Source organism: Cryptomeria japonica, chromosome 10 (genome assembly GCF_030272615.1).
Source record: "Cryptomeria japonica chromosome 10, Sugi_1.0, whole genome shotgun sequence".
Classification (NCBI taxonomy): domain Eukaryota; kingdom Viridiplantae; phylum Streptophyta; class Pinopsida; order Cupressales; family Cupressaceae; genus Cryptomeria; species Cryptomeria japonica.
In genome coordinates this window covers 240,148,913-240,293,091 of record NC_081414.1, presented here as the reverse complement: position 1 = coordinate 240,293,091, position 144,179 = coordinate 240,148,913, and the positions used below count along the sequence as shown (strand labels likewise).

The window sequence follows — 144,179 nt, the reverse complement described above, 5'->3', positions numbered from 1 at the left end:
TAGAAGAAATGCTAGTGGGAAAAATACTAGTGGTAGAAATGTCTTTTTAGAAGAGGATTTTAGAGTCCTTTAGAGAATGCAAGCATTACAAGAGGAGTGTGTATAGGAATGGATCAAAGATGATGAGATGAAAGTGAAGATGAAACTAACGAGGAAGAAATTTTTCAAGACGAACAAGAGTTTGTGAGACATCCTGAAGAGGATAGATCTTTGAGGGCCATATCCAAGATTAGGAAGAGGCCAAAGGTGGAAGTTTTTACTTTTTCTAAAAGTCTAAATTCAATGGATTTGATCAACTAGATGAATGATATAAAGGAGTGATTTGAGTACAAAGAGGTGGAATGCCCTAATAGGGTACAATTTACAAAGACCAAAATGAAAGGTCATTACAATATGTAGTGGAGAGAAGTTAAGTCAAGGAGAAATAGAAGAGGCAAAGATAAAATAATGAGGTCCGATTAAATTGTAGACAAGTTGAAGAGATAGTTTATCCCCATAGATTATGAGCTTGAGTTGCCAAAGAAAACACAAATTTTAAAGGAAGAAAACAAAATTTTCAAGGAGTATACAAAGGAATTCTATTGGATCCCAATTAGATCAAGCCATTTTGAGGCCAACAAGGAGAAGGTAGCCCATTGCATCAATGGGTTGAAATTGAGTATATAAGAAAACTTATCTAGTCATAATGATTACAATAAAGGGTGCATATCAGTTTTCCTTGAAGGTGGAGGAGAAGATGAATAGGATATTTGAGAGAAAGAAACAAGGAAGAGATCAAGAAGGAAATACCGAAGAATAATATTATAGGAATTAGAAGAAGATTAAAGAAGCAAGCAACAACCAAAGCCAGAGGGGAGATAATGTATATGGTCCTCGAGATAAAAATAATGATCAAAGAGGAAGAGGGAGATTTGGAAAAGATCCTAAAAGAGGAGGCTTTCATGGATCTTGTTTCTAGTGTGGTGAAGAAAGAAATCAATATTTTGAGCATCCTCAACATCAAGGGAGGACCAACAAAATACTAGAGGGTAATGCAACAATTGCCCATGCAGATGAGGATGTTGAGTATTCACATTATAGAGATGTAGATGGAGGAGGATCTATTGTCACAAGAAGATTCTTAGTGAATGAGGAGGAGGATCTAGTTTAGAGGAAGAGCTTGTTTAACATAAAATATTTAAATGTGAAGGAAAAATGTGTTATGTGATGATTGATAGTGGTAGTACAAACAATCTTGTGTCAAAAGTGATTGTTAACAAGTTGAATTTGGAGAGGAGACATCCACAACCATATAGGATTGCATGGTTTAAAAAGGACCATAAGGCTTTGCTCAACGAGAAATGCTTGGTAAAGTACAATATTGGGAGATGCTATGTAATGAGGTGCTCTATAACATAATGCCTATGAATATTTTTCACATGTTGGGGAGGCCTATTGGAATCAATGGACACTGAGAGTTGGGGGGGGGGGTGAATCAGTGTTCTGCAATTCATAACTTTATTGAATTGATTCTTAATCCACTTGATGCAAATAAACAAAAGTAAAATGCAGAAACTCAATACAAACAAGCACAAAACAATAACACCATAATTTTTACGTGGAAACCCAGTAAGGGGAAAACCATGATGGGATTGAAACCCATAATATTATAATACTGTGATCAAGAGTATAATAATATTACAAGAGGAATGCACATGCATTTTGGCACATTGCCTAGAGCTCAGTGCTCAATTACAAGAGAGGGCTACAACCCAGGAGGACTCACTATCCTACAAATGATTATAATTAATAACTTGAATGTCTAAGCTGATGAATAACATCTACAAATGCCAAAGTGCAGTTCCAGTTAAGCACAAAGTATCTCACTTCCATTGTTATAGCACACTACTTTGTTTTGCTGCTCTATCATACACCAGAACATAAATCAAACATAACACACATGAAAACTACGCACAAACACTCACACAATCTTCGCACACCAACATCAATCACCAAAATACTCATATGGATCAGTCTTATATATCCACATTACTTGATTAGGTCACCAACATGTCGGCTCCAAAAAAAATTACAAAACATCAAACGTGTAACAAGAAGTTGGCTCAATCTGATTACAAATACACATGCAAACATTTTTTTTTGATAATATGCTTCACATAAGTCGGCACAACAACCTCGAACACCAAACCAATCAACAAAATCATCCCAAAGATTCTGCATAACACGTTACACCACTAATCACCCAAATAACCTTGTTCTTCTTGAAATACTGGATACAAAATCTCCAAACTTGTATGGGAATCAACACTGAAGGGTATGATTGCTGACTAAGAAATTCCAATCAACAAATCAACTACCTCTTCCACCACAAACAAAAATGTGCACCCAAAATTGAGTTCTACTCAATGTACTCATACTCTGTCGAACACTATGTTCCACCTTCCATACTTAAGAAAAATAGACTAAGAACTTATGATAGAAAGATTCTGCTCATTCTGGATGATGCTTCCAATCTAAGTTGCCATCAATGACAACCCCTAAAAAATCCTCAATCACTTATCACTTCCAAAACAATGTCTCTTGCCAACAATCTCCCCCTTTGGCATTGATGGAAACAGTTGGTGAAAAGTGACATTGTAAAATTTCAAAACTACAAAAATGTAACAGACACAACCCTCCCTAAGAATACACAACATTTTTCACTTCTCTCTCTCCCTTTTACATCAATGGAAAAGGTAGGTATCCACTCAAAATTATATGCACAAGGGTATACACAACAACTTACAAAAATTTGAAGATGTTTGCAAAAATGGTCTTCAAGTACTACAAGTAATCATCACAACCTTTCTTCAGGTTCCCCAAAATGTTGATGAGAGCACTAAAAAGATATGCATGCATTTCAGCTCCTCTGAGATCTAAAGGAACACTCTTATTCATTGCATTCATGGAATCTTGTTGACTTCTCAGTAGAGTATCCAACCGGGGAGTGATTAGGTTCCTCAGCTCTGCCACTCTACCAAATATTATATCTTTCTCTTGATTCAAGCTCTTGATTTTGTCAAGTAGAGTCATTACCTGAGATTCATAGTGACTAGCAAAAATGGTCTGGGGGCATAGGACTGAGATATACCGGCCAGTTGCCCTTCACACTCTTTGATCTTCTTATCAAGCTCTATAGTGAACTTCAACAATAGAAGACATGAATTGTAGATCTTTCCTCCTTCGTCCAGTGCCTCTTCAATTCCCTTCACACTGGTAATAAGACTGACCCTATCACCTTCAACCATTCTCAAAACCATCCTTAACCTCATTGCATCAATACTTTTACATATGTAACTTTCTCTAGGGATTCAAAATGAGATTCCACCGACTTAAGCATATTTCTTAGCTTGTCAAAGGGTAGGTCAAATGTATCTTGCTTGAAAGATGACAAAATTTTCTCAAGAACACTTGTAGCCAAAAATATAAGCTCTTTGTCCTCATAGTGGGACTTCAATAAGTCTTCTCTGGCTTTATCTTGGGCTATTGCCGCAGATTTGAGTGCTTGCATAGGAGATAAGGAATTAAGATTGATAGGCCCTTGGATGAGATCTGTGTCGCTTATAATCTGCTTGCCCTTTTCAGAATCCACATTGTCTCTTGCCACCAGAACCTGTTAAACCTTGCCTTCAGCCATCTCCTTCTCAGTATCCTCAACCTTCTCATTACCAACCTCCTAAGCTTCCTTCTCTGATTCAATAGTTATTATTGGAGGATTCTGCGCTGCTTCACCAGAGTCAGCAATCTTCTGACTATCATCAATATCATCTGTATCAGTGACTTGTTCACTTGTTTGTTCATCCTGTTTTGCAATTTTTGGTTCATCTCCTATGAGTTGCATCCCAAGGACTTTCGAAACAGACCTTTGAACACTTTCCTAAGATTTCTCAGGAACTACATCATACTCATACTTTTTAAGAATTTCGGCTCTCAAAATTTCTAGTGTCTCCCTATGTACATCATCATTTTTGCCAATCATTATTTTGTTTACTCTAGTTTTGCTTCTGAATCTTTCTTTATTTTCCTTAAGAATTATATCAACTTTTGTCTTGGCAATTACCGAATAGATTTGCACTAGCTCATACTCCCTTATTCTCTCCTCTTCTAATCTAGTAGATTATTTTCTCAAATCCAAAATATCATACAAAATTTTAGGAACTTCAGATGTAATCTCTATAAGCGCCCTACTATACTTATTCAGATATACAATTTTAGCTTCTTCTAATGATCTCTTCCCTTTCTCATCCAATCGATCATGATATTGAGAAATAAATTTGAGATTACCTTGTTCTGTTATTGCTTGCTTCACTTGCTTAAGAGTTATGTCGGATTCTTGGCTTCTTGCTAGGCTAAATTTCTCCAAAAGGTTGCATCTTGACAACCCTGGTAGACGTAACACTCTTCTTGACCTCTTTCATTGCTTCATTTGATTCAGTTTCCTCTTCCACAATGGCTGCCACATAAATTCTTCCTAGTTTCCCTTTCTTCCTCTTATCCGCTCCACCAAATGGTTTGGATTGAGGCTTAGGTGGTGGAACAAGCTTTTGAGCATCAGAGGAAGGTGTTTACTTCCTTGTTTTCCTTGGCTTTAGGGAAGGAGTTTCCGGCATGGTCTTCTTAGGTTTGACCATATCTTCTTCTTTCAGGATGTTCCTCTCTTGATCTCTTCAAACTACCTCCTTTATAATTCTCATATTCTCCATCAGCTGCTCCACTTCCTTCCTCACTCTTTTCTGCATTTCAGGTTTGGTGAATTGAGAGTGCAGGCTCAAGCTTTTCTCCTTATATTTCTGAAATCTTTGCTCTAATTTGTCTACCAGTTTGCTCAAGAGGTGCTGAGCATAGGCATTAAGAGTATCACCATCAACCTCATACCTCATGGACATGATCCAAACTATCTTGGGTTCAACAAACTCCATTAAACATTGATCGGTGTCCATCATAAAGCATATGGAGTGTTCATACTTTTCAACTATTTCCTTAGGAATCTTTTCCCTACTCTTCATCATGCTTTGGAAATTTTTTAAGTATCCACACAAAATATATTTTTGAGCTTGTGCATCTCCTAAACCATCTAGAGTTTCCTTTATTTGCACCGCCATCGGCCTATCATAGGCTCATTGAATTTTTCCTATACCGAGGATCTCATTCATGAATTAGAAGTACAAGCATTGAATACATGCTTTTTGTCCTACTTTATCTTCTTTAGATTGTTCAAGAGCTCACTCTCGAGCACCCCACACAGATCATACAACTTGTCTTCCTTGAGAATTTGATATGCAACGTAAATGGTCGTACCAGATACTAAGTTATCTCTATTGGATTGATATACCTTGTACCCCGTCACCATGGATGCAAACCTTACATCATATTCAACAATGTCATTGATTGTCATTGATCTCCCATCATGTTTGGAACCGGTTGCCTCTGTCACGGTTTGGTTCTTTAAATTCCTAAGGCTAGGAACTTCACGGTGGCATTCAAGCATATTATAGCTTTGATTGCTTGCTTTGTGATCTTGTGCAACTTGTCAAGCCATATGAATTCGCCATGAACTCTGCTCAAAATGTATCTAGCCCATTCGGGTTCGTAAAAAATTATAAAGTTCACGAATTGAATGAAACCCTTATCCTCGAGAGATTTGAATTTGGGTTTAAGGTTTCCCATGCCATCTAGCATGTGTTCTGTATAAAGCTTCATCATTTTAGTGTTCCCAAACTCTTCAAAGTTGCAATGGATGTAAGCCCTAATATCTTCAACATGCAAAACACCATATGAAATGGATGAAAATGCTCCTTTGTGATCATCTTCCATCGATTTATATGGGTGTTTCTTAAATTTTGGCCTTGACCTATCAGTTATGTCAACAACCAACAAATTTGTCACACTAGATGATTTCATTGTTGAATTTTAGGTTATAAACATAGAAAGTTCAAACTATGAAAAATACCTTCTAGTCTCCAACCGGATGCAATAAATCTTTGTCAAATATCTTCAAAGATCAAGGTTCACTAACAATCTTATTTGCCGAGCTCTCTTGTTCTTTTGTTTCGAATGCAATGTGAGAAATGAGAGTTAAATCACCTTTTTATCCACTTCATACCTAACTTTTAGGTATAATAAATTCTCAACCCTAACTCTTCCGGATACTTTGAATCTCATGAATATTATTTCAAAGTCTCAAATCGACATGAAGTCTTCAGGAGATCCTTCAGGATCAACATTCACAATCATTCACAATCATCTACAACCTACTGCATAGATCTCAGATAGAGGGTTTTTAGAATGTCCATGAAAATCTTCCCCCTAAGGTCAAGTGCCTTAGTTATTGGATGAGGTTCCAACACCTGAATCAAGTGCAGACTCATTCACTGCATTTGAATCACCCTTTTTGACCAATTTATTCTTGTAATGCTCTCTAATCCCTCCAACCTTCACTTTGCCCTTATCATCAAACTTGTTCTTATTTGTTGGATCATTCATGTGCATATTCTTGCTTTTGCAGAATTCAACAATGTGACTAGATTTGTTGCAAGCATAGCAAACAATGTTGTTTCTCTTATTAGTCCTAGAATTACCTCGATTTCCCCTTGTCCTACATTGATTAGCAATATGTCCAAATATTACACAATCATAGAATCCCATATTTCTCCTACTTACTATACTTTTGCATTCATTTGACTTATGACCATACTTATTGCAATTGAAACATTGTTTGAAAAATAATGAATTATTCCGATTTGCCTTATTTCTGCATTGACTTGCCATATGACCAATTTTATTGCAAACAAAGAATTTACCATTAAATTTATAAGCATTAGGTTGTCTTACCAGAGATTTTTTTTTCTTTTGATGATGAGATTTAGCATTACTTTGACCAGATCTGGAGCTTTCTCTTTTCACATATCTAAGTCCTCCCATATCACCTTTACTCTTCTGACTTTGTAGCATCTCATCTAGCTTAGTTGAGCTAGCATTGAATTTTTCTTTGTACTCATTAGCAGTGGTAAGTTCATCTCTCAAAATTAGGATCTGCCTTTCAAGCTCTTGATCATTATTCTTGGAATGTATCAATTCAAGCTTCAACAGGTCATTTTCATGATTTAGTGACTGAGTCAATCTTTCCTCATTCTTCTTCCTGTCTTCAATCTCCTTTGTCAGCTTCATCAAAATGGATTGCATTTCATTCTTCAAGACTGCATTATCTCTAGCAAGCTTTTCACATTCATTTGTCTTGTCTTTTAAGGCTTGGTTATCAATGCTTTGGTCTTCTTTCTCCTTGAGTTTGTCCATAAGCTCCTTTCTCTTCTATCTGGATGTGTTCACTTTTTCCTTTAATGATTCAATGAAGTCTTTATCATTGCTTAGATTTCTTCTCAGGCTATTTGCTTATTTTCTTGTTGTATCTAGATCTTTAAGTGCCGCAGTGAGTTGTTTCTGTAAACTAAAGTCCATTGCTTCTCAATCCTAGATCTTTCTCAAGTTGTTAGGCTTCCTGAGAGGAACTAGGATCTGATACCAATTGTTGGAATCAATGAACATTGAGAGGGGGGTGAATCAACGTTCTGCAATTTATAACTTTCTTGAACTAATTCTTAATCCACTTGATGCAAATGAACAAAAGTAAAGTGCAAAAACTCAATACAAACAAACACAAAACCATAACACCAAAATTTTTACGTGGAAACCCAGAAAGGGGAAAACCACGATGGGATTGAGACCCACAATATTAAAATATTGCAACCAAGAGTATAATAATATTACAAGGGGAATGCATATGCATTTAGGGCGCACTGCCTAGAGCTCACTGCTCAATTACAACAGAGGGATACAACCCCTAAAGGACTCACTGTTCTACAAATAATTACAATTAATAGATTGAATGTCTGAACTGATGAATAGCATCTACAAATGCCAAATTACAGTTCCAGTTAAGCACAAAGTATCTCACTTCCATGTTCTAGCACACTGCTCTGTTTTGCTGCTCTATCATACACCAGAGCATAAATCAAAGATAACACATGTGAAAACTGTGAACACACACTCACACAATCTTCACACACCAACATCAATCACCAAAATGCTCATATGGATCAGTCTTATATATCCACATCACTTGATTAGGTCACCAACATGTCGGCTCCAAAAATATTTATAAAACATGAAATGTGTAACAAGAAGTTGGCTCAATTCGATTACAAATACACATGCGAAACAAAACAAATTGATAATATGCTTCACATAAGTCGACACAAGAACCTCGAACACAGAACCAATTAACAAAAACATCCCAAAGATTCTACATAACACACTACAACACTAATCACTCAAATAACCTCATTCTTCTTGAAATACCGGATACTGGATCTCCAAACATGCACGAGAATCAAGACCAAAGGATAAAATTACAAGATAAGCAATTCCAATCAACAAATCGACTACCTCTTCCACCGCAAACAAAAATGTGTACCCAAATTTGAGTTCTATACATTGTGTTCCACCTTCTAGACTTAAGCAAAATAGACTAAGAACTTCCGGTAGAAAGATTCTGCTCATTCCGGATGACGCTTCTGATCTAAGTTGCCATCAATGACAACCCCTAAACAATCCTCAAGCACTTATTACTTCTAGAATAGTGTCTCTTGCCAACAAGGCCATGGAAATTTGATCAATGTTTTATACATGATGAGAATAGAAAAACTTATTCTTTGACAACTGGACTTCACCACAAATTGATGCCTCTAAAGGAGGTATAAGAGAAGGTATGCAGTAATGTTAGAATTTTTTTTTTGATAGATTTTTTTTGGATTGTTTGAAACATGAGCATATGTGCTATGCATTAATTCGTAGAGTTGATAATGGAGAAGATACAACGATACCAGTTTTAATCTCATATTTATTGGAGGAGTTTAAGGATATTGTGTTTGATAATGTACTTGACAGATTACCACTAGTGAGGACGATTAGTCCTGAAATAGACCTGATACTATGAGCCAATTTGCCGAATAAGGTAGCTCATAGGATGACTTTAGGAGAAAGTGAGGAGCTAAACATACATGTTCAAGAGTTGTTAAGTGAATATTTGATTTGAGAGAGTTTGATTTTTTTCAAGGAACCTTTAATACTAGAACCAAATAATATGGAGAATTGAGAATGTGTACAAACTTCTGAGCTATCAACAAGATCACAATCAAGTATAGATTTCCCTTACCGAGGATGGATGATGATAATGGATTGCTTGAATGGAGTTAAGTACTTCAAAAGGATTGATATGAACAGAGGATATCATAAAGTTAAAATAAGGGAAGGAGATGAATTGAAGACAACATGCAAGACCAATGAAGGATTATACAAGTGGCTAGTCATCCCTTTTGGTCTAACCAATGCACCAAGCACATTCATGTGGCTCATGAACAAGGTATTAAAATTGTTTTTGGGCAAGTTTGTTATTATTTATTTGGATGACATTTTTGAGTTTTAGAAAGACATTGGATGAACATTTTATGCATATTCATAGAGTCTTTGAGAAGTTGAGGGAGGATAAATTGTTGATTAATCTGAAAAAGTGTAGTTTTGTGAAGGAGTTGGTATACCTATATTTTTTGGCTCAATAGATGGTTTCAAGATGCACCCAGAGAAGGTGTGAGCTATCATTGAATTAACTACACCAAGGAGCACTAAAAAGGTGAGATATTTTCATATTTGTAAGTAATATTTTGAGAATTTAAGTGGACTAGAGGGGTGAAAAAGAGCTTTGACACGTTGAAGAGGAAAGTTAAAAATCAACCTATTTTGACACTTCTTGATTTTAATAAGGTGTTTCAAGTAGATTCTAATGTTAGTGGAAATGCCATAGAAACAATACTAAGTCAAGAAGGTAAACCCATTGCTAATTTCAATGAAAAGTTGAATGATGTCAAAAAAACATACTTTGTCTATGATTAGGAGTTTTATGCTATAGTTCAAACTTTGAAGAAATCAATAAATTATTTGTTTCCAAAAGAAATTATTTTATTTACTAATCATCAGGTTTTACAGTAGCTTAATAGTTATATAAAGTTGAATCAAAGGCATTTGAAATGGGTTGATTTTTTGCAAAGCTATACTTTTATTTTGAAGCGCAAGAGTGGGAGGTCTAATAGAGTTACAAATTCCTTGAATAGAAGGCAACGTTTATTGACAAAGATGAAAATTGAGGTTGTTGGGTTCAATAAACTCAAGAATTTGTATCCAGAGGATCCTGATATTGCAAAGGCTTGGAGAGCTTTTTCAAAATCAGTTACATTGGACATGACTAAGTGGATTGATTTCTTAATCCAAGATAGGATGATGTTTAGAGAAAGCCAATTGTGCATTACGAGGAGTTATATGAGAGATCTAACCTGATTAAGGAGAAAGATAATGGAGGTTTGGATGGATAGTTTGGTCAAGATAAGACCACTTCTCTTGACATTGAGCATTGTTATTGGCCATAGTTGTAGTAGGATGTGAAAAAAATTGTGTAGAGTTGGAGAGTATGCTAGACTGTGAAGGGGACAAGTTAGAACATATGACTATATTCACCTTACCTAAACATGAGAACCCATGGAAAGACATCAACATGGATTTTTCTCTTGGTTTACCAAGGACATAACACAAACATGATTCCATATTTGTAATTGTGGATGGATTTTCAAAAAAGGCACATTTCACTCCCTACAAGAAGACTAATGATGCAGTTCATGTTATATAGCTATTTCTTAGAGAGGTGATACAACCACATGGTCTAACAAAGAGCGTAGTTTCCAATAGAGATACCAAATTTGTCAAGTATTTATGGAGGACATTCTGGAAGAAGTTAAGGATGAATTTGAAGTTCAATTCTACACACCATTTGTAGAATTACAGACAGATGGAAGTGGTGAATAGAATTTTGGGTAACCTACTAAAGGTTCTTAGTAAGAGATAAGACCAAGGGATGAGGCTTGAATTTTCTTACAACAATTTTGTCAATAGGAGTATTGGTTAGTCATCGTTCCAAAAGTATATGGGAATAGTTCGAGGAATTCTTTAGAATTTAGGAAAATAGACAAAGGAGAAAAGGAAAGTTTTGAGGCCAAAGTATCTATAGAACATTGGAAGAGTATAGGTGAAGAAGTAAGGAAGCATATTAATATGATGAATTCTTAGTACAAGGATAAGGTAGATCAAAAGAGGAGGTATAAGGAGTTTCAAGTATGAGATGGGTTCACCTAAGGAAGGAAAGGTTTTCAATAGGAACATATAATAAGTTGTAGATGAAGAAGTTTGGACCATGCAAAATCTTCAAGAAATGTGATTCAAGGAATGCCCATGAGGTAGAGTTGCCTAGTGGAATACATATTTTACCTATATTCAATATTTTAGATTTGAAAAAGCATCACGAAGGAGGTATTGAAGAAGAATCAATAGAGGCACAATGGAAGATTCTAGCATCTACTTCAGAGAAGAAAGAGACGGAATAAATCTTGGACAATTGTGTGGATAGACGTATGAGAAACAAGTGATATGAAGAGTACTTGGCTAAGTTGAAAGTAAAAATCATTGAAGATTCATCATGGTTTTCGAAGGCTGAAGTTGACCATCTTGATTTCCATTGAAAACCCGAGACGTGACAAGGTAACTTCTCAAAGTACCATGGGTGTCTAATTTGGGAGCATCCACAGGCATAGGGCAATCTTGCATCAACCAAAAATATTGTTAACTTAATTTTCTGTTAAGGTTAGGTGAATAAAAATAAATAAAAGTATTTATAGGTCTCCATGTACCTACAAAAGTGTCTAAGGGGACATTGGAGGTTGAAATTATTTAATATTTGTGACCTATGTTTAAAGGTAATTATAATTTTTAAGAATTAACATATTTTCATATTATTCATAATACAAAATCAAGAAAATGCCCATTTTGGTGTCCCCATGAGGGAGGTGAAGGGTCATGATAAGAGGGAATGAAAATGACAACTTTCTAGGCACTCATATTGGGAATTTCAATAATCACCTCCATAGGCACTCTTTTGGGAGAGTTCTAGGGACTTCTATGAGTTGTGTCGTGTATTTCTTGGATTCCATGTTTTAATATCCTAGAGGGTGTGTGGGATTTATAAGAGGCACAAGATCACTATAAATTGGGGCTATGGATTGTGGTTTATTCATTTAGAGTTGAATCCTTCAATAAAAAGCTTAAGTCACAAGGCTTGTATATTTGTAAAGTCAATGTGGCTAATCTTCTTGCATGTCTTGTGTTGGTTCCATTGGGTGGGGTAGTCATTCATTAGGATGTGGTTTTGATGGTTGGAGAAAGGCCTTGGACTCAAATTCTTTATTAAGAGGGTCTCTCTTTCTAATGCAAACATTGTTTTTCCATTGGTCACTTGGCTATGGATTCCTCTCTTGATATAATGGCATTGCTGCATGGTGGATGAATTCTAATTAAGATCAATTAACTATTCATGCCCTTCATTCTATAGTGAATAGCTCCTCTTAGGATGATGATGCTTCCTTAGATTTGGGTGCAATCCTAACATGCCCTTTGAGCCCTATTGTGAAACCTTTTTCCTCAATTTCATAGCTTGTTTTGTCATAAACTTCAATTTATCTTTAGATTATGGATAGGTGCAAGAAGTTCAGTCCACTTTTTGGCCAAAAGTTGGAAGTGTTATTCTCGATTTTCAGATTTTCTCACAATTGATCTAAAGATTTGAAGCACTTAAATATTGAATCTTTAAAAAGTTCACTAATATAAAATGTAGTATTGGAAGTCTAGTTTTAAAATAAATAATTTATTTTAATATCCGAATGATACAAATTGATTTTCAATAGGCATGTCTAAAAACCACTGTTTAAAAGTGACTTTTTTAGGACTATACCATCCACATGTATGACCATCATATTTTGACCTAAATATGTATTTTTTTGAATCCTCTTGGGAAAATATGTTTTAATAATTTTTTCTTTTTTCTTTTTTAATTTTTTTTTTCATTGGTTCTAATTGTTGTTTTGTAAACCCCTCATATACAAACACCATAATTAGATCTAAAATTACTATTTTTTGAATTTATTTTCATTTTGAAAAGAATTGTGTAGGTTTATGTCATATAATTTTTTCAAAATACAAAGAAAATAAAAAGCTATTAAAAAAAATAGAAAACCTATTTTTTCAAGTTTGGACGGGTTTAATTAATAATTATTTGAAAAATAGAAAAATCCATTTGTTAAAAAAAAATTACATATTTGAAATCTTGACTCTATAATCTATAATGACTTTTAATTTCATAAATAAATTCTAAAAAAAGGTCATTAGTCATATGTCAAAAATCACTCTTTTCTATTGATAGTGACATGGACTCCCTATGCCTTTCTCAAGCCAAAATCCAAAGAAAAATGTGAGCATAGATTTTAAAATAAAAAAATAGGTTCTCGTTATTGAATCGAGTGCCCATACTCATTAAAATGAGTACTCGTTACTTTTTTTAAAACGTAATGGGTTAAATGTTGGGTACTTATTTTTTAAAAAGAGTCCTCGTTCCTAAAAAGATCGGGTACCCGTTCTTTTTTATTATTTTTTTATTTTTAATAAAAATGGCTTACTACTATGTTTCTGCAACTTGGTGTTCAATCTTGTATGACTGACAACAATTTTTTTTTGCAGTTCTTTATTGATTATTTTTATTTAGTTTTGGAAGGAGTCAACCATTGGAACAATTCTGAAGTGGAATCATGTACATCATGAATTATTTTGAAGACAAATAAAAGGGTTTTTTTATTCACATGTATTTATACATAAAAATTTATGAAATTAATGTCCAAGCATTAACGATAATTTTCTACTTCACAATTTTAGAGGTATAATTTAGAAAATAGATTAAATATCATTTATTTATTTTTATCAAAAGGGTTTGGCAGTCATGAGATCAAAATAACGTAAAAAGAAAAAAAGAAACATGGGAAGCTAATGACACCTAAAGAAATTGAAGCAAATAGAGAGGAAGCAAAATAACAAAGAGATAAAAGAATAGTTCATAAAATGTAGAGTATTGAAGCATCTAGTTCCATGACTATTGAAGAGAAGAAAATTAAAGAGATCGTGGAGGATGTGATAGATGTAGATGATTATATAAATAAATCTATGTATGTCTTCAAATCCACCTTTCAATGATATGGAAAATATGATTATAGAAAGAAATTCAAATATGGTTTTGAATGCATGTATGATATTTGAAATTGCTAATTTTAAAGAAGTTGATATTCCAATATTGATATCGATTTTATTTTTAAAGAAATTATACAAACATAAAGTGAGAATTAAATATCTTGTTTTAGTTAAAAAATTTAATTTTTAAAAAATAATTAAAGTATTGTCTTGGATAATCTTCTTGGTAAAATTTTCTGCAGGCAAATAAGAGCCAATGTAAATAGATTATATAAAGAATTTTTTATCAAAAAAAGCTATCATTTCAATGTCAACTCATGATCCAATTCATGACAATGTAGAAAATGATAACAATAATTAAAAAGTTAGACATAAAAGAGAGATAAGTCACTCAAACACAATATATATACTATTGTAAGTGCTTTTGAGTCTATTTGAAAACAGAGTCCATCTATATATAGGAATGTGGCATGACAAGACATAGCATCTACTTTAGTTAATAAAACAACTTTGAATAAAAGAATGTTAAGCAACATTAGTGAAATTTTAAATGTACATCCTAAAACTTTGGCAAGAGAGGCAAAGAGAAGGGAAAATATTTTAAATGATTCTATCAATCAATGTTGGAGTTTTAGAGGCAGAATCCTAAGGTTTAACATGAAATTAAATAATGAAATCAAATCTTTGATTGAAAAATATTGGCAAGATAATACGAGGGTATTATCTAATGTTAGAGATGTTTTGAAATTAAAATGGGGAAAAAAATTGTGATCCTCATCCAAAACACCTATTAGACATGACTTAAATCAATATTTATAGAAAAAATTTAGATGATTCAGTGTTACTTGCAAATATTACCATAAGTCAAAGATCATTTGAGAAATGCAACCTTGGTATCTGAAAAATAATAAGAAATGAATCTCTTGTTGTAAAACTCGTGCAATTTTGTTATTATTATGATGTTTTTTGATATATACATTGTACTTTGCATACTAAAGAAATTATGCAAGAATGTTGTATCAATATACCACTTGAAACAATCAAGGTAGACTTGTTTTATGAAACATTTAATTGACAAATATTTTATTTAAGTGCACGTATTTATGTATAATGTAGTAGATGTGACTACCTTTCATTGTTAGGAGACTATATGCATGAAAGTATTTCACATGATTTTGGACAATAATTAATGGATTGACGAATGTTGAATATTATTTGAAGGATAGAAAAATAGAAAGCATTATGATTTAACCACACAAAAAAATTAGTGTGCATGTATTAATTAGACAATTTAAGATTAATATTATACTAAAAAATGTGAAACACTCTCAACATCATTGATGCTACAAAATTTGAAACACTCTCAACATCCTTGATGGCTTTATGGACAATTTCACACATGTAGATGTTGGCATGTTGTCATTGATGTGATTTGGTTTGGCATGTATGTTTTGGTTTATTCCAACAATTTTCTTCAATATATTTTTTATTATGCAATGTATGTATGCTAACTTTATGTAGTTTTGAGGTCTGGTATCTACCTTACTAGAAGGTATTTTGGGTTTGGTCCCATTTGGATGTGATGAAGGCATAATCTACAAGGCATTTTTGGATCCTATCCTATCCAGACTTTTCTGGAGGCATGTTGTACAAAGTATTTTTGGATCAAGATTGAAGTCGACATGTTATGAAGATTGGAGTCTGATAAGATGACAGATGTGAAGAAGCCCCTAGATGCAAAAACTGAATCTGCCAAATTTTCACAATCTATTATAAATCACAAGGAAGATCCACTTCCGGAAAAAGCAGTAGAGTCCAATAAATCCACCAGGGAAGATAAAAGGCAAGTCATCCGTCAAGCAACAAGTAAGTAAGACAAACACTATCTTTAATGGTTCTTATTATAGATACAATAAAATAGGTCACAAGACAATAGAATGTAGGAGTAGCATGAATCAAAATTCTAAACTATTCTCCGGTAGATGTTATGCATGCAATAAATATGGTCACAAATCTAATCAATGTAGAAATCTGATTATAAATCAAAATAGATATAATCACTTTATAAGTAGATGTTATACATGCAATATTTTTGGACACAAAGCTAACTAGTGCAGGTCAAGGCAAGATCTGACAAATATCAGATGCTAAAACTGCAAAAAAATCTGGACACATTGCAAGGCAATGTAGAAAGTGTGAAGTTCAAGTTCTAAACAAACCGGCAAAGAAGATCAATGCAGGAGATGTGAAAGCAAAGACGAAGAAAATCTAGAAAAAGAAAGAATCTATGGATGCACCAACACCTTGCTCTGGTGTAGGAACTTCATCTGGAAACTGAATGACATGAGGCTTTGGCCTAGGGGGAGTAATGAGAGAAATAACTTTTTTCCTTGCCAAAGAAAGTGATGCCACAACTATCAGCATAATAGAGTATGTGGAGGTCCGGCTAAGTATATCGAAGTCATAAATCATCACGAAGTCTGACATATTATTGCATAATTCAAGAAAATGGATGATAGCCCATAAGAATTTAATGTAAATTAATGGATGTAAGGATAAAAGGACAACTCTTCGACAAATCTCATTTCACTGCAAATTGAAGAAGCATTGTGAGTGTTGAAAGCGATAAGAATACTTAGGGTTTCTCCAGTGAATCGATCAGAATTGAAATTTGTTGAATCTACAATCATGGCTACTCCAGTAGTTTTTTATGTTGCAACTAAGCCTCATCCAGAATTTGAGAAAACTCTATATAAGGCGATAGAAGTTGATCCGACTGGCACATTCTCAAACATCCCTATTGGAATCGTACTAGTTGAAGACATTCGGTCTTTCATTAATGTTAAGATTGAGAAATTTAGCCATCATGGGAAGATGCTAGAACTATGGACAGACAAAATGATTAACAAGAATGGTTAGGTAAGACCTGAGTTTGCAACCCTAGCTAAGAAAAGACTAGATACATGGAATGATTTTCTCGACTTTTGCTATGATGAAAAATGGGTTAGACTAGCAATGAGCAGATTTCACTATGAATTTTTGTGGTTGGATCAAACTTATCATATCACTACGGATGTAATGAGATCAATTACCAGTTTGAGTGATTCTAGATAAATTCTCACTCCAAAATCGACAAAGAACAAAGAAGTTATGGATTTGACAGGGCAACATTTGATTAGCGTTCTCTAGCTATTACCTCCATCAAGAATTTGATAGTAAATACCTATCGATGATGATTGGAAACAAGATTTACTTCACAAATAGGGATGATTCCATTTTGGCTACGACAGTAAACATGACATACGAGGCAGTTGAACTCAACAAAGATTTTGATTATTGTGAAATCTCAAGGTAACAATTTCTTGAAAACCTAGCACATCGCAAGAAGAAGAAGCATCCATTCAAGTATGAAACCCTAGCCCTATGTATTCTATTCTATTTTCTGCAAGAGATTCCTAGTCAAGGAAAAGTTCTTTGATCACCGACAAGGTTGGTAGCTCACCAAATTGCAGACAGATTGGAGAGGTTCATTAGTGACACGACAAGAGAAGAGGCGTTTACTGCTTATTTCTCTTGTTCCAACTAAACATGTAGAGGAGGCAAAGAATACATAAAGAAATGGTTGATAAATACAAAGATGATACCACATTTTTATTCACTATCGACAAGTATTACATGGAAGTAGTTGTGCCAATAAAAAATTGGATTTCACCATTCAAATATGAAGTCACTGAGCAAATGATTGAGGGCACAACTCAAGTCCTGCTAAAGAGCTTGGTGGACGAAACTCAAGAACGGTTTGACACTGCAACTAAGAAATATTTGAAGGTTTGCATGGAACACACAAAGAAGACTAGAGAGAAGATTGTAAAGAAATTAATTAAGGAATCCATGGTTAAAGAAAATCTGACCGAGGAAGAAGTAACTGAGCATAGGTGTTCCGGAAGACTTGTTGGCTCATCTGGAGCCTCTGAAAAAGCTACTCCAAGATAACTTCCCTTATCTGGCTCCCTAAAGAATCTAAAAGAATCAAAGAGGAAGACAATAATTCTTGAGTTCGAAGAAGAAGAAGAAGAAGAAGAACCTGAGCAATACCAGATACACGTTTGGAAGCTAAAGGCCAAGAAATACAAGAAACCACTTGTTGCAGAGAGCCTGTTTGAATCACTTGCAAAAGGAGAAAATACAAAAGAGGTAGGCGATCTTTAAATTGAGGCTAATGATGAAGATAAAAGATGCATAGTAAAATATTTTCTATTAAATTGTGTCAAATTAGAAGCTACTACATAATAGTTTAAGAATGATATTCTAGTTGAATTATGTGAAGAATTGATTAGAATAAGGCAAATTGCTAGAGAGGAAGAATAGGTTATTAAGGATTAGGTTTTTGAGTTTGTTGGCTCTGCCCTTTCTAAAGAAGATAAGGCTAGTCTTACAGAAGCTTGTAAGACTGAATTGACAACCAAGAGAGATCTAGGTAGCCTTATGTTAGGAGAATATGATGCTAAGGAGAAACTTAAGAATGAACTCATGGAAACAATAATGTCGATTGCAAAGAATCATGGTATGTCACCCTTTGTTGATTCTGATACTCGTACCGATGAGTTTGAGAATGTGGATGATATTCTCGTTGACAATCATCTTGTTAATCCTGATGTCTTGTTGATAATGTGTCTGTTATGGATGCCCCCAAAAATTCTGTTGATGCTCTAGTAAATACTCCATTTGAAAAAGGTAAAGAAATTAAAGACTCCAAGGACAAAGGTCAAGAAGATCAAGTGACAATTGAGAATGAAAGGAATGAATCTAAGGCGAAGGTTTCATTAGAAGAAACAATATAATCTGATCAAGGAATCAAATGTGAAAGTGTCTGAAACAGTAATAGTGATTGGTACCAGCTCCATTACTACTAATGATTCCTGTAAGAGATTGTTTGTTGTACCATTGATCATTCAACCCATCACTTTGTCCATGCAGTTAGTTGATTTCTCAAAAGTTGATCCAGTACGGAAACTCCAAATTGGAGAAGCCTTTCTATCGACTGCTAGACAAGATTTTTAAAAGAAGGAAAAAATTGTTGAGGAACTATTGATAGCACTTCATATTGTGATGCCTAAGTGTGAGTTAGATCTAGATGCCCCCAATGTTGACAAATGCAAAATGTTAATTAGCTCATTGAAAGATCATACATAAAAATTGAAGGAGAAATATGAGAAAGACAAAGAAGAGGACAAAGAGAAGTTGTTGCATTAACTCTAGGGTAAATGTGAGACTGCACATCATCGACTCACCCAACTCATCTCTCAAAGACAATCGTACTAGTCAAATGGTGATATATACTCTTTTCATACAATATTCAGTGGCCAAATGCCACAAAAAGCATTAAGGATGAAATGAATATCATTGAAGAGAATATACAACAAGCCTATGCCAATTACAGGTTATCTCAAGACTTATCTGGTTCCGAAAGATCAGCAATTGAAGAGCTCCATAAGAAATACTTTGAGTTCTAGCAGCAAAGGGATGATATCATTATTCCCTTAGGTCAATTATGGGATCTGAGCAGTGAGAGCATATCAATTATGAACTGAGCACTTTCTAGAGCTATACAATTCACATAGTCTGCACCCAGTTCCATTCAAGAGGCAGAGAAGATGCACACATCATTGCATTGGGATAAACATAAGGACTCTTAGATCGTGCATGTTCAGAAGCTCAAGAAATTCTTCGGTTGACATTGATTATCTTCATTAGGGGGAGTTTATGCACATTTTTGTTTTTGTTTTTGGCCCTTTGTCATTGCTATCAAAGGGGGACCAGTGTCATGTTTATTATGTCTATTATGCAAAAAAGATTAGATAGTTAGTTAGTTTTTTTTAGTTATTTTCCTAATTTCTAAGAAAACTTATACTGTATTACTTTATGTTGCCATAAATGACAAGGGGAGATTGTTGGTTTGTTGTCATTGATGTGATTTGGTCTGGCATGTATGTTTTGGTTTAGTCCAACAATTTTATTTAGTATATATTTTATTATGCATTGTATGTATGCTTATTCCATGCATTTTTGAGGTCCAATATCTACCTTAAGGTATTTTGGGTCCTATCTCTTCCAGATGTGATGAAGGCATAATCTACAAGGCATTTTTGGATCTTGTCCTATCCGAACTGTTTTGGAGGCATGTTCTACAAAGTATTTTTGGATCAAGATTGAAGCCAACATCTTATGGAGACATTTTTGTTGTTACGTGTGGATATTTCGGTCTCACATCTTTTCAGTTGAGTTGGTTGATCAAAATATTTAGTGCGGATATATATATAAGCATCAGTTTTGCAAGTTAGAGATATGGTTGTTGAAAAACAACTATTGTGTACATATTGTATATGTGAAAAGGTTTGTGGATGTGAATATTGTTATGCGGTGTATGTACAATGAATGTAAAAAACAATTTGTGGACTTTGTTCCCTAACTTTAATTCATGCATATATTAGATGAAACTCTAACAGTTCAATTTTATAATTTATCATCTGGCAATGAGCCTTTTTGTATTTGGGCAGTGAGCCCCCATCGACAGTGAGCCACCCCTTTTGCATAGTGTAACCATTTACATATTGCATCATACTTGAGATATCACTCTCTCCGTGGTTTTTCCTATATTGGGTTTTCCACATACAAATCCAGTGTTAGGTGTTTTATGTTAATTTCCTTTACTTCATTTAAATTATGTTAAGTGATTGGCTAGTTAGAAGTTTTAATAAGTTCAAGGGTATATTGATTCACCCCTCCCCTCCCAGTGTTCCAGATATTCAACTGTAGAAACACAATTCCAATTGGAACTATACTATTAGTGGTTGACTTTGCAAAAAACTATACTTTTGCTCCACAAGAGGAAATTTAATCTCAATATTATAATTCAATGCAAATAGCCATATTTTTCATATTATATATAGACATGCAGATGATAGTGTGATGCTAAAAATGTGGTATATAAGAAAGGCATACACATATAATGAGACAATAAAATATAATGAAAAGCTTAATAGAAAACTAAATTAAAGATGCATACCATAAGCCTTCCTTGGAATGTCCCATTTTCCTCTATTCTTGAGGACCTTGAAGGTGTTGGATTGATTGGCTCTCAACGGAGCAATGACCTCCAAAGTGGCAACTTAAGAGTTGAGTAGCTACTTGATCGTGATTGAGTATGCAAATGATATGAAATGCATGATCTAAGAAACTAGATTAACAAGCTATGATTAATCCAAAATGATAATTACTAGATGATTGAAATGAAAATGCCTATAGTAATGATGCTAAAACTATAAATGCAAGGGATCCTTATTTCTCCAAAATGAGGGGTATTTATAGGAATTCCAAGGCCAAAGATGAGGTGGAAGGAATCGAGGATCCAAATTTGATCTGAAGATATCAAGGGCCAAGATTGAGGAAGTTGGAGAAGAGGTTGGAGGAAGGGACACTTGTCATCCCTATGGTGACAAGTGTCAAGGAGCCTTGCTCATGAGAGGGCAAGTGTCCAAGGGAGGAGACATGTGACAAAAGTGCCACGCATCTCAAGGGAAGAATATCCACACCATAGGAGGTTAGGATGGGGTTAGTTAAACCCAGGGTTAGGTGGAATGGGTTAGTGTTGGTGTAAATAAATATTCATTATGGATATTATTACTTTTTACTTAAGTTAACTTAGGATAATGCATCTCTTCCTAGTTTGGATTTGAGACACTTAGGGAAGTGTGCACATAGGGATATAGCTTGTAGGAGAAATTCCACCTTTTGTGGTCTTATTTTGCTGTTACACTCTACATTCGGTGGGTCATCCACCTCTTGTGGATTATAATATTATTTCTCCTACTTACCCCTAGTATTTCTTACCTACACTTGTTTCTCATTGAGCCACATGTCATGATTGTGTGCTCGTATATCCATATGGCCTTGCCTATATAAGCAGACCCATATTCATTGTATTGGTTAATCCAGTTGATCATTTGCATATTGATGAGAATACGGTTTGTTCTTGTCATTCTTTTGTCTCTATTTTATACTTTTCATTGTGTCCTTGATCTTGGCAAAATCTCACATGGTATCAGAGCCATTGGGGCTTCATTGATTTTGTTTTTGGAGACATTTTGGAAGGCTTCTATTTTTGGATCTGAGGGACAAGCATTTTTAGAGGCATCTTAGAGCATTTTCGACCTCACCATTGCATCCGGGAGGCCGCTTCCATAAAAATCGAGTATAAACTCGACCATTTTTGGCGAAAATCGACTTTTGGGGGTGGAGGAATTTTTTGCACAATTTGGGCGATATGGTACGAAATTTTCAGATTTAAAAAAATATATATTTTTTTTCTCTAAAAAATTTTTTCTACCAGTTTTTTGAAAAGACCTTTTTTGAAAAAAAAAAAAAAATTCCGAAAAAGGTTTCTATTTTTATTTTAAATATATATATATATATATATATGTTTTTGGGGGGTCCGTAGATCCCCCCCTATCCCACCGTACCTTCTGCAGGGTTCGTAGGTTTCGACGGCCCCCGCTTTCCAGCAGATAGGCCACCGACAGCACAGCCAACAACATTGGCCACCGATGGCCCCTGGCTCTGTGCAGCCCCTCGCCCAGGCACCTCTGCGAAGCTTCCCACCCAGGCGCCTCCGCGCAGACCCCTCCGCTCCTCGCCCAGGCGCCTCCGCTGCCTGCACCTCCCTCCCGGCGACCCTGCCCAGCTCACGTCGCCGCCCGTGCAAGCCGCTTCGGCTCCGCCGCCGACGGCCCCTTCGGACTTCCACTGGTTGCCAACTTCGGCCCTCCGCTCTGGTAGCCGCCGTCGACAGGTTTTTCGACTACCGAATGTCCGTTTTCCGGCGACCGCTGACAAAAGCCAGCCTACCTACCACGTTAGCAGGCCACATCAGACACCTCTGCCCAGTCGGCACCACCTGGTTTTTTTGTGCACAGTCAGGGCCCTGTAAGCGCCCAGTCAACATTTTTTGGAAATTTTCAGATCCCTCTCCGTTGAGCAGTTTGGTTTTTTGGGCCAAATTTGGAGGCTCGTAACTTGCTCAATTTTGCTCCTTTTTGGGTGCAAGTTTTTTTGATTTGGGCTAATTTTTTGTGCTCTTCGCAATGGTGTGGTTATTTTTTGATTTTGGTGCACAAGTTTTTCAAAAATTTTGGATTCTCTCAGTTGTACCTGTCCAATCCTCAATTCTGCAACTTCAAAGGCCTCGTTTGAGCTCATACGACCTCCTTTTCAGGTGCCGTTTTTTTTTTAAAGTGCATTTTTTTTTGTCTACTTCCATAATATATGATCATATTTTAGAGATTTTGAGTGGAAATTGTACTTTCAGATATTGATCTTATTTGGCCTATTTGGTACTTGTAAATTGCTTGGATCTTAGTTTAGATCTATTGCACTATTAGTTTGAGTCTCTTTTGGCCTTTTTGAGACAATTGTAAAATTGAAATCAAAAGTCCACTTTGCCATTTTTTGCAAGTGGCCCATTGTATACGCACCAAGTATAAAGTGCCAAATCATCACTTTTGGGGGGGTTCTTTGATTGAGTGATTTTGGGGGGGTGTCTTGTGTGATTGTGCCTCTCTTTCCTTGTGCTCTTTCATTTTTGTTGCAATGAGTCCTCATAAATTTCCACCTTTAACTCCACATAATTATGCATCATGGAAAATTAAAGTATGGAGCAAATTAATGGAAAAAGGTCTCACGCATTACATAGATGGAACAATAGCAACACCACCTGATCCTAAGGCTGATCCTAATGCTCAGTTAGAATGGATCACTAAGAATTGCATGGCTTTTGGAACTTTGCGCAAGTATGTATCAGATGACCTCATCTTTCATATTGAGAAGTGTACTACAATCAAAGATGCTTGGGATATGTTTCAGAAATTGTATGGTCAAGTTGATGAAATCAGAGGTTATAAGATTGACAATGAGCTCACCAAATTGGATCCCAAGAGTTTTGATACAATCCAAGATTATGTCACCAAAGCAAATGAGCTAAGAGCAAAGCTTAAGGATTGTGGAATTGACAAAAAGGATGCTCAGTTGATATTCAACTTGTTGGACAAACTTGCACCAGAATAAGCAACATTTGTGTCTAGCTTCCAAACTCATCGTTTGACAGTGGGGAGTTCCTATGTTATGCCTTCATTTGATGCTTTCATAGAATTGTTGATATTGGAACAATCTAAGTTGTTGAACATGGGGCTTCTCAAGTCTTCAAAGTCCAAGGCTTTGGTGGCTAATCAAGGGAATCAAGGAAGTCAAGGCAAAGATTTTAACAAGAAGAAGAAGCAATCTAAGTCAAAGCCACAATAGGAAAAAGGACAACCATCCTCTCCATCACAAGGCGATTTTTCCTCCTCTTCCAAGAAGGGGACACCACCTAAGAAGGATAAACCAACTTGTGCATATTGCAAGAAGTATGGTCATGATGAGCATCGATGCCACACCAAGAAAGTTGATGAGTTAATAAATCTTCTTAAGAAAAACAACATCAACTTGCCATCTACCTACACAAAGAAGGATTCATCTCCTTCCTCTTCCTCACAATGTAAGGGAAAAGGGAAAGCATTTGTGGCTACAACAGGTTCTTCACAATAGTGGATACTTGACTCAGGTGCCTCTTATCACATGGGGCTCTACAAAGGAGCAGTTTTCTTCATTGGAGCCATCTAAGGTACCTCACATTTACATAGGTGATGATACACAAGTAGAGGTTGAAGGGAAAGGTTTAGTTGACATGGATGATGGAACATTTGAGAATGTTCTTTATGTTCCTAACTTGTCTACCAACCTTCTCTCTATCTACCAGATCACTCACTATGGGAATGGGAAAAAGGTTGAGTTTACACCTGATTCAGTTATGGTAAAGGAACTTGATGATGATGCCTTGGTAGCAGTGGGACAAGTCAATGACAACTCAATAATTTATTCCTTCTCCCACTTTGTACCAAGTTCTCCTTCTAGGGCCTTGCTTACTCATTCAAATTCCAAAAGTAAGCTATGGCATGAGCGGTTTGGTCACCTCAACTACCACTATCTTCAGTAGCTCAGCACTAAAGACATGGTCACGGGTCTACCTGGAATCAATTTTTCAGAGGGTGTATGTTCAGGTTGTTCCATGGGCAAGCATCTCAAGGAGAAGTTTGATAAGGGGTGTAAAGCGGAAAATCGCGATCGAACCCTAGTTGCTCTCCCCTCTTCCAACTCCAAGGAGAGAGAAGGGAGGTTCACTCTAGGGTTGATGGTTTTCACTTAGGGGAGAGACTTTACATTCAAAAGAGGGGTTGAAACTCACAAGATCCAATCCCACGCAATGCAAGATTGGATGCTAAATGAGTTTCAAGGGTTAAGAAAGCAAGGCTACCCTCTTTTGTAAAGAATGTGCATAGAAGAATTAAGCTAGGAATGCATAGAAAGTGACAAAGATTCACTTTATAAACTGAGATAGGGATATAGGATGAAGCTGCGGACCTGGAATTAGCAGTAAAATGTCGATACGGCGCTGTCTTGCAAATTTGAGCAAAAGTTGTCGGGACGATGGCGCCCGGCGCCACGGTCCTCCAAAAAATCCGCGAAACGAAGGGGGATCTGTTCGTCTCTGCACAAGGATTCCAGATCTTCAATTTCAGCCGCGTACCTGCAACCTACACACAGAAAAGCGAAGACGATTGGGGGGTTAGGGATTAGGGGTTTGCCATTAGGTCAAACCCCGGTTTTGGAATTAACCAAGAAATGAGCAAGTGCTGTAAATGTAAATGACTGTAAAACAAGTACTAATACCTTGTTCTAAGGATGTTTGTATCCTTATGTGCGAAGGTTTAGATGTTGTTGTTTGTTGTATGTTGTAGTAGTATGTAGTAAGTGATCTCCTCTTCAATGGTTGAATCCTTGTCTTGAATGCAACACTTAGCCTTGAATGGAGACTTAGAAGGAATGCTTGAATGCTTGAATGCTTGAATGCTTGAATGCTTGAGTATAGTTTCCATGCTTTGTACACATATCCTCCTCATATCAAATGAGAGAGAGAAATGTAGTTTATATACTTGTCATTTAGGGCTGATAGACTGATTTTCCCGACCTTAGGCCGACCAGGGAAAGTTAATTTCCAAATTGCTCTGGTCCCACCTCCCGGGATAGCAGGGTGCAAAGGAGGTTCAGGCCAGGGTGCTTGAAAAATGTAGTTTTCAGTGTCATAATCAGGTTTCGGGGTCTCCATTCAGGTTGCGTGTTGTGTCGCCATCGTGAAGACCGAAATGCAGTCGAAATTGCAAGTGTCGCAATTTTAGGATGCTACAAGGGGAAAGCTTGGAGAGCTTTTGAAGTTCTTCAACTTGTTCACAACGATGTAGCAGGTCCATTTCCAGCACCTTCATTTAGCAAGGCCCGCTATGTCCTCACCTTCATTGATGACTACTCCCGCTTCACTTGGGTCTACTTTCTCATTCATAAGAGTGAAGTATTTGATAGATTTCAGGACTTCAAGACTCGTGTGGAGAAGCAATCTGGGAAAATGGTCAAGATTCTTCGTACAGATAATGGAAGGGAATATGTGAACAAGGGACTTGAGGATTTTTGTACATTTGAGGGGATTGATCTTTAGCATTCTGTTGCATACACTCCACAACAGAATGGAGTTGCAGAACGCAAGAATAGAACTCTCAAAGAAATGGCTTGCTGTATGATACATGCACATTCTCTTGATCCTGCCTTTTGGGTAGAGGCTATCAGTTGTGCCACACACATCCAGAATCGGGTTCCTCACAAAGCTTTACAAGGTATTACTCCTTTTGAGGCTTGGGCTGGTAGGAAACCGATTGTCCGACATTTCAGAGTCTTTGGGTGTCTAGCATGGGCTCGCATACCTCCATATAAACGCAAGGCATTGGAACCTCAGAGTCGGCCTTACATATTTGTTGGATATCTTAAGGGTGTTAAGGCATATAGATTGATGGATCCTGAGACATGTGAGGTGTTTATTGAGAGGAGTATTCACTTTGAGGAAAGCTCTCCTAGCTTAGCCTCTCTACCTCCTCCACCTTTCTCCATTATGGATAGTGATGCTAGTGATTCAGATGATGAGACTCCTTCAACTTCGACTTGTAGGGTTACACTTCCGCAGGGTCCACTTGCAGTTGAGGAGCCTCATTCTCCACCTCCACCTAGATCTCGTTGGGATGACAGACACTTGAGTCCGCGAATTCTCTTGTTGGGGATCCTTCAGATACATGGAGGACTTGATCACAACATCAGGATCTTCCACATGCATTCATTGCTACCGCTTCTGATCCACAAACATTTCGGGAAGCATCAGGGGTTCTTGAGTGGGACCAAGCCATGGAGGAAGAGTATAGTTCCTTGATGAGGAACAACACATGGGATTTATTCCATCTCCCTAAGGGAGAAAGATGGTTCGATGTAAGTGGATCTATCAAACGAAGTTTGCAGTGGATGGTAGTGTGGATAAGTATAAGGCTCGGCTTGTTGCGAAAGGTTTTTCTCAGGTTCTAGGTGTTGACTATACTGAGACCTTTGCGCCCGTAGCCAAGATGAACTCCATTCGCTTGACACTTGCTATTGTTGCGGCTCATGGTTGGGCTGTACATCAGATGGATGTGAAGACTACTTTTCTTCATGGTGACCTTGATGAGGAGATTTATATGGAGTAGCCATAGGGTTTCATCTAGGATACTTCCTTGGTTTGTAGACTAAGGAAATCTCTCTATGGCCTTAAGCAGGCCCCCAGGGCTTGGTACGCCAACATGGATTCCTTTCTTCTCTCAGTAGGGTTCACCGGGTGTCATTCCGATCTGAATGTCTACATTTTGTGACAGGATGACTCTCACTTGATACTTGTGCTCTATGTTGATGATTTGATCATTACAAGGAGCACCGCATCCATCATTAGCAGGGTCAAATCTGCTTTGCATGACATATTTGCTATGACTGACTTGGGTCTTTTGCACTACTTTCTCGGGATAGATATTTCACAGTCACCTTCTAGGATTACACTATCGCAGCCCAAGTATGCTCTTGATCTACTTGCACACTTTCATATGGCTGATTGTAAGCCTGCACCGACTCCCTTTCTTTCAGGAGTCAAGCTTGAGGCTCAGTGTTCTTCTCCACCAATTGATGCTACATTGTATTGTCAGCTTGTGGGTAGTCTCATCTACTTGACTCACACACGCCCTGATATTTCATTTCTGGTTGGCATGGTTTCTCGCTTCATGCAGGAATCACATAAGCTTCATTGGAAAGCCGCCAAACGCATCCTTCATTACATCCAGGGTACACATCACTATGGGATTCACTATGCAACAGGTACAAGACTTCGCTTGGTTGGTTACATAGACTCCGATTGGGCTGGCGATCTTGATGATCATAAGTCTACTTCAGGTTACAATTTTCACCTTGGTTCAGGCCCCATTTGTTGGCAGAGCAAGAAGCAGCATGCTATTGCTCTCTCTTCGATTGAGGCTAAGTATTGAGGAGCTGTTAACACGGCGACTGAGACCATTTGGCTTCAATAGATTCTTACAGAGTTTGGGTTCACCACTCCACGACCGCCAATTCTACATTGTGACAATCAGAGTGGTATTGCAATCTCAAAGAACCTGGTCCAACACCAGTGGACCAAACACATCGAGATCCATATGCACTATATCCAAGAGCTGATTCAGGAACAGGTCATTGATTTGCAGTATTGTCATACAGTGGAGCAGGTTGTTGACATATTCACCAAACCTTTCATCGAAAGAAAGTTCCAGTAGTTGTGAGCTCTCTTGGGGGTGCGAGATGTGTCATTAGAGGGGGTCAGCTGACTTCTCCTTCCTCTCTTATGGGGGGGACTTTTTCCTCTTTGAGGTTTTGTCCTTCTTTGAGAGTCTTTTGTACATTCATCTCTCTTTTGGGGGGGAGTTTTTTCCCACTGGGTTTTCTCCCTTTCTTTGTTTGTGAGAGTTTGCATTGCATAGTTTTGCTTGCATTTGCATATTGTACACGGGTACCTATCATGGCCTAGTAGGCGGGACCCATCTTGCATTGTTGACTTGAGTCTTCATTCCCCAAGTTGCACTGAAGGGGGGGTGTTGGTGTAAATAAATATTCATTATGGATATTATTACACTTTACTTAAGTTAACTTAGGATAATGCATCTCTTCGTAGTTTGGATTTGAGACACTTAGGGAAGTGTGCACATAGGGATATAGCTTGTAGGAGAAATTCCACCTTTTGTGGTCTTATTTTGTTGTTACACTCCACATTCGGTGGGTCATCCACCTCTTGTGGAATATTATATTATTTCTCCTACCTACCCCTAGTATTTCTTACCTACCCTTGTTTCTCATTGAGCCACATGTCATGATTGTATGCTCGTATATCCATATGGCCTTGCCTATATAAGCAGGCCCATATTCATTGTATTGGTTAATCCAATTGATCATTTGCATATTGATGATAATACCATTTGTTCTTGTCATTCTTTTGTCTCTATTTTATACTTTTCATTGTTCCCTCGATCTTGGCAAAAATCTCACAGTTAGGTTAGGAGATGGTTAGGTTAGGTGGTTAAAAGTGAGGAGCCATGTGCTCATTTGAATTTAAAAATTCAAATAATTGGAAAATGATAATTAATCTCAACAAACTTGAGTTTGTTAATCCTAATTAGGAATTAGAAGAATTGATTTAGATGGGGGGGAGGATTAATTAATTTAGATTAATTAATCAAAACGGATATGAAATGAACTATATAAATAAATCATGTAGATTTTATTTTTTTGATCGATAATGGGTCGAAGCTGATAAGGTGTACATACCCTACCCCCTTGTGGAATTTGAACTTGTGACCTCTCTTTCAAGAGCACAAATTCTCCACCACTAGGCCAACTGAGATTGTACAATAATGTAGATTTATTTACTTAGTAGATGAATAAGGGAATTAATCAAATTTGCTCGAGAATTTGATTAATTGGAAAGGGGGATTAATTAAATAATCGTGTATTCAATTAATTATCTTCAGACCATTTTTAGGTGTATACAGATAGTACAAAAGATTGATAGTTCTGATACTTAATGTAAGTACAGATCCAATAGCTAATAAGATGAGAGGGGCGGGGTGAATCATACAAACTTAATCTTCCATAAAAACATCAGATTCAACCTCGGTAACATATACTTCAGTAATATAACCAAAACTGCTAAACATGCAAACTCAAAAGCATATAAACATCATAACACTCATAACACCAGATTTAACGTGGAAACCCAAATAGGGAAAAACCACTGTGGGATTTTGGACCCACTAAGAAATATACTCTTCTAGAGTATGCTCGGTTAAAAGAAAATCCTGTTAAAGATTACAAACACATTGCTAGATGTGACCCGGTTAAGGGATTTCCCTTAGATCTGTTAAGATCTTCACCTTGTTAGAAGTGACCTTGTTAAAGGATTTCAAACACTCAATTAGAATGTCACCTTGCTAGAGGGTTTTACAAATAAGACTGTTAAGTCCACTCGGTTAAGAGATTTTTTGTCACTTTACAAAATAATAGTAATAAAAATCTATTTGCAACTTCACATCTAAAATGCTAAAGCAGATTCTTATTTGGTCAATACAATAGGACTTATCTTGTCCATCTACTGGGCTCTATACTTTGTTATTCAAACAGGTCTTCAAGCTTCTGTGCTCGGTAATCACTATGTAGCATCCCTGTGCATACACTTGCCCGCATACATTGTTTATCAACAGTTCCTTATTTATAAACAATTCGCCAACCGCTTAATCTCCTTGATCACATTTCCCATGATCAATCATAGCCATCAGATCTTCAAACTTTGACCAGGTTCAATGTATCCTTTGATCTGAAAATGTTTTATCCCGCCTTGGAACTTGCATACATTTCTTGGAACTTGTGCAGGGTATTGCGGTTCAATCTGAGCTGTAGATCTTCCTGCCGATTTTCCTTTGCCATAGATTCTTTAACAAACTTCATGCACGACATACCAATCATTCAATCATAGCCAGCTCATCAGCTTCCTTCATTAAATAATGCTTTTATTCATTCAATGCATTATGTTACTACTCGGTTGCAACTCGGTAAATACTAAACTTCACTCGATAGACATTCTGCCTTCATTAACCGATAGCGATAACCTTAGGGTTTACCGACTAGGTTCTTTGCTCGGTAACATGATATAGTATTAACCTTACAATCATTAGCATATGTAGAATATCAAAACAATCTAAACATCATGATCTCATCATTGTCTAACTCGGTAATAGTTGCCCATTGAATAACTTATTTCTCCCCTTATTCATCACATTCTTTCTGTGTCTTTTACCGACATCTTTATACTCATCAAATCATACTTTTTAAGATATGGCAACATCATACTGAATTAGAAAATCAATTTCTTGACATCAATGACAAAATAATAATATTAAGAGAGTAAACATCTTGAATCAGTTATATCCATAATCATCAACAACCTTCTCAATATCCTTATTGAAATACCAACAATCTCTCCTTGTCTGTTATAATGCCAACAAAGATGATATTTTTTTTTGAAGGAATACTATTTCTATTTGGTTGATAACTAGTTACACTTGTCAGAGTTTGTCTAATATTGTTTCAATATTTTTTTATAAAAACTTAAAAGAAGGAGAATCTATAAGACAAAACATCTTATATGGTCAGATAATTGTACAAGACAATTAAAAAATGCTAGAATGTTGTATTGTCTAAGTAGAGCTCACAAAGAAAGCAATGTCCAACGCATGCAATTTTTTTAAAGATGGACATGGTAAAGGATAACGTGATGGAGCTAGTACATGTGTTGAAAAGATTTCTTGCAAGAGAGTAATTGAAATATGAGGATGTGACAAAAATTAATGATGCGTGTGATATTGTGGATTGGTGTAGTATAAAATTATCTATAGGATCAAGTGAGAACTCTACAATTAAATTATTCTTTTGGTTAGTTGAAAAAGAGAACATTCTTACTCGACATGATAATGAGTCAATTAGTACACCAACAAAATAACATTGATTTAAGAGTTCAAATGCAAGCACATGGACTATCTAGACAAGGGAGCTTGCATATTTTTGTCAATTTCATATATTTGGGTGACTATGAAGCATGTGAAAATACAAAATAGGTTTAAGAATGGAAACAAAGATTGTTGACACTGACACAAACACACGATCAACATGAAACAATAATTAAGTATTTGCATTAGATGATCAAGATTGTGTTTCAAACCTTGTACAAGAAGGTGATTTAATTCAATTTATTTTTCTTTATTGCATTTAGTATATTTGATTATATATATGAAAGTATGTATTGGTCAAATTAAATGTCACATTTATTGAATTGAATTTTGTTTGTAGGACATGCATATGTTATTGTTGCACTTGAGGAGAATGCAAAGGAAATAGAGTATTGGTTGGCTTAGTGTGCTAAGAAAAAATAGAAGTCATCCTTGATGATATTAATATTGCTTATACATAGCTAAAATTGATTTATTGTCATTCTATACCCTTTACCCATCTCCTAATTAAATGTAGAAACTAATTTAATTTCATGATACATACTTTGAGTGAAGGATCTTGTTTCTCACTTTAAGCCATCCTCTTAGGACCCCTTAAGTTGTTCTTTTAAGTTCCCTCAAGCCATCATCTTACCTACCCTTAAACCATCTCCTAATTATATCTAACTATTTTTTGTTGTAGGTCTCTCACAACTATATGGCATCAGACAATTCTCGTAATATGGTAAGCCTCACTTAAATGTAATGAATTTATATGATCCAATTTTCTAACTTTATTTATTGTAATTTTCTTGCATGATTTTGAATTTCATAGTTAATATAGTTAATCTACTTACATTCATTAATTTTTGTAGGTCTCCTAAAAGAAGATCCACCATGATTTTCTCTACTAATTGTCATCATACAAATGCATTAGATCGATTTTGTACTATAAAACTATTTCAAGTGGACCACAATTAGCTAATTGTATATATACATATGCATGTGTCTAATGTTACACTTGTATTGCTTTCAAATTTTAATGTTTAATGTTTAATTCTATACTTCTATCGCTTCAATTTTAAAGTTATATGTTATATTCCAATTGCTACAAGTTTAATGTTATACTTGTAAATTGCTTGAATTTTAATGTTTAATCTTATACTTCTACTATAATGACCAACACTATTTCTCGTAAATTATGATTTAATAAACATATTTAAATAATGTAAAGTACATAAATTTAATAGATGCATTCTAAATAATATAAAGTGCATTAATTTTTTATCTTTTAGGTGCATTCTAAATGATGTAAGGTGCATAAAGTTTTTGACACGTATGCATAAAATATTCATCCTAAATCAACATTTTTAGATTTTCAAAAACTTTTACAAGTACATTGGTTCCTAGTTTAAAAGACTTGATCAAGTTAAACTTCATAAACATGCAATAATGTTCAATAAAGTCCACAAAATACTATAATTTATTTAAGTCCATGAAATGATAAAACAACAATAGTCCATAAAATATTGAAATATATTGTCCATAAAATATTTAAAATATGAAGTCCATGAAATAGTAAACAAATATAGTCCATTTAATAGTAAAACATATATGGAGTCATAAATTAGTTAGCATGATAAAAAAAAAAGACCGTTGTTCATGTAAAATAGTGAAATATATGATCTAGGTTATATTGTTACTATAATCAAGAATCTTCTTTAATCCACACAAGCTAGATTGATGTGTCTCATGTTGTACAAGAGAAAGAAACTTGAAATCAGATTTCAAATTTAAAATCTTACATATGCACAGGCACGTGTATGACTTAAAATGATTTAATTCATTTTAATTTATAAGATTACAAAAATTATCATATGAGGCTACTCATCTCCTCCCACAACTTACTCTACATGACCTAGTATAGGTACTATCATCAGGTCAAGATTTGTCTCGTGTTTTACAAGAGAAGGAAACAAGTGCACACTTTTATGATTTAAAATTGATTTAATTCATTTTATTTTATATTTTTTTAAAATAATCAAAATTTTAAATTATTGTATAATGTTTCTCATCTTCTCCCACAATTTGTTGTGCTAGGGGTGTAGGTATTATCGAATCAGGACCAAAAGTTTCATTAGCTAACTCCTATAAGGTCAAAAGAAATATAAGTACAAATTAGGTTTAAAATATATTCAAGTATTGATTTTGTTAATCCATATAAAAGACACCTACAATTTGCACGTAGAAAATTTACTTTTAAATGACTTGAAATGATGTCAATGACTTGTGAAATTGCCTCTTGATCTGTAAAATGATCAATACCTATCCTAATGGTGATATCAATCTATAGACAAATATATAATAAAATATTCAATACATGTGTTTGATAGTGAATTCAAAGTATACATTTCTATAGTTTAAAAAAAATACATATAGGGGATGGCTCATGCATAACAGTTGATGATGGAAGAGAACTCGCCACACACTATGGTCGATCAGATTTGGAAGTCACATGAACTTCTTGGAGAAACAAAAATATTTCACATGTTCAGGACTATATTATATTACTTAGGTTGAAATTATTTAATATACCTAAAAAAATTCAATATGATATTCTAAAATTTTCAATCTAGATATTGGTAAACCCCTCAAAAGATGCATTGAGTTGTATAGGTGTCGATGCAAAATAAAATCAATCAAATATAGTTGATGTCTTGGAAGTGATCAACTACACCAAACAATTTGAATGTTAAAATATTAAATAATATAATTCTTGACATTAAATATATTTTTTGACATGTACATTAAAAGAAAACACTTAATTTATATATGACATATGTATACTTGTGTAGAATGATCATTTGATCATGGAAATCCACATATGATGTGATCTCATTTGATGCAAGTTCATCTGAAGTGGATGTAGGAGCACAACTATAACATATTTGATTACAATTCATAAAAAATGTTGCATCGACATGCATGGAGTTCTAGGATTAGCTACATTAGATGCTCCTTTATGCTCTTGACCACTGACTTCAATTGTCATGTGGGTAGCTTGTTGAGTGAGATTACCTGAGAGTGCACTCAATGCTCCTAATGTTGAAACCACTACTCAATGACAAAAGTGTGCAAGAATAGCATGAGAAGGAGGAGTGACAATGGGTGAAGCAAATCAACATGTACCCCTAAACTATGTTGTGGCATGCCACCACCCACCATGAAATGATCTCATGTCAAAATAATAGGGTTTTAAATCCAATTGAAACTCTACATATAATTTTATCAAAAAATATAAGGGCACCTCACAATTAGTGTGTGATGGATGACCAAATACCATCCACCATTGCTCCCAAAAATGTGCAGCCATTTGAGGATGCCTACACCACCTAATTGAATTTTTTGGGGGGGTTCAAGGAATGGGTTGATTGGTGTAGGGGTCAATGAAAAATGGGGCTAAGTGTGTTTTGGTGATGTGAAGATCATGGATCTCCTTATAGGAGAGTCCATCTACATAAATTTTTTGCATCTCCTCCTTTCATAAGAAGAATCTATCTAACTCCACATCAATCGATTTAATCAAATCAACAACAATTTGCATTGAAGATGCAAACTATGAGAGATTGGGGGGCTCATTCTGGATTGCATTAACTTTTTCTTGAATTATGTTCATGTTTTCATTTATTCTTGCTCACAAGTGAGCCTCCTTGTAAGGAAGTTAAGTAGTGGAACAACTTCCTACATTAACCTTGAGAGGAGGGTAATGCAAAAACTTTTACATATCGTGACAACAATTATAGAAACTTAACAGGAATAACCAAAATATAATGCATACCACAACACAACAACACAATGATTTACGTGGGGAAAACCCTTTCAGGAGAAAAACTCCACACTCCAAAAGTAGCTCAATATATTATTCAACAATCAATAACAGATTACAATATACTTGCAGAGAAAGCTCTTCACATGATTACTACTAATTAGAGATTCAGAGGTAACTAAATAGCCATAAGACTCTTACACAATCTCTACCTCACACACCTCATATATAGGAGATACAATACAAGAAATCATCAAATGGTATTACAAAACCATGGACTAAAACCACCCAATAAAGTAGAGCCGACCTTATCTCCATTCTAGATGCCCTATGACATGTCAAAAAACACATCAATACATTTTCCTCCCTTTTACAACTCATTTATGTGTCCGATACAATTTATATTTTCTATTTCAGGAGTCCAAACTTCTAGAGGCCATAACTTGTAAATTGTATGTCTGATTGACAAACCGTTTGAAGCGTCAAAAACCTTGCGAAGCGTTCTATCACCTCATAAACTGGTATGCCATTTACACCCACCTTTTAGGGCATTTTGGAGCCTCTAAATTCCTCAAAATTAATTTTAAACCTTTCATCGCACCCTCCAAAAATAGAAACTTTAATATCTTCGAAAGTAGGTATGATCTTGCAACGAAAATTTATTGACATGCTTATCTAGCCAACTAGAAGCTTTGGAGAGAATTTCGCACCATTTCATGTTCAAATAAAAAATTACTATAAATAATAACCTCATGTAAATGCAAGGTTGAGACACCATTTTCCCACCACTCCTCAGAACTAAGGAGTGGAGGTGGGGGATTAGAACATAAAATATCCTCTATTATAAATTCATTCATGATACACTACATGCATATATATGCATTTACAATTACTTTCAAGAATCTAATTATATATTACCATATACATGAAGATTACCATAAAAAATTTGTATGGCATGAAAGATAAATTAGGATACATGCATGTCATCGCAAGCATGTACATTTCAAAATTGAAGAGAATTACAATTTAAATGTACTAAAAAATAAACTTAAGGTACAAAAAGTTTATTTCGATAAAAACATACACTAAAAGGGAGCAAATCTACGGTCAAAGTGGACTATAAATTTGCATATTTAATTCCACGGATTTATGGAAATCAAGCACTAGTCCGTGACTAACAAAAGTAAAAGAACCATACAATCAAAGTAAAATAGTGTTCATTGATGGAGAAAAAGGTAAATTTATTATGCCAAGTCCTAGTATATAATATAAGTGGGGGAATAGATAAATGATGTATGTACCATCATTTGAATTTCACTTGTCTCTTTATTCTCTACTTACAAAGAATGGGTGTATGTATTAATATACATAGAGAAGTGAAATAAAATGCTAGTTGGACCAAATTATTTTACATCCACTTCACAACTACCTCATGACCATTGAAGATGAGTTTGGACTTACAATGTTTGACAATAAGGTGGTTGGCTAATCATGATAAACCAATGAGAGTAGTTCGTTGCTTAGATACAAATAGATGTTTGAATAGCAAGAATCATGAGATCACTTTAAATAGAACAATATGTAATGATTTTTCCTAATTTATAATCAACAATATGTATTACATGGTTGATAAAAAGTGATGTATTCTTATCTAGGTGCAAGGGACACATATGTATGGTTTTATCATATTGGGATTCTAAGTAGAGACTTCCTATCATGAAATTTTCCTAAAGTTACAATCATTGTAGTTTAGTATTGGTAAGAAGGATTAAACATCTATTATTCAAGTAATTAATACATTTTTATGTAGCTTTTCTTCTTGTAAAAGTTATTCACCATTCATGATGTGATCATTTTATATCCATAATAAATTTCCCTAGTCTATGCATTAATAGGATAAATTGGTGATATGTATAGATCCTATATTTATCTCTCTTTCACAATAGTTAACTCAATATATTATGGGTATTATTAGAGCGTAAGGGAATTATAAAATTAAACCCTTGCATAGGAGGCCCCAACATAGTACATAGCACTACAAAATTTTCCTTACTTTAGATATATATCAAGTGAATAGGTTTAGAAGATATTAAAGGTTTAATTTTTGCTTGGATGTAATCTTTCTAAACTAGATGGAATCACACCCATTAGACATTTGATTGCTACAACAATTGAATCCTAGACACCTAGTTTTCATGATTTCATTTATCTTAGGTTTACAATCAATAATCCAATATTAGATTCTCAATCTATAGGTCTTTTTCATAATGGACATCATTGAAAGACCACCATTTTTCAATTTCAAGGTAAACAACCCCAATTCTTTTCCTTTATATTTTCATCATATGTTTAATTTTAGTCTTAGTAATTTAATATAGTTGAATATCCCTTCAAATATAGTTGTATGGCTATTTATTTGATCTACATTTTGGTGAATTTATAACTTACATACCTTTCTCTCAGGGTTAGATTTCTAATTGTTTTGCATTTCAAATATACATGCTCTATTTTTTACCATTTAATTCTTCATATTTTTTGCTTGTTGCACTTTAAATAGTTTTTCTTACTTGATTTAACACTTTGTAAATCCCTTATTATGTTTCTCATGCTATATATCAACCATGGATTCCCATAAAAACTTTTTTCCCTATCTCCTTTTCATACTCACATCAAGGATTTTTCGCACATTTTTACAATTTGTTAAATGTAATCCTTTGATAATTGATGTCATCATGCCCTTCTAATAAAAGGATGGTGGTGCATGTTTAATGGATGTGTTCTTCAATTGTATGCATGACTTTTCATCTTTCAAGAAATTCTATACACATCTAGGGATCATGATTAATGCGATGATGTTGTTACACCTAGTGATAATATTTTCTATACATCTCATGATAGTAATTCCATCACATCCCTGGATACCCTCATGCCTGCTTTCCTAGCTTAACAAATATGCTCTATCTTCTTTGTTGTGTGGTGTTTCCATGTTTATGGATGTCATTTTTTCACAAGTAACATGATAGTGATACAAATGTTTTTAAGTATTTAAATATCTCATAGTATACTAGATCACACTCTATATGATGCATATATCATTAGAGATCTAGTGATTAATGACATTAAGTGAAGATAAAAATGCACACTTACATGTTAAATCTTTCTTTTTCATATACCATGTTCACATGCATAATGATGTTAGAAAAACTTTAAATGATGAGGCTTTACTATGGTTTGATGTTTCTCATTGTTATTGTAGTGCATTCACTCCTCTTGCATATGATTCTACTAAGTACTTCAAAAACACCCTAGAGTGTGCTTGCATAGTAACATAAATCTCCCAACTATTAGTGGTTGTTCATTACAAAGTCTTAAGGGTGCTTTTATAATGCTTTGTAATGATTAAGATACCCAAAGTGGACATTATACATATTAGTTTGGGGACCAACTAAACATGATTATTGTTTTGTACCTATACATATTCCACTATCCAACATGAGGCTATACATTATTTTGATGCTATCAACACTTCTCACCATAGTTATTGAAGTAAACTAAAGGAGTTTAGAAAGTAAATACTAGATTGCTCTATGGCTTTATCTCCTATCTTTGTGATATCTAAGGATCCTATGGTATATCTTTATGCATTGATCCTATGGTTTTATTTCTCTATTACTCATCCAATATGAAAAGTAAAATTCTTGAATTACATGTGTTTATCTAGGGTTTACTAGTTAATTATTTTCTTCATTTTTAATGATACTTTGAATCCTTAGATATGCCTAAATTACCTAACTCAATTCATTTTTTATTTTTTTTTCCTAATTAGTAGCTCTAAGTAAGGTTTTCTATGTTGAACTAAATTAGGGTTTTAGTTTTCTATGTATTTTCTACTATTTATTAGAATAACCCTAATAATTTTAATAATTTGATTATTTCATTCCTAATTAAATTTCTAAAATAGAAAATTATAGAAAATGAGAATATCAAGGTAGGATTTCTAAAATACATGCTTCAAGATAGTCAAATATTTCTAGCTAATATGTACAATTTAGAAGATTGTAAAAAAACTAATTTTGAAGATTATTAAACCTAATTTAAACCCTTTAATACTTTTTATACCATTTTTTTTAAAAAAAGGGTGAGATACATACTTAGAGGAGGGTATTGGTGGGGCTGAGAATCAAAATCCCATCTTCTCATTGTTGTGTCAGGTTGCTAAAATGAATTCACAATTTTTTTAAAAATAAATACTTTCAAGAAACAAGATCTTGTTATTTAGAAAATGGGTACCCGTTACTTATTGGACCCAAATGATAATGGGAACCCGTTACTTAGATAACAAGTACTTGTTACCTACAAAACATGTACTTGTCTCTTATTGGACCCAAATGATAACAGGTACCCATGTTCCAGATTTAGGCTTGGGATCCTGATGCATAACAGGTACCCATTTATATCAATGTTTTTCCCAAGGCTGAAACTTCAACAAGAAGTGGACTCGACTTCTTGCAAGCATTGTATCTATGTGGTGGAAGGTCACCTTTCACATTGTCGTTCTATTGCCCCTTCACACAATATTGGTATCTTTGTGAGGGATTCCTCCCCATTTCCCCTTGTTCTGAGGATATAGAAGATATATTTTCTTTATTGCAATCTTTAAAACTCCAATCATTATCCCAAACTCATGCTAGCGTGTTGGGTTAAAGGTAACCTCAAACAAGGCTTGGATTGCCTAAGGTGGATCCGAAGGGTCCTAAATCTTTCTATTGTTTGTAATTGTTTTCAGAAGCTTGGCTACAATTGAAAACTCACTCCTTTGGAGTACTATTTTTCTATTTTTTTGGCTAAATTGGGGCTTGATTTGTCTTGCCTTATGGTAGATTTTTAAAAGGATTGGGACCCTTGTTTCTTGCTTTTTTGAATATAAAACAACAAAACAACAAAACAACTAATAACTAAAAGTCCAAGTTTTGAAAAGGTTTGGGCCCTTTTGCAAATACAATGTAATAGCTACCAAAAAAGTCATTCAACAACACAACCACAACTAGGTTGTCATCAAGAAACAAACCATCCAACCTACACTATGTTTGTCCCCTTCCATATAATCCACACACCCTTAACCTATAGATAAGTATCTAAAACAAATTTAGGAAGACTTCTCTTCCTCTTTTGATCAATCATCCACAACACGCCATTTTCTAACTTCTCCAAATGTGGAAAGAAGGGGAGTCCTTTACCTCTACATCCAATAACAGAAGTTGTACACTACATATAATAATCATGAGCAAGAATTCCACCTAGACACCAACTAGGCAACGAGAACAAACATTAGAGATGCCAAAATTAGATCAAATGGAGAAATTCTATCAAGAAGAAATAACATGAGGTGTTTTAGCCCTAGAAAATGCCACCATTGGAGAAGCCTCCAAGATCACAACATTCCACCAACTGGGATGAAAGGAGGCTCATCAACCATAGAATCAAACATAACAAAACATCCATAGTCAAGTGATAGGGGGATGGCATTCCTCCACCAAGTGGTTAAGCCTACGATCTTGCAATGAGAACATTTAAAAGGAAGATGCCCAATAGCAAAGCGTCATCTACATTCAAACAATAGGCTCTCATAATCAAGCAATTAAATCCACTCCCTATCTCTCAACTAGCAAGACAACATCCCCAAGAAGGGACTTGGAATTGAAAATGCCATCGTCCACTATAATATAAGCAAGAGTAGAGTGACCAATGTTAGAGATGGCAAAATTACACATTCAAAATATGGTCAATAGCATTGGTTATATCCTGAAAGCAAGAGTCTTCTTGAAATTGGTGAGGGAGATAAGGCAATTTCACCCAAACCAACATAATATTAAGAGATTCTATCATAGGGTTGGATGAAGGAAACCACAATTTGAGAGTAGGAATGTTCGCTTAACATCCACAACCTATCATGTAACGCCAAATCCTTGTCCTTTGGAGTATTAAAGATTGCAATTAAGAAGCACCTAGCACAAGGAAAAAGCTCAATTGAACCATCGATGAAGAGCTTCCAAGGCTCCAAAATCCACTTATGCAAGTATGAGAGAGAAAGCAAGAATTGATTAAATTTATAAATCAAAACTTCATCAAACATAAAAAAAAAAAAAAAAATCAATATCAATTACATCATGTTCACAAACGACAAGGGGAAAATTTAAGACGAGTAGACAACTTACTTTTCCACACATGTAATTTGAGAAAGGGGAGTCATCACAGCAACCATGGCTACATAGGAACAACCTTCATTCACCACACCCTCACTAATAGCTCCTGAGACTCGAATAAAGGACATGAACCCTCCATCGATATGTTCAAATGAACCAAAAGCTATAGAGCCCAAAGCTTCAACACAACCTTGACCAACATCAAGCATGGCAATAGAGAGGTTGGTGAAATGAGAGGCAATCGAAACCACACACCCATCGACAACACAACCACTAGAATAGTGCCCACAAGAGCCAAGACTCGAAGCACTAGCAAATGCAATGCCATGAACTAGAATGGACAATCTAACTAATGGAGAAATGGCACTAGACGCCTCTTGTTTACCAACAACTTGTGACAAAGACACCACAATCAATCCTACTAGGTGGGTCTCATTACCATTGAAAAAAGCAATTCTCTTATGATAGAGAAAATTGGAGATGCTTAAGTTATTTATTTCTAAAAGTGTTATTTGCTACTCAACTAGTCACCTTTTATTATCACTTCAATAGGGAAAGAATGTGAGTGTTATAGTACAGTCCTAGAGCACAAGAAAAAATACAATGAACTAGAATATATGGTAAAGTAGATAATGACACATCATAACAAAGAAAGATATGGCAACATAATGCTCTTCTTTTTTGCTTGAATAAATATGTTAGTGATGTGAAAAAGAGACGCAATGTTTAAGTTCCTACCAACAATGTTATTAGTTTAGAGTAGATATCAAAAAAGCATTTGGTATGATTTTTTTTATAGAAAACCTATTTACTAATGCAAACATCTAGAATTATTGTTTGTAATAAAATAATTTGAATATATTATGATATTGTAGATATTTGTTAAAAAAAAAATGAGGATGAACAAAACAAATAAATATTAAAAAATAATAAAGTAAAATTGTTCCATTATATTAAATTTGATTGTTTTGTAAATTCATAGTGAGAAAAATATAATTTAAAAATAGTAAAGTAGAATTGTTCCATTATATTAAATATGATTATTTTGTAGATTCTCCTTAGCAAGAAAATTAATTGTTTTAACAAATCATTTTAATATGTGGAAAATGCCATTAGTACATATTAACGTGCAATAAATTTAAATTTGAAAATCAAATTACTTACAATGATGATAACAATATTAATGTTGTCAAAGCTAGAAAAAATTGAATGAAAATAGCTAAAACACATGTCAAAAATATAAAAAAATTATTTTAACAAATCATTTTAACATGTGAAAAATATCATTAGTACTTATTAATGTGCAATAATTTTAAAAATTGGAAATCAAGTTATTTACAATGATGATAACAATAATAATATTGTCAAAACTAATAATGTTATTTAACTGCTCGAGCCATAAGCCATTGCCGTATGTTACACTTCAGAAAATTAATGCTTCGTCCTACACTTTTCAAGTACAAAGAAGCAATTGTCAATTTTCCATTGATAGAAAGACGAACATTATATTTGCTGAGAACACTTTGATATTTCATTTACTGAAATATTTAGTTCTGACTTAAAAATAAAGAAAAATGATATTTATATAATTATGTAAAATAAAAAAAATATACAGATTAGAAATTTCAATCAAAATTTTAATTGTGTGGGGTTGGTTAAACTAATAGAAAAATTGAATGCGATGAATGCGTAAACATCCTGGTCTAGCTAGAATGGGCTATGATAAACCTATGGACATGGAACAACTCCTTTCTCAAGGCCGCCAAATAAATACTTTTCTTTGAGTTGATCGTGCACTAATCCAATAAATACTTTTCACCTGAAGCATTTTAAGTTTTTAAATCAATACCATGGCAAATACATGGGATTCTTACAGGCATCTTTCATTTTGTCAAGTTTCACTCACTAATTCATTTAGAGTAAGTTATCCCCTCTTGGGTTTGAACTATTTATGTTCAGTGTGAGTACAAATGGCCAATATTGTCATAAAATCAGGTGCTCAACCACGTACCAATCTCTCTTGCTTGCATTCTCGCATAATGTCTTCTAAATTGGTAAAACTGAATAGCAATTGTCTGATTCGATCATTGAAAGAAAATTATCACAGATGGATTCTCCTTGTAATTAAAGAAAGAAGCCTACACTACAATGTTAGGACTCAGGAAAGAGTTATCTATTACAATCATGGATTTGAGATGAAACAAACTTAGAAAAGTTCTAGATTGCAAGTCTCCATCAGATTTTAACAGTGAGCATATCCGGAGTCGGTGGACTGCAGGTAGATGAATTTTGCAATTAAGACCATAATAAATACCAAAAAGGTAACAAATGGTTGAACAAGATTATGGATCTCCTTGTACACCAACGAACTAGCCCAACAGGGTGGAAATTACACAAGATGGAATACCAGCCCTTCAAATAGTATCCTTATTCCACAACATCCTGGAAAGAATAGATTCCATCGGATGGATTGATTGTACTGTCAGTCATTGGAACCAACATATGCTGATAAAAACATTTTTTAACTAAATAAATTGCTTGTATAGCATCTCTTGTAAGGCTACCACATTAGAGAATCATTTAACCATTTTAATTTTTCAAAGTTAAGCATGGACACATTATGACTTCCAATATAGATTCAGGTCTTTTCATATGTAAAGATTAGCTCAGCAGAGCCAAACGACAAAAGCTGTAAACTGAAAACAGCTATTTGACAAATAAATGAAAGATAAATCCACTGTTACCATCTTTTAGACCTTTGCTTAGATTCTGATCACTCGAGCAAAAATCATATCCAAATAGCTGTGACCTGCCTTTTCAACAGATTCACAGACCAAAAGAAGAATACTCAGGAACAAGCCATTCACCTAAAATGAATGGAACGGCCTTGGATATCACAAACACAAAACTGAATTTGTCACATGAAAGCAACTAATAGCATTTCCCATACCCAATCTCCTTGATAACCATAATGACAGGACTGCTGTCTTTCAATGAAATAGAATAACATTAAAATATGAGAAGATAGTAAGATACCAATTCGGCACATACAGTCAAAAGCATATGCAATATTCAATAAGCGTCCTAAGATTAGCAGCCATATATATTAAAGAAAAAGGTCACTTGTCATTGTTCTTACAGAAATCTTTGACACAATACATGGAAATTTGTGGCCAAGAGTGTAAATATGAGGCAAATGGATGCCAGATTCCATCAATGCCATAACTGTAACAAACCGTACAAATACAGTATTTAGAAGAAGGCACTTATCAGTTAATATCATAACACTCGAGATCTTAAAATGAAACAGTACTCAGTATCAGAGATACGAACCTTTAAAGATTATATATTGGGCAGTGGGGAAGAAGTATTGCAATACCTGACTATAAAAGTCTAGTAGGTCATGAATGAATTTTAGCACGTACAGATTTTGTTTAAATAGGTTGCTCAGATTATTGACTACCAATATAAAGTTAAAATGGGTGTTTCATAGTTGAGCATGTTCCAATAGTTGTTATAGTACTTGTTGATTTAATGCCCAATATTTTTAACAATATTGCAATAATATTTGTGACTTTAAAGTTGTTACGCTAGCCATAATTGAATGAAATGTAATGCTCAGATTAAAATGGCAACAAATCATGTGATGCCACATCAGTGCACCAATAAAATATGACTTAGTGCACAAGTATCGATCTTACTTTTCTTTGGACCTTTTTGGACACCTCCACAAAAAGCATGCTGATGTGGCCCTGAAACCTTAGTTATAAGCAGGAGACTTGCTAAATAAGCTGCTGTAAAAAATTGGGATTGATTTGAAATTTTCACACAGAATTTTGCAAAGCGCTAAGTTAGGATGCTCAATTACTAGATCTTCTCCCCTAAATTGTTCATATTCCAAGGTATCATACAAGCCAGATATGCATACGCAATATTATCCAAGTTTAAATGTTCTCCAACATACTTGTTGGAGAAATCGGCATGATGGATGGAACGATAACAAATGTTAGTCATGTGAAACTATTATGCTTCTAAAATGTTTCTCTATTAAACAAGTGGGTAATCAAGCCTATCAGGCATTATTTCCTATCAGGCATTATTATACAGAACATTAAATAAACTTGATATTCAATTTAAAAGGGCACTAAATAAATAGTGCTATAAGCAAAATAATAAAATATTGATCTTTCACAAAAGAAAAAGTGTAAACTGTAATCCACTGGCACTGATCTGCCTTATCAACTGGTTACCCGCCAAACAATTAAATAATCATCCAACAAGCCATCACCCGAAATAGCTAAAATGCACATCCATATCGTTGACCATCAAACTACTTTCTTAAATTATAATTTATAATAACCACTTGCAATTCCAAATCCCATCTTCCTGTTAGTCATAATTACTTATATATTATGCCAGAGGGAATAAAGAATTTCCAATAATGAACTTCTCAAACAACTAATCTGTATAAAGTTGAAATTAAGAAATAGTAGAAAAAACATTTTTATTCATCATTGCAATTTGGCAGATACAGAAAACCATAGTTTTTAATCTGATTTATAACAATCTAAATAAAGATTGACACACGGAGACGTTGAAACTCCAAAACCTGCTCCCACATCCTCTGTGCAACGAGTATGAGTGGAAAGGGGCTGGGAGATTAACAAGTTGATGTTCATTCAATCTTTATTTATGTTGAAGGAAAAAACTCTAACAAGTTGATGTTCATTCAATCTTTATTTATGTTGAAGGAAAAAACTCCTCGAATTAACAATGTAAATGTTACCTCACTTATAATTTATTATAATCTAGTAGCCCAGGATGTCATTTAGATTTTCGGTGACAAGCAGAAAACAATAAATTTAATACTCAGTCAAAGCTGTGGCAAATTTGAGCAAACCCAATGCATTCTGATGATCAAATCTACTAATATAAACGCAACCTATTATCGGCAGTGCTTAAAAATTCCCTTCTTGCGGGTAGAAGAGAAACTTGTTCTCATATCTACATTATTAAAGACTGGTTCAACAGAAAAGATAACTAAAACTTGAAGGATCTTTGTCTAAAGTAATCTAAGAGATCATCCAATGTTATTCAATAAAGTTACTAAAGTTTTAAGAAACAAACCCAGACTTTCATATCAACCTAATCTGATCAATATTTCAAATTAAATAGCAATGCATTGACCAATAATAACTTCTCACATGCATTGTGAGAAAAATTCACATGATTCAAACAATGCAGTGCAATAATTGAGTTTGCAGGTGTGTTCTTGGATCAAGCTTCCGATCCATTAGAAGGTTCACAGGATTCACACATTTCACAGAATATCTCTGATCTATATGCACTCTCAATTTCTCATCATCAACAACAGTGGAATATGGGAATTGAAAGAGAAATACAGCTTTTCATGGTTGAAAATAAAACCCCGTATGCCCATTATCTGATTTCTCATGCAAAATAATCTAAAATTTACCCACCCTTTCCCTATGATAATTGATTAGTTCTTCACAATCAAATCTGCATATAGAAGAAAATTCATATTCAATTTTATCTTTGGACAGTCACTGTCAACTACCTTCACCACGAAAACAAGGCAACTACCTTTTGTTTTTTCAGTATCTATGCTGACTGAATGATTAATGGACATCCTCAACAATTAAGGATACTAGTTCGATGAGGAATCCAAAACCACATATCGTAATAGCATACAAATATTTGAAAGACGTCCTGAAAATCATTTTTAATTTGATAATAGCAGGATGCAAAAGAAAATCAATCACTTCTAAACAGGGCCTAATTCAAACAGCGGTATGAAATATACACCATCAATCAATCCAAAACTTGCATGGATTCCTCTTGGCCACATGACAGTTTCAAGTACAAAAATAAAAACAAATGAAAAGTTCCCATGCAGATTAACATTTACCTGGCCTATATCGAATGGCAAGAGCACCTGGCAACGAACTAAGCCACCATACCCCGCGAGCCCTACCCTATCACGATAACTTCAAACCATGGCAACAATGAGTCTTAAATCTCTTGTAATAAAATTATTCATATGTTATCCTTTCGAGAATTCACTGGATCTTCTCTACAAGATAACATTTTACAATCAAAGCAACCTTAAATCTTTACAGTTAAGTACTGAAAAGTCTGGGTGCTGATTTAAGAAGATTGATCAGGCTGAAAATCCTTAGCCTGATCTAACAACTTATATTTCTCATCTTCAGCCGGTTGTGGGGGTTCATCTACTTTTTGAGATCCAGTTATTCTAGCCAATAGTACAAAAGACACTCCCCCAAGCACATTGTTCAAACACCGAAGCACAATCACCGAAGACTTAAAGGCAATAGGAGGAAGTCCTTTGGCAAGCAGAAATTCAATACCATTCAGAGTTTGGTACCTGAAATTACTGCTCAAACCCATGTGAGCAGCCCATGTAGCCGCGTTCAACAAAGTCGGGGGTGCCTTGTTTGGAGTCTCGAAGTTGGGATCCATTTTCTTCCTAACACTGATCAAACCATTAGATATTACAGTCCCCACAAGCCCTGCAGCAAACCCAACAGCTGCAAACAAGGTTCCCTTGTACACGAAAGTACCCATCCTCTCTAAGACATTGAAGCTCCCTGGCTCAAACATGTGGCTTGTAGGACTGCCTGCAAATATACCAGGGAGAGTCTGAGCTGCTGATGACATGGAAGCTGATGGTGCCAACATGTACATGAGGGTAAAATTGAGGATGCATCCAACAACAAGAGTGGAAAAAACGAAGTCCAGTTCATTGAGACCAAAGTTTGGCCTAGATGCCATGTCCCCAAGAACACATGCACTTACCCCAACTAGCTCCTCCATCAGGACCTTGAATGCAAACTGTGGATCCGCTTCCACTCTGGCTTTCCACCCCTGAAAAAAAGCACCCAAAAGCCCACCTTTGATTTTCTTACTCCCACTGTCATCTGATTTTCCCCATGATCCCCCTTCTCCTCCACCACCACCACCACCATTGTTGTTGTCGCCAATGCCTGCATCTCCCCCACCGGACTGGACATCTGGACGTGCAGATACCCATGTTCTCAAATCCCTTCTACGCGATGAACTGAGGTTGATACTCTCACACCCATTTGCAACAATCTTGAGGACTTCGTGGCGGTTACAAGCATTAAGAGTTTTCAGGGTCTTTGATTTGTTGGGCAAGCTTGGGGTTGCCGTTGATTTGCCTGATATGGCAATTGAGCACCTCAACTGTGACATTGTGACAAATATCGGTAAAGGAAAATTTTGATTAAACCCAGGTGAAAACAGGAAGACTCCAACCAGGAATCTCCTTAAATCGTAAAGCCGAGGTGAACACACTAGTGATTTTTAAAACCCTAGCAAAAACCTCGGTAAGAGTAGCAAACAAAATTTGGTCAGAAAATCGTTAGAGTCCCAAACTCTAAATGAATGTAGACGTATATTCGCAAAGAAATGGACCCCCTACCTATATAAAAGGTCCTAGGGCACATAATTAATGGTGAAAACTATATACCGATGCGGTTTTCTTTTATGTTTTGGACCACTTCCATTAGAGCATTTCAAATGCGTAACTTCTTTACAGTGTGGTTTTTTTTTGGTTTGGGAAATTCGTTAGAGCTTGATTTTTTGTCATTTATTTTTCTAATATAAATCTATTATTTATTATCTCAGATCAAATTTATAATTTTATATTGTAAATTTAATTCAATTTGATTGAAGTTATATTCATATTGTGAATTTCAACTTGGAACTTCTAATATTCAAAATAAAAATTTATCATTTTGTTTATCATTTCACTAGTCATTGTTGATCATAACATAAATTTTATCTTTTTTGTTGATTTGTAGCCTTGTTTGTCATATTTAGAGACACTTATTTACTCCCTTTAAATTATGTTGGAATGTAAGAAGAACATCTAAATTTAAAGCTTAAAAGAGAGTCTATTATGTCATATCTATTTATTACATCATATTAAGGTCATTGCACATTCGCTTGTTGTCTTCGATTTCTCACTCAAGTCATAAAGTCAATCAAACTAGAGGTTTGATTAAGGATAACTTGACCCTCATAATTCAACAGATTCTTTAGAGGCATTTCTAAACATCGTCGATCTTTGCATGCATTTAGATATCAAGAATCGAGGCAAGCAATTCACAAGAAGGTGCATTTTGTCTAATCATGTAAAGAAGTTACAAGTTCAATTCCACACGTCGAATTTGAATTTGCACTTACAAATATCAAGTTCACACTCACGTAAGTGATCTGGTACAAAAAATGATCAATTTATAAAATTGAGATCATCATCTAAGTCAACCAAAAACTTCAAGAGCATTGATAAATCGTTTCTTTCATGAGATTTCAGTTGAATATCATACTTAATTTTTAGTACTTTCCAATGATAAACTCCAATTCTATTATCTAGGTTGTTTTGTACTTTGGTTGAATGCATTTATTTGATTATTATGGGTAAAATAATGTAAAGCTTATTTATTTTCCTTTTAGAATTTAAGGAGCTAAAATTGGATTAATCATGCAAAAATTAATAGTATAAAATTTAAATAAATTCAATGTCACTCTTGGTTGGATTCTCAAATTGTGGAATATTTTATAACTAACGTTAGAAATTGATTTACCATTGTGTAAGAATTTAAGGGTGTATTTCAAGTAACACTTCAAAATCTATAAATTGATTATGCTTTATTCTAGTATAGATCCATGAACACATAAATGACATAGGTTAGCTTTACAACTATTGATTTAATCTAGGGTTGTAAATGAGAGAGTGGGGATTACAATCAAATTATGGAGATGAGTGGTAATGGAATCAAGATGCAATTTTTACCATTATATTTTGCCCCAGTTTGATGGACACGTGAATTAATATGAAGATGAATGTCAAAATAAAACAAGAAGTCAACATGGAAATTAAATATGTATACATATGTATTGTGTATATATGTATTTGTGTATCCTCAAAGGAAATGGATATGGTTCACAAATGTTGAATTCTCATAATGGGTACTAGATTAAAAATATTCAAAATGGAAAAAAAACATATAATGAGTAGCTCATATGTTATACATTTATATAATTGTTGACGAGAACTTTCTTGGAAATTATCTTCAAGTATAAGAAAAGTAAAGAGGAGAAAGGTAGGAGATTTTATCTATATAGAAGTGGTAAAGCTCTAAGTAAAAAATGAACTAGGACTTTTTCTAAGAAAAAGATTCCAACAAAAAAAAGGATGGTTGGCATAGATTCCTTTGACATAAGAATGACTATGATGTTACCTTCGATGAGGTAAGAAAGATAATTAGTTATAACTGCTATGTAAGGATCATGTAAGCATAAATAAGATGTAAAAGATGCAAGCACAAGAAAGATCATAACATACAATTATAATATATAAGCATAATAAGTGTAGGATTTTGCCAAGATCAAGGGCACAATGAAAAGCATAAAAAGAGAGACAATAGAATGACAAGAACAAACTGTATTCTCATCAATATGCAAATGATCAATTGGATTAACCAATACAATGAATATAGGCTTGCTTATATAGGCAAGGCCATATGGATGTACGAGCACACAATTATGACATGTGGCTCAATGAGAAACAAGGGTAGGTAAGAAATACTAGGGGTAGGTAGGAGAAATAATATAATATTCCACAAGAGATGGATGACCCACCGAATGTGGAGTGTAACAGCAAAATAAGACCACAAAAGGTGGAATTTCTCCTACAAGCCCTATCCCTATGTGCACACTTCCCTAAGTGTCTCAAATCCAAACTACGAAGAGATGCATTATCCTAAGTTAACTTAAGTAAAGTGTAATAACATCCAAAATGAATATTTATTTACACCAACACCCCCCCTTAAGTGCAACTTAGGGGAATGAAGACTCAAGTCAACAATGCAAGATGGGTCCCGGCTACTAGGCCATGATAGGTACCCATGTACAAAATGCAAATGCAAGCAAAACAATGCAATGCAATCTCTCACAAACGAAGAAAGGGAGAAAACCCAGTGGGAAAAAACTCCCCCCCAAAAGAGAGATGAATGTACAAAAGACTCTCAAAGAAGAAGGACAAAATCCTCAAAGAGGAAAAAGTCCCCCCCATAAGAGAGGAAGGAGAAGTCAGCTGACCCCCCCTAATGATACATCCTGCACCCCCAAGAGAGCTCGCAACTGCTGGAACTTACTCTCGGTGAAAGGTTTGGTGAATATGTCAGCAACCTGCTCTGCTGTAGGACAATACTGCAAATCAATGACCTGCTCCTAAATGAGCTCTCGGATATAGTGCATATGAATCTCGATGTGTTTGGTCCGCTGGTGCTGGAACGGGTTCTTTGAGATTGCAATAGCACTTTGATAGTCGCAATGTAGAACTGTCGGCCGTGGAGTGGTGAATCCAAACTCTGTGAGAACCTGTTGGAGCCAAATGGTCTTAGTCGCTGCGTTAACAACACCTCGATACTCAACCTCAATCGAAGAGAGAGTAATAGCATGTTGCTTCTTGCTCTGCCAACAAATGGGGCCCGAACCAAGGTGAAAATTGTAACCAGAAGTAGACTTACGATCATCAAGATCGCCAGCCCAATCGGAGTCTGTGTAACCAACCAAGCGAAGTCCTGTACCTGCTGCATAGTGAATCCCATAGTGATGTGTACCCTGGATGTAATGAAGGATGCGTTTGACGGCTTTCCAATGAAGCTCATGTGGTTCCTGCATGAAGAGGGCAACCATGCCAACTGCAAATGAAATATCAGGGTGTGTATGAGTCAAGTAGATGAGACTACCCACAAGCCGACGATACAAAGTGGCATCAACTGGTGGAGAAGAACACTGAGCCTCAAGCTTGACTCCTAAAAGAAAGGGAGTTGGGGCAGGCTTACAATCAGCCATATGAAAGCGTGCAAGTAGATCAAGAGCATACATGGGCTGCGATAGTGTAATCCTGGAAGGTGACTGTGAAATCTCTATCCCGAGAAAGTAGTGCAAAAGACCCAAGTCAGTCATAGCAAATCTGTCATGCAAAGCAGATTTGACCCTGCTAATGATGGATGCGGTACTCCCTGTAATGATCAAATCATTAACATAGAGCACAAGTATCAAGTGAGAGTCATCCTGTCGCAAAATGTAGACATTCGGATCAGAATGACACCTGGTGAACCTTGCGGAGAGAAGAAAGGAATCCATCTTGGCGTACCAAGCCCTGGGGGCCTGCTTAAGGCCATAGAGAGATTTCCTTAGTCTGCAAACCAAGGAAGTATCCTGGATGAAACCCTGTGGCTGCTCCATATAAATCTCCTCATCAAGATCACCATGAAGAAAACCACTCTTCACATCCATTTGATGTACATCCCAACCATGAGCTGCAGCAATAGCAAGTGTCAAACGAATGGAGTTCATCTTGGCTACGGGTGCAAAGGTCTCAGTATAGTCAACACCTGCAACCTGAGAGAAACCTTTCGCAACAAGTCGAGCCTTATACTTATCCACACTACCATCCGCTGCAAACTTGGTCCGATAGATCCACTTACATCGAACCATCTTTCTCCCCTTAGGGAGATGGACTAAATCCCATGTGTTGTTCCTCATCAAGGAACTATACTCTTCCTCCATAGCTTGGTCCCACTTAGGAGCCCCTGATGCTTCCCTAAATGTCTGTGGATCGGAAGCGATAGCAGTGAATGCATGTGGAAGGTCCTGATGTTGTGATCGAGTTCTTTGGGTATCTGAAGGATCCCCAACAAGAGAACCCACGGACTCAAGTGTTTGTCGAGCCCAACGAGGTCTAGGTGGAGTGGAGAACGAGGCTCCTCAACTGCAAGTGGACCCTACGGAGGTGTAACCCTGTGAGTCGGAGTTGAAGGAGTCTCATCATCTGAATCACTAACATCAATATCCACAATGGAGGAAGGTGGAGGAGGTAGAGAGGCTAAGCTAGGAGAGCTTTACTCAAAGTGAACACTCCTCTTAATGAACACCTCATGTGTCTCTGGATCCATCAATCTGTATGCCTTAACACCCTCAAGATATTCAACAAATATGTAAGGTCGACTCTGTGGTTCCAATGCCTTGCATTTTTGCAGAGGTATGCGAGCCCATGTTGGACACCCAAAGACTCTGAAATGTCTTACAATCGGTTTCCTACCAGCCCAAGCTTCAAAAGGAGTAATACCTTGCAAAGCTTTGTGAGGAACCCAATTTTGGATGTGTGTGGCACAACTGATAGCCTCTACCCAAAAGGCGGGATCAAGAGACCGTGCATGTATCATACAACTAGCCATTTCTTTGAGAGTTCTATTCTTGCGTTCTGCAACGCCGTTCTACTGTGGAGTGTATGCTACAGAATGCTGAAGATGAATCCCCTCAAATGTACAAAAATCCTCAAGTCTTTTGTTCACATATTCCCTTCCATTATCTGTGCGAAGAATCTTGACCACTTTCCCTAATTGCTTCTCCACACGAGTCTTGAAGTCCTGAAATCTATCAAATACTTCACTCTTATGAATAAGAAAGTAGACCCAAGTGAAGCGAGAGTAGTCATCAATGAAGGTGAGGACATAGCGGGCCTTACTAAATGAAGGTGCTGGAAATGGACCTGCTACATTACTATGGACAAGTTGAAGAACTTCCAAAGCTCTCCAAGCTTTCCCCTTATCAAACTTCTCTTCGGGATGCTTGCCCATGGAAAAACCTGAACATATGCCCTCTGAAAAAATGATTCGAGGTAGACCTGTGACCATGTCTTTAGTGCTGAGTTGCTGAAGATAGTGGTAGTTGAGGTGACCAAACCGCTCATGCCATAGCTTACTTTTTGAATTTGAATGAGTAAGCAAGACCCTAGAAGGTGAACTTGGCACAAAGTGGGAGAATGAATAAAGCCTTGATTTGTCATTGACTTGTCCCACTGCTACCAAGGCATCATCATCAAGTTCCTTTACCACAACTGAATCTGGTGTAAACTCAACCTTTTTCCCATTTCCATAGTGAGTGATTTGGTAGATGGAGAGAAGGTTGGTAGACAAGTTAGGAACATAGAGAACATTCTCAAATGTTCCATCATCCATGTCAACTGAACCTTTCCCTTCAACCTCTACTTGAGTATCATCACCTATGTAAATGTGAGGTACCTTAGATGGCTCCAATGAAGAAAACTGCTCCTTTGTAGAACCCATGTGATATGAGGCACCCGAGTCAAGTATCCATTGTTGTGAAGAACCTGTTGTAGCCACAAATGCTTGCCCTTTTCCCTTAGACTGTGAGGAAGAGGAAGGAGATGAATCCTTCTTTATTTAGGCGGATGGCAAGTTGATGTTGTTTTTCTTAAGAAGATTGTTTAACTCATCAACTTGCTTTGCGTGGCATCGATGCTCATCATGAACATACTTCTTGCAATATGTACAAGTTGGTTTATCCTTCTTAGGTGGTGTCCCCTTCTTGGAAGAGGATGAAAAATCGCCTTGTGATGGAGAGGATGATTGTCCTTTTTCCTGGTGTGGCTTAGACTTAAAGTGCTTCTTCTTCTTGTTGGAATCTTTGCCTTGACTTCCTTGATTCCCTTGATTTGCCACCAAAGCCTTGGACTTAGAAGACTTGAGAAGTCCCATGTTCAACAACGTAGATTGTTCCAATATTAACATTTTTGTGAAAGCATCAAAGGAAGGCATAACATAGGAACTCCCCACTGTCAAACGATGAGTTTGGAAGCTAGACACAAATGCTGCATATTATGGTGCAAGCTTGTCCAACAAGTTGAATATCAACTGAGCATCCTTTTTGTCAATTCCACAATCCTTAAGCTTTGCTCTTAGCTCATTTGCTTTGGTGACATAATCTTGGATTGTATCAAAACTCTTGGGATCCAAGTTGGTGAGCTCATTGTCAATCTGAGAGCCTTTGATTTCATCAACTTGACCATACAATTTCTGAAACATATCCCAAGCCTCTTTGATTGTTTTACACTTCTCAATGTGAAAAATGAGGTCATCTGATACATACTTGTGCAAAGTTCCAAGAGCCATGCAATTCTTTGTGAGCCATTCTAATTGAGCATTTGGATCAGCCTTAGGATCAGGTGGTGTTGTTATTGTTCCATCTATGTAATGTGTGAGACCCTTTTCTATTAATTTACTCCATACTTTAATTTTCCATGATGCATAATTATGTGGAGTTAAAGGTGAAAATTTATTAGGACTCATTGCAACAAAAATGGAAAGAGCACAAAGAGAGGCACAATCACACAAGACACCCCCCCAAATTCACTCAATCAAAGAACCCCCCCCAAAAGTGATAATTTGGCACTTTATACTTAGTGATGCCCTCCTAAATGGCACAAGGTTAGCAAATGATGAATAACACAAAAGACACGAAACCGTTAATGTTAGTCAATCAAAAACTAATCTAAAAAGGCATACCAAGAGAGACACTAAAAGCATGCTAATGTATCTAATAAGCGAAACAAATATTATGAGGCATCTCCAACTACCTCTTAGCATGGCCTTAGCTCCTTCTCCCTTGTTCCTCTCCTCTCCAAGTTCCAAAATAGTGTAGCTCTCAGCAACTTTTTGCACTATGGATGCTTATGGAGGGTTGAGATTTGAGTATTTTGCTTCAACTGTGAAATGAAAAGCTAATGCTATGCTATTGATGCTAAAATGATATATTTTAACCAAAATAATAAGATATTAGATTGCCTATGCTAAAATGCTCTCTTAAAATGCCTATAGCTTAAGTGCATACAAATTTTCAGGATCTGGATTATGAAGGAATGAGCTCTATTTATAGGAAAAATGGAGCAATGGATGGTTGAGACTGAGTAATCTCAACAAGGGTCAGGATTGAATGATTTCAAATCCATGTGAGGACTTTCAACCCAATCCCAGGATGACAAGTGTCAATGTGAGATAGGTTGAGAGGGGAGGGAATAAGCATTAAATGCCTGATATGACCTTGGGATTTTAGAGTCAAGGTTGGTTGAATGAATAAAATCTTTATTCAAAGAATAAAGCTTTTATCCAATGGATAAGCTCTTGTGCAAATGTGAAATGGATGAATATGGTCAAAACAATAAATGTTTGGGGGGACAAATTTGAAATAACCATAAATGGTTATGTAAGAGCCATAAATGGTCATGTAAGAGCCATTAATGGTCTTAGAAGACTTTGGGGGTTAATTTGTTGAACACACAAAGCATTAAATGCTTTTTAAAGACTTTGGAGTCTTTGAGAAGTGACTCCATTTTGCTTAGGAATGTGACAATAATTAGGGGATGGATTAGGCTAATTAAGAAGGGGTTAGAAGAATCTAGAAGGGGATTAGATTTTTGCAAGTGGATTTGGTGGGTGAGGGAAAATAGGATTTTATTAAAAATAAAAATTCATTTATTCCAATAAATGTGTGCAAGTTGCATTTGTAGGAAAATGCAAGTGGGGTGGGGATAATGATTTAAATAAATGTTTTATTTAATTTATTTAAAAGAGGAATAGGGGGGTTTAATTAAATAAATAGATTTTATTTATTTAATTGATTGAAATTTGATTTAATGAATTAATTAAAATAAATTGAATAATTTATTTAATTAATAGAAGAATGTTTGGGGATGAATTAATTAAATATTAATTTAATTAATTGATGGCTAGTGGATTTTTAATCAAATAAATACGAAATATTCATTTAATTAAAATGGACAGATTTGTGTGACTACATTTGCCCATCTTTGAGACGGTGCGGTTTATCGCATCGTTTCAAAGAAAGAAAAATAGGTGTGAAGAAATGCCCCATAAAATGTTAATTTAATGGGTGGTATGCCCCCTCGAGAGATGGGCCGAATTTTTTTGAAAAATAGAGCGATCTCTCGAAAAAGAATGAAAATTGCCATGGTGGTAGAAGAGAAGAAGTTAGCCATACGGGTGAAAAATAGAAGAAAACGAGGCAAAATTGGAGAAATGGGGGGCTCAGGAAGTTCACGGGAACCACGGCGGTGAGTGGGGAGAAGTTACGGTGACCACGAGAGCTCTGATAGTGACGTTTGGAGGAGCAAGCAGCAACGACGATGCCGATTTCGATCACCGAGCACAGATTCGAGCGAGTCCGACGGTTCCAGCGCCTAGATGACTATGGACCAGTGGTACGCAAATTCGAAAACTTAATTTTTGTGCATTTTTTATAAGGTTTTAGTTGAGTCAAAGTCAAGTCGGAGCAAGAGCGCTGAAACTGTTGTTTTGGCGCGTTTGCTCCATAAACTAGCGCTATTGTGCCGCAATGGCGCTATTGTGCCGCAATGGCGCTATTGGCCCCTTGTTTGAGCGCTATTATATGCAAGTTTTAGTGCTTTTGCAGTTGTAGCGCTATGGTATAGCTGATTGAGCACCATTGCTATAGTTGTAGCGCTATTGTTGAAAACTAGCACTTTTGTTGGTTAAATAACGCTTTTGCTTGAGGATAAAAAGATGCCCTAGTTTGGATGAAGAAAATCTCCCGATGCCTAATGATGGATGGTGGGCGATGTGAAGTGGGAGTTGTTTTGAACCATAGCAACCTGATGAGACTTAGGTCATTTGTTAGGATAAATGCCCGTTGAAGTCTAGGTGGCCATGATTGCTTATCTGTTGAGACCCAAAGATACTTGATCAAAGTATATGTTGATAGTCTAGGTTTAAACTTAAGAAAGTTTGAAAACAAAACAACTGATGGTGATTGATGAATGTCTATGTGCAGGAGGATCTACGCGTGTTGCAGTTACGCGAGCGCCATCCGGCGACACAGGGGTTGCGGGACCGATTGACCCAGGCGAAGATTGATTGTATTGCAACGATTGGTCTTTATGAGGTGATGCACATGCCCATGATTCGTATGAATCACGAACTGATCACAACACTGGCAGAGCGGTGGCACAGTGAGACGTGCACCTTTCATTTGGCACAGGGGGAGATGACCGTGACCTTGGAGGATGTGTGGTGCATCCTACGAATTCCTATTCGAGGAGAGCTGGTCACATACGATAGATCTTGGGGTACTGTGGCCGTGCAGCGGATTTTTGATGAGGATGTGTTCATTGATGATGGCTCGATCGCGTGGGAGGATATAGCGGCACTGTATGAGCCACTTCCAGCAGTTTTTTCAAGGATTGTGGGAGGATTGTTGTGTCCAGACAGGCGGTCACATGGGTTGGCGGTGGGATGGGGACAGGTTATCGAGATGATGATGACTGAGGGGACCCGATTTGCATGGGGGTCGTGCGTGCTGGCGCACATGTATCAAGAGTTCCATGAGGTAGTATACCGGGGGAGGGGTTCTTTAGTAGTGGGCATGACGCTGCTACACATTTGGGCTTGGGAGCACTTACCAGTGACTCGACCGGTGAGTCTAAGATTTCGTGTGGTGGATCAGCCGTACATGTTAATGTACAGTGGCATGATGAGTCGGCCCCACTTGGAGAAGTTAGAGTGGTGGCGGCGGGCACTGGATGACCTGGATGCAGTGATATGGCGACCATGCTTGGAGTGTGAGCCATGGGATGGAGGAGGTGGTGGAGGTGGAGGAGGATTGGGGATGCGGAGTCAGTGGAGAGGGAGAGGTGGACTGCCTCTACAGATCTCACAGGGACCACTAATACCGAGAGGAGTTCAGCTGAGTGGGAGGGGGATGGAGAGGGAGATCCCGATGGACAGAGGGGAGGGGACTTCTGGAGAGGGAGGTGTAGGGGAGGGAGCTATGGACACCGGGGAGGGAGCCACTGGAGATCTGCGGGATCACATTATAGTGCGCTTGCAGACGCGGATAGAAGATTTGGAGGCAAAGGTGGCAGCTAGGGATGTGCAACTATTTGCACAGGAGTCAGAGCTGACGGTGGTGTTGCGGGAGAGATACTACAGTGGAGAAATTGGCGGAGTTGCAGGAGAGAGTCTGGGTTGGAGTAGGAGCACAGGGGCCTACAGGGGAGGTGATGAGGGAGATGCGGCGAGCTTAGGCAGAGATAGAGTACTGGTGGGGGTTATATGAGCAGGTGGTGCCAGTGAGTCAGCGAGCTCTCAGTTATTCGCAGATGTAGTAGGCGAGATCAGAGCGATTGCAGAGGGTGCAGAGTAGTGGGGGAGTGATGGGTCTGCTGCGGAGGGAGAGATCAGGGGATGCAGGACGGAGTGGTGGTTCGATGAGGCCTCCACGGAGAGATGGATCAGGTGGTGCAGGCACCAGTGGTGGAGCAGGGGGAGGTGTTGGGACAGCATCTGGCCAGAGTGGCATTTGAGAGAGCATTTTTGCATGCATATATGTATTGTATCATTGTCTATTTTTTTTGGACTGTATCTTGGATGGCTCTTGGTAGCTGATTTTGTAGACTTCATTGTACTCTGATATATGAGATGATATATATGAGGAGATCCCATATTTTGATGATATGCATTTGATTATGGATGGATGTTTATGCAGGATGATGAGTTGATTGCTTAGATGGATATGTGTACATGTATGCATTTGATGAGATGTTTCTTATATGCACGTTTTGATGATGATACTGACATATGCATGCAGGTTTATGTATGATTTGTTTTGTTGATGTAATGCTTTTATGTATGTAATGCCATGATGATGATGTATGCTTATGATGATATATGAACAGGATTTTGGTGTTTCCTATTTTGATATAATGATGAGATGATTTATGTGATGATGTTAATGCAATGGTCGAATGAATGATGTTATGTATGAATATGCATCTAGATGTTTGTCAAATGAATGCAATATGGGTAAACAAAATGTAAAGTACAAATGTTTATATGATAATGTGATGATACTATAACTTATGTTTTTTAATAACTGCACCTTAATGTAATTAAAAAGAGGATAAATGAATGTAATGCGAATAAATCCTAAGATGAGCATAATAAGATACTTATTAATGAATGAATGAATGCACTTTTTAACTATAAATGAATGTATGCAATAATAAATGATAAAAGATGATAAGATGATAATGGATAATTGATACTAAATGAATGTCTAATAAATGATTTAAAACAATCAAAGACAATTTGATCCTATGAATGAATCGAATTATTGATGATTGATGCAATGATGCAAATGTTCAATAAAACTAATGTCCAAAATGAACTATATGTAATGTTAAGTTAAAAATGACATGAATGTACTTAATGCAAGATGCAACTAAATGCGATGATGATATGACCATGAGGAATGCAAGGTTTGTAAGACTTTGTATGATGCATTGATGATGTATCAGAGTACTCGGTCGTGATTGTATCCAAGACCAATTTTTAAGGGTCACGATATAAAACCTACATATGAATGAATGGGTGATATGCAATGGAATGCAAGATATAAACAGATGAGATGAAATGACGATCCATAGTGCTCTATTTTCATCATTGAGCTTTTAAAATGTTGGAAGAGAATACAAGCATCTTGACATAATGATTCAAGATGACCTGAGTATTCCTTTCATGGATTTTATATAGCAAGTTAATACAAACGACTTGATATAAGGGTCAAGTTGACCAGAGTATTGCTTGTGGAACAGACAAGGATTATCTCTATTCATGCATGACTTGGATCGTCCTCCTTGATCTTAGGCTGATCATATCCTGAGACAAGTGCATACTGTACTAAGAGATAAAACCTTTATCCAGTTTGGATGAGGTAGGAGGAACCAAAGGAAGAGCATTGTACCTACAAACAAACAGTATATACATAAAGAATAAAGAATAAGGATCCTTGGTAATGGTTCATGCCCATATGGTTGAGGTATACGCTGTAGTCAGCAAGCCGTAATGATCCATGACTGCATTCTGCATAAGATCACGTAGCTTGGTGAACTTCCCACGTAGACACCATTAGTACATGCCCCAGAACTTCATCGGAAATAATGCACAAATGATACAAAACAATGCTGAAAGATCCCGATACAGATAAACAAATGATTGTACTCACAAATCAACCAAGTATTTGATAGCTTAACATAATTTTCTTGTCAAAGAAAATGAAACTTTTGTCTTTGTTTTGGTAAGGAAGGATGCATCCTAGTTGAAGACAGTTTTGAGTGTTTGATGTTGATTGTGTGGTTTGATTGGTAAATGGTCAGTGTGTGAGTATTTTGTCAATGTTTTGTCTTGGTATCTGCACGGATGAGTATGTACAAGGTGCTGCCATGTTTTTGTGTGATTTTCGATGTTTTGTCAATGTTTTTGGATATTTGAATTGTTTTGAATGTTTTTTGGATTTTGTGTTGAGACATTTTTGAATGTTTTTGGTATTTTGATGATTGCTTGAATGAAGAACTTAATGAATCATAAGACAATGTAGAATCCACTTCCATCAATAGGTTAAGGGCTTTGCCCCCAGTTTTAGACATGACTATGAAAAAGCGGGATGCAAGATGTATGGAGTACTATCATAATTGCAGATGAATAACAAGCCATGGTTTTTGGATGGATGGATGTATGTATGAAGTAGATGTGATTGCAGCAACTCTGAAAGACAATGGAGCCATAGCCTTTACGAGTGGCGCCTGTTTGCCAGGTTTTCACCATCGTACTTACCCAAGGTGCCACCAGAGTGTTTGTTCACCGTTTGGATGCATGATTCTTTTTTACTTTTTTTTTTGAAGGTTTTTGTATTTTCTTCAGGACATTTTTCTGAATGTTTTTGGTATTTTCTGGTATGTAGGGGAGCCTAATGCTCTGTACACCTTAGGTATAAAACCGTTTTAGGTGCATGCTGTTGATTGGATCTGCAAGCGATTCTCCTTTTGATGTAGCCAACTGATATGCCCCAGACCCGAATATAGCAGTGACAACATATGGGCCCAGCCAGTTTGATTCAAACTTTCCCTAATGTTCTCTGTGTGGTTGGTTGCGAGGATTCTCTCGTAGAACAAGATCACCTACCTCAAATGTACGAGGTCTAACTTGGTGATTGTAGCTTCTGCTCATGCACTGCTGATAGGCTTTGAGATGATTGTATGCAGCTTGTCGCTTCTCATCAAGTAATTCTAAGTCTTGGAGTCGTGAGACTCTATATGCTTCATCATCTATTAGATTATGCAAGGAGACCCGTAATGATGGTATCTCGACCTCAATAGGCAAGATAGCTTCTGCACCATAGACCAATGAATAAGGAGTTGCACCTGTAGGGGTTCGAATGCTAGTTCGATATGCCCATAGCGCTGGATTTAGTTGAACATGCCAATCACGACCGACATCATTAACTGTCTTCTGTAGGATCCTCAATATGTTTTTATTGGAAGCTTCGGCCTGACCATTGCCTTGTGGGTAGTAGGGAGTGGAAAAGCGGTGTTGGATATGAAATTTCTCACAAAGTTCGTGAACATCCTGATTTTTGAAAGGAAGACCGTTATTTGTGATGATGGACATGGGTACACCATACTGGCAGATGATGTAGTTGAGGATGAATGAGGCGATCTGCTTGCCGGTGACTTGGGTAAGTGGAACAACTTCGATCCACTTGGTGAAATATTCGATGGCGGTAATAATGAATTTATGGCCATTGGATGAAGATGGATGAATCTTACCCACAAGGTCAAGACCCCATTGACAGAAAGGCCATGGTGTCATGATTGGTTGCAGTTCCTGGGCCGGTGCATGTATCAGGTCGCCATGAACTTGACATTTCTTGCATTTTCTGACAAAGTAGTAGGAATCCTTTTCCATAGATGGCCAATAATATCTAGCTCGCATGAGTTTCTTGGCTAGTGACGGACCACTTGAGTGAGTCCCGCAAATTCTTTCATGTACCTCTTCCAAAGCCTTTGTTATCTCATCTTGTTCCAAACATCGAAGGAGAGTACCATCAAGACTGCATCGGTATAGGGTTTCAGCAATAATGGTATATCGAGCAGTTTGGCGAATGAAGGTTTTACGTTGGTTATTCGATTGGTTGGGAGGAAGGGTGTGATCATGGAGATAGGTGTAGAACTCACCGTACCATGGGGATTCAGAACCAACAAGGCGACATATCATCTCGGATTCAGGGATATCATAAGCGGGGATCCAAAGCTGTTCTACCAAGAACTTGTAGTGTGTTGAATTCTGTGGAAGATCTAGGAGAGATGCGATGGTAGCCATGGCATCAGCAGCTCGATTTTGATCTCTTGGTATCTGCTCAAAAGTGATAGTAGTAAATGATGTCTTTAGAGTGTCCACCATTTGCTTATATGGCATGAGTTTATCATCCTTTGTCTGCTATTCATCTATTGCTTGTTGAATGACCAGTTGTGAATCACCATATACTTGTAGTTCTTGTAATTTCCATTGTACGGCTAGCCTGAGTCCTGTGATCAAGGCCTCATACTCTGCGATGTTGTTGGTGCATGGAAATGTGAGCCTGTAAGACTTCGGGATGCTATCACCCTGAGGTGTGATAAACAGAATGCCTGCCCCCGAGCTGTGCCTAGTGTATGAACCATCAAAATATAGTTTCCATGGTTGTGCTGTTGTGATCATGAATATCTCTTCATCTGGAAAATCGGAAATGAGAGGATGATCGCCCGTGAGGGGTGCATCGACCAACTGATCTGCAATAACCTGCCCTTTGATAGCTTTTCGGTCCACATACTCAATGTCAAATTCACTTAGAATCATCACCCATTTGGCCAAGTGACCTGTCAATGCTGCTTTGCTGAGTAAATACTTGAGTGGATCAATCTTTGCAATGAGTTGTACCTTGTGTGTTAACAGATAGTGCCTCAGTTTAGTAGCTGCTAAGATTACTGCTAGGCAAGCTCGCTCAATAGGTGTATAATTGAGTTCATAGCCAACCAGTGTGCGAGAGATGTAGTATACAACACACTCTTTGCCTTCTGCATTATGTTGTGCCAGTAATACACCCAATGTTGTACTTGTTGTCGAGATATAGAGTAATAATGGTCTACTTGGATCTGGTGGCATCAGCAATGGTGGATTCATGAGATAGTCTTTAAGCGTCTGAAATGCTTGCTGGCATCGGGCATCCCACTGAAAGCGGATGTTCTTATGTAGCAGATGTGTAAATGGGTGACACTTATCAGCCAATTGTGCGATGAATTTGCGGATAGATTGGAGTCGTCCTTGTAGTGTCCTTAGTTGACTGATATTCTTTGGTGGTGGCATATCCATGATTGCCTTAACCTTTGTTAGATCGACCTCAATACCTTTGCTTGAGACAATGTATCCTAGAAGCTTCCTGGAGGTTACTCCAAAGACGCATTTCTTGGGGTTGAGTCGAACATGGTATTGTTCCAGTCTATCAAAGATTTTATCTAAGACATGGAGATGCCCTTCTTTGGTAAGTGATTTTGCTAGTAAGTCATCCACATAATCTTCCATCATAGTATGCATCATGTCATGGAAGATGGTGGTCATTTCTCTTTGATAGGTCGCTCCTGCATTTTTGAGACCGAAGGGCATTACATTCCAGCAATATGTGCCCCATGGACATGTGAAGGCTGTCTTATGTTGATCTTCTGGTGCGATCTTTATCTGATTGTATCCTGAAAAGCCATCCATGAGTGAAAGCATGGCATGTCCTGCTATCAGATCCACTATGATGTCGATATTTGGTAGGGGGAAGTCATCCTTAGGATAGGCCTTATTCAGATCTCTGAAGTCAGTACAAATGCGGATGCCCCCTTTTGGTTTGCCGATAGACACAATATTGGAGATCCATTCTATATAATCAATTGGTCTAATGAAACCAACATCTAGGAGTTTCTTGAGTTCTGTTTTGACTAGCACTGCAATCTGGGGATGCATTTTGCGAAGCTTCTGTTTGACAGGTTTTGCTCCTTCTGCTACGGTAAGGTGATGCATGACTAAATCAGGATCAAGCCCAGGCATGTTTGCATATGACCATGCAAAGTTGATCTGACGCTTCTGGAAGAACTCTATAAATTTAGGTTGTTCCTCTGGAGTGAGAAGAGATGCCAGATGTATGAGGTGAGGATTTTCAAGAGTCCCCACATTGTATTCTTTGGTTTCCTCGATGAGAATCGTTGATCGTTCCTGTTGTGTACTATCAGGGAGAATGTCAAACCCTTCATCCTCAGGTACCTCAGAGAGGTTTTCACCATTGGATACGCTCTTTCTTTTTACTTTTGTCGGATCAAACAGTGCCACAGTGTGGTTTTCACTGGAAGATCCATGTTTTATTGTTATATTTTTGCAGTTTAAATGTTTGGCATCCACCCCAAAGTATGCTGTGCTATTAAGTTCAATGGCGAATCCAGCTTTGTGATCCCCGCTTGGTAGGTTATCCCTTAATTCCAAAAAGTCAATGATAGCCTCATCGTTTTGGAAGAAGTCAAGACATGGGGGATTTGGTTGGTTCCATTCGATGAGTTCAGGGTGGATAATGGGCATTACTTCATCGATTAGGTTAAGTTCATTGGACGTATCAGTGAGGTTTAAGACATTATGGTGAAGGTCGTTGATGGTACTCTCCCTGTCAGAATCAAGCGTAGGATGAGACGTAGGGTCTGTGGAAGATGTTTCCAGTTCAGGAACCCAAGTGGTCTTTATCAGTGCTTCTCCGTAAACAGGGATGTCTTTGCGTGGCGGAGGCGGTGATGTGTCTTCCTCATCTGAAGTATTAAGCTGTACAGAGTCAAATTCTCATTCATGTGAGTCGGTCTCTGAATCACTTTCCAGCATCCGATTACTATACCATACTGGGATGTCCTTTGAGTTAAAAACTGCAGGTGTGATTGGTTGATGTACCTTTGTAATGATCGGTGCTGTAGGACGGTTGATGGGGATTAAAGGATTTGGTACAGGGAGTATCGGTAATATTGACTCAGTGGCTTCTGCTGGTGTATATGGTGAAAATGGATAGCAATAAACAACAATATTGAAAAACTAAAATGGATTCAACCACCAAACCCTAGCCTAACAATGAACAAAGATCCACCATAACATATGAAGATAACCTAAGACAATGCAAAATAACTCAAAAAAATCACAAAGATTATACCATCACATGTCCACTAGGGTTTTGATCTCCATTCTTCCTATCTCCATTGATCTTGTTTGATATGCTTGCTCTCAGATTTTTGTATGCACAAGAGCTCAACAAAGAACGGAATGTGGTTGCAAGTAGGATCGTAGTGTAGCCAAGTCCTCCAAAATTAGTCATTAGGGTTTGGTAATGAAGAAAGCATCTCCTTAAATAGAAGACACAATAGAAAATGGAGGGTTAAGATTGAGAGGTGTAAAAAGAGAGGTCGGCTAGGATTAGAGGGTAGGTATAAGAAATACCAAAATAATGAAAGGGGTAGGTAGTGTAGGAAATAAGAGATGAATGACATGTGTCATGTGTAGAAAAGGTTAATGAATTAATTAAATAAATAAAGATTTATTTAATTAATAGAAGAAGTAGGGCAATTAAATAAATAAAATATTTATTTAATTTAGGAAAGGGATAATTTAAATAAATAAATGTATTTATTTAAATGAGAAATAAGGCTAGAAGAGGATAAATGAATTAATTAAATAAATAAAGATTTATTTAATTAATAGAAGAATTAAGCTAAAGTAATTAAATAAATAAAATATTTATTTAATTAGACATGACAATTTTAGGTGTCTACATTTTGCCCCTCTTTGAGACAATGCGGCTTGTCGCGTTGTTTCAAAGAAGATAAGATGAACTGATACAGAGTTGCCCCAGGATGGGAATGATATGCCCCCTCGAGAGATTGGATGAAAAAGTCTGGAAAGATTGCAGACAATCTCGCGATAAGAAAGATGGGATAGAATGGACTGATTGGATAAAGTGACAAAGTCACGGGATGAGGAAGACTGACCCGGGAAATGAAGGGCAGGGCTAGGGAAGGCTATAAGATAGACCATGGGCAAAAGACATCCTCATTGTCATCCACACCCTTAGAAGATCACAGTGCAGAGCGAGAAAAAAAGCAGCAGCAGTCAGCAGCGATGGCATTCGTTCATAGATTCGACCGTGTTCGCCGATTCCAGCGACCAGCCGATGCAGGAGAGCCAGTAAGTACCCGAAAACCTCCTCGTACTTTCACGCATTTCAAGTTTTGTCATTAATGCATGTTTAGGAGCAATAAATGCGCTAGAAATAGGGTAGTTTAAAAGTGTACAAACGCGCAACCGCGTCTGTGTCAGCGCCAGGCGCGTCTGTGTCCAACAGGCGCGTCTGTGTCGGGTCCAGGCGCGTCTGTGCCTGTAACCGCATTTGTGTTGAATTCGGACGCGTTTGTGAAATGTAGTAGCGTCTGTGCTTTTGAATAGCGTTTATGTCATTCAGGGACGTCTGTGTTCCCTGGTCGCGTTTATGTCTGGCATAGGCACGTTTGTGTTTAGAAAGCGCGTCTGTGTTGCAGAGGCGCGTTTATGCAGTCTATAAGCGCGTTTATGAGTTAAAAGCGCGTGTGTGTTGAAAAAGTGCGTTTATGTGTTTAAATGCATGGTTTTAGTCCTTTAGGTCAAATCGGCAGTTCTGTGATGAACATACGCTGTCGATTGGATAAGCGGCTGAGAGGATACACTCAAGCAAGTCCTCTAGGAAGATTAGGATAGATCAAGGCACTTTGTGATGAACAGGGAGCACCAGGATATGCAGCACTTTGTGATGAACAGGGAGTGCGAATGTGAGTGACACTTTGTGATGAACAGGGAATGTCACACACGTAGTACTTTGTGATGAACAGTGAGCACTACTAGGATAAATAGCAACACTTTGTGATGAACAGTGAGTGTCACTAGGGTAGATAGCCATATGCATTTGGGTAGCGAGTAGCATTTTGTGATAAACAGTGAATGCCACGATAACTGACAAGATTGATTTGCTTGACTGCAGGAGTATTTGCCGATGTTGGAGTCACGGGAGAGATTCCCATCGACTCAGAGACTGCGTCCAGAGTTGTCCATCCAGGACATGATTTCCATTGAGGAGATGGGTCTCACATATATGCTCTATGTGCCCGAGTTTCGGGCAAACATGGGGTTGCTGACTGCATTGGCCGAGAGATGGCACTCGGAGACATGCACGTTTCACCTGCCGATGGGTGAGATGACCGTGACACTGGAGGATGTGTACAGGATACTACATGTCCCTATTGATGGAGAGTTGATCCCCTACGACCGTGACGGTGACAGGGAGGCCTTGAGACGGGTTTTTCAGGATCCTGAGTTGGAGATGAGAGCAGGGCATGTAGCCTGGGACACCATGACTGCCACAGGATTGGCATTGCCGGCAGTTATTGGGGGAGTTATCAGTGGATACCTGTGTCCAGACAGGGCCACACGAGGATTGGCAGTGGGCTGGGGAGGGGCCTTGGAGACGCTGATGGCAGAGCACACTAGGTATGCATGGGGGCCATGTGTCCTAGCACATTTGTACTATGAGCTGCATCAGTTTGTATACCACGGATCAGTGGGGCTGGGCTGCGGCGTGACTCTATTGCAGGTGTGGGCCTATGAGCACCTTCCAGTGACGAGGCCGATTCATTTCAGAGGCAGAGGACAGGGACAGAGTTTTGTTCATTTGTACGCCATGATCACATCCCAGCCTCGGATTGGGAGATTGGAGCACTGGAGGAGAGTCATTGATGACATTGATATGGTGATCTGGAGGCCGTACCTGGGGTGCGAGGAGTGGGGGGACGATGCACTGGAGCTGCCCTACACCTTCCGGAGCAGGTACCTGATTGGGCGGACGCCCTATATATTAGAGAGACAGCTGGTGGATAGGGTATGCAGACAGTATGGCCGGATTCAGAGGATGCCGCGAGGCTCGGGCATGTATGCCCATACAGTTAGAGATCAGGTGCAGTTTGGCCCACTGCTATCTTATGATCAGGCAGTGATGCAGCTAGCGGAGATGATGCCGATGCCATGGGACATGTGGCCAGAGGTAGATGATGCAGGGATGGACGCAGAGTACTCTGCGTACTGGGCAGAGCATCCATTTCCGAGGTTGACAGATCCGGCAGAGCCAGTGGATGGAGAGGGTGGAGGAGATGATGATGAGGGAGGAGGGGATGCAGGTAGGGGCCGGCGGAGGCGGAGGGGAGTGGTGGGAGAGAGACGGGTAGCACCTCGGAGGGAGGGAGGTCAGGAGAGAGCAGCTCCAGTGGTGAGAGGACGGGGTGGACTGCCCCTACAGGTGCCAGCAGCACAGGGTCCCAGAGAGGGACAGAGACAGGTACAGCCAGAGGGACAGAGACAGGTACAGCCACAGGTACCTATACAGGCACAGGGACAGGTGCAGGCAGAGGCACAGGGACAGGCACCTGTAGAGGAGGAGCCACAGGTAGGGACGAAGAGCGGAGACTCCGAGGAGGATGAGGTGGTGAGGCTGCGGGAGATCTGCCAGGGCCAGGCAGATGAGATTGAGGATTTGGTTCGAGAGAGGAACCACCTCAGGATCAGGGTTCGAGATACAGAGCGGGAGAGGGATCAGGCCATCCAGAGATATACCGAGGCCGAGACAGCTCTGAGGGCAGGTAGGCGGGCAGCAGAGGATGCAGGGGCAGGCTACGCCTATGTTTTGCGAGCGGGAGAGGAGATCGCCTACTGGAGGGATCTATATTATGCAGCCGTGCCAGCAGAGCAGCGGGCTAGGAGCTTCCAGAGGTCGTCGCGCACAGCGACGGCTACGGGAGGGAGCCGCAGGAGACAGGCATCCAGCGGTGGGGTTATGGGGCCTCCACCACCACCAGAGGGACAGGGGGATCCAGGGGCAGGGCCATCTACAGCTCAGACTCCGTCGAGGCGAGGTGGCTCCGAGGGAGGGAGTTCCTCATAGCTATAGTGGGCTCCCATTGTATCAGTAGATGTATCATTGTTGTATTGTAGACACCTGCGGGTGATTCTTTTGTAGCCATATGATTCTTTTGACATCATTGTATTATGACACATTTGATTGATTATATATATGAGATGATTCATCTTTTGCGGCAGCTATATGCATGTGTACCTTATGTGATGCATTTGTTCTTATGTGATGCATGTTTTATGATATGGATGCTTATATGATGCAAGGCCATATATTTTTGCTCTTTTATGTTGTATATGTGATGCATGATGCGAATGAAAATGTATGTGATACAAGTGAATATTTACATAATGAAAATGTGAGATGTGCTAACATGTGTTGTATGCAGGATGTGATGCCATTATAATATCTTATATGTATGAAATGCTTATATGTGGTGATGCAGGTGCAACTATATGAAATGCAAATGTTTTTGGTGTGTCATTATACTCAGTCATGTGATAGCGGACTCGAGAAGGACAATGAAAGTCAATCAAGAAAGGGGGATGGAAGACAGAAGGTATGAACGTGAAAGAGCTTCTTGTGCGTTATCATCATTGAGCTTTATTATGGCAGAATAGGTTATGACAATCGAGGCATATGTTCGGCCCAGGAAGTCATTGTACCTGTTTGCATGGAGATAAGACAGTCACAAACAAGGAATGCCCCAGTTCACACTAGACTCACAGTGTCCTCGTATCCTTGGACAAGTCATAGCATTACTAAAAGACAATCCACAGACAGCAAATGCAACTAAGTGACGATACCCCATCCTCGCCTTTCTAGTCAAAGACATCCTGGAGATAGAATCTCTAGTCAAAGACATCCCGGAAAAGCTAAAAGACATGTCACCAAAAAGATAAAACCAAAAGAAAACCAAGACTCGACACCCACATCCACTGTAGTCCTCAAGTTTGTGTCTCTTGTCACTTGTTTAAGTCAAATTTTGATTGTGGTCACAATGTTCACTTTCACAAAAAGAATAGATAGCACTGAACCATATGTTGTCTGAGTCTGTTAAAAGATTTGATTTTGTTGAAGCCCATTGTTGCTGCTGTGTCTCCTTGGAAACTGACTGAATCCATGAAACTGATACCTTATCGTGGAGAAGATGAAACTGTATTGCGGATCTGTGATGCAAAATGTTGCTTTATTGTGAATTGTGCGCGGATAGACTGAAGAGAGCTGAAAGAAACTGTATTCCTCGAAACATGTGATGTTCTCAGTTCCACACCCATTACTAGACGCAGGAATTGGCCGTAGTCACAGATAGGATCTGATTTATTATGGATGGAAAGAGAGTGAAAAGGGAGGGTTTATTATGAATGGCTGACCAATCTCGGGTAGATCAATAACAAGCCATGATGGGAATGGGTAAGTTTATTATGAGTGAATTGGTCGTGATTGTGTGCGAAGTGAAAGAATGAAAGGGAATCCTGAAAGAGGGAGGAGCAAAGTCCCTACGCATGGCGCTGGTGACCCAGTTTTCACCATGGTACTTGCCCAGGGCGCCACCGAAGTGGTTTTCACCATTGGACGAAATTATTTCTCTTTACTTTTTTTTTTGATTTTTCAATTTTTTTGTTGTCACAAGGCGCCTGTTTGCCAGGATTTCACCAAGTGACGATTTTTTTTGTTTTATAATTTTTTTTGTATTTTTGAATTTTTTTGATTTTTTTTGTTTTTTTGCATTAGGATACTCAAAAAGAGCTTATGTGTAGAACCTGCGAAGGTGCATGCTGTTGATAGGATCCTCCAAAGATTCACCTTCTATAGTTGAGAGCTGATATGCCCCAGATCCATATGCTGCTGTGATGATGTAAGGACCAAGCCAGTTGGGTTCAAATTTGCCCTTCTTTTCTCTATCTTGCTGATTCTTGGGGTTCTCTCTGAGGACTAAGTCACCTACCTCAAATGTGCGAGGCTTGACCTTGTGATTGTAACTGCGACTCATTCGTTGTTGGTAAGCCTTGAGATGATTAAAAGTAGTGTGTCGTCGTTCCTCCAGCAGTTCTAGTTCTTGTAAGCGAGAAACCCTGTAGTCTTCATCGTTGATTATGTTTCTCAAGGAGACCCGTAAAGAAGGTAACTCGACCTCAATAGGCAAGATGGCTTCAGCACCATAGACAAGTGAGTAAGGTGTAGCTCCTGTAGGTGTGCGGACACTGGTACGATAGGCCCAAAGTGCGGGATTGAGTTGGACATGCCAGTTACGGCCAGCGTCGTCGACTGTCTTTTTAAGTATTTTGAGAATTGTTTTGTTAGACGCCTCAGCTTGGCCATTACCTTGGGGGTAATATGGTGTGGAGAAACGATGAGAGATATGGAATCGCTCACAGAGTTCACGAACATCCTGATTCTTGAAAGGACGCCCGTTGTCGGTAATAATGGAAGTAGGAATCCCGTATCGGCAAATGATGTAGTTCAGGATGAAAGTAGCGATTTGTTTCCCAGTAACTTGCGTGAGAGGCACGGCTTCAATCCACTTTGTGAAATACTCTGTGGCTGTGATAATGAATTTATGTCCGTTGGAAGAAGGAGGGTGAATCTTGCCTATGAGATCGAGTCCCCACTGACAAAAGGGCCAAGGAGATGCAAGGGGCTGTAGTTCTTGTGCTGGTGCGTGTATGAGGTCTCCATGAATTTGACACTGCTTACACCTCTTGACAAACTGATATGCATCTTTTTCCATAGTAGGCCAGTAGTATCCAGTCCTGATGAGTTTCTTGGCCAAGGTAGGACCACTAGTATGCGGACCACATATCCCTTCGTGCACTTCTCGTAACGCAATCTGAGCTTCGTCACTCTCTAAACATCTAAGGAGGGTGCCATCTAGACCTCGTCGGTATAGGATATCAGCTAGGATAACGTATCGGGAGGTTTGGCGGATGAAAGTGCGGCGTTGGTTGTTCGATAAATCGGGAGGTAAGATGTTGTCACGAAGGTATGTGAATATGGAACCATATAACTGGGATTCAGGACCAACAACACATATCATTTCCGTGAGAGTGATCTCATATGACGGAATCAGCAGGTTGTCAACCAGGAACTCATAACAGGTCTCATTTTGTGGTAGGTCAATGAGTGAAGCAATTGTAGCCATGGCATCAGCAGCGCGATTCTGTTCTCTTGGTATCTGCTCAAACTCTATCTTTGCAAAGTGTTGTTTCAGATCATCTACCAGTTGTTTGTAAGGCATTAGCTTTTCATCTTTTGTTTGATAATCATCAGTTGCTTGACGGATGACAAGTTGAGAATCGCCAAAAACACGAAGTTCCTGGATCTTCCACTGAACTGCAATTCTTAACCCCGTTGTTAATGCCTCGTATTCCGCTATATTGTTGGTGCAAGGAAATGATAAGCGGTATGACTTTGGTATAGAATCGCCTTGGGGAGTTATAAAGAGTATACCCGCTCCTGCCCCGTGCTGTGTGTATGAGCCATCAAAGTATAGTTGCCATGGCTTTGCAGGTGATATTGTTAGAATGGACTCATCTGGAAATTCTGACTGTAGAGGAACATCATCTATCATGGGAGCATCTGCCAGTTGATCTGCAATGGCTTGTCCTTTGATTGCTTTTCTGTCCACGTATTCAATGTCGAATTCACTCAAAATCATTACCCACTTGGCCAGTCGCCCAGTAAGTGTAGCTTTGTTGAGCAGATATTTTAGTGGATCAATTCTGGCAATCAACTTGGTCTTGTGAGTGAGCATATAATGTCGTAATTTTTGTGAAGCGAAGACCACAGCGAGACATGCACGCTCAATTGGTGTGTAGTTGAGCTCATATCCCACCAATGTGCGACTGATATAGTAGACTGCTTTTTCCTTGCCGTCAGGTATTTGCTGTGCTAGTAGTGCCCCCAGTGCTGTTGGAGTAGCTGATATGTAAAGTAGCAATGGTTGATTCGGAATTGGTGGCATCAAAACTGGCGGGTTCAAAAGATAGTCTTTAAGTGCCTGAAAAGCCTGTTGACAGTTCTCGTCCCATTTGAACTTAATGTTTTTGTGTAGCAGGTGCTGGAAAGGATTACACTTATCTGCAAGTTGTGCTATGAATCTTTGTATGGACTGGAGTCTCCCTTGTAAAGACCGAAGTTGACTGATATTCTTGGGTGGCGGCATGTCCAAGATAGCCTTGACTTTTGCTGGATCCGCTTCTATTCCTCTTTTAGACACAATGAATCCTAGGAGCTTCCCGGAGGTTACTCCAAAGACACATTTCTTTGGGTTTAATCTTACCTTGTATTTTTCCAGCCTATCAAAAGCAACTGAAAGTATGTCCAAGTGTGTATTTCTGTCTATTGATTTAACCAAAAGGTCGTCGACATAATCTTCCACCTTTACATGCATGAGATCATGGAAGATAGTAGTCATGGCTCGTTGATACGTGGCACCTGCATTTTTCAGCCCAAAGGGCATGACATTCCAGCAGAAGGTTCCCCATGGACAAGTGAATGATGTTTTATGTTGATCTTCAGGTGCAATCCTGATCTGATTATATCCAGAGAATCCGTCCATTAAAGATAACATCTCATGGCCTGCTGTGAGATCAACAATTAAATCAATGTTTGGTAATGGGAAATCATCCTTCGGACAAGCCTTGTTGATATCCCTGAAGTCTGTACATATTCGGATGCTGCGATCTGGTTTGCTGACAGGTACTAAATTGGAGATCCATTCAGGATAATCAATTGGGCGTATGAATCCGACATCTAGTAATTTCTCCAGCTCTGCCTTGACTAATAATGCCACCTGTGGATGCATTTTTCTCAATTTCTGTTTTACTGGTTTTGCCCCCGGTTTGACTGTTAAATGATGCATTACTAAGTCGGGGTCTAGTCCAGGCATATCAGCATAAGACCATGCGAAGTTGACTTGTCGTTCCTTAAAGAAGCTTATGAACCTTGCTTTCTCGGCCTCTGTCAATGATTGAGCCAAAAATATGTTGTGTGGAACCTCTGCTGTACCAATGTTTGTCTTTATAGTCTCCTCTACCAACATGGATGATTTTTCCTCGTATGATGCGGGGAGAATGTCAAGCCTTCCATCTTCGGGCGCCTCAGAGAGGTTTTCACCCTCAGATACGTCCTTTCTTTTTACTTTTTTAGAGTCAGAGAGCGCCACAGTGTGGTTTTCGCCATAAGACCCTTGTTTTGTCTTTATTTTCACATTTTTGCGACTAGAAGGCCCGACACCCTCACCAAAGTATGCCATGTTATTTAGCTCTATGGCGTATCCTGCTTTATGGTCTCCAAGAGGAAGATCATCGCGAATGCCAAGATAATCCACAATAGCTTCGTCATTTTGAAATGTATCGATCTGTGGTGGTCCATCCTGATCCCAGTCAATGAGTTGGGGGTGAACGAGGGGAAGGTCTTTAGTGTTTTTAGAATCCGCAAGGCTAATAGTGAAGATGTGGTTATATTCAGGTATGTCAAGGTAGTCATCGAGGTCGTCAATGGCACTCTCCTCATCAGTGTCGATTGTGAGTGAGTCCAAATTATCATCACTAGTAGCACCCTCAGGGACAGGTGTCCTCATCCTATGTGATCCTGACCTAGGGCCCTGAAACGAAGCTTGTGTGGGATCCTTATGGGTCGGTTCTTGACCAACTCTGAATTTCTTGTAAAACTCCTCCTCCTCTGTAGGTTCATCTGGCTCTCTAAATGTCTCATTAAGTTCATAATCGCTGGAGGATTTGTCTGAACCCCATTCCCACTCATTGGAGTCTGTGGAATAATTATCCTCTTGTTGAACTTCAGCCACTTTGACTCGCCATATCTGTTTTGTTCTCTTGTGTTGAATCTTGGGGTTTAGAAAACCAAGCCCCTTAGAGCGTTCCCTTCTTGTAGTTAGCTCAGGTTGTAGAGGCTCCATGACACCTTCTTTGCGTAGTCCGAGAGGACTTTTTCCATCATACCCGAATCTCTGCAAAATTTTGAAACCTTTACCATAGTTTTCACAGGGTATTATAATTTGATCATGTGTATCATCTTCAGCGTCCTTATATAGCATTTTATATAAACTTTCTTCCTCTAGTTCGCCCCATTTTTGAAAGACGGTAGGATCCCATTTGAGGAGCATGATGGAGATTTGCTTATTTGGATGTGGTCTCCCATATTCCTTGGGGGAGTTCATGACTTGTCGTAAGAACATTGTTTGATTCAGAGTGTATTCTCCCATGCCTTTGTCTTGAAACTTGGCTCTAAGTTCACCTTGTTTGGATGTCGAGGGCTTTAATGACTCAGGATCAATATATGCTGAAGAAGGAGTAGCCTCACGATTGCTGGGAATGATAATCTCAGTATGTGATCTCAAGTTATTGCAATATATGAATGGATTTGGATCACCATTGACCGTTACCTCGACTCCATTATGAGGAAATTTTATGCACTGATGGTATGTTGATGGGACCGCTCTCATTTCATGAATCCATGGACGTCCTAGCAATATGTTATACGTGAGGTCTAGATCCAGGACTTGACAAATCACGTCCTTTGTTACTGGCCCTATTCTGAGTGGTAAGATGACCGTGCCCTTGGACGAGCGCTCTTCATCATCATAAGCCTTAATAGTGATTTGGTTTGTAGCATTCACAGCTTTGTCAGAATATCCCAATTGTCTGATGGTGCTCAATGTACAAATGTTAAGACCTGCTCCTCCATCTATCAGGACTCGTTTTATTCGGTGTTTATGTATGAAGGCTTCAATATGTAGAGGTGCATTGTGAGGCTAACTTATGGAGGCGTCATCGGCTTCTGTAAATGTGAGGGAGTGTGGAACGGATAGGTATCCCACCATGGCTTGAAACTGATCCACGTTTAGATCCGTAGGGACAGCAGTATCTCTCAAGGTTTTGTCAAGGACAGCTTTATGTGCAGGAGATATACGTAAGAGCTCAAGAATAGAGATGAGTGCGGGTGTTTTCCCTAATTGCTCTACAAGATCGTACTCAGGCTTAGTTGACGGAAGATTGGTATTCTTAGAAGAGGTTCCTGGCAATGTGATCTTACCTCGACGGGTTGTAACATGACATTCAGAGGTAGCTTCGGATGAAGATCCCACACCTTTTAGGACAATTTTAGGTCGCTGAGGAGGATTCTCAGGATTTTTATTTTTGATAGTAATGGTAGAAATATGATTGTCCATTGAGATGTGATTAATAGTGGAATCATAATTGTAAGATGTTCTAGTGTAATTGGCTTGATCATCTGTGACTTTGCCTTTTCCCTTGTCATGTTTTGGGAATGGTTCCTTAAACACCTCATGCTCTTGGTTAGATGAATGTCCCTCAATCTCAATATCTCCTCTGTCAATGAGATCTTGTACAATGTTTTTCAATCGATGGCAATTACTTGTCTTGTGACCCTTGCTCTTATGAAATTCACAATATTCATCATCATTCCACCAATTCGGTTTTACCTTTGGTTCATATGGAGGAAAATCTGGGACCGTGATCACTTTGTTTGCTACAAGCTTTTTGAATACTGATTCAAGTGGTTCTCCCAATGGAGTGTACTTCCTTCGTGGTCTAGCAGCCGTTTGATTGTTCACTTGATTGTTGGTAGAATTTGATCCAGAAAAGATGAACTTTGGTCTCACTGTGTTAGCATCAACAACACCATCATTAACTGTGTTCTTGTTCTTGTTCCAAAACTTTGGTTTGTCTTTTCCCTTAAAGTCCTCTTTGTTTTCTTTGAATAGTTTGATAACTCCTTGTTCAATCAAGACCTTTTCTGTTGCTAGGCCCTTTTCAATGACATCCTTGAATGTAGACAAACAAGCTTTTCTGAGATCATAACCAATAGCCTTGTTAACATTTTGTGTGAACATTTCCACCATTTGTTTTTGCGGGATTTCACAAGAGCATCTGCTAGCTAAGTTCCTCCATCTTTGCAAAAATGACGCAAAAGATTCTCCTTCTTTTTGTTTCGTATTGCACAAGGTAGTAACTGAGACATCTGTTTCAATGTTGTAAGAGAAATGTTGAATGAATGCCTCTGCCAAGTCACCCCATGACTTGATACCGGGAGGTAATTGAGAAAACCATTCCATCGCTTGATCTCCTAAGCTCTGTGGGAACAACCTCATTAAGTATGTTTCTTCTGCTGCTACCTCAATGCAAGCTGTGAAGAATTGTCTTATGTGTGCCTTGGGGTCTCCTCTCCCTCTATATTTGTCGAATTTTGGCGTTGCAAAGTGCGGAGGAAACGGAGGCATTGGAATGCTCTTATCAAATGGATAAGGGCATATATCTCTCATAGTATATGTAGGTTTTGATGTGCCCATGTCTTCCACTTTCTTTTGTAGATCTCTAATTTGTTGCTCCAAATTATTTTTGGGAGGAGATGGATTTCTTGTCGCATATCCCATGTTTGAAACACCCATTTGAGGAGGAGCTTGTTGCATGTATGGATGATACTGATCGTAGACATGTCCATATGGAGGTCTATATTGTTGCGACATGTATGGAGCACTTGGCATAATTTCTTGTTGAGGGACCCCATATCTGTTTTGTGTGTATAAACCATATTCAATGGGCCTTTCATTTTCCATTGTGTTGCCCCCAATTTTGGCATGAGGTCTCCTTGTGTCAAAATTTTGAGGAAGTCCTTGAGTATCCATTTGTCTTGGTTGACCCATATCTTGAGCATGTGTTTGAACATAAGGCCTCCATGATGGTCTTTGAGTGTAAGTATCGTGCATTTGAGCTTGTGTATGTGGGATTGCTGGTTTCTGAAGCAAAACTGATGGTGACTCCGGCATCATATTATTTGGTCCTCCACTATTTGGGTGAGTTTGTTGTGAAGGTCTACTTTCCATAAGTTGAGATAAGTCAAAATCATGTGGTATCTTAGCTCCACTTTGTGCCATCATGTTTAGAAAGTATTGACGATCTCTCCTCATTATCTCTTCAACCAATCTATTGAATTGAGGATCCATTATAGATTCTTGTATGTCTGCTGATAGTATTGAAGAATTGTCCACATTATCATTGTGTGTAGCGTTGTGTATAGCGTTTGCGCTTTCCATATTTGGATTGTGTCTATAAACATTCATGTCTGGTAATGTAGTGTGCTCAGGATTGTAGAAGACATCATTGTCATACTCATAAGAACTCATGTTTACGGGCCCTTGAGCTTCTTTAGCTTTTCTCCTAGATTTTTGAAGACGGGTTTCAACCATGAACTAGGTGTTAGACCAATATGTGAGAGACTTAGACGAAAATGACAAGAGTATGTAAGACCAAGAGTTGTATGGAGTGTAAATGAATCTGAAGTTTACTTGCAATGTCCAAAGTGTAAGACCAAGTATGTATGTTGTAGAGTAGGTGTGACTTCCAAAGAGAGGATAGTTTCTCTTGATGAGGTAAGCTAACCTTGACTCTAAGTAAGACCAAATGAGACCCAAAGGTAAGAAACCTTGATGAGGGACCACTTAGCAAAGTGTTGTAGTATGTAGTGTGTTGACAAAGTATAGTGAGGACAAGCAAGTGACCTTTTTGACTCAAGTTTAGACAAGCATGACTGTAAAATGAGGTATGAAGCAATGATGGACTGTGTAAGACCTTAGAACAGGCTGAATGCTAGATGAACCTGAAGAGATAACCTAGGAAGCTCAAGTGTGCCGAAACTGATTTCTTTGTTTGCTTGACTGTTAAACTTTTTTCAAATCCTGACACAGACGCCTCTGTATACTTCACAGACGCGGTTTTAAGACACAGACGCTATTCTGTTTGACACAAACGTGATTCTGAGATTTCCTGTTGATGTTTGCTAAGACTGACAGATTTTTGCAATTGTGGACACAGACGCGCCTGTATACTTCACAGACGCTATTTCCAGACACAGACGTGTCTCTGTTCGACACAGACGCTGATAAAAACACAGACGCTATTCTGTACTTCACAGACGCGTTTATCAGACACAGACGCGGTTTTAACAGACACAGACGCGTTTCTGTAACCTTAGTGCAATCTTTCCTATCTGTGAATTTGTTTTGCTGTGACCAAATCTGATTTTTCGACTGTTTTTCGTGACAAGAGGACACAGTGTTGATGACCCAATGTTTGCAGACTGTTTAGACTCCAAAAAGTGTGTTGTTTGATGTAAAAAGTTTTTGCATACACTTGAAGACACAAAAGACACAATGTTTTGCTGTTTTGTCTTGATTATTTGAGTGTTTATCATAAGTCAAGCACAATTCTTATGGCTGGCCAGGACAATAATTGTTGATCCCACATGGGGTTTTACCCCCGAGGCTACGCTATTCAGAGCGGATACTTAGATGCTTGACCTCACTGGCTCCACCCTCGGCACTCACTTCTCGGGTCAGCCAAGCATCAGTCCCCATGAAAACTCCCCATGGCGAACTTTGTATCTCTACTAAGAACCGTATGTGTGTGGGCCGCTACCAGAGGTCCGACCTCCTGCCTCAACAACTAGAAGGATTTGGGCATCTAAAACAATGAGGTGCTAGTAAGGGCATCCGCTCGTGTGGCCATACATGCGGCACTTTCAGCTCTGTAAATACAGAAGGCTCCCAGCCGGTAGGGGTTACGCCCTACAAATGATCAAATAAATTTGATCAAACGGGTTTATGGGGAGACATAGTGTCGGTATGAACTAATCAGCACACGTTATTCATAGTTTTCACCATGAATACATTTGATTATAGTGGCTTGGAAGAAGATGGCTTTTCTTTTGCTACCACTTGGGTCGTTCTCTTCTCACTAGTAGTCCTAATGACCACACGGGAAGACAGGCCCTCTAAAGAATAAACACAAAGAGCCTATTGCTCAAGACACAAAAGACAATGGTTCAATTTTAGTGCACCAATTGAAGTGTTTGCTAAGCTATGAAGACAAGGCACACAAATAAAATTACAAAAACCCTAGCTAAGGCCCTGCAACAAAATTGTTAGTAGTTTGGGTTGTTTCAAATGATAACCCCTTCCTGCAAGCACACAAGTTAGGTAAATTTTAAGAAAACCCAAAAAGACTTTGTGAAAAGGGGCCTTCAACAAAGACGTATTTGTCTCCAAAGCAAGCTGCACAAACCAGGTTAGCTAGATCTGCAAAGGTTAGCCAAAAATAAGCCAGATCTGAAACCCTAAGTACAAAATCCGAAAACCCGAATCGAAAAACTTGAAAAAAATTTTGCAAAACAGAATGCACAGACGCTGTTATACCAGACACAGACGCGTCTGTCCGACACAGACGCGGCTCTGTGATTCGCAGACGCGATTTCAGAACACAGACGCCGTTTTATTCTGCAGACGCGATCAGAGGGTTCACAGACGCGATTCGGGATCACAGACGCGACTTTCGGAAACCTGCAAAAATAGAAAATGACAGAAACACAGACGCGATAAAAGATGTCACAGACGCCTCTGAAATACAAAAACGTGATCCGAACACTCGCAGACGCGAAAAAAACCTAAAATGTCGTCGAAATCGTCCGATCTGCAACTTCAAAAATGCAAAATCTGCAACAAAATGTTAAATGCAAAGGGACAAGAGTCCCACCGGGCGTGCCAAAATGTATATGGTGAAAATGGATAGCAATAAACAACAATATTGAAAAACTAAAATGGATTCAACCACCAAACCCTAGCCTAACAATGAACAAAGATCCACCATAACATATGAAGATAACCTAAGACAATGCAAAATAACTCAAAAAAATCACAAAGATTATACCATCACATGTCCACTAGGGTTTTGATCTCCATTCTTCCTATCTCCATTGATCTTGTTTGATATGCTTGCTCTCAGATTTTTGTATGCACAAGAGCTCAACAAAGAACGGAATGTGGTTGCAAGTAGGATCGTAGTGTAGCCAAGTCCTCCAAAATTAGTCATTAGGGTTTGGTAATGAAGAAAGCATCTCCTTAAATAGAAGACACAATAGAAAATGGAGGGTTAAGATTGAGAGGTGTAAAAAGAGAGGTCGGCTAGGATTAGAGGGTAGGTATAAGAAATACCAAAATAATGAAAGGGGTAGGTAGTGTAGGAAATAAGAGATGAATGACATGTGTCATGTGTAGAAAAGGTTAATGAATTAATTAAATAAATAAAGATTTATTTAATTAATAGAAGAAGTAGGGCAATTAAATAAATAAAATATTTATTTAATTTAGGAAAGGGATAATTTAAATAAATAAATGTATTTATTTAAATGAGAAATAAGGCTAGAAGAGGATAAATGAATTAATTAAATAAATAAAGATTTATTTAATTAATAGAAGAATTAAGCTAAAGTAATTAAATAAATAAAATATTTATTTAATTAGACATGACAATTTTAGGTGTCTACAGCTGGAACTGCTGGTGTCATAGATGCTACTGCAGGTTTTGATATAGTTGTTGCTGCTAGTGGTGCTGCTGGTGGGTTTACGGGTTCATTAAATGGCTTTGGTGATGGTTGTGTTGGGGTTGTGAGCCACGATGGGGCAGTTGGGATGCTGCTTGAGGCTGCTTTAATGATGAAAGGTGTCCTTTTTGCCGTAGGCGGACAAAATGGTTTGCTGGGTTTTCCTTTGAACTTTAATTTAGGAAAGATCTCTTTTTCAAAGCCTAGGCCTATATTACCTTTGGGCTTGAATTCTAGCAGCAGAGGTTCATGTCGTCCTTGTTTGCAATATCCCAAAGCACTTTGACCATCATACCCCATTCTTTGCATAATGAGGAGGCCTTTTCCATACTGATCCGTAGGAAGTATAATTTGCGGTATGTCAGTGGTGATGGGATCCTTATAGATCCATTCCGCCAGGTCCTCATCTTGTGTTTCTTCATCTTGACTCTTTCCAAGAACGAAAGGCGTCAAAGCACATGTTGGTACATTTAGTGGTTGCTGGAGTACCTGCTGTGGTTTACCATGAGTTCTAGGAGAAGGGGGCATTTGTCCCACACAAAAGAGTTGACTCAAGTTGTATTCCCCAGGACCTTCCTCTGCTATCTTCATCTTAAGATTTTCTTGCTTGGGTATAGTGGTATTTGAACTGGCAAGAGAGGCAGGACTTATATATGATGTGGAGGAAATGGCTTCTCTATTATTAGGAACAATAATCTCTGGTTGATGGCTGATATTATGGCAAAATGCAAAGGGGTTTGCATCGCCCAGAATTGTGATCTCTACACCATTATGTGGGAACTTGATACATTGATGGTAGGTAGATGGAACGGCTTGTATGGCATGTATCCAAGGTCTTCCTAACAATAGATTGTATGGAAAAGGAAGGTCCAGAACCTGACAAATGATGTGCTTTACCACGGGGCCCACTCGGATAGGTAGTACCACAGCTCCTTTAGATGAACGCTCCACATTGTCATAGGCTTTGATTGTGATCTTCTGACGAGGATCCACTGATTCTACCGCATACCCCAACGCTGTGACCAACTGTAGTGTACAAATATTTAGGCCTGCTCCATTATCGATCAAGACTCGCTTGATCCTATGCTGGTTAATAAATCCTTCGATGTGGAGTGAGGCGTTATGTGGTTGTTGGAAGGAAGAGTTGTCACTTTCAGAAAAAGTGAGACAAGGTGATGACTTGAGACTTCCAACCATGGCTTGAAATTGGTCCGTATTCAGATTTGCAGGGTCTGACGCCTCTTGGAGTGCTTGATCCAAGATAGTTTTATGAGAGGGTGATAGGTGCAAAAGCTCTAAAATGGATATAAGCGCAAGCATTTTATCTAATTGTTCCACAAGATTGTACTGCTTTGGGATGGAGGTGGTGCCTTGTGGAGCTGCCTTGATGGTAACTTTGAGGTGGTGCTTTACCACGGGGCCCACTCGGATTGGTAGTACCACAGCTCCTTTAGATGAATGCTCCGCATCGTCATAGGCTTTGATTGTGATCTTCTGACGAGGATCCACTGATTCTACCGCATACCCCAACGCTGTGATCAACTGTAGTGTACAAATATTTAGGCCTGCTCCATTATCGATCAAGACTCGCTTGATCCTATGCTGGTTAATAAATCCTTCGATGTGGAGTGAGGCATTATGTGGTTGTTGGAAGGAAGAGTTGTCACTTTCAGAAAAAGTGAGACAAGGTGATGACTTGAGACTTCCAACCATGGCTTGAAATTGGTCCGTATTCAGATTTGCAGGGACTGACGCCTCTTGGAGTGCTTGATCCAAGATAGTTTTATGAGAGGGTGATAGGCACAAAAGCTCTAAAATGGATATAAGCGTAGGTGTTTTATTTAATTGTTCCACAAGATTGTACTGCTTTGGGATGGAGGTGGTGCCTTGTGGAGCTGCCTTGATGGTAACTTTGCCGTGACGCGTAACAACATTGCAATTTGAGTTGGGATTTTTGAAGGTTATGGTTGCAACTTGTTCATTGGCATCATACAGATGATTTACAATGTAATTATATGTAGCCTGCGTATAATCAGTGGTATCAGTGCCTCATCTGGAAGTGGAAGGATCCCTTTGATCTTGTGATGGAAGTGGATTTTTGAAAATCAGATGATCATTATTGGTTGTTTTTGGGTTATGTCCTTCAATTTCAATTTCTCCTCGATCAATAAGATTCTGAATGAGATCTTTCAATCGGTGACAATTACTTGTCTTGTGTCCTCTTCCTTGATGGAATTCACAGTGTTCAGTATCTCTCCACCATGCGGGTTTGACCTGAGGCTCATAGTTTGATAGCTTAGGTAGAGTGACCAAATTTTGAGAAATGAGTTGTCGCAACACTGTTTCAATGGGTTCCCCTAAGGGAGTGTATGTGCGTTTCTATTTTTGCTGACGAGGTTTAGGTTCATCATGGGATGTGATGCGACCTTGATTAGAAGGAACATTTGTGTTGTTTTGAGGTGGAGGATTTTGTCCTGCAAACCGAACCACAGGTTGTGCGTTTTGGATAGTCCGGGCATCAACAACCCCATCATTGACGATATTCTTGTTTTTATTCCAGAAGTTTGGTTTATCGCTATTGAAGCGTGGGCGAGGACCATCTTTTGGTTCATTAAAGATTTTGATGAGTCCTTTCTTGATGAGTGCCCGTTCACATTTTAAACCCTTGGTGATCATATCATTAAAAGAGTCTATGTCTTTGACATCCAGGTGAAATTACATTTCTTCGTTTAAGTTGGAAATGAATATTTCCACTAGTTCTCGTTCAGGTAACTGAAGAGAACGTCTGCTAGACATTTGGCAACATCGTTGCAGGAATACTGAGAATTGTTCACCTGGTTTTTGTTTGGTGTTGCACAGATCAGCCATGGTGATGTCGCGTTCAATGTTATGAGAGTAATGAGCTAGGAACTTCTGGATGAGTTCCTCAAATGTTCTAATGCCACCTGGTAGTTGGGAAAACCATGATGTGGTTGTTCCTCCCAAGCTTTGGGGAAAAAGGCGCATTAGGTAGGTGTCTTCATATGCCACTTCAAGACAAGCGGAATGAAATTCTCTGACATGATCACGAGGATCTCCCTTTCCCCTATATTTTTCGAATTTGGGTGTTTCGAATCCTCTTGGAAAGGGTGGCATATAAAGATTCCTATCTAAAGGATAGGGACAGATGTCATTGAGTGAGAATTGGTTAGTCTTGACACCACTATGAAGTTGTTGGGCGAGATTCTCGACTTGTTGCCGCAACATCTCCATTTCATTTGGAGGAGGAGGTGGTGGGTTACCTCGAGGAATGTTATATCTGATGGGATCTCTACCTCTTTCCTCTTCATGGCGACTTTGTCTTTCGGATGCTTGTCTTAATTGGGCAAGATCAAAGTCTGAGGGGAGTTTGGCTCCTTCTTGAGCGAGTTTTAAGAAGTGAGCATCCGCATTGCTCCTGAGTATTTCGTCAAACAATCTGTTAAAGAGAGGGTTATGCTGAGCCCTTTCTATTGTTGCAAGAGTAGGAGTACTTGGGTTTTCGTCATTCGCATTTCCTCCAAGTGCTTCTTGGAATTCATTGAGATTTTCCTCTTCTTCTTCTTCTATTTCTATTTCTCGTTGCCGTGACTGTGATCGGGTTTGAGCCATTTTGTTTATGAGTCTTTGTTGAAATTGCATGAAAATGATGATGAGTTTTTGATGAAATGAGAGATTGATGATTGGTGAATTGTGTTGCACGTGGATCTCTAGCACTTTTAAGGTGGATGTAACCGAAATTCCTTTTTTGAATTGCTTGTTTGTTTGATAAGATTTTTGATGTGATAAGGTGTAGAGAAATCTGAGATGTGTTACAGATTGAACTACCTAGTAATGAGAGGATTCACTCATGAACTAGTTTTAACCTGCGTAGATGTGTCTCTTAGGATGAGCTTATCCTAGATGTAGAAACAATTTAAAAAGTGATGTGAAGTGTTTGATTTCAAGCAATATCTAAAAGAGAACTTGGAACAATAACCTTTTAATGTTTTGAGAGTTGGGACGGATTGATGATGAAGTGATGATGTATGAGTGAGATGATGGATGAAAATGTTGTCAACTTCAATAAAAACTTTGTGTCACAAATGGGACAAACTCTACCTCTTCCCTTTCAGGTGTTGGAGGTATTTCTCGAGCTGTGTTATAGGTGATACAGACGTTTGGGAAGAAGTTTGGATTAATCTTTCCTCCTTGATTTTTGTGATAACTCAGAGCTCTATATTGCATAAAAGCTCCGTGGTTCAATGACTCTGAATCAAATTCGTTTGTTTTGCCTTGAAGGTAGAGACGCATACGATGTAGAAAGACTCTATGTGAGACAAAGATTTGTCTATTGATATAGAAGAACTTCCTTCTTTTGATCAAAGCCTTTGAGCTTAATGGTCTTCTTTTCAAGTTGATATTCTGATGACACTTCTTCTTTCGCAAGATGTGAAGAATGGTCATAAAATTTTGACTCTTTGTTGTTTGCACTTTGTTTTTGATGTGTTTGGTTGTTTTGATAGATGTTTGGTTGGATGAATACTTTGTTTTTGGGAAGTGATTTTCTGATTTTTCTTTGACAAGAAAACAAAGCAAACACACAAACACAAGAATGTTGCCTAAAGGGCACAAATGAGTATGGGTCTAGATCAACCCAATCCTTGGACTTGTATATGACCCTTCTTTTAGATGTATGTTTAAGATGTATTTCCAAAGCCTGAAGTCGGCTCAATTTGCACTTGGTCTTTAAAACGAACACACTTCAAACACTTTTTATCCCTAAGGTCAAATGGCCAGTTGTGATAAATTTAGCCCACATCTTGATATTTCTTTGACTTTGGTACTACATACCTTATGAATCCCGCCGTGGCAGGTAAGGATGTGATATACTAAGTCTTGCGCGAGCATAACAAATAGATGATCCTTATGATGGGGGAGTCACCACTTTTATCAAGCCACAAGTGACTTTTCAAAAAGCTATGTTTCTACTCAAGGAAATATGTATGGTGAGTATCTTGGGAGCAAAACCATCTATGCTCTTGCACTAAATTATATCGCAAATATTCTCAATCAATAGAACGGGTGGGCTACTACTTAAAGGTTTTTAGTCATGTTCGATGTTTTTGGACATAAGTTCATTCTGCAGTGACTCACTTAAGAGCCTTGTAACTGGTGGTGGGGCCCATTTGTCCTTTCGGCCAGTTACACTGTAGGAACAGCTATACCCAAGGCTACAGCTTTCGCTCTCACCTGATTTCTATAGCGGCTCGAAGGATTTATCGCTCGAGGTCGTTCCCAAGAGTATCGATCCCTTGGCAGGCCTCTCTTAAAAAGATAAAATTTTGAGTGTTACTAACACTTTTCTCTTGCACCTAGGATCACGAGAGCCAAGGGAGAGGATAGTGCGTGTTAGAGGTAGGACCACTCGACTGACTTTTGTGCACAAGCATGCCAAACACGAAATTCACTTGTTCTTTTTAATCCATCATTTGCAAATGTGATCTAACTATTTGGAGATGTTGCTCCAACAGCCATGGTGTTCGTTTTAACTTCAAAGGCAATGTGTTTTGTAATCTAGAATTCGAAAATCCTGGTCAACTTAATGAAAAACACGTTTTTGCTTGAAGTAAAATTTGTTTGCAAAGATCAAAAACAAGTGGTTTGTTCTTTTTACTTGCCCAAAAATTCGAAGTGTGGATTGTGATTTTTATTTTTTTTTAAGTTCGATGCAAGAAAAGAAACTTTGTGTGTTGATTTTAAGCACCAAAATAAAGATGAATCCTAACTAGAAAGCAATACGATTTCGTGTTTTTCAATTTTTTAAGCACCAAAAGACAAGTTTGCAATTTTTATGGTGAGTTTTTAACCTGCACAAACAAAAATGTGTTAGTAAAATCGATGTCTAAGGGGGGCTTCCACAAGCCTAAGAATTTCTATTTTTATGGTTACAAGGCGATTTGGACGACACTTTGTTGCAATAGCGCTAGTCTGCGTTTTAAACAGAAGTGCTATTTCACACAAAAGCACTGAAATAACAAAACTGACAGAGAGTCAAAAGCGCTAAAAGATCTTCAATAGCGCTAGAAGAAGAACTGAAGCGCTAGAATAGTGACAAAAGCACTGAAACTTTTACAATAGTGCTATTGTAAGAGCAATAGCGCTAAAAGAAAAAGTGTCAATAGCGCCATAACGTGTTCAATAGCGCTAAAGCGCAACCTGTGTGACACTTTCAACAATCAAACATGTTAGTTAAAAAAAATGATATGTTTTTGGTGGTTCGATTCACGTCAGGTTCACCAAATGATGCCCTCCTAAATGGCACAAGGTTAGCAAATGATGAATAACACAAAAGACACGAAACCGTTAATGTTAGTCAATCAAAAACTAATCTAAAAAGACATACCAAGAGAGACACTAAAAGCATGCTAATGTATCTAATAAACGAAACAAATATTATGAGGCATCTCCAACTACCTCTTAGCATGGCCTTAGCTCCTTCTCCCTTGTTCCTCTCCTCTCCAAGTTCCAAAATAGTGTAGCTCTCAACAACTTTTTGCACTATGGATGCTTATGGAGGATTGAGATTTGAGTATTTTGCTTCATATGTGAAATGAAAAGCTAATGCTATGCTATTGATGCTAAAATGATATATTTTAACCAAAATAACAAGATATTAGATTGCCTATGCTAAAATGCTCTCTTAAAATGCCTATAGCTTAAGTGCATACAAGTTTTCAAGATCTGGATTGTGAAGGAATGAGCTCTATTTATAAGAAAAATGGAGCAATGGATGGTTGAGATTGAGTAATCTCAACAAGGGTCAGGATTGAATGATTTCAAATCCATGTGAGGACTTTCAACCCAATCCCAAGATGACAAGTGTCAATGTGAGATAGGTTGAGAGGGGAGGGAATAAGCATTAAATGCCTGATATGACCTTGGGATTTTAGAGTCAAGGTTGGTTGAATGAATAAAATCTTTATTCAAAGAATAAAGCTTTTATCCAATGGATAAGCTCTTGTGCAAATGTGAAATGGATGAATATGGTCAAAACAATAAATGTTTGGAGGGACAAGTTTGAAATAACCATAAATGGTTATGTAAGAGCCATAAATGGTCATGTAAGAGCCATTAGTGGTTTTAGAAGACTTTGGGGGTTAATTTGTTGAACACACAAAACATTAAATGCTTTTCAAAGACTTTGGAGTCTTTGAGAAGTGACTCCATTTTGCTTAGGAATGTGACAATAATTAGGGGATGGATTAGGCTAATTAGGAAGGGGTTAGAAGAATCTAGAAGGGGATTAGATTTTTGCAAGTGGATTTGGTGGGTGAGGGAAAATAGGATTTTATTAAAAATAAAAATTCATTTATTCCAATAAATGTGTGCAAGTTGCATTTGTAGGAAAATGCAAGTGGGGTGGGGATAATGATTTAAATAAATTTTTTATTTAATTTATTTAAAAGAGGAATAGGGGGGTTTAATTAAATAAATAGATTTTATTTATTTAATTGATTGAAATTTGATTTAATGAATTAATTAAAATAAATTGAATAATTTATTTAATTAATAGAAGAATGTTTGGGGATGAATTAATTAAATATTAATTTAATTAATTGATGGCTAGTGGATTTTTAATCAAATAAATACGAAATATTCATTTAATTAAAATGAACAGATTTGTGTGACTACACTTAGTGCGTATACAATGGGCCACTTGCAAAAAATGGCAAAGTGGACTTCTGATTACAATTTTACAACTGCCTCAATAAGGCCAAAAGAGACTCAAACTGATAATGCAAGAGATTTAAACTAAGATCCAAGCACTTTACAAGTACCTAATAGGCCAAATAAGACCAATATCTGAAAGTACAATTGCCACTCAAAATATCTAAAATATGATCATAGATTATGAAATTAGGCAAAAAAACATGCACTTTCAAAAAAAACGACACCTGAAAAGGAGGTCGTATGAGCTCAAACGAGGCCTTTGAAGTTGCAGAATTGAGGACTGGACAGGTACAGCTGAGAGAATCTGAAAATTTTGAAAAACCTGTGTAGAAAAATCAGAAAATAACCACACCACTGCGTAGATCATGAAATTTTAGCCCATTTCAAAAAAAAAATCACCAAAAAAGGAGCAAAAATGAGCAAGATATGGCCTTTCAAAGTTGGACTGCAAAACTGAAAAGCTCAATGGAGAGGGGGTCAAAAAATTTCAAAAAGTTGCTGATGTGGCACTGATGTCAGCGATTTACGGGCTTAAATTTGACACCCGTCTGGCGGTCAGAAAATGTCATCCCTCCTGCGTGGTGTCCGTACCGTACGGACATGTTGACTGGGCAAGCTGATGTGGCAGACGTACCGTGGCAGGCTGACGTGGCGTACGGATCTGATGTGGCAGACAGATGTGGCATACAGACTGGACTGCGTGTATGCTGCGTGGCGGGGTCCTGGCAGCTAACTAGGCTCCGCGTGGTGGGGTCCTGGCAGCTAACTAGGCTCCGCGTGGTGGGGTTTGGGTTCGTCGGTTTAGCCGCTGACGGGAGGGAGACGTCGCCGGTGGGTGGAGATACCGGCGGGCCGGGAGCCGAGGTGGGGGCCGGCGGCGAGTTCTGGGCTGCTGGTGGCGTGGGGGCGGCGAAGGCGAGCGGCTCCGACTGCGATGACAGTGGGTGGTACTCGGCTGCGGTACTGTTTGCAGCGCCTGCTGCGCGGTACAGCGGCGACGTCGTACCTGCGTCCAAAATTTTATTTTATTTTTATTTTTATTTTTTTTTCGAAAATTTAGATCGCCCTTTTTTATTTTTTCAAATTTTTTCACTTTTTTTTTTTCGAAAAATAATTTTTTAAAAAACATTTCGAAATCCATACGATAATATAGCCAAAATGGGGAAAAAAAAATTTCTCACCAAAATAGGTCGACTTTATATTTGAAATTTATGGAAACGGCCTCCTGGATTCAACAGTGATGTCCAAATCGCTGTACGACGCCCCCAAAAAATGAAGATCCCCAAATCCGAAAATAGAAGCCTCCAAAATGTCTCCAAAAAACTAATCAATGAAGCCCCAATGGCTCTAATACCATGTAGGATTTTGCCAAGATCAAGGGCACAATGAAAAGCATAAAAAGAGAGACAATAGAATGAAAAGAAAAAATTGTATTCTCATCAATATGCAAATGATCAACTGGATTAACCAATACAATGAATATAGGTCTGCTTATATAGGCAAGGCCATATGGATGTACGAGCACACAATTATGACATGTGGCTCAATGAGAAACAAGGGTAGGTAAGAAATACTAGGGGTAGTTAGGAGAAATAATATAATATTCCACAAGAGGTGGATGACCCACTGAATGTGGAGTGTAACAACAAAATAAGACCACAAAAGGTGGAATTTCTCCTACAAGCTCTATCCCTATGTGCACACTTCCTTAAGTGTCTCAAATCCAAACTACGAAGAGATGCATTATCCTAAGTTAACTTAAGTAAAGTGTAATAATATCCAAAATGAATATTTATTTACACCAACAATAAGAATCGTAACATTTAGGTATGTGAGCATTTGATAAACATGTGGTTATAAAATTGATATTGTAAGATATGAACATGATGACCATTTGGAAACATGTAACATAAGATATAAAAATTTAAGAAGCATATAACATTAAACAAATATTAAGGTGTGGCATTAATATGTGTAGACATTTAGATCATAATATTAAAGGTTTAAGCGAAATAATCATGGCATATAGATTGCATGAAAGATAAACACCATAAAAATGAAACACGTGAATGGTTGTTTCAAAGGCTTAGCCCCCTTGTCCTCGAGTCAAGTTTTCTCCCATCAACAATTTGTTGATGATACTAACTGATGCTCTGCGAAATGGACAAGCGTTAGATTAAAGCCTGTGGTCGTATAACACACAAAAACAACAAGAAACAAGGATCAAAGGTTAGTGTTATTCAACCAAAAACTAATCTAAGCAGACATATCTAAAGAGACACTAAAAACATGCTAAAGTATTTAACTAGGGAAACAAATATCACAAGGCATCTCCAAATGCCTTATAACATACTCTTAGCTCCTTCTCCTTTGTTCCTCTTCTCTCCAAGTTCCAAACTAGTGTAGCTCTCAGCAGCTTTTTGCACTATGGATGCTTATGGAGGTTCAAGATTGAAATATTTTAACTATGCTATGCAAGTGTAAAACAAACTAATTAGACATATTATGAAATGAACTAAGATTTATTTTATTCCAAAATGACAATATATGTGATTTATGCTAAATTCTCTCTCTAAAATTCACTATAGATTAAATGCATACAAGTTTTCAAGATCTGAATTATGAAGAAATGAGCTCTATTTATAGGAAAAATGGAGCAATGGATGGTTGAGATTGAGTAATCTCAACAAGGGTCATGATTGAATGATATTCAATCCATGTGATGGCTTTCAACCCAATCCCAGGATGACAAGTGTCAATGTGAGATAGGTTGAGAGGAGAGGGAATAAGCATTAAATGCTTGACATGACCTGAGAGTTAACTTAGGAGTTAAGGTCAAGGTTGGGTTGAGTGAATAAATTTTTTATGCAAAGAATAAAGCTTTTATCCAATGGATAAACTCTTGTGCAAAGGTTAAAGGGATAACCATGGTCAAAGCAATAAATGCTTGAGGAGACACATGAGTCACATGCGGGTTGAGTTAGGGGTTAACCATAAATGGTCATGTAAGAGCCATAAGTGGTTTGGAAGACTTTAGAGGTTAAATTGTTGAACACACAAAGCATTAAATGCTTTTCAAAGACTTTGAAGTATTTGAGAAGTGACTCCAGGTTGCTTAGGAATGTGACAATAATTAGGGGATGGATTAGGCTAATTGATTAGGATTAGATAGGTTCTAGAAGAATTTAGGAAGGGCAAGTGGAAGATGTAGGAAAATGCAAGTGGGGGGGGGGGGGATAAATGATTTAAATAAATGTTTTATTTAATTTATTTAAAAGAGCGAAGAGGATTAAATTGAATAAAAAGAATTTATTCATTTAATTGAGTGTGAATTTGGTTTAATGAATTAATTAAAATAAATTGAATAATCTATTTAATTAATAGGAGAATGATTTGAAGATGAAGTAATTAAATATTAATTTAATTAACTGATGGCTAGTGGATTTTTAATCAAATAAATATGAAATATTCCTTTAATTAAAATGGACAGATTTATGTGACTACACTAACATCATGTGTGAAACATCCATTAGGGAAGCCAAACACCTTAAATCCATCCCGAAGAATTATGAGGCAAACTCGAGTTAGAGAATCGGTCTTTTGAAAAACACCATTTTCTTTCTTAACACTCTTGACCACTAAAAGATGAGGATCTCTAGAATCCTAGAGTGCTCTATAGTGGAACTCCCCTCCACTTATCTAGGGCTTCCCATTTGTGCTAATAAGGTTCTAAATTCCTATTCGATAGAGCTCTTGAGAAAATTTCAATCTAAACATGTAGGTTGGAAGGGAGCCTTGCTTAGCCAAGCTAGTAAGCTTCAAATTATTAAAGCCTCTCTTCAGAACATACATGTCTATGCTTTAAGCTTGTTCAAGATTCTCAAAAAATTTATGGAAAAGATTGAACTTATCCAACATAACTTTCTTTGGTCTAGGATTGAAGACAAAGAACTCGACTCCATCTTATTACTTGGGATCGGGTTTGTTGCCCCAGAAGTTTGGGTGGCCTAAGTATAAGGAAAATTAAGTTCAATAATTCTCCGCTTGCAAAACAAGTTTGGAGATTTATCGTTGAGAATAATGAGTGGATTTAGATTTTCTCTAACAAGTATTTATACTTGTATGAGAATTTTTGTCACTTTCCATTTGACTAGCGAGGTACTCCTTTTGGATCCATTCTTTGGAATAGCCTGATTAAAGCTAGATCTTTCATCTTGAAAGGTCTTAGATGGTTCTTGGGTAATTATGGCAAAAGTATTCTCTTCTAGGACAATTGGTGGTTGGGTAACTATCCTCTTAGAGATTTCCCATGGGCCTCTCCTTTTAGGAATGATTGTATCAGGGTGTATGGTTGCCATGTTGTTGATTAAGTTGATGATGGTAAATGGAAATACCTTTCTAGTATCAACCTTTCTCTCTCTACACTATAGGAGATGCTTTCCTCTACTCATTTCTTGTCTTCTAGGATAGAGGATCATATTGTCTATAACTACTCATGCTTGACGGGAAGTTCTTGATTATCAGCGCTTTCCTCCTACAGTAGGATATGTTCTCCCTACCTCCTTTTTGGACTTCCCTCTAGAACCCTAAGATAGTTCCCAAAATCAACATCTTCTTTTGGCTCTTCGTCCAAAATAGAGTTTTAAACCATTGACAATCTTAGCAAGTAGAGAATTTTTTTACCTAACAAGTGCTGTATTTATGAAAGGGATTTAGAGGATTCATTTCATCTTATTTTTTGTTGCTCTTATGTTTTTGAAATTTGGTCACACATCCTTCAGCTTTGAAATCTCAACTGGATTTTTCCCATCTCCTTTTATGAGGCTTGGTCTCAATGGATTGCTCCAACTAAGAACTCTTCCCTCAAGTTTATTTGGTCACTTATTTTACCCCATCTTGCTTGGTGAGTTTGGAAAGAAAGAAATAATGAGAACTTTAGGGATTCCCCTCTTCATACTCGTAACCTCTCTTTCAAAATTTGCTATGCTATTAAACAAAACTTTGTTACTAGAATTTATGATTCTAGTCAAAAAGTATCAAAAATTGTTGTTTCTAATTATGATAGGCGAGTTACATCTAACTAGAAAATTCACTGAGACATTTCTATTCACAAAATCAAGTAGCCGAGAGTCAATGTTAACTAGAAATATATGGAGAAGGATTGGATCAAAATCAACTTTGATGGTGCGACTAAAAGAAACTCGGGTCTAGTTGGTTGTGGGAGAGTGATAAGAGATCATAATGGAAGGTTTGTTTTGGCAATTGTGCTCCCTTTGGGTATTCAGTCTAACCACTATGTTGAAGCATATGCCACCTACATTAGTCTAAAAATAGCCCATGATCAATGCTTCAAGAAGATTTGGCTCAAAGGAGTTTCCCTTAACATTGTTAATAATCCTAAAAGTATTCAAACCCCTAATTAATATATTGAGGGGATAATAAGAGATTGCATTCATATCTTAAGTTCTTTTGATGATTTTATTATCTCCCATATATACTAGGAGGGTAATGGGGTTGCAAATGTCTTTGCTAACCCAAGTGTTTTAGTGGACTTTGCCCACTATTGGGGTCCTAATGACCCAATAGGCCTCGACACCAAAACCATCATTAGCAATAAAATCATCAAATGTTGGGGTGACGGCTCCCCATAGCTACATATTTACCTTCAGTCATTTTAACTTGAATGCCACATGGATTTTGGGTTCTTTTTGGAGTTTGTCTCATTTGATTCTTCTATTTTCTTCCTTGTTCTATTTTGTTTTTCACTCAATTGTTCCATTTTCTTAGAGTTGGAAGATGGGGGGTGACAGGAGTAGGTTGGAACCAACCTCTTGTGATAAATGGGTAAGTAATTTTTGGGTGTGGCGTAAGCTAAACGAGGGTGGTTTAGCCCCTTTCATGGAGAAATTACACAATTTTGACCCCCGAGAAACTAGTATGTTCTTGAAGGGGTGGAACAATAGGGCGGTGGATGTTGGTATTATGGATGTGTTGCATTAGTTTTGTCATTGATGTCAACACTTATCCTTTTGGAGATCTATGGTTATATTCATCGGCACATTATGTTCATTGGCAAGATCAGTGACTTATGCACTGTCACTGGTATATTGCTCACCAGTAGGTTATATGGTTCACCGACATTGTTGATGACTTGTTATCATCTGGAGAACACTTGATTATGTCAAAGACATGGTTTGGATACTTGGTTTTGGTGTTTTGGTTAATGGTCTAATCGGGTTGACATATTTGTTGTTACTGGCAAATTGGTCTAGGTTATGGACCGGTATGTGTTATCTATTCCATATCAGCACGACACGTTATGGAGATGATTTATTGATTGGATATTGTTGTAAATGTATTGAGCCGACATGATGCATCACATCAAAACTTATATGTAATTGATTTTATTGTAATATTCTTAGTGAGCCGACCTACACATTTGGTCTTAGGTTTTGTATATATGTAAGATCTCATTTGAGATGAGATATGGTATGTAAGGTTATGGTATGGTATTGTAACATGGTATGTGTGAATATTGAAGATCATATGAGCAGACCATAGAGAAGGTTCAAGGAAGGTTTGAAGGTGTTTATCAGAGCTTAACTGGTACTGAATCCAGCATTGAAGATGTTATTTTGAGCAGTACATTATTCTAGGATTTAACCATCCTACTGTAGTCATTGCGACTCCCATTTGAGTAGTGTCCTCTAGGCGATTGGCCTTTCTGTATGTGCATACCCCATTTATATACACATACTATCTGCAATAGTATCATCTGATTGTGGGTAAGGTTTCCCACCGTGGTTTTTCCCCTTACAAGGTTTCCACGTCAAAATCTTTGTGTTATGTGTTGTGGATGTTGTTTCTCTTTCTGTTTCATGCATTGAGTTTTACCGGTATTGATATTAATTGCTATTTTGTTAACCGACATTAAGTTTGGTTTACCAGTATTAAATATTAAGTTGGATTAAGTTATAATTGGGTTGTAATTCATTGACAATTGATTCACCCCCCCCCCCCCCCACCTTTCAGTTGCCCTTCTGGTTCCTAACAATTGGTATCAGAGCTAAGTCCTCTTTTTGTAGAAGCCTAACAGCTTGAGGATATCCTATGACAACAAACATTTTTAGAAAGGACGGTCCTAAACTTGATGGAAATAACTATGGTATATGGAAGATCAGAATGGAGACACATCTGAATTACATTGGAAGAGACATATGGGAAGTTACAAAGAATGACTATGTTGGTCCTCCTCTGAATCAACCTAATCCACTTACATTGGGTAAAGATCAAGAAAATGATTGCAAAGCAAGAGAAGCACTTTTGAGCGCATTATCAGATCAACAAATCATGGGATTATCAGATCGATCTACTGCTAAAGCTATTTGGGATAAATTGGAGACATTGAATGGAGATACCACTGTCAAAATTGCAAAACTAGAATGTAACCGGGTCAGGTATGAAAATTTGAAAATGGAAGAAGATGAAAGAATTTCTGCTTTTATGGAAAGAGTTAATGAAATTGTTCTAGGAATACAATGTTGTGGAGGATCCTTAAGTGAAGATGAAATTGTTTCTAAAGTTTTAAGAGCTTTGCCACCGGCATACAAAATGAAAGTAACTGCTATTAATGAGTTGAGAATAATGCCTAATACATCAGTATCTAGAGATACCCTAGTTGGAAAACTTTTAGCATTTGAGCTTGAGGAGTTTGGTCTTGTTGCTACAGTTAATACAGATTTAGCCTTCAGAGCATCATCATCTACAACATCATCATCATCATGTGACAAATCTGATTGGAAAGCACTTTATGCAAAATAACTTGAAGATATCATAAGAGAAAATGAAGAACTGGAAGAACTTGAAGCACTATTTGTAAGGAAAATGCCTAAAGGTCCAATTGGAAGTAAGTATGAAGGTAAAGCATCGTTTAAATGTTTTAACTACAATAAAGTTGGCCATATAGCATCTAGATGTCCTGATAGACATGCAAGATTGAGAGAGGAAGCTAAAAGGACATATTAGCCTAACCCTGAATATCAAAGATACAGATTTAAGAAGAACAAAGATAAATCTTGTTACTATGCTAATGAAGGAGTTACTGATGTTCTTGATGAAAAATCGTCAGACAATGGATAGGCATTTGTTGCAATGAAAGAAGATCAACCGACACCTACTATCCCATCGATAGAGCAGGCCCTGGCAGCTAAAATTGAAGAAAAGGATGAATGAATCATTGATAGTGGATGTTCACATCATATGACTGGCGATAAGAGAAAATTCTAATCTTTTCAGGAATATAATGGAGGTCTAGTAAGATTTGGTGATGATAAAGCTTGTTTAATCAAAGGAAAAGGCACTATATCTTTGGATGGTAAGCACAATACTGACAATGTTTATTATGTTGAAGGTTTGAAACATAATCTTTTGAGTGTTGGTCAATTAGTTGAAAAGGGATTTGAGTTACAATTCAAGAATGGTAAATGCAAAATCATGAACAAAATTGGATTGGAGATTGCAACCAGTAATTAGACTAAAGGTAATATCATTCATTTGAATAAAAGTGATAAGACATGGTTGATTGTACATATTGATGAAAGTTGGTTATGGCATAAGAGACTCTGTCATGTAAATTTTGATTGCATTGTAAAGATTAGTTATGTAGGATTTTGCCAAGATCAATGGCACAATGAAAAGCATGAAAAGAGACAATAGAATGAAAAGAACAAACTGTATTCTCATCAATATGCAAATGATCAACTGGATTAACCAATACAATGAATATAGGCCTGCTTAGATAGGCAAGGCCATATGGATGTATGAGCACACAAATATGACATGTGGCTCAATGAGAAACAAGGGTAGGTAAGAAATACTAGGGGTAGGTAGGAGAAATAATATAATATTCCACAAAAGGTGGATGAGGCCATATGGATGTATGAGCACACAAATATGACATGTGGCTCAATGAGAAACAAGGGTAGGTAAGAAATACTAGGGGTAGGTAGGAGAAATAATATAATATTCCACAAGAGGTGGATGACCCACCGAATGTGGAGTGTAATAGCAAAATAAGACCACAAAAGGTGGAATTTCTCCTACAAGCTCTATCCCTATGTGTACACTTTCCTAAGTGTCTCAAATCCAAACAACGAAGAGATGCATTATCCTAAGTTAACTTAAGTAAGTGTAATAATATCCAAAATGAATATTTATTTACACCAACACCTCTCCTTAAGTGCAACTTAGGGAAATGAAGACTCAAGTCAACAATGCAAGATGGGTCCTGGCTACTAGGCCATGATAGGTAACCATGTACAATATGCAAATGCAAGCAAAACTATGCAATGCAATCTCTCACAAACGGAGAAAGGGAGAAAACGCAGTGGGAAAAAACTCCCCCCCCCAAAAGAGAGATGAAAGTATAAAAGACTCTCAAAGAAGAACGACAAAACCTCAAAGAGGAAAAAGTCCCCCCCATAAGAGAGGAAGGAGAACTCAGTTGACCCCCCCTAATGACACATCCCCCACCCCCAAGAGAGCTCGCAACTGCTGGAACTTACTCTCGGTGAAAGGTTTGGTGAATATGTCAGCAACCTGCTATGTTGTAGGACAATACTGCAAATCAATGACCTGCTCCTGGATGAGCTCTCGGATATAGTGCATATGGATCTCGATGTGTTTGGTCCGCTGGTGCTGGAACGGATTCTTCGAGATTGCAATAGCACTCTGATTGTCGCAATGTAGAACTGTCAGCCGTGGAGTGGTGAATCCAAACTCTGTGAGAATCTGCTGGAGCCAAATGGTCTCAGTTGCTGCGTTAACATCGCCTTGATACTTAGCCTCAGTCGAAGAGAGAGAAATAGCATGTTGTTTCTTGCTCTGCCAACAAATGGGGCCCGAACCAAGGTGAAAACTGTAACCAGAAGTAGACTTACGATCATCAAGATCGCCAGCCCAATCTGAGTCTGTGTAACCAACCAAGTGAAGTCCTGTGCCTGCTGCATAGTGAATCCCATAGTGATGTGTACCCTGGATGTAATGAAGGATGCGTTTGGCGGCTTTCCAATGAAGCTCATGTGGTTCCTGCATGAAGCGGGAAACCATGCCAACTACAAATGAAATATCAGGGCATGTATGAGTCAAGTAGATGAGACTACCCACAAGCTGACGATACAAAGTGGCATCAACTGGTGGAGAAGAACACTGAGCCTCAAGCTTGACTCCTAAAAGAAAGGGAGTCAAGGCAGGCTTACAATCAGCCATATGAAAGCGTGCAAGTAGATCAAGAGCATACTTGGGCTACGATAGTGTAATCCCAAAAGGTGACTGTGAAATCTCTATCCCGAGAAAGTAGTGCAAAAGACCCAAGTTAGTCATTGCAAATCTGTAATCTGTCATGCAAAGCAGATTTGACCCTGCTAATAATGGATGAAGTACTCCCTGTAATGATCAAGTCATCAACATAGAGCACAAGTATCAAGTGAGAGTCATCCTGTCGCAAAATGTAGACATTCGGATCAGAATGACACCTGGTGAACCCTGTGGAGAGAAGAAAGGAATCCATCTTGGCGTACCAAGCCCTGGGGGCCTGCTTAAGGCCATAGAGAGATTTCCTTAGTCTGCAAACCAAGGAAGTATCCTGGATGAAACCCTATGGCTTCTCCATATAAATCTCCTCATCAAGATCACCATGAAGAAAAACACTCTTCACATCCATCTGATGTACATCCCAACCATGAGCTACAACAATAGCAAGTGTCAAACGAATGGAGTTCATCTTGGCTACGGGTGCAAAGGTCTCAGTATAGTCAACATCCGCAACCTGAGAGAAACCTTTCGCAACAAGCCGAGCCTTATACTTATCCACACTACCATCTGCTGCAAACTTGGTCCGATAGATCCACTTACATCAAACCATCTTTCTCCCCTTAGGGAGATGGACTAAATCCCATGTGTTGTTCCTCATCAAGGAACTATATTCTTCCTCCATAGCTTGGTCCCACTCAGGAACCCCCGATGCTTCCCTAAATGTCTGTGGATCGAAAGCGGTAGCAATGAATGCATGTGGTAGATCCTGATGTTGTGATCGAGTTCTTCGTGTATCTGAAGGATCCCCAACAAGAGAACCCACAGACTCAAGTGTTTGTCAAGCCCAACGAGGTCTAGGTGGAGGTGGAGAACGAGGCTCCTCAACTGCAAGTGGACCATGCGGAGGTGTAACCTTGCGAATCGGAGTTGAAGGAGTCTCATCATCTGAATCACTAACATCACTATCCACAATGGAGGAAGGTGGAGGAGGTAGAGAGGCTAAGCTAGGAGAGCTTTCCTCAAAGTGAACACTCCTCTCAATAAAGACCTCATGTGTCTCTAGATCCATCAATCTGTATGCCTTAACACCCTCAGGATATCCAACAAATATGCAAGGCCGACTTTGAGGTTCCAATGCCTTGCATTTCTGCGAAGGTATGCGAGCTCATGCTGGACACCCAAAGACTCAGAAATGTCTCACAATCGGTTTCCTACCAGCCCAAGCTTCAAAAGGAGTAATACCTTGCAAAGCTTTGTGAGGAACCCGATTCTGGATTGTGTGGCACAACTGATAGCCTCTGCCCAAAAGGCGGGATCAAGAGAACGTGCATGTATCATAGAGCTAGCCATTTCTTTGAGAGTTCTATTCTTGCATTCTGCAACCCTGTTCTGCTATGGAGTGTATGCAACAAAATGCTGAAGATCAATCCCCTCAAATGTACAAAAATCCTCAAGTCTTTTGTTCACATATTCCCTTCCATTATCTATGCAAAGAATCTTGACCACTTTCCCTGATTGCTTCTCCACACGAGTCTTGAAGTCCTGAAATTTGTCACATACTTCACTCTTATGAATGAGAAAGTAGACCCAAGTGAAGCGGGAGTAGTCATCAATGAAGGTGAGAACATAGCGGGCCTTACTAAATGAAGGTGCTGGAAATGGACCTGCTACATCGTTGTGAACAAGTTGAAGAACTTCCAAAGCTCTCCAAGCTTTCCCCTTATCAAACTTCTCTTTGGGATGCTTTCCCATGGAACAACCTGAACATACACCCTCTGAAAAACTGATTCGAGGTAGACCTGTGACCATGTCTTTAGTGCTTAGTTGCTGAAGATAGCGGTAGTTGAAGTGACCAAACCGCTCATGCCATAGCTTACTTTCTGAATTTGAATGAGTAAGCAAGGCCCTAGAAGGTGAACTTGGCACAAAGTGGGAGAATGAATAAAGCCTTGAGTTGTCATTGACTTGTCCCACTGCTACCAAGACATCATCATCAAGTTCCTTTACCACAACTGAATCTGGTGTAAACTCAACCTTTTTCCCATTCCCATAGTGAGTGATTTGGTAGATGGAGAGAAGGTTGGTAGACAAGTTAGGAACATAGAGAACATTCTCAAATGTTCCATCATCCTTGTCAACTGAACCTTTCCCTTCATCCTCTACTTGAGTATCATCACCTATGTAAATGTGAGGTACCTTAGATGGCTCCAATGAAGAAAACTGCTCCTTTGTAGAACCCATGTGATATGAGGCACCCGAGTCAAGTATCCATTGCTGTGAAGAACTTGTTGTAGCCACAAATGCTTGCCCTTTTCCCTTAGACTGTGAGGAAGAGGAAGGAGATGAATCCTTCTTTATTTAGGCGGATGGCAAGTTGATGTTTTTTTTCTTAAGAAGATTGTTTAACTCATCAACTTGCTTTGCATGGCATCGATGCTCATCATGAACATACTTCTTGCAATATGCACAAGTTGGTTTATCCTTCTTAGGTGGTGTCCCCTTCTTGGAAGAGGATGAAAAATCGCCTTGTGATGGAGAGGATGATTGTCCTTTTTCGTGGTGTGGCTTAGACTTAGAGTGCTTCTTCTTCTAGTTGGAATCTTTGCCTTGACTTCCTTGATTCCCTTGATTAGCCACCAAAGCCTTGGACTTTGAAGACTTGAGAAACTCCATGTTCAACAACTTAGATTGTTCCAATATTAACATTTCTGTGAAAGCATCAAATGAAGGCATAACATAAGAACTCCCCATTGTCAAACGATGAGTTTGGAAGCTAGATACAAATGCTACATATTCTGGTGCAAGCTTGTCCAACAAGTTGAATATCAACTGAGCATCCTTTTTGTCAATTCCACAATCCTTAAGGTTTGCTCTTAGCTCATTTGCTTTGGTGACATAATCTTGGATTGTATCAAATCTCTTGGGATCCAAGTTGGTGAGCTCATTATCAATCTGATAGCCTTTGATTTCATCAACTTGACCATACAGTTTCTGAAACATATCCCAAGCCTCTTTGATTGTTTTACACTTCTCAATGTGAAAAATGAGGTCATCTGATACATACTTGCGCAAGGTTCCAAGAGCCATGCAATTCTTTGTGAGCCATTCTAATTGAGCATTTGGATCAGCCTTAGGATCAGGTGGTGCTATTATTGTTCCATGTATGTAATGTGTGAGACCCTTTTCCATTAATTTACTCCATACTTTAATTTTCCATGATGCATAATTATGTGGAGTTAAAGGTTGAAATTTATTAGGACTCATTGCAACAAAAATGGAGAGAGCACAAAGAGAGGCACAATCACACAAGACACCCCCCCAAATTCACTCAATCAAAGAACCCCCCCCCAAAAGTGATGATTTTGACACTTTATACTTAGTGCGTATACAATGGGCCACTTGCAAAAAATGGCAAAGTGGACTTCTGATTTACAATTTTACAACTGCCTCAATAAGGCCAAAAGAGTCTCAAACTGAAAATGCAAGAGATCTAACTAAGATCCAAGCAATTTACAAGTACCTAATAGGCCAAATAAGACCAATATCTAAAAGTACAATTTCCACTCAAAATCTCTAAAATCTGATCATATATTATGAAAGTAGATGAAAAAACATGCACTTTCAAAAACAACGGCACCTGAAAAGGAGGTCGTATGAGCGCAAACGAGACGTTTGAAGTTGCAGAATTGAGGATTGGACAGGTACAACTGAGAGAAATCAAAAATTATGAAAAACCTGTGCGCCAAAATCAGAAAATAGCCACACCACTGCAAAGATCTTGAAATTTTAGCCCATTTCAAAAAAATTGCACCAAAAAAGGAGCAAAAATGAGCAAGATATGGCCTTTCAAAGTTGGACTGCAAAACTGAAAAGCTCAATGGAGAGGGGTCAAAAAAATTTCAAAGAGCTGCTGATGTGGCATTGGCGTCAGCAATTCACTATCTTAAATTTGATGGTCGTATGACCATCGCGAAAACTTTGCCTCCCTGCTGACTGGGCGTCCGTACTGTACGGACTGCTGACTGGGCATATGATTGTGCAATACGGATGCTGACATGGCACTGTGTAGTGGCGTACGGATGGACTGCGTTGCACGGGTGATGTGGCATATGGAGGTCTGCGTGTGTCCCACGTGGCGAGGTCCCGACAGCTGACTGTGCTCCGCGTGGTGGCCTACGGTGACTGGGCGGCGCCGGAGATCTTTGGCCGACAACATTAGGTAGACGGTCACCGGAGAGGAGGTAGCGGTTGCCGAAGAGGAGGAAGCGGCCGGAGCTGAGGACGCCGAAGGTGGGAGCGGGCCGCCGCAGACGAGAGTGCGAGGCTGCCAATGGGTGGTCTTTGCGGTCGGCGGCGGCAGCGAGGTACATTGCGTTTGCGTGGCAGTGTGGGGTACTAGAGGACGCGTCAGACGGGAGGTACACGACATGACAGAGGACGGATAGTACGACGACGTAGCCTGCAAACAACAGAGTACGGGGGGGTCTGCGGACCCCCAAACACAACACAAAAAAACCTTTTTTTTTTTTTGATTTTTTTATATTTTTGAACGCTATTTTTTAGATTTTCAATTTTTTTTTCGAAATCCGTACGATAATAGCCAAAATGGGGAAAAAAAAATTTCTCACCAAAATAGGTCGACTTTATAGTCGAATTTTATGGAAATGGCCTCTTGGATTCAACGGTGATGTGCAAATTGTTGTATGACACCCCCAAAAAATGAAGATCCCCAAATCCGAAAATAGAAGCCTTCCACGATGTCTCCAAAAACCAATCAATGAAGCCCCAATAGCTCTGATACCATGTAGGATTTTGCCAAGATCAAGGGCACACTGAAAAGCTTGAAAAGAGACAATAGAATGACAAGAACAAACTATATTCTCATCAATATGCAAATGATCAACTGGATTAACCAATACAATGAATATAGGCCTGCTTATATAGGCAAGGCCATATGGATGTATGAGCACACAAATATGACATGTGGCTCAATGAAAAACAAGGGTAGGTAAGAAATACTAGGGGTAGGTAGGAGAAATAATATAATATTCCACAAGAGGTGGATGACCCACTGAATGTGGAGTGTAACAACAAAATAAGACCACAAAAGGTGGAATTTCTCCTACAAGCTCTATCCCTATGTGCACACTTCCCTAAGTGTCTCAAATCCAAACTACGAAGAGATGCATTATCCTAAGTTAACTTAAGTAAGTGTAATAATATCCAAAATGAATATTTATTTACACCAACAAGTTCAACTAAGGAAGCAAGGGATTTACCTAAGATTGTGAAACCTCATAATCCGGTATGTAAGGAATGTCAAATAGGAAAGTAAGTTAGAACAACCTTTAAGAGTATTTATGAGAGATCCAATAATGTTCTTGATTTAATTCATACTGACTTTGTGTGGTCCGGAAAGAACAAGAAGTCTACAGGGAGATAGATATGTTATGCTAATAATTGATGATTATTCTATAATGTGTTGGGTTACTTTTCTCAAGAAAAAATCAGAAACTTTTGGAAAATTCAATTTATACAAGGCAATGGTAGAGAGTGAAATCGGTAAGAAAATCAAATGTTTGAGATCTGATCAAGGAGGAAAATTTACATCTAAGGAATTTAATACATTATGTGAAGTGAATGGAATCAAAAGATAACTATCAGCACCCCGGACACCTTAGCAGAATGGAATTGTGGAAAGGAAGAACATAACTATTCTGGAAGCAGCTAGAAGCATGATATTGGAAGCAAATCTACCTCATGTGTACTAGAGAGAAGCAGTGAATACAACGGTTTACACCTTCAACAGAGTTCACATCAAAGGTGAAACTGGTAAGACACCTTATGAACTATGGTTTGGTAATACTCCTACTCTTAAATGCTTCAGAATATTTGGAAGCGAATGTTATATTAGGAGAGATGAGTATGTTGGTAAATTCGATCCTAGAAGTGATGAAGGAATATTTCTTGGTTATTCATCTGAGAGCAAGGCATATAGATGTTTTAATAAAAGATTGCAGAAGATCATTGAAAGTGCTAATGTGAAGATAGATGAACACTATAGAGGAAATTCAAGGTCTGTAGATTCTGAACCGACAGTTGAGATGATCATAAATGAACCAATACAGAGTGCACCGGTACAAAATGTAGATCCAGTCACACTAACATCATCAGAGAATTCCACAATGACTAAAGAACAACAACATGTGAATAAACCCAGGTATGTAAGACTGAATCACTCAGAAAATCAGATAATTGGGAATAAGTATCAAGGTGTTATGACAAGAGGAAGACTGGAAAATGAAGAGGTTGCTAAATTTCTCAAACTGAACCAACATCTGTTATTGAAGCATGTAAAGATGAACACTGGATAAAAGCAATGGAAGATGAATTAGAAAAAATTGAAAAGAACAATACATGGACATTAGTTCCCCAGCCTAAAGACAAAAATGTAATTGGAACTAAATGGGTATTCAAAAATAAACTTAATGAAGATGGAAAAGTAATCAGGAACAAAGCAAGATTAGTGTGTAAAGGATATTCACGGAAAGAGGGAATTGATTACAATGAAACCTTTGCACCGGTAACTAGAATTGAGGTAGTTAGATTATTTCTTGCATTTGCAGCTCATAAGAACTATAAAGTATATAAGATGGATGTAAAACATGCATTTATGAATGGTGATCTTGAAGAGGAAGTTTACATTGAACAACCTGATGGATTTTCATTGACAAATGATAAAGATATGGTTTGTAGATTAAGGAAAGCTTTGTATGGATTGAAGCAAGCTCCTAGAGCTTGGTATGCTAGATTGGACAAATATCTTTTGAAGCTTGGTTACACTAAAGGTAATGCTGTCAGCAACTTATATTTCAAAGTGACTAATGATGACATCTTGGTTATTGAAGTTTTTGTTGATGATATCATTTTTGGAGGAGAAGATGGATTGTGTAAAGAGTTTGCTAACAAGATGCAAGAAGAATTTGAAATATCTATGATTGGGGAGATAAAATTCTTTTTAGGATTGCAGATTTCACAATTTGATAGAGGTATATTCATATGTCAAACAAAATACTTGAAGGAACTACTGAAGAAATTTGGTATGGAAAACTCTAAACTGGTAAGTACTCCTATGACTACAACCGATAAATTGACATTGAAGGATGATTCAACTCCTGTTAATCCAACGAGATACAAATATATGATTGGAGGTTTACTGTATTTGACACAAGCAAGACCTGATATAATGAATGCAGTATGTATTGTTTCAAGGTTTCAGAGTAATCCTAAAGAAAATCATGAATTAGCAGTAAAAATGATTTTATCTACAAGGCACAATAAATCTTGGTTTATGGTACCCTAAAGATGATTTTTTTTAATCTATGTGCATACACAGATGCAAATTGGCAGGAGATGTAAATGACAAGAAGAGTACCACTGGCAAAGCATTCTTTCTTGGTAGCAAATTGATTTCATGGTTAAGCAAGAAGCAGAGTTGTACATCATTATCAACAACAAAATCAGAATATGTTGCTTCAACAACTAATTGTACTCAGGTATTATGGATTAAGAAAATGTTGAAGGACATAAAGGTAAAATGCAAAGAACCTATAATCATTTATTGTGATAATTCAACAACAATTTATATATCAAAGAATCCGGTATTTCACTCTAAGACTAAACATGTTTCTATCAAATATAATTTTCTGAAAGAGAATGTTGAAGCAAAAGAAGTAAGATTGGTTTATGTGAATACTAAAGAGCAGATTGCAGATATCTTTACAAAATCTTTGCCTAAGGAAACCTTTGAATATCTCAAAGAGAATCTTGGGGTAATACCCTCACCGATAGAGACTTAGAAAATTGAAGATTGACATCAAGCTGACAAAAACTAACAAAGATTTTTTTTTCCGGCTTTGATGGAGGAGAGCTACTTCTCAGGGGGAGTAGTTGGTTATATTAGTTGGTTGTATGTTCTGGTATTTATTCTTAACTGCTTTCACATTTGATGTCAAAGGGGGAGAGATATCTATGGAAAAACATTCTTGGGAGAGAGATCTATGAGACATTATTCATTGGGGGAGAGATATCTATGGAAAAACATTCTTGGGAGAGAGATCTATGAGACATTATTCATTGGGGGAGAGATATATACTCTTTATATTTTGATTTTCATTTTTGGTATTGATCTATTTTGGAGATTGTTGGTATTATGGATGTGTTGCATTAGTTTTGTCATTGATGTCAACACTTATCCTTCTGGAGATCTATGGTTATGCTCACCAGTAATGTCAGTGACTTATGCACAGTCACCGATATATTGCTCATCGGTAGGTTATATGGTTCACCGACACTGTTGATGACTTGTTATCATCTGGAGATCACTTGATTATGTCAAAGACATGGTTTGGATACTTGGTTTTGGTGTTTTGGTTAATGGTCTAATTGGGTTGACATATTTGTTGTTACTGACAAATTGGTCTAGGTTATGGACCCGTATGCGTTATCTATTCCAGATCAACGCGACACGTTATGGAGATGATTTATTGATTGGATATTGTTGTAAATGTATTGAGCCAACATGATGCATCACATCAAGACTTATATGTAATTGATTTTATTGTAATATTCTTAGTGAACCAACCTACACATTTGGTCTTAGGTTTTGTATATATGTAAGATCTCATTTGAGATGAGATATGGTATGTAAGGTTATGGTATGGTATTATAACATGGTATGTGCGAATATTGAAGATCATATGAGCAGACCATAGAGAAGGTTCAAGGAAGGTTTGAAGGTGTTTATCAGAGCTTAACTGGTACTGAATCCAACATTGATGATGCTAATTTGAGAAGTACATTATTCTAGGATTTAACCATCCTATTGTAGTCATTGTGACTCCCATTTGAGCAGTGTGCTCTAGGCGGTTGGCCTTTCTGCATGTGCAAACCCCATTTGTATACACATACTATCTACAGTAGTATCATCTGATTGTGGGTAAGGTTTCTTATCGTGGTTTTTCTCCTTATAGGGTTTCCACGTCAAAATCTTTGTGTTATGTGTTGTGGATGTTGTTTCTCTTTCTGTTTCATGCATCGAGTTTTACCAGTATTGATATTAACTGCTAATCTATTAACCGACATTAAGTTTGGTTTACCGGTATTAAGTATTAAGTTATAAATGGTTTGTAATTCATTGACAACTAATTCACCACCACCACCCCCCCCCCCGCCTCAGTTGCGCTTCTAGTTCCTAACAGTGGAAGTGTATAATTTGGAGCTAGAGATTACAAGGGACCTAATTGCCCTTGTTACAGACTTTGGCCTAGGGTATGAATATTTTTAAGGACTGTAAGGCTTCCAAAAATGCTATGGACACTTTTTTCAAAGAAGGTGAGAATGAGAAGCTCACAAAGTTGTCCTCTAGAGGCTATAATAGAGATTCCATCAAGCCCTTTTGGGCTTTGATTGCAGAAGCCATAATGAGGTACATAACCCTTGATGATAGATTCACGGGCCTCTTTGGACATCATTTTGTTCTTTTGAATCATTTTTTTCATAGTCTCTTTGTTTATTTCCCCTTCTATTTGTTGTTCTCTTTGGAAGTCGGTTTAATTAACTATAAGAAAAACCCTAGGTTATTTGTTTTGCATGAAGGCCTAATTTTTCTCATAATAGAGCATACTAAAGTCTTATCTTTGTCGGTTGACCCTAACCAACCTAAGCCCCATAAGAAATATAAACCCTTTAAGAACTATTATTTTGATGAGATCTCTTACTCTGTGTTCATTACTTCTGATGAGTATGCAAAGTCTATTGATGAGGCGGTTGTTGTGGTTACCATGCAAAAGAAGGTCAATAATAAGAGATCTAAGGCCTACATTTCTTGGACCAATGGCTCTTTTATAGGTGATGAAGGGGAAGATGATATTCCTAATATTGATAAGAGAAGGAGGACGAACCATTGCAGGGGTAAGGGTGAAGCTTTAGGAACAACTAAGGATATCCCCAAGGAGACAATCGAGGAGATTATGAGGACATCTTAGCAAAGGAAGAATTTGTTTGGAGGGAAAAATTAGGGGAGACTTGGATGGCGAAAGGAGACATGAATATGAAGTTCTTCCATAATGTGACCAAGAAAAGAAGGAATATAAAGAGGATTGGTAAAATCAAGAAGGCCAATGGATCACTTTCAGAAGACCTTGAGGAGATAGCCAAGGAAACAATCTCTTTCTTCTCTGCCATATTGAACAATTTGGAGGGTTTAGATAGGTCAAATGAGTAGGAATTCCTAAACCATATTCCAAAATTGATATCAAATGCTCAAAATAATCTTTTGAAGGCAAGGTTCATCAAACAAGGGTTTGAAACTGCATTGAAATAACTCCACCTAGACAAAGTCTTAGGATTGAATGGGTTTCCTGCTAGCTTCTTTTAGAAATATTGGCATATAATTGGTTTTGAGCTAGTGGTTGCACTAGAGGAAGCCAAGAACTCAAGTAGACTTCTTAGAGAAATCAATAATACATTCATTTTCATCATCTCAAAGAATGAAAAGACCATTAACCTGGATGATTCTTGCCCAATTTCTCTCTATGCAACACAATCTATAAGATAATGGTGAAAGCTATGGAAAACATATTAAAATAAATCCAACCAAACATTATCTCAAAATAATAGACTAGATTTATCTTAGCAAGTCCATCCTAGATGGTGTCATAATTTCCCAATAGACAATCCATTCAATTCAAAACAATAAGACACCAATAATTCTAATTAAGCTAGATATCGAGGAAGCTTATTGTAAATTGGACCAATTCTATCTATGCAAAATCCTTTAAGCTTTTGGTTTCAACAAACAGTGGATTGATTGGGTTCACTATTGTTTCTCCTGCCCTGGGTTCTCAATTCTTGTAAATGGAACCCTAGAAGGCTTCTTTAAGAGATCAAGAAGATTGAGACAAGGAGATATTTATCTCCATTCCTATTTATAATCATGAATAAGACACTTGGAAGATCCTTAAAATCCTATCAAGATAGGGGTATGATTAAAGGAACTAAAATAGCTAGCTCTCTTCCAGCTATCTCACATAAATAATTTGTAGATCTAATATTATGTTATTTGGGGAATCAAAGAAAAGGGAGGCTCAACTCTTCTACAACATACTAGAGCAATATGCAATTGCTTTTGGATAAGAGATTAGACATGCCAAGTAAAAAAATTTCTTCTTTGACGTGTAGCCTAGGATGGAGGTAGAGATTCTCAAAACTCTAAACTTTAAGTTGGGGAACCTCCATTGCTCATATTTAGGAATGCCCTTGGATAAAGGAGTGAAAACTATGAAACTATGAGACCCTTTGGTAGAAAAAATGGAAAAAAAATTGTCCACATGGAAAGGAAAATGGATATCCTAGGCTGGACAGTTAGTTATGCTCAAATTAGTTATCTTTGTCATGCCAATTTACCTACTCCGTTGCCCCTCTCTCTCTCTCTCTCTCTCTCTCGACAAAAGAAAACTTTAAGGTGGTAAAAAAATTGACAAAGTTTTACTGGTAGTACTTGGAAGAAAAGAAGAAAATTTCCCTAATGTCATGGGAGAAAATTTGTAGACCCAAAGAGGTGGGCTGAGCTGGTGTCAAGAATTAGCTATGAAAAAACAAGGCATTGGGAGCAAAGTTACTATAGATAATTTATAAGGAGCCATATTTGAAGTGGGATAGAATCCTATAAAGCAAATACCTTGACAATGAGGAGTCAAATGGCATCTTTAGAACTACTAATCCACCTAGAGGCTCAAGTATGGAATTTTATGTTGTCTTGCAGACCAATGATATTAGTAGCTCTAACCTAGGGTATAGATGATGGAAGAAAGGCTTTATTTTGGGAAGATTACTAGGGAGGATACCCAAGAATCGACAACCTGATGGAGGAAAAACACAACAAAACCCTCCTAAGAAAATAATGGGGTGATTGGGTCAAAGACTATGTTGTTTTCAAAAACAGGGATCCAACACGTAGATGGAATTGGAAAGATTTCCAATCCATCTCTCTGCAAAAGATTGAGGTCAATGGGTTGAAATAAATTTTAGAGAATAGGGTTATTGTCTTTAGACATGGGATGGTTAAATTAGTTTGGGCCGGTTCTATGAATGGACAATACAATATTAATGAAGGCTATAATAGGATTGTCAATAGAGATAATCAACTTAGATTGGACATCCCCATACAACTATTCTAGAATAAATTTTGCCTACACAAAGCTGGGGCTTTTGCATGGGCAACACTAGAAGGTAAGATTCTCACAATAAAAAAGTTTAGTTGGTTGGGGTTTGTTGGGCTATCAAGATGTGTTTTGTGAAGAGAGGTAGAGGAAATTGAGGATCATCTATTTTTGGGATGCCCTTTCTCCCAGGAATGTTCAAAATAGTTATGTGCAAAGTTGAGGAAGATCATGGCCCTTTTGAATGACATCATGAGTATGTTCAAGGCATGACCAATTATTCATCATTCAACCATATGTTGTTGCTTGCAGATCTCTAGTTCTTCACTTCTTCGGTGGGAAATCTAGAAGGAGCACAATAGGAGGATATTTCAAGATTATTAATTAGTTCATTTTTAAACAAGGTGGAGGTGACAATTGTGGAGTTGGTTAACACCATATCTACTTTACACTTGAAGAAGAAAGCTCAGTTTATGTTTTGTGTAGTAGGATGCAATTAAAATGGAATGGCTTAAAAATAGTGTCCTTCATAGGTGAGGGTTGTTGGCCCAGTTTGTCGTTGCGCCAAAAGACCGATCTGTCAACGCCCAATACAAACTATAGAGATATGGATCGCATGGGAGGTGGTGAGTCCCTTGTCATGAATCCTAAGGGTAGCACTGACCATTTTGCCAACAATCTCCCCCTCAGCATTACCTGAGGGGATTCAAACTCGTGACCCAATGCTCTAATACCATTTGTTGGCCCAGTTTGTCATTGCATCAAAAGACTGATCTGTCAATGCCCGATACAAACTGTAGAGATATCAATTGCATGGGAGGCAGTTAGTCCCTTGTCACGAATCCTGAGGGGAGCGTTGACCATTTTGCCAACAAGGGTGGCAATGAGGCAGAAGATATCATAGCACAAAGTGTTTAGAGACCACCTTAATCAAGGTGGTATAAAATTAACTTTGATGGGGCTTCCAAGGGCAACATGGGTTCATTAGGGGTGGGATGCATCATTAGACTATGGGATGGGTCAATTGTGGGATGCCTCGTAGTTCCCTTGGAGGAGGACACAAATAATATAGTTGAGCTAAAGGCACTAATTCAGGGACTACTATTTTTTAAAGATATTGGAATTACAAAACTAGAGATTGAAGGAGATTATTCAATAGTCGTTAATACAGTAAGATTGGGGAATATGACCAATTGGAAACTCAACACATTACTTGAGAGTGCCCTAGCTTTGTTGATTTTATTTTAATACTTTCACCATTACCACACTTACCGAGAGGCAAATAAGGAGGTTCATGAGCTAGTGAATGTGGTTGTCGATGGGGATGAAGTGGGTTGAATGGGTGACATAAATGTCATGTTGATAGAAGAAATATTTTGATGTCTCCGTATGACCTCATACTTTAAAAATTATGTAATTAGATTTTCAATTATCAATATAATTACCACAACCTTGGTTGTGTCTTACTTCAGAAAAAATAGGTTAACAGGGAACAATCTCAAATTGAGATCTAGGTTGAGTTCAAAGATGATAATTGAAATAAGTTGAAAAGAATGATCGTATTCAAAAATATTTTCAAATCTTCATGGTTTCTTTTGAGCTCGCTTAAGAGAGAGTCAAACCCTTCCCTTGTTAATCTCATGCATATTTAGCCGATAGGCTTTTGTTATAAGTGGACTTGCCACACTACTTTTTCCGGAAAAATTTGTCTCACGTCTGAAAAAAAAAAATGCCTGAAAAATATTAAAAATTAAAAAACCGTGCATAAAAGTTTGGGAAAATATTGCCAAGAATGATAATAGAAATTCGAAAACCATGACTGCAAGTTTCCGGGAGAAAAATTCCTTAAAAAAAGGCTACAATCTGTGAGTGGAAGTTTAAATTTAAACTAACCCAAAACGAAGAGCCAACTGGTTGTGGAATTTAATTAAACTTACCCACACAAAATAAATATGGCAATAAAAAAGGTGCAGGCATCCAGTGATGATGTTTCCTGAACACACAAACATAGGGGAGAATCATAGTGAGCACCTAGAAAACAGGAGACACATTTACAAACAGAAATAAATAGGGAAATAAATGAGAGAAATCTTGCACGTTTTGCGTACATGTCTATCAAGGCATTTGCAACTACATCATAAGATAAAAATCCCCTTTCCACTATGCTTTGATGGATGCCTATACCCTACTTCAAGGCTCTTATTTTGGCACAGGCTGGGAGTATAGTGGAGAAGGTGCATGCATCACTTTGGACACTTGTTGATTGCATTTCCAGAAGAAGAAGTCAGGATACCCATATCTTTGGTAAGCCACAATTACTACTTTCCAGAAGAAGTTGTCCCGTTCTTTCATGTATTCAAATACATTGTGAGAAGCAACCAAAGTTCCATACTTGGCATATGTATTGTCAAGCGTATTTAAAGCAAATGAAAATATGCTACGAGTGACAAGAGAATGGAATGCTTTCAGAAGGAAAGCACAATCTTGACAATGCAGGTGAGATTTGTTGATATCTCTGATTAGAAAAAATGCTAATGGTGAAATGGTATATTCTTTTTGTGTTTGTTTTGATTGAAGCATTTTAATTAATTATTATCACTCTTTCTTAAAGATTGGTTTCAATTTTGAAATCTACTTTTCATCATTGGGGATTTATTCAATTTTCTTACAATTTTGAAAACTCATACATTTAACATTTAATTTTTACTTTTGATATCATATCGGCTTATCCCTTGAACCTCCTCTAGGTACAAGGTGCTAGTATTTAACTTATTTCAATTATCATCTTTGAACTCAACCTAGATCTCAATTTGAGATTGTTCCATGTTAACCTTTTTTTTCTAAAGTAAGGCGCAACCAAGGTTGTGGTAGTTATATTGATAATTGATAAAGAAGTTAGATTCTCAAGAGGGCTCTAGAAAAAGATAAGGATACCTATGAGGCAAAAAGAGGGCATAATTATTGAATTGGATATTGAGGTGATGGAGGATAACTTGGAATTCTTGAGGGATGGAGTATCATCTGGAATTCTCGAGGGATGGAGGCTCACCTAGAAATATTGAGGAATTGAAAGCAATGACTTTTTCTCACCTAGAAATATTGAGGAATTGAATGCAATGACTTTTTTGAAGGATCTCTACTCAGTGGTAGTGGTGTTATTGCATTGTTAGTTTGTTGTTGTCTAATTTTTCATTGGTGGTTTTTGACACTATTTGTTTGTTACTTCTAATAAACTATTAGAATCATTTATTTTTGCTATCCTTCACGCATATCTTTTAATTGTTATACAAAGATTTGAGTCCTTTCAAAAACTCACTTTTACCTAATAATCCATATGAATAGAAAAATATATCTCCATGTCTCACATACATTTTTCTTAATGAATAGAGTGATTAAAAAACTTATTCATAATATATATGTCCCTATCTTCCTAATTTTCTTTTAAGTTTATCCATTGCACCTCTTAATAATACACGTACTAACACAACATTTGACTCAAGTATATAAAACAGGTTGAGTAAAAAACATGTCCATAATATATATTTGTCTTCCAATTTTTTTTTAAACTCATCCATTAAACCCAATAAAAATTTATATTCCACCATAAAATATCATTAAAACCCATATTATATATTTTTACTTGAAATCTACTAATTAAAAAATAAGTTATCAAATCATAGACAATAACAAATGGGTGCTGCAATCCATAGCCGGAACAAGCTATAGACCAAAAAGAGTAGCCTAGATTACAGTCAATACATCAATACCAACTAAAAATCCATTAGCAAAAAAAAAATATTATACTAGTCGTTCCTTTATAGAAATGATATATATTTCCCCATCAGTGGAGCTGTGTGTCAAATGCTGATTCCCTGCTTTAAAGATTTCCCAAAGGGTGATCAATATTCCATCTCCACTACTTTATATGCTATTCTATTGTTTTGCTACTGTGTTTATTTTTAGTCAGTGGCGCAATGGCAGGAGAGTATATCTCCCAATAATTCATCTTCTTTATTTGATATATAAGTGTTCGTGCTCAATCTTTTCATTGAAGGTGCGTAAGGGTGAGTAGTCTAAACCATTTATCACGGGTTGGCCAGTGCTCATTTCCAACTCTCCATTTGTTTAATGGATGAGTTCAAAGAAAGTGGAACTTCCTTTATGTAATGGAATCCAACTTGCCATTCACTTGTTAGATATTTTTGGAGAAAGGTAGATTTTTATATGACGTAATAACTTTCTAACTCTCTACCTATTTATTAAATAATTTTGGAAAAAAAGTTTTCTTATAGTAGGATCCAACTTGCCATCTGCTTGTTGAACAAATTATTCATGTGTTATCCTTTCCAGAATTCACTGGATCATCTTCTAAAAGATAACACTTCACAATCAAAGCATTCTGAAATCTTTACAGTTAAAGTATTAAAAAGTTGGAGTGCTGATTCAAGAAATTTTTTGATGGAGGTTCAGTGCAAGCATGACAGCACAGCAAGAACACGAAGCTTACAAGCACACCAGCCCAATGAGAACCTTCAATTCAAGAAGATTGATCCGACTGCAAATCCTTAACCTGATCATCTTCAGACGGTGATAGGGGTTCATCTACTCTTTGAGCTCCAGTTATTCTAGCCAGCAACACAAAAGACACTCCCCCAAGCACATTGTTCAAACACCGAAGCACAATCACTGAAGACTTAAAGGCAATATGAGGAAGTCCTTTGGCAAGCAGAAATTCAATGCCATTCAGAGTTTGGTATCTGAAATTGCTGCTCAAACCCATGTGAGCAGCCCACGTAGAAGCATTCAACCAAGTTGGTGGTGCCTTGTTTGGAGTCTCAAAGTTGGGATCCATTTTCTTCCTAACACTGATCAAACCATTAGATATTACAGTCCCCACAAGTCCTGCAACAAACCCAACAGCTGCAAACAAGGTTCCCTTGTACACAAAAGTACCCATCCTCTCTAAGGCATTGAAACTCCCTACCTCAAACACGTGGCTTGTGGGACAACCTGCAAATATACCAGGGAGAGTCTCAACTGCTGATCCTGTTGGTGCTAACATGTACATGAGAGTGAAATTGACGATGCATGCAACAACAATAGTGGAAAAAACCAAGTCCAGTTCATTGAGACCAAAATTTGGCCTAGATGCCATGTCCCCAACAACACCTGAACTTACCCCAACTATCTCCTCCATCAGGACCTTGAATGGAAACTGTGGATCTGCTTCCACTTTGGCTTTCCATCCCTGAAGAAAAGCACCCAAAAGCCCACCACTGATTTTGTTACTCCCACTGTCATCTGATTTCCCCCATGATCCCCCTTCTCCTCCTCCACCACCACCACCATTGTTGTTGTTGTTAATGGTTGCATCTCCCCCACCAGACTGGATATCTGGACGTGCAGATACCCATGTTCTCAAATCCCTTCTACACAATGAACTGAGGTTGATACTTTCACACCCATCTGCAACAATCTTGAGGACTTCGTGGCGATTACTAGCATTAGGAATTTTCAGGGACTTTGAGTTGTTGGGCAAGCTTAGGGTGGTTGCCATTGATTTGCCTGATATGGCAATTGAGAGCCTCATTTGGGACATTGTGAGAAATATCGGTAAAAGGAAGGATCTAAGTAGGAATCTCCTTAAACGCTCTAGTTAAAAACCTAGCAAAAACCTCAGTAAGAGTAGCAAACAAATTTTGGGCAGAGAATCATGGGAAGACTAAAATTCTCAATGAATGGAGACATGTGATCTTGAAGAAATAGAACACCTTCCAATCTAAAGGTGCTAGGGCAAATAATTAATGCTATCTGCCCCCCTTTTTTTTAATGTTTTGGACCACTTTCATTACAGTATTTTAGGGGGGCAGGATCTTCCACTAGCAGGGTCTAATAGTGAGGGTAGTTGTTGGGCACAATTAGTCTATTAGTGGAGCACAAAAAAGTGTCATGTCAATACTTATCCTCAAAAAGATTCTACTAAATTTGAAAAAGTAATCAATAATGTGATGCCACATTAGCACACCAATATTCATGACTTAGTGCACAATTAGAGATCTTACTTCTTATTGTGATCATTTTGGACACCTTGACAAAAAGGACATGTGATGTGGCATCATATTTGATTTTTATTTAATAATTTATTAGATTATTTAAAACTAATTTATTGATTAAAAAGCATGTCCATAATATAAATTTGTCTTCCAATTTTTTTTTAAACTCGTCTATTAAACCTAATAAAATTTATATTCCACCATAAAACATCATTAAAACCCATATTATATACTTTTACTTGAAATCTACTAATTAAAAAAGAAGTTATCAAATCATAGACAATAACAAATGGGTACTACAATCCATAGACCAAAAAGATCAGCCTAGATTACAGTCAATACATCAATACCAACTAAAATTCCATTAGCAAAACAAATATTATACTTTTCGTTCCTTTATAGAAATGATATAGATTTCCCCATCAGTGGAGCTGTGTGTCAAATGCTGATTCCCTGCTTTAAAGATTTCCCAAAGGGTGATCAATATTCCATCTCCACTACTTTATATGCTATTCTATTGTTTTGCTACTGTGTTTATTTTTAGTCAGTGGCGCAATGGCAGGAGAGTATATCTCCCAATAATTTCATCTTCTTTATTTGATATATAAGTGTTCGTGCTCAATCTATTCATTGAAGGTGCCTAAGGGTGAGTGGTCTAAACCATTTATCACGGGTTGGCCAGTGCTCATTTCCAACTCTCCATTTGTTTATTGGATGAGTTCAAAGAAAGTGGAACTTCCTTTATGTAATGGAATCCAACTTGCCATTCACTTGTTAGATATTTTTGGAGAAAGGTAGATTTTTATATGACGTAATAACTTTTTAACTCTCTACCTATTTATTAAATAATTTTGAAAAAAAAGTTTTCTTATAGTAGGATCCAACTTGCCACAATCAAAGCATTATTCATGTGTTATCCTTTCCAGAATCCACTGGATCATCTTCTAAAAGATAACACTTCACAATCAAAGCATTCTGAAATCTTTACAGTTAAAGTATTAAAAAGTTGGAGTGCTGATTCAAGAAATTTTTTGATGGAGGTTCAGTGCAAGCATGACAACACAGCAAGAACACGAAGCTTACAAGCACACCAGCCCAATGAGAACCTTCAATTCAAGAAGATTGATCCGACTGCAAATCCTTAACCTGATCATCTTCAGATGGTGATAGGGGTTCATCTACTCTTTGAGCTCCAGTTATTCTAGCCAACAGCACAAAAGAAACTCCCCCAAGCACATTGTTCAAACATCGAAGCACAATCACTGAAGACTTAAAGGCAATAGGAGGAAGTCTTTTGGCAAGCAGAAATTCAATGCCATTCAGAGTTTGGTACCTGAAATTGCTGCTCAAACCCATGTGAGCAGCCCACGTAGAAGCATTCAACCAAGTTGGTGGTGCCTTGTTTGGAGTCTCAAAGTTGGGATCCATTTTCTTCCTAACACTGATCAAACCATTAGATATTACAGTCCCCACAAGTCCTGCAACATACCCAACAGCTGCAAACAAGGTTCCCTTGTACACAAAAGTACCCATCCTCTCTAAGGCATTGAAACTCCCTGCCTCAAACACGTGGCTTGTGGGACAACTTGCAAATATACCAAGGAGAGTCTCAACTGCTGATCCTGTTGGTGCTAACATGTACATGAGAGTGAAATTGACGATGCATGCAACAACAATAGTGGAAAAAACCAAGTCCAGTTCATTGAGACCAAAATTTGGCCTAGATGCCATGTCCCCAACAACACTTGAACTTACCCCAACTATCTCCTCCATCAGGACCTTGAATGGAAATTGTGGATCTGCTTCCACTCTGGCTTTCCATCCTTGAAGAAAAGCACCCAAAAGCCCACCATTGATTTTGTTACTCCCATTGTCGTCTGATTTCCCCCATGATCCCCCTTCTCCTCCTCCACCACCACCACCATTGTTGTTGTTGTTAATGCCTACATCTCCCCCACCAGATTGGATATCTGGACGTGCAGATACCCATGTTCTCAAATCCCTTCTACGTAATGAACTGAGGTTGATACTTTCACACCCATCTGCAACAATCTTGAGGACTTCGTGGCGATTACTAGCATTAGGAGTTTTCAGGGACTTTGAGTTGTTGGGCAAGCTTAGGGTGGTTGCTATTGATTTGCCTGATATGACAATTGAGAGCCTCATTTGGGACATTGTGAGAAATATCGGTAAAAGGAAGGATCTAAGCAAGAATCTCCTTAAACGCTCTAGTTAAAAACCTAGCAAAAACCTCGGTAAGAGTAGCAAACAAAATTTGGGCAGAGAATCATGGGAAGTCTAAAATTCTCAATGAATGGAGACATGTGATCTTGAAGAAATAGAACACCTTCCAATCTAAAGGTGCTAGGGCAAATAATTAATGCTATCTGCCCCCCCTTTTTTTAATGTTTTGGTGAGTGGTCTAAACCATTTGGTTGGCCAGTGGTCATTTCTAAAGAAAGGAAACTAATCATGATGTATACAATTCAAGCAACATTGCAATGTTATTATGATATCCAACTCTCCATTTGTTTATTGGATGAGTTCAAAGAAAGTGGAACTTTCTTTATGTAATGAAATCCAACTTGCCATTCACTTGTTAGATATTTTTGGAGAAAGGTAGATTTTCATATGATGTAATATGATTTAATGAAAATTTGAGATTCTAACTCTCTCCCTATTTATTAAATACTTTTGGAGAGTCTACCTATTTATTAAATAGTTTTGGAAAGAAAGTTTTCTTATAGTAGGAACCAACTTTCCACCTACATGTTGAACAAATTATTCATGTATTATCCTTTTGAGAATTCACTGGATCATTTTCTAAAAGATAACACTTTACAATCAAATCATTCTGAAATCTTTACAGTTAAGTACTAAAAAAGAGTGTTGATTCAAGAAATTTTTTGATGGAGGTTCAGTGCAAGCATGACAGCACAGCAAGAACACGAAGCTTGCAAGCACACCAGCTCAATGAAAACCTTCAATTCAAGAAGATTGAACCGACTGCAAATCCTTAACTTGATCTAACAACTTATATTTATCATCTTCAGATAGTGATAGGGGTTCATCTACTCTTTGAGCTCCAGTTATTATAGCCAACAACACAAAAGACACTCCCCCAAGCACATTGTTCAAACATCGAAGCACAATCACTGAAGACTTAAAGGCAATAGGAGGAAGTCCTTTGGCAAACAAAAATTCAATGCCATTCAGAGATTGGTACCTGAAATTGCTGCTCAATCCCATGTGAGCAGCCCACGTGGAAGCATTCAACCAAGTTGGTGGTGCCTTGCTTGGAGTCTCAAAGTTGGGATCCATTTTCTTCCTAACATTGATCAAACCATTAGATATTACAGTCCCCACAAGCCCTGCAACAAACCCAACAGCTACAAACAAGGTTCCCTTTTACACAAAAGTACCCAATCTCTCTAAGACATTGAAGCTCCCTGCCTCAAACATGTGGCTTGTGGGACAACTTGCAAACATACCAGGGAGAGTCTGAACTACTGATCCTGTTGGTGCTAACATGTACATGAGAGTGAAATTGACGATGCATGCAACAACAATAATGGAAAAAACCAAGTCCGGTTCATTGAGACCAAAATTTGGCGTAGATGCCATGTCCCCAACAACACCTGCACTTACCCCAACTATCTCCTCTATCAGGACCTTGAATGGAAACTGTGGATCTGCTTCCACTCTGCCTTTCCATCCCTGAAAAAAAGCACCCAAAAGCCCACCATTGATTTTGTTACTCCCATTGTCATCTGATTTCCCCCATGATCCCCCTTCTCCTCCACCACCACCACCACCATTGTTGTTGTTGTTAATGCCTGCATCTCCCCCACTAGACTGGATATCTGGACGTGCAGATACCCATGTTCTCAAATCCCTTCTACGCAATGAACCGAGGCTGATACTTTCACACCCATCTGCAACAATCTTGAGGACTTCATGGCGATTACTAGCATTAGGAGTTTTCAGGGACTTTGAGTTGTTGGGGAAGCTTGGGGTGGTTGCCATTGATTTGCGTGATATGGTAATTGAGAACCTCATCTGGGACATTGTGAGAAATATCGGTAAAAGGAAGAATCTAAGCAGGAATCTCCTTAAATGCTCTTGTAAAAACCCTAGCAAAAACCTCGATAAGAGTAGCAAACAAAATTTGGGCAGAGTATCATGGGAAGTCTAAAATTTAGTCTAAAATTCTCAATGAATGGAGACATATGATCGTGAAGAAATAGAACACCTTCAAATCTAAAGGTGCAAGGGCAAATAGTTAATGCTATCTGCCCCCCTTTTTTTAATGTTTTGGATCACTTTCATTAGAGTATTTTAGGGGTAGGATCTTCCACTAGAGGAGGGTCTAATGTTGAGGATAGTTGTTGGGCACAATTAGTCTATTAGTGGAGCATAAAAAAGTGCCATGTCAATACTTATCCTCAAAAAGATTCTACTAAATTTGAAAAAGCAATCAATTATGTGATGCCACATTAGCACACCAATAAACATGACTTAGTGCACAATTAGAGGTCTTACTTCTTATTGTGATAATTTTGGACACCTTGACAAAAAAGACATGTGATGTGGCATCTTATTTGATGTTTATTTAGTAATTTATTTGATTATTTAAAACTGAATATAGTTAATATTAAGAAATCATTGACATTTAAAATGGGTTTATTTATTCATTGCATTTGTGATTTTCTATAATGCTTGCATTTAGAAATTACAGGTGTATGGTGTTCATTTTTTTTTAAGTGCAAGTTAGTAACTGAAACGAATGAAGCAATAGTCTGCAAAAAATCGCGATTATACCCCATTAATCCCGAATCCTGGAGCTAGTTGATTTATTCCCCGAAAAAATCCCGATTCATGAAAAAATCATTGACCAAGTGTTGACCCAATCTTTAAATATTTTTTGCATTTAAATCACATCAAAATCATGTTAAACACCCCAAAAATGACAAAAAAAAGTGAAAAAAATAATTGTAAAAATGAGTGAAATCACTGATTGCTTAGAAATAGGGTTGGTCTGAGACAAAATCAGAGTCAATGTGGAATCAATGTCAAAAAGTGTTATTTTGGCCATTTTCGGGGGGTTCATCATTCCCCACACTTGTTCAAACCCACAAGCTCAATGACCCAACAAAGCTAGAAAGCCCACGAGCTCAATGATCCAACAGGGGTTTGAGCCTTGGTGGCTACCTCACCAATGAAGTTTTTCTACCAAAACACTAAATGTTCGAAGACATATTTAATATATGTAGATATAGATATATGATTTATAATTTATAATTGATATAGTTAATTTTTTCTCAAACAAAGACATACAATTCATTATGTGAGCAATATATCTAAAGTGCTCCACGAAATAAATTTGAATGACAACAAACAAGCTTACACAGTTGTGATAAAGAGCCTCCAACACACAATCATTAAATTTTTTCTCTACCTAAAATAGTAGTTGCAAGCTAGGTATTGCCAAAATTCCAAGCTAGGTATTGCCAAAACCAGTGGCTTGCTAATCTTTTACTTCAGCTAAACAAATGCCTTTTGTTGAATTATACCCCATATAAAAGACTTACCAATTGCCATCAGGGAATATAAAGCATTGCAACTATGGAATATGATTTGATAAGCTTTCTCAAATATTGAACTACCCCTAGAAAACTCCTTTCCTCAATCACAATGAAAGTCTCAGATCACTTCAAAATGGCTTCCACTTTTACTAAATTCCTAACAATTGTTGGATCTTTGTCTAATAAATTTTGATCTCAGCTACTTCATAGACTTAACTAATCTTTGATCTCAGACTTAGACAACTATTTGGTGTATTTGGTGACTGCCCTTTTAAAAAGTTAAATGAATATTTGCCTATGAATCAACAATATCAATATAAACAACAAAAATCTATTTTCTACAATTCATGGGTTAAACTCCCTGTCTCAATCACAATGAAAGCCTTGGATCACTTCAAAATGACTTCCAATTTTACTAAATTCCTAACAATAGTTGGATCTCTGTTTGATAAATTTTGATCTTAACTACTTCATAGACTTAGCTAATCTTTGATCTCAGACTTAGACAACTATTTGGTGACTACCCTTTTAAAAACTTAAATGAATATTTGCCTATGTAATCAGCAATATGAATATAAACAACAAAATCTATTTTCTATAATTCATGGGTTAAAACTCTATTTTATTTACTCTCTATATCTCTATGCTATGGAAATGACCTTAAGTTTTTAAAAACAAGTTGTTTGTGTTTATTTTTTTTACAAATTTTTAAAATCCAATTTCTTACCCATTTTTTCAAAAAAATCTTATACTTTTGGTTTGCGGATTTTTTCCCCAAATAATTTTTGTTACTATGATATAAAGCATTGCAATTGTGGAATATGATTTGATAAGTTTTCTAAAATATTGAATTAACCCTACAAAACTGCTTGCCTCAATCACAATGAAATTGTTGGATCACTTCAAAATGGCTTTCACTTTTACTATTTGTCTATTAACTTTTGATCTATGTTACTTCATAGACTTAGTTAATATTTAATTTGACTTAGACAACTATTTCGTGTATTTGGTGACTACCCTCTTAAAAAGTTAACTTATTATTTGCCTTTATAACCAGTAATATGAATATAAACAACAACAAAAATATTTTCTACAATTTAAAAAAAAAATAGTCTCTTTTTTAACAATTTTTTATGTTTTTTTAAAATCCAAAATTTTCCCCATTTTTTCCCATTTTTTTCAAAAAATCTTATACTTTTGGTTTGCTGATTTTTTCCCTAAACTATTTTTGCTACTATGACCGAAACAACTCTTTTCCTTCATGCAATAGGAGATATCACAAAAATCATAGTGGAATATTTTAGCATGCTAATGAATGTTCAAATAGGAATATTCAAAATAGAAAAAGCATGTAATGAGTACATATGGCACATATTTATAATATCTTCAAGCACAAGAAAGATAAGGAGGAGAAAGGTAGGAGATTTTATAGATATGTAGAAAGTGGTAAAGCTCTAAGTAAAAAATTGGATTAAGACGTTTCTTAAGAAAAATATTCCAACAAAAAAGGATGGATGGTTAATATCCCTTAGACATGAGAATGACTATGAATTTCTCCTTACAAAATGTAACTCACAAAAGAAACATTAATAGTGACATATATGCCCCCCTCTAATAGATTAGAAAGGGTGCAAGGTAGTGGAGGTAAGGAGAAAAATATGTGATCATAATAAAATAATGAAACATAGTAAAAGACAACACACAATGGAACATGCATGTTAAAGTATAGGCAATATGTGATTATGAAAGCACGTATTATAAGGGATAGTGAAATGTCTCCAATGTTACCTTCAATGAGGTAAAAAACAAATACAAAATAGTTATAACACTAGACAAGGATTAAGATGTAAAAGATGAGAGCACAATAAAGATTATAACATATAAAAATAATAAGAATCATAACATATAGGTATGTGAGCATTTGATAAACTTGTTAATATAAAAAGGATATTGTAAGATATGAACGTGATGACTATATAGAAACATGTAACATAAGATGTAAGAATAAGAAGCATATAACATTAAGCAAATAATAAAGTGGCACCACACATACATGTGGGAATTAAGATCATAATATTAAAGATTTAAGTGAAATAATCATGGTATATAAATAGCATGAAAGATAAACATCATAAGATGGACAAAAAAAGAAAGCATAAAAATAACATAAGTGAAATAATCATGGCATATAATAGCATGAAAGATAAACATCATACGTTGCATGAAACATAGAAAGCATAAAGACATCATAAGTGAAATAATCATGCCATATAAATAGCATGAAAGATAAACATCATAAGTTGCATGAAACATAGGAAGCATAAAGACGTCATAAAAGTATACAACATAGGTACACTGTACACACATGGGAAATGTATAAAAAGTAAGTGGTACATATAAAAATGTATAAAAAGTCCCAGTATTGATTTAATAATTATTTTGATGGAGGTCAGAGACCTGAGAACATAGCAGCCCAACAAGAACACAAAGCCCAAAAGCACACCAGCCCAATGAAAACCTTCAATTCAAAAAGATTGATCCAACTACACATCCTTAACCTGATCTAACAACTTATATTTCTCATCTTCACCCAGCGATAGGGGTTCATCTACTCTTTGAGCTCCAGTTATTCTAGCCAACAGTACAAAAGAAACTCCCCCAAGCACATTGTTCAAACACCGAAGCACAATCATCGAGCACTTAAAGACCATAGGAGGAAGTCCTTTAGCAAGCAAAAATTCAAAGCCATTTAGAGTTTGGTACCTGAAATTGCTGCTCAAACCCATGTGAGCAGCCCACGTAGAAGCATTCAACAAAGTTAGTGGTGCCTTGTTTGGAGTCTCAAAGTTGGGATCCATTTTCTTCCTAACACTGATCAAACCATTAGATATTATAGTCCCCACAAGCCCTGCAACAAACCCAACAGCTGCAAACAAGGTTCCCTTGTACACAAAAGTACCCATCCTCTCTAAGACATTGAAGCTCCCTGCCTCAAACATGTGGCTTGTGGGACAGCCTGCAAATATACCAGGGAGAGTCTGAACTCTTGATGCTGTTGGTGCCAACATGTACATGAGGGTAAAATTGACGATGCTTACAACAACAAGAGTGGAAAAAATGAAATCCAGTTCATTGAGACCAAAGTTGGTCCTGGATGCCATGTCCCCAACAACACCTACACTTACCCCAATTATCTCCTCCATCAGGACCTTGAATGGAAATAATGGATCTGCTTCCACTCTGGCTTTCCACCCCTGAAAAAAAGCACCCAAAAGCCCACCTTTGATTTTGTTACTCCCATTGTCATCTGATTTCCCCCATGATCCCCCTTCACCACCACCACCACCACCACCATTGTTATTGTTGTTAATGCCTGCATCTCCCCCACCAGATTGGATATCTGGGTGTGCAGATACCCATGTTCTCAAATCCCTTCTACGCAATGAACTGAGATTGATACTTTCACACCCATCTGCAACAATCTTGAGGGCTTCATGGCGGATGATAGGGTTAGGAGTTTTTAGGGTTCTTGAGTTGTTGGGCAAGCTTGGGGTTGCCGTTGATTTGCCTGATATGGCAATTGAGCACCTCAACTGTGACATTGTGAGAAATATGGGTAAAGGAAAAATTTGATTAAAACAAGAAGAATCTAACCAAGAATCTCCTTAAGCGCTCTGGTAAAAACCCTAGCAAAAACCTCGGTAAGAGTAGCAAACAAAATTTGGGCAGAGAATCATGGGGAGTCTAAAATTCTCAATGAATGGAAACATGCAATCCTGAAGAAAGAGAACAACTACCATATATAAAGGACCTAGGGTAAATAATTAATGCCGTCTGTCCTTTTTTCTTATGCTTTGGACCCACTTTCATGAAAGTATTTTAGGGGACAGGATTCTCCATTAGAGCATATTTTCTATTGGAGCAGGGTTTAATAGTGAGGATAGTTGATGGGTACAATTAGTTTATAAGTGGAGCACAAAAAGTGTCATGTGAACATTTATTTGAGAAAAAATTGCATTAAATTTGAAAAAACAATCAACTATGTAATGCCACATCAGCACACCAATAAACATGATTTAGTGCACAACTATAGGTGTTACTTCTTTTTGGGACTAGTTTAAATCTCACACATACATTAAATTTCATCTTTTATTTATGAGAAATATTTATGTATATTTTTTTTGGAATTGGTTTCTTTTTAGCATGTGATTTGTGTGTCTATGTTATTAATTTTGAGTCTTCTACTAAATTGATTGAATAGTTGTGAAGAGATGATAAAAGGGTTTTCTACTTCTGCCTTATGCTAACATAAATCACACTTCATGATTGTTGCTAGATCTATTGGAAGAATCCTGTGACTATGTATTTAAAAAATATTTTGGAAAATCTTCAAAAAGTCCAATAAATATTAAGAGGTAGATAAAGGAATTGATCTATAGCGTTTCCAGACGTAAGTATGCTAGGGACATAAGATAGATAAAAGAATGTAAATGAACTCATTCCAGGGACATAAGTATGCTAAGTTGGATGAGAAGTTTGAAGGTGAAAATAAACCTCAATTGATTGAACTCAACAAACATTAGAGCACTCAACCCAAAAGTCAAGGGAGAGTAGTTTGTTTTCCCTAATTCATTTCTCATTAATCAAGGAAGATTATTGCTCTATTGGTCAAATTTTGTCCCTCTAGTAGAGGTAAGTGATCAATAACCTTTATAAATTTGAAATTTTGGTTGACTTGAACTCATTCTTTTCGTACATAGATCTAACTAAACACATATTTGAAAAAAATCATTACTATGTACTTGTGTTTAAATATATTCAATTGCATTAATTTGGAGATCTAAATATTAATTCAAATATCATTCTCCTGAAATTGATTGACAAAACATCTTGATTAATCTAGATTATCATATTTATCCTTAGAGCATATGCATGGATTAAGAGTGATGTCCTTGAATTTTTATCAAAGTTTTCTTTTTATTTTTTCTCTAAATTTTCTCATGTTTGACCTTAAGATAACATGCCACCTTGTGTGAAAATGATAATTCCTTTGACCCTAGATATTAGAAAATGTAGAAGAAGTCGAGGTACATTGAGTGAAACATAAAATATAATTGTGCAAATTATCAAATCATTTCTATAAGTATATAATATTTCTATGTGTGATCCATGAAATTGATCCTTCACTATGCAAACAATAATTTATAATCTCAAGATAACTTACAAACTATCTTGATCCCTTCCTACTCCCAAGGAATCCTTATTTTAACACCAACTTCACAATTTGTTCATCTTTCAACCATGAAACTAATATTTATTTTCAAAAAATATAAGCCTTGAATTCATCATTGAGTTAATATAAATTATTTTTTGCAAGCTATTTGCATGTATTTTGGTTGACTAGTCTAAAAATTAGGCTTACTTATTAAATATTAATTAATAATGTATATTACTAACGAGTAATTTTTGAATTACATATTGATTACAGTGTACACATATCTTTCTCATTCAAGAATCTATAAGAAAGCAATACAAGCTTCTTACAAGCAAACACACTAGAAATTAACTATGGAAGACCAAGGGTCACTGCTAAGAAATCCACTTTTTATTTTAAAACCACATCCATATTAGAAGCCAACTATAGAAGACCAAGGGTCCCTGCCAAGAAATCCACTTTTTATTTTGAAACCACATCCATACTAGAAGCCAATTATAGAAGACCAAGAGTCACAACTTGGAATTACACTTTAGATGTCTATATGGGGAATTGAACTTGGATCTCCACAATGAAAGCCCAATATTTTAAAATTAAGCTCAACCTCTTAGACAATAGCGAGTAATTTATAAATTAACTATATATTAATTTAAAAACATACTTGATTGATTATAGTATTGGTTAAATTATAAATATTATAATTTTTATAAGATATATTCTCAATGACTAATTAATATTTTATTATATTGTATGGATTTTGTTGCTATTGATGAAGAGGAGTACGGATTTTATTTTTAAAAATGGAATCACTCAAGAGGTATTATAATCTTCAACATATACTCAATTTGTTTATAAATAAAAATGACAGACCAAACATTAAACTGAATCAATCAAATCAATGCATTAATGGGAAACAATCTCAATTTGAGATCTATGTTGAGTTCAAAGAAGATAATTGAAATAAGAACTAAAAGATACATGTGAAATTAACAAGGGTATAGAAGGGTTTGACTCTTGATTAAGTAGGCTCAAAAGAAGCCATTGAAATTCAAAAATATATTTGGATAAGATTATCCTTCTCAACCAAACCACCATTAAGAACTCTACCCCTAGTATAGCAATGCAAATAGGAAAATGTGCTAAAAATAAATAAGAGGGCCCAAGATAAAAGACAAGGAACCCTATGAAGCAAAAAGAGGGCATGATTATTGACTTGGATATTAAGGTGATAGAAGATCACCTAGAATTCTTGAGGGATGTTAGATCACTTTAAATTACCAAGGGAGGAATGCAATGACCATTTTGAAGGAGCTCTACTCATCTCAACAGTAAGGTTGGTGACAATAGTGTTCTTGCATTGTCAGTTCATTGTTGTCTTATTTTTCATTTGTGACTTTAAATACACTATTTATTTCTTACTTATGATAGATTATTGTTTTCATTTATTTTTGTTATCCTTTGATGCATATATTTTCATTGTTGTACAAAGATTTAGGTCCTTTCACAAACTAACTTTTACCTAATAATCCATATGAATATAAAAATATTATTTATGTATCATATATAAATTTTTTAATGAATTAAGTGATTTATACCCACATATGGATGCAAAAACCTCCATTGGAAGCCTTTAATTTCATGTGATATGAAAAACAAAAAAAGTTATTATTTTTATATAAAAAGAAAAAATATTTCTACATTATTTAAATATATAATATAATAAAATAGCAGTATAATAATAGATTAGAAATAATATCATTAATTATGGAGGATTGAAAGTGTCCTTCCATAAAATCTACTTTTTTATTAGGATAAGAACGAATATAAAATAAAAATATAATGATAAATATGATAATATAATATTAATAGTCTTAATAGATTTTTTTACTTTTGTCCAGAGTTTAATAGAAATACAAAAAAATATTATAATATAATAATAATAATAATAATTTGGTACTAAAAGCTTTTTTGATTTTGTAAAGAGTTTAATAGAAATGTAAAAACACAAAAATATAATAACAAGAATATATTAAAACATAATAATATAATTTGATTTAATATTGATTACAATAAAATAATTTAGCAATCTTTTAAATGGGATAATGAACAAATATGGTATCTTTTGATGAACTTTACCTATATTCCTCTTAAATTAGATATACTAATATATATGTTTCTATCTTCTTAATTTTTAATTAAAAAACTTATTCATAATATACATGTCCCTATCTTCTTAATTTTCTTATAAATTTATACATTACACCTCTTAATAATACAAGTACTAACATATGATCACCCAACTTTTCTTTGAACTTGTCCATTACACCTAACAATGCAAACAATAATTAATAAATTTATATTCTAACATAAAACATCATTAAAACCCATATATATATATATATATATATATACCAAAAAGAAGAGCCAAGATTACAAACAATTAGCAAGAAAGAATATTACACCTTGTCGTTCCTTTATAGCAATGGTATATATTTTCCCACCCACTTTTATGACATGATCTTTTCATAGTGAAATGTACAACACGTGTCAAATGCTGATTCCCCAAGGGGTGATCAAAATTCCTTCTCTATTGTCATATCCATCTCCACTAAATTATATGCTTTCCTATTGTTTTGCTATATGTGCATAATATTTTTATATCTCCCAACAATTTCATCTTCTTTATTTAATATATAAGTTTTTGTGCCCAATGTTTTTAATGGAAGGGTGAGTGGGCTTTATAAACCATTTATCATTGGTTGGGAAGTGGTCCTTCCAAGAAAGGAAGCTAATCATGATGTATACAATTCAAGCAACATTACAATGCTATGATATCCACTCCACCATTTGTTTATTGGATGAGCTTACAGATAGTGGTTTTCTTTATGTAATGGAATACATCTCAAGGCCATTCACTTGTTAGATAGTGGTTTCTTTATGTAATGGAATACATCTCAAGGCCATTCACTTGTTGGTTTTCTTTATGTAATGGAATACATCTCAAGGCCATTCACTTGTTAGATATTTTCAAAGAAAGATGGTTTTTTTATATGATGTAATAAGATTTTATTTTGTGTTCACTTCTCAGTTGATTTTAGAGGAAAATGAGATTCAACTCTCTACCTACTTATTAGGTAAGTTTAGTGAAAGATGTTTTCTTCTAGTGAGATCCAACTCTCCAATCCACTTTTGGAGAACACATTTAGAGAAAGTGGTTTCCTACATCATGTAATGGTTGAAACTATTTTATCATGCTTGTAGTATAAAACACTCTTCATCTTGTGTTGAATGGTTAAATAAGTATGGATTATTTAGTTGTGTTTTCTTCTAGTGAGATCCAACTCTCCAATCCACTTTTGGAGAACACATTTAGAGAAAGTGGTTTCCTACATCATGTAATGTTTGAAACTATCTTATCATGCTTGTAGTATAAAACACTCTTCATCTTGTGTTGAATGGTTAAATAAGTATGGATTATTTAGTTGTAACAAAGAGTTTGAATTATATGTTATTTTTAATTATTATTAAATTATGTTATTGTTTAGAAATAAAAAGAAAATTATATAAATTTAGATTAATTAAATAAAGTCAAATTTATAGTAATAATTAATCTAGGTAAAGTAGTTGAGACTGATCATTAGATGAGAGGTTACACATACTTGGTTCTAAAATTTATGATTGATAAATGAAACTAAAGAGGTTCTAAAATGAACAATTCATAAGGAACAACACCTAGATTAAGTGTGCTTAACTTTGGAGAAAACTTCATAGTTAAGTGTGCTTGAGTTGGAGTAGTATTGGGATGGGTGACCTCTCAGGAATGCCCAATGCTTCACCTCTATGAGCATCGCCTAGATGCAATGAGTCCTAAGTGTCTTATTCATTCTCATGAGAGATGGGTTCTTGTGAACCACTAGTCATGAAACATGGTTCAATGAGTTTGACTCGAAATCTACACAATTGAATCCTGATAGCAATATGATAAAATGAAACTATTTTATGATTTTATGAATCAAGTAACCATTTTTAGAAAATGATATATGAAAATGATTATGATAAAAATAATGTTATTTAATAATGATAAAATTAACAAGGTAATCAACTAATAAGAATATAAGCATGAAGGATGCATGATTCTCCTAATGTAATTAGACAATAAGGTAGCTCTAGGAGCATGATAAGAAAATTTAACACATAAGTGACAACACGATGATAAAGAAGATACTAAAATCACAAAAAAATTTGAGTCATATGTAGCAAGATAATGACTATTTGTTATGAAGTAGAATGAATAATTAGAAAGAAAAAAAAAGATAAACAAAACCATAAATATATAGGCACAATAAGGATCGCAATAAATAATCACAAGATCAAAAGATTAAGTATGATAGGGATCATCACATCTAGGGTGTGAATACAATAAGTTGCATAAACATGTAATCATTATAAATATAAGAATAACATAGCATGAAAGTAGCATCATAATCATTGAATATAAGGAACATGGTAACATCATAAATCATGTAGCTTAGTAAATTAGCAAGGTACACAAACTAACCAAGGTAGTAAATGTGGAACATAAAAAGTGTAGGAACCTAGGAACATGAAAAGTAGCAAGGAAGTATATGGAAGCATATATGGTAAACACAGAGTATAAGAGGAGACGTAAATCAAACGACACGTTTGGGAAAGCATGAAAAATTAAATAAAGAGTTATATGTAAGAAAATAATCTCACCATGACACACAAGAAAATATACAAGTGATATAAGATAATGAGGAACAAAGCTTAAGCACAATGTAGAAGCTAAAATAAGAATAGGGAAAAATAAATAAATAAGCATTTGTTTATTGATAATATATACTTGGCCTCTTTTTTTGGTGGATTTTTTTTTGGAAAGGGTTTCTCCATGTAAATCATGTATTATGTGATGTTCTTATGTTGCTGATTTGTGTCTCTTTGCCTCTATGTAATGATGTTGTGTTTATTTATTGATGTTATAAGTTCACATAAGCTAGTGTGAATAAGCATGATATAAAGGTTGGTTTTCAACATCATAAAGAAAATGATCTAAGTATGGCACTTCCATGTTACGGCAACGTAATTTCATACTTTCATGTTATAGTAATCCAAGCCTTGTATTTTATTATTTGGATAGAGAATGAATTTCCCAACCTTTTACACTAGAACCTATATATTTTTCAACAATATCTAGTAGGATCCATCTCTAGGATTTCCTCCTACTCCCAAAAGGTTTCATCATATTATTTTAATCTAATAGGTTTATTATACACCATATGAATTTCCTTGGGTGTTTTCTCACACATAAGTGTCATCTTATTGAGAACATATTTTGTATTTAGCAATTATTTGTTTACTTGGCCTTCTCACTTGGTGATTCAATACTAATTATTTCTTGCAAATATTCTTGAGTATTTCCTATATATACTTGTTAAGATCCATAATTATGTTAATCTTCTACATCATTTGCATAACAATCTACTACTGCCTAAGTTGCATTTAAGGGGGGGTGATAATCTGAATAAGGTATTTTACCTAACTAGTTAATTAGTGGGATGATATTCATAAATTTAAGTTTAATTTGGTCCTAGGGAATCTTTCTATATGGTGTTAGTTGTCATAAGATCTTATATTATCTTTTAATATTTAATATTCAGAGTCCTGGTTCATTTAATAATTAATTATCAAGTTATTTGTATTGTAACAAAGGACTAAAACAAATGTCATAATTATGTCTAATCCTATGTCCCAACCTTGACTCTATAAGCAAGGTATCCTATGTACAATTTTGAATTTGATAAATCGTTAAAGAATCCATAATATATCAAGTTATTTTTGCCATTTTCTCTCTCGTGGAAGATTATTTTGTTTGGCAAGAGATCTTAGGTTGTGGATGTTGCATGGTGTGCGCCCTTGGTCTCCTTGTGATGTGTAGCACAACGCTCGGGCTTGTGATATGGCTTATCCACCTCCCATGGATTCTATAAGTCTAGTGGTTGTATCGAGCATCAACAGGTCGATCTTTTAGTGCAATGACAATCATACTTCTAACAAGTGGTATCAGAGCTTGGGTCACAGGTTCAAACCCTCTCGCTTGCGCTGGGGGGATTGTTGCAAGGTGTGAACCCTTGGTCTCCTTGTGTTGTGCAGCGTAGCACTCGAGTTTGTGACACGACTTAATCGCCTAATGTGGATTATATAAGTGTAGTGGTTTTATCAAGCATTAACAAGTCGATCTTTTGGTGCAACAGCTACCATACTTCTAACATTGGAGAATTCATTATTCAAGTCTTACAATTTATCTAGTCACACTTATCTTTCCTCTATATTAAAAAATTCCCTACATCCCATATGATTCTTCTAAAAACGCTCATACTTTCCTATATTAAAAGGTATATAATTATTTGATAACCAAGACAAGAATCCAAATGACCTTGGTACATAAGCTTATGATGATGTTGCTTACCATTGTAGGGTGATGATAAAGTTAGGGGTCACCAATCAAGATAATAAAACTAGTAATCTGATCAAATTAACCATTACATTAAAAGAGGGGGGTAAATTCAATAGATCTAGCCACAATTCAATTAGGAAAATGGATGAAATACTAATTAAGTTTACCTTTTTGTTGTCTCCCACTTTTGACTCTTGAGTTGAAATTTGATTTGAATTGTAAATTCTAGGGAAAAGCAATGGACAATTAGAGCAAAACAATAATAACAAAATGCTACAGATGTCAGACAAAGCCATAGAAAGGGATCTGACAAGAAGGATAAGATCAAAACTTGATGTTGAAAGTTTGAGTTGAATTGTCGAGACCAGGGTGGTAGGTCGCTCTGGTCTTGTAACTCTTGGATTGGCAAGCGAGATCTTTTTTGGATCAAGGAGATACACTGGATCCACTATTGGAAGATCAGACAAAATTCTCGGGACCGAGGTGGTAGGTCACCCCAGTCCTCCACTTTTTGCTCCTTCAAAATCTAAACCTATTCATCATTATCAATTATGTTAGAATCTTCAATCACAGCTCCTCGGTTGATTTCCTACACATAGAGAGAGAGGGGGGCAGGGGGGGTGGGAGGGGAGAGGTTGTGGATAGGGGTTTGCCTTGGGACAAACCTTTATTTAGGAGTTAACCTTGAAATTAAAATGATAATTGAAATAGAAATAAAACTGAATAGCAACAAGATGTTTTCCTTTTGAGGGAAAGGCTAGATCTGAAATTGAATGCTTGTAATTGAAGTTGATTCCTTTATGAATCTTGCTTAAATCCTCAAACAAGGGTTTTAGGATGTAATGAAGAATGTCTTCATGGAAGTTTGATCATGGATTCCATCTTGAATGCTTAAACTTGGCTTGACCTCTTCTTGAATGTTTAATGAATGCTTGATTTTTTGTTCACTTGAATTTAATACAATAGAGTATCATTAGGATCTTGATTCAACTTAGGCTTAGACTTCAAATGAGAGGGGTAGGCCTCCTTTTATACTTAATCATCTAAAAATTATTTGAATTTCTATAATAGGATGACACAAGACCTAAATTCTAGCCCACTTGATCTGATTATTGTTGGGACCAAATTTGGGTCTTGATTAGGAGGACCAAGGCAGTTTGGTGCCCTAGTCTTGAGAATCAGGACTCAAACTTGGACAGGAGACAAAGGGGGAAGTGAAAACGCAAGTTTTCAAAAGGTGTGAACAAAATTAAAGTAGTCATTAGGCATTGAAAGACAAAATGCCAAGATGAGGTCTAGGTGAGGACAAAATCGTATTTGGATACCATTTACAACGCTACATTTAGCCCCCACTTTACCAATAGCATGAAACTACACCCATATTCATGGAAAAGTACAAAGATGAATTGAAAAACTTTCACCAAGATACCAAAGAGACAAGACACACCAAGCACCTAAGGACTTAACGATCCTACTACTTTAATATCGAGATAAAAGGGTCAACACATGCAAGGGAAAGAGCATAACTATGTTGGCCTAGTAAGATTTTGTGCTTACAATGAGTCATGAAAAAAGGAAATTTTGAAATACCAAATTACAAAGAAAAAGGACCAATTTGCAAAGTAACTTAAATATTGAAAACATGGCATTGGTGTGTGCATAAAGTGTAATGTTGAGTGGAGAGTATGCACCCACATTAAAGAAATTGTGTACGCCTTATTAGGAGCAATAGCTTTAAGGTGGCATGCACCCAAAAGACAAGCACATTACCAAAATGCAATGCCCCCAAGAAAGGATAACCGTCACAAAACATATAGGAAAAAGCACAAAAGGGATCGACTAACTCTTGTCTTCATCCTCATATTCCTCATCAGTGGCACCTTCATCAACTACAACATAACATTGTTTCTTTCCTTTCCCCTTATATTTTCTAAACTTTTCCTTTTGATCATTATTAGGACAGTGTGCAACAATATGTCCTATCTTGTTACAAGAGAAATATTTGAGAGGCAACTTACCTTTGCACTTACCAGTACCTCTAGGAAGTCTTTTAGCCAATAGAGCTTCAAATTCCATCAGATTACCTTCATCATCCACATCAGCTTTACTACCACCAAGATGACTTGGCCTACATTCATGACTTTGACAAACATCTTTTCCTTTTCTCATCGGTACACTAGATACAGATGCTTTAAAAGAAGATTTTGTCTTAGGTACACTGTTATCAAAACTATTTAACTCAAAAGCAATGAGCTTACCAATCAAAGAATCAATAGTAACCTTATCCTTAGTAACTGACCTCAACTCTTGAATAGAAGACACTCTGATGGCATATGTAGGCAATAGGGTTCTAAGCATCTTACTCACAACAATGTCTTCTTCTATAGTACCACCAACACTTTTGATTCCACTGACAACCTCTTTAATCTTCTGTCCATACTGAGTAATATTTTATCCTTCCATCATTCTCATATCATCAAACTTTCCTCTAAGACTCACTTCTTTAGCCTTTTGAACATGCTTATCACCACCATAGATTAATTCTAACTTCTCCCAAACTTCAAAAGAAGTCTCTAAACCATGGACATCAATATATTCAGTATCAGTCAGTGTACTTACTATGGCTTCTAGTGCTTGAATGTTTTCTTGTTGCTCCTTCAACTGGTCTGCAGTCAAAGGACTGGTAGGAGGTACATACTGAGTAATAACATGTTGCCAAAACTGAGCACCCATACCTTTGATATATATCTTCATTCTATCACTCCATATCCGGTAGTTTTCCTTAATGAATTTGGGACCCTCTTTCTTCATCATCTTCCTCAGATCTTTTCCTCAAGCAGTTAAGCTTTTGCACACAAAAAGGACCTAATGCTCTGATACCAATTGTTAATGTGAGGATCTGGTTAACACTGACAAGGGGGTGAATCGGTGCTAACAATAAACTACAAGAATTCACCAATCTGATCAATACTTCATAAAACATTTCATACCCAGTATCGCTAGCTGATCTAATAATCACTTAATGCAGATTGACCAAAACATTACTGGTAGCAACTTAAATGTTCACCATTAAGAAAATATAGTAAAGACATCAAATGCATAATCCATCCACAACATGAACACATAGATTTTTCATGTGGAAACCCAAATGGGAAAGACCATAGTGGGAATTGGTACCCACAAAATATTGCACTCTTTCAAAATGTGTCATTTTAGGAGCCTAGCCCAGTTATGAGCTTTACAACAATGCCCGATTAAGAGCAGACCCTATTAGGAGTCACCCAGTCAACGGATTTTACAACTTAGCTCTATTAGAAGTTTTACCCTGTTAGGAGTAACCTCGCTGGAGGATTTAAACCCAAACTAATGAGCCACCCGGTGAAGGGATTTACAAGATTAGGCCTGTTAGGACCTACCTGGTTAAGGGATTTTAATGTTGTTGCAATTGTTAGGAAACAACAAATAAATGATCTGGACTCATCATTTCATATCTTGCTATAACATATCCTTGTCAGCTCCAATCTGCTTCTCTCATGAAGACATCTCAATCTGGTTTGACACACACACACACACACACACTTCTCTGATCACCAACACACTCAACCTTCTCAAACTCGACCTAAATACATTTTACAATTAGGTCGGTTACAAAACCCTCACCTATAATGAATCCACATCATAGATCATATCATATCATTACAGATCACCATACAGATCATTACAACAAATTACAAGACAATTACAGTTGTTGAATGATCATAACTCATCACCGCACATCGATCTAATAAGATGTCAAACCCTTAACACATTCTGCTAAGCACTTCGTTGCTTCCCAATAAATTTGATCCTTGTATGTGCCAAAACAACATCTTATCTCTTCACATGGATTCTGACACGTCATCATCAACTTATGAACATGAAAAGAATCACCACCAAACAATAAATCATCACCAGTCAAAGATCTTGATACCGGTTCTCAAACCCTAATTGATTATACAACAGTCAATAACAAACATGACTTTCGATTCTCCAAACATGATGTGGTTCAAGTCATAGACTCCTTGTGATGTCATAAGCACACATTCCAAACCGCAACACTTGACTCAACACGGATCACTACCGCAATCATCTCCTCCTCTGTTCCTGCTTACCGGTTCACTATCACTTGACATTTTTGCTTTCCAGCTCAATCCAATTCAATCCATTACCGGTTAGACTTAACCAGTAGACTTGGATGACATACCAAACATAAAAAAACATGGATAAATATGGTTGACATCAATGAAAACACAAATAACTGATCATCAAGCATCATATCATAATTATATCATCACCAATAGTCCATCAATATATCATCACCAACACTCCTTTAATATATCATCACCAACACTCCTTTAATATGTCATCTCCATCAATTATGCCAACATTCACATGAGATAATTTCAAACCTAAACTATATAAACTTATAAAATATATTTCCCAAAGCACACGAAAGAAATCTTTTCTACAAACAGGGAGTAAACAAGAATTGAAAATAAAATTAAAAAATAAGATACTCCAACCTGGAAATTGAAGTGATGGAAAGAGAAACCGAGGCATAGATGCCATTTTACGGGTGCCTATGCCAAATGGCGAAGACATTTTGCAATTTTACATAGAGAGAGAGAGTGAATAATGAGATATGGAAGAGGAAGGTACAAGAACATAGAGATAGAGGGGGAAAGATAGAGACAAATGAGGTGATAAAGGTAACTAGTAGAGAGAGGAGGAGAGAGAGATATGTAGGGTGGAATAAGGTGTGTTTGTGTGTGTGAGAGAGAGGGGAAGTAGAGAGATATAGAATGAGGGAGTGATAGGGAGAGGAAGAGAAGTGGATATAAAGAGGAATATCACTGAGAACAGGAATTACTCAATATTGGTGTCGGCAAAAGAGTCCACATTCTCGTTCCTTCCTCTATAATAATGCTTGAAAGAGATCCCATCAAATGATTGAGAAATCAAACTAGATTCCTCCATTATATTTCTCAATTGACAGTCAACTCGAATTTTTTTGCATTATGTGAGACCACCAAGGAATCCCCTTCCACCTCCAATTTCTTGCAGGCTAAAAAAGTTCCCATCTTGAGATCTTCAAGAATGGCCAGAGTTTTTGCTTCATTATTTGACTTATTGCCCAAATAGAAAGTACCTCCTCTTATAAAAGAGACCAATAGAGAAATAAATGATCACTGCTCCACCCGTCTGACCCAAATTACCTATTGTGGCCCCATCAAAATTTAACTTTTTCTTAGTGTTCCACCGCGACGTCCCCCGATCCCCACATCTCCGAGACAGGGACATCTCCGGGATGTGGGGACGGGCATGTGGTGTCCCCCGCTGTCCTGCCACCATTGATGGTGCACCACCGGAGACGCGGAGATGTCTCAGCATTTCCAAGACTCCTTGGAGATGTCTACATGTCCCGATAGGAATGTGGCATCCCCAGACATCTTGCCACCGTTGTTGGTGCATTGTCAGAGATGCGGAGATGTCTCAACATCTCCAAGATTCCTTGGAGGTGTCTACATGTCCCTCAAGAGTCTCGGGGATGCCTAGGAGTCTTCCATAGCCCCATCTTAGAAATTCAAACCCTAAGCAAAAACGGTGGAAAAATTGTGAAAATGGCATCCTTGTCTTCAAGCTAGTCTCATTTTCTTCATCAGATTTATACATGAAATATAACATTTAAGTATGTCACAATTAATATGGCTTTTTTATATTTCATGTATATATTAGCAGAATGTTTGAGAGTGGTTTCAAATCTCTAGGATTTATAATGCAGATTCTAGATTTTAGAAGATTTAAAAAATTTCAGATTTAGTCAAATTTCAATAATCAGCAACATCCTATTAGTATTCTTTCGCTCTCTCTATCTCACTCTCTTTGTCTCCCTTCAACTCTAGGCCTACCTCTCTACCCATTACTCTTCCTCTAACCCTCTCTCTATCTCACTCTCTTCTCTTTCCCCCAAAATTTAGACCTATCTCTACATCTCTATCTTTCCCAGACCCTACTAGGGGTAATACCCTCAACCTCGTTTTGGTGTTGGCTCGAAAACCCCATCAAACGATAATTCTAAGCAAGCAATCATAAATCATATTTTCGATATAAAAGAAATCTCCAATTTGGCAATTTCATTTGTCAAATTTTATTTTGTATTTAAAAAATCTTAGTATTTAGTATTTGCAATTTTGCTATATTAATATTACTAATTTGCCAAAGTTTCATTTGAAATATAATTCTTATACATCTTTTCATAACTAGTTTTTCAAGTACTATATGTATATCAGCACCGCCGCCCCTGTCATCCCCAAACTTAGGCCCTTTGTTCCCCATCCCCAACGGCCGTAGAACACTGCTTTTTCTTCATTATGCAGAGACCAAGACACTCTTATGCTTAGCATTGTTAATGATTACTCCATTAATGGTGGTTTTCTGACTGTCTGTTACCAAAAGCCTCCTTGGAAAATTTCCTGCAATTTAATGTTAGAATATAAATCTCCTTTTCAAGCTTACTGATCAGTATCTGAAATAAAGAATTTAATCCTTTTAATTTTATAGATCATGAATAAATTATGATCAAGTATATGCATCCATTGCCTACAGTTTCTTTAATTTATGGTGTGCAACTGGCAGAAGCTGCATCCTTTTGATGCAGAAATTATAATCATGAATATGACAATCTCAAAACCAACTTAGCTTAATACACATGAAAAGCAATCTTCCACTATAAAGTATTTTTTATTCATGTAATTTTTTTGATAGAAAACAGCCAAGGTACAAGGATGTTTGTAGGAGAAAATTTTGATTGGTATCATTTGTTGGCATAGACATATCTTTGATGCAGAAAATACAATCATGACTGTCACCATCTCAAAACCAACTTAGCTGACGACACAAGTGAAACAATATTAGTTTATAAGAATTTTTTTTATTAATGTAAAACGGCCAAGATATGAGGTTGCTTGTAGGAGAAATTTTGATTTGGACATTTGTTGGCATGGACACACTACAAGAAAAGCTGTAAAATACTCAATTTTAGGAC

At 37.1% G+C, this 144,179-nt stretch overlaps 4 protein-coding genes, 1 long non-coding RNA gene and 1 pseudogene across 5 annotated transcripts; all 6 read right to left on the bottom strand.

Annotated features, from left to right (window-relative positions):
- Positions 1-43,538: 43,538 nt before the first annotated feature.
- On the bottom strand, positions 43,539-116,228 carry LOC131063855 (uncharacterized). Its single transcript, XR_009111173.2, has 2 exons — positions 115,705-116,228; positions 43,539-43,746 (listed from the first exon to the last, which is right to left on the bottom strand). It is a non-coding gene; the product is annotated as an uncharacterized LOC131063855 (long non-coding RNA).
- LOC131063852 (protein RETICULATA-RELATED 3, chloroplastic) lies at positions 48,135-49,789 on the bottom strand. Its single transcript, XM_057997808.2, has one exon. The coding sequence runs from the start codon at positions 49,554-49,556 to the stop codon at positions 48,471-48,473; it is 1,086 nt and encodes a 361-aa protein (XP_057853791.1). The 5' UTR covers positions 49,557-49,789; the 3' UTR covers positions 48,135-48,470.
- A 1,730-nt stretch (positions 116,229-117,958) lies between the features above and the next one.
- LOC131063853 (protein RETICULATA-RELATED 3, chloroplastic-like) lies at positions 117,959-119,579 on the bottom strand. The gene has a single exon (XM_057997809.2). It carries the CDS (start codon positions 119,364-119,366, stop codon positions 118,305-118,307), a length of 1,062 nt encoding a protein of 353 aa, XP_057853792.2. The 5' UTR covers positions 119,367-119,579; the 3' UTR covers positions 117,959-118,304.
- A 1,117-nt stretch (positions 119,580-120,696) lies between these two features.
- LOC131063839 (protein RETICULATA-RELATED 3, chloroplastic-like) lies at positions 120,697-122,137 on the bottom strand. Its single transcript, XM_057997793.2, has one exon. It carries the CDS (start codon positions 121,993-121,995, stop codon positions 120,934-120,936), a length of 1,062 nt encoding a protein of 353 aa, XP_057853776.2. The 5' UTR covers positions 121,996-122,137; the 3' UTR covers positions 120,697-120,933.
- Positions 122,138-122,808: 671 nt separating this feature from the next.
- On the bottom strand, positions 122,809-123,846 carry LOC131063828 (protein RETICULATA-RELATED 3, chloroplastic-like; annotated as a pseudogene).
- Positions 123,847-127,948: 4,102 nt separating this feature from the next.
- On the bottom strand, positions 127,949-129,007 carry LOC131063827 (protein RETICULATA-RELATED 3, chloroplastic-like). Its single transcript, XM_059212351.1, has one exon. It carries the CDS (start codon positions 129,005-129,007, stop codon positions 127,949-127,951), a length of 1,059 nt encoding a protein of 352 aa, XP_059068334.1.
- Between the last annotated feature and the right edge of the window lie 15,172 nt (positions 129,008-144,179).

Excerpts from the sequence above, each read along its gene's own strand:
- LOC131063852 (XM_057997808.2), bottom strand. The coding sequence starts at position 49,556 with ATGTCACAGTTGAGGTGCTCAATTGCCATATCAGGCAAATCAACGGCA.
- LOC131063853 (XM_057997809.2), bottom strand. The coding sequence starts at position 119,366 with ATGTCCCAAATGAGGCTCTCAATTGCCATATCAGGCAAATCAATGGCA.
- LOC131063839 (XM_057997793.2), bottom strand. The coding sequence starts at position 121,995 with ATGTCCCAAATGAGGCTCTCAATTGTCATATCAGGCAAATCAATAGCA.
- LOC131063827 (XM_059212351.1), bottom strand. The coding sequence starts at position 129,007 with ATGTCACAGTTGAGGTGCTCAATTGCCATATCAGGCAAATCAACGGCA.